This window comes from Crotalus tigris, unplaced genomic scaffold (genome assembly GCF_016545835.1).
Source record: "Crotalus tigris isolate CLP2741 ecotype Arizona unplaced genomic scaffold, ASM1654583v1 scf7180000020151.727365, whole genome shotgun sequence".
In the NCBI taxonomy this organism is placed as follows: domain Eukaryota; kingdom Metazoa; phylum Chordata; class Lepidosauria; order Squamata; family Viperidae; genus Crotalus; species Crotalus tigris.
In genome coordinates this window covers 68017-212195 of record NW_024097879.1, presented here as the reverse complement: position 1 = coordinate 212195, position 144179 = coordinate 68017, and the positions used below count along the sequence as shown (strand labels likewise).

The 144179-nt window shown below is 39.4% G+C and overlaps 1 protein-coding gene and 1 long non-coding RNA gene across 3 annotated transcripts; both read left to right on the top strand.

Moving 5' to 3' along the window:
- The first annotated feature begins 6292 nt into the window (after positions 1-6292).
- LOC120318274 (HCLS1-binding protein 3-like) lies at positions 6293-30312 on the top strand. Its single transcript, XM_039365677.1, has 5 exons — positions 6293-6542; positions 6996-7200; positions 18924-19081; positions 20643-20778; positions 27689-30312. The coding sequence occupies exons 1-5, from the start codon at positions 6308-6310 to the stop codon at positions 27933-27935; spliced, it is 981 nt and encodes a 326-aa protein (XP_039221611.1). The 5' UTR covers positions 6293-6307; the 3' UTR covers positions 27936-30312.
- A 23817-nt stretch (positions 30313-54129) lies between these two features.
- On the top strand, positions 54130-126750 carry LOC120318280. Of its 2 annotated transcripts, none has more exons than XR_005559448.1 (5): positions 54130-54188; positions 59167-59212; positions 59705-59793; positions 88809-88946; positions 126666-126750. It is a non-coding gene; the product is annotated as an uncharacterized LOC120318280 (long non-coding RNA). The 2 variants fall into 2 exon arrangements; XR_005559447.1 differs by lacking the exon at positions 126666-126750 and adding an exon at positions 98207-98875.
- Positions 126751-144179: the final 17429 nt, after the last annotated feature.

Here is a 144179-nt window from a genome sequence, read left to right as displayed (position 1 = left end):
TTTGCCCTCTTTGTTGGGTGCAATTACAAAATTCACAGAAAACGTTTTCACCCACAACTGGAACCCCTTGTCTTGTTCCTCACAGTGGCAACTCTCCTGTTTAGCAAATCGTCCTGCAACTCATTGAACTATTTTGTGTTGGTCTCCCGTGGGTACAAACCATGTTGCCAAAATGGATTGTGATGCTCTAATAGGCTCCATTAGTGCTTTTGATGTGACAGCATCAGCGTATGCCACCTTAACTTTCCGTTGCCGTGGCAATGTCACATAAACAACCCACGTTCAATAAGAGGAATCTAGACCACCAAGTTTTCCACTCGGTTGTTAACCATCCTTCCACCCACACAACATAACCTGCTGGTGTCTCTTTCTCTAGGCTACGGATCTGCAGAGACCACACGAAATATTCAACCATTTCGATTTCAGATAAAAGTTGTCACTTGTCGAGGATGGATTTATTACTCCCCAAATCCCTTCAAAGGGAAGCACAGATTTGTTAACCTCTTCACTGCTATTGGTTCATTCTTGGCTGCCTTTTTAATTTCCTTATTTCTCTCCTTTAATGAAGCCACATTCCTCCGGTAGACCTAGCCGGATGTCACTTTATGAATTTGTTGACATTGTGACACTAATAAGCCATTGCAACTAGACCCAGGTTGGCGTTGCTGAGGGCAATCAAAGTCTATTCAGCGTATAAAAGAATAACAGAGAAACAGAATTGAAAGGGATCTTGGAGGTCTTCTATTCCAACCCCCTGCTCAAGCAGGAAACAAATGGTTATCCAATCTCTTCTTAAAAACTTCCAGTGTTGGAGCACCCACAACTTCTGGAGACAAGTCATTTCACCGGTTAATTGTTCTCACTGTCAGGAAATTTCTCCTTAGTTCTAGGTTGCTTCTCTTCTTGATTAGTTTCCATCAATTGTTTCTTGTTTTGTCTTCAGGTGCTTTGGATAATAGATTGACCCCCCTCTTCTTTGTGGCTGCCCCTCAAATATGAGAACACTGCTATTGTGTCACCCATAGTCCTTCTTTTCCTTAAACTAGACGTTATGTAGTAGAGACTTTTCTTCCTTTTACAGGAACCTCTGAAAAAATTGTCTGATGGGAGGAGGAGACATGTTAATATTGCAAGGAATGCTCACAATCACTCTGTTGTGCTCAGGACTCAACCCAACAATCCTCAGCTCAGAAGGTGATCCAGGTATCGTCCATTAAGTTACATAATCTAATATAATGTTTCTCAACCTTGGCAACTTGAAGAGTCCAGAATGCCCCAGCCAGCCAATAAAACAGGGCCACTTGATTGTGGGATGCTGCAAATGGCTATAAATAGCCATGTTGCCATTTGCCCAAAGTGTGGGCACATGACCCCAGGAGTGGGGGCCCAACCCTCAAAACTTTGGAACCAGGTAATAACTCATAACTTTTTCTAGATAGTTTGTAACTTCAAATGGTCACTAAGTGAACAGTCATAAATTAAGGATTATCTGTTTTTTACTAGAACAAACAAGTGCTCATAATAGACGATTGCAACAAGAGACAAGGAGAATCAACCTTCTTCTTCATTCTCGCAAAACCTTGATGGATACGAGATGGACAGCAAATATATTTCCTAACCAAATAAAATAAACCTTGATACTACAGTTGCATTGGATTATGACTTCCTGGAAAGGATGAAATTCCAGATCTGGACAGCAAATTTCCAGATGGCCAGTAGAGGACACAGAAGAGTTACAGAAAATCCTAGCTCTTTGCTGCCATCTTGTGGTTATTACCAGCCCAGACCGAGTAGCTTTATAAATGATTGAAGGATTGTGAAACCCTCCAATGAACAGCTAAAGTTCTTAGCTATTTTTACTTTGGAAGGAGACAGCCGAAATGGGGAAGCTGACAGAATAGAAGTACATAAAATTATGGATGGTAGTAAGGTTGGAAAGGACGCAGATACTTCCAGGCAAAGCTTTTATTGTGTATTCACCTTGCCTTTCACCTTTTTAAAAACAAAACAAAACAAGGTAGCTCGATAGCATTTTCTGATCTGTAACCATCTAGTAAAAATCTTCCATTTTTGCTCCTAACACGCACATGTACAAACAGCTATTAGGATGGAAAGATGGGTCTGTAATTCCTCTGCTCAGGAGCCTTTGTTGTTGTTGTTGTTAATTGCGAAGTCGTGTCCGACCCATCGCGACCCCATGGACAACGTTCCTCCAGGTCTTCCTGTCCTCTATCATCTTCTGGAGTCCATTTAAATTCACACCTACTGCTTCAGTGACTCCATCCAGCCATCTCATTCTCTGTCGTCCCCTTCTTCTATTGCCCTCAATCTTTCCCAGCATTAGGCCCTTCTCCAGTGAGTCCTTCCTTCTCATTAGGTGGCCAAAGTATTTGAGTTTCAACTTCATGATCTGGCCTTCTAAAGAGCAGTCGGGGTTGATCTCTTCTAGGACTGACCGGTTTGAACGCCTTGCAGTCCAAGGGACTTGCAGGAGTCTTCTCCAGCACCATAGTTCAAAGGCCTCAATTCTTTTGCGCTCAGCCATTCTTATGGTCCAACTTTCACAGCCATACATTGCAACTGGGAAAACCAGGGCCTGGACTATACGCACTTTTGTTGGCAGGGTGATGTCTCTGCTTTTTAGAATGCTGTCTAGATTTGCCATAGCTTTCCTCCCCATGAGCAAGCGTCTTTTAATTTCTTGGCTGCAGTCCCCATCTGAGGTGATCTTGGAGCCCAGAAAAATAAAATCTGTCACTACCTCCATTTCTTCCCCCTCTATTTGCCAAGAATTGAGAGGGCCGGATGCCATGATTTTGGTTTTCTTAATGTTGAGTTTCAAGCCAACTTTTGCACTCTCCTTCTTCACCCGCATCAAGAAGCTCTTTAGTTCCTCTTCACTTTCTGCCATTAGAGTGGTGTCATCTGCATATCTTAGGTTGTTGATATTTCTCCCGGCAATCTTAATTCCAACTTTTGATTCATCTAGCCCTGCCTTTCTCATGATGTGCTCTGCATATAAGTTAAATAGGCAGGGCGACAGTATACCGCCTTGCCGGACTCCTTTTCCAATTTTGAACCAATCAGTGGTTCCGTGTTCGGTTCTCACTGTTGCTTCTTGACCCGCATATAGGTTTCTCAAGAGACAAATGAGATGGTCTGGTACTCCCATCTCTTTAAGAACTTGCCACAATTTGTTGTGATCCACACAATCAAAGGCTTTTGCATAGTCAATGAAGCAGAAGTAGATGTTTTTCTGGAACTCCCTAGCTTTCTCCATGATCCAGCGTATGTTGGCAATTTGATCTCTAGTTCCTTTGCCTCTTCGAAATCTTGCCTGTACTTCTGGAAGTTCTCGATCCACATACTGTTGTAGTCTAGCTTGTAGGATTTTAAGCATAACTTTACTTGCATGTGAAATGAGTGCAATGGTGCGATAGTTTGAACATTCTTTGGCATTGCTTTTCTTTGGAATTGGAATGTAAACTGACCTTTTCCAATCCTGTGGCCACTGTTGAGTTTTCCAAATTTGCTGGCAAATTGAGTGTAGCACTTTTACTGCATCGTCTTTAAGATTTTGAATAGCTCAGCTGGAATACTGTCACCTCCACTAGCTTTGTTGTTGCTCAGATTTTCTAAGGCCCATTTCACTTCACATTCTAGGATGTCCGGTTCGAGGTCAATGATCATCTCATTGTGGTTATCTGGGATGTTAAGCTCATTCTTGTATAGTTCTTCTGTGTAGTTTTGCCATCTCTTCTTAATCTCTTCTGCCTCTGTTAGGTCTCTGCCATTTTGGTCCTTTATCATGCCCATCTTTGCATGAAACGTTCCCTTCATATCTCCAATGTTCTTGAAGAGATCTCTGGTCCTCCCTATTCTGTTGTTTTCTTCTATTTCTTTGCACTGTTCATTTAAGAAGGCATTCTTATCTCTTCTAGCTATTCTCTGGAATTCTGCATTCAATTGGGTGTATCTTTCTCTTTCTCCTTTGCCTTTCGCTTCCCTTCTTTCCTCATCTATTTGCAAAGCTTCCTCAGACAGCCATTTTGCTTTCTTGCATTTCTTTTTCTTTGGGATGGTTTTAGTTGCTACCTCTTGTACAATGTTGCGAACTTCCATCCATAGTTCTTCAGGCACTCTGTCTATCAGATCTAATTCCTTAAATCTATTTGTCACCTCTACTGTATATTCATTAGGAATATGATTTAGTTTATACCTGAGTGGCCTAGTGCTTTTCCCTACTTTTTTCAATTTAAGCCTAAATTTTGCAACGAGAAGCTCATGATCTGAGCCACAGTCAGCTCCTGGTCTTGTTTTGACTGACTGTATAGAGCTTCTCCATCTTTGGCTGCAGAGCACATAGTCAATCTGATTTCTATGTTGACCGTCTGGTGATGTCCATGTGTAGAGCCGTCTCTTGGGTTTTTGGAAAAGAGTGTTTGTTATGACCATCGTATTCTCTTGACAAAATTCTATTAGCCTGTGCCCTGCTTCATTTTGTACTCCAAGGCCAAACTTGCCTGTTATTCCGGTTATCTTTTGGCTTCCTACCTTAGCATTCCAATCCCCCATGATGATAAGGACATCATTTTTTGGTGTTAATTCTATAAGGTGCTGTAGGGCTTCATAGAACCGGTCAATGTCATCCTCTTCAGCACCAGTGGTTGGGGCATAGATTTGGACTACTGTGATATTGAATGGTTTGCCTTGGATTCGAATTGAGATCATTCTGTCATTTTGGGGATTGTATCCCAGTATTGCTTTTCCTATTCTTTTATTGATTATGAAGGCTACTCCGTTTCTTCTGAGGGATTCCTGCCCACAGTAGTATACCTGATGGTCATCTGAGTTAAATTCACCCCTTCCTGTCCATTTTAGTTCGCTGATTCCTAAGATGTCGATGTTCAGTCTTGTCATCTCTTTTTTGACTACATCTAGCTTGCCTTGATTCATGGATCTTACATTCCAGGTTCCTATGGAGAAAAAATCTTTACAGCATCGGACTTTCCTTTCACCACCAGATATATCCACAGCTGAGCGTCCTTTCGGCTTTGGCCCAGTTGCTTCATTCTTTCTGGCGTTACTAGTACTAGCCTTCTGCTGTTCCCCAGTAGCATATTGGACACCTTCCTACCTGAGGGGCTCATCTTCCAGCGTCATCTCTTTTTTCCTTTTAGTACGTCCATGGTGGGTTTTCTATGGCAAAGATACTGGATGTGGTTTGCCATTTCCTTCTCCAGTGGATCACATTTTGTCAGAACTCTTCTGCTTATAACCGGTCCTTTCTTGGCCCGTTGGCCTGCATGGCATGGCTATTATAGCTTCATTGTGACCGTTCAGCAAGCCCCGCACTTCGCGCACAGATAGATGGACAAAAAGAAAACTTAATCCATAAAGGGGAACAATACAGCTTAAAACTCCTATATTCTCTAGTATGTTCTTTGTCTCTGGATCCAAAACAACCAATTGCTTGGGCATCTGATCACTGCCCTGATACTTGCCAGAACTCACAGAGGCATAAATATGATTATGTTCTTTCAGAGTATCATCTTACTGTAAGCTGCAAGTGGACTATAATAGTGTCTATTCTTTGGAATTATTATATCCTGATGTCACCAATATTTAGAATAATTTCTCCATCTCATCATTAATATTTGGAAGCATCTATTAGATCTTTTAGATGCCTACCAAAGACCCATTTCTCCCGAGCCTTTCCTCTAGATCAGAGATCCCCAACCTTTTGGGCACCAGGGACCAGTTATGTGGAGAGAGGTTTTTCTGTGGATTAGAGGGGGCATGGTTTCATGTACTGCCTGCATCCTGTAGATGGGGCTTTGCTTGTTTGTGCAGACCGGTTGCTGGCATGCTGTGGCCAGTACCGGTCCATGGACCGGGGGTTGGGGACCCCTGCTCTAGATGATAAAATCATTTCGAGAATATTAATAGTCCAGTATGCTGAAATCACCAAGTTCACGTACTGTAAGAATGGAAATCTACAGGAAGTGGCACAGAGCTACAGTGTTTTTGTCACCCACAGCATCACTCACGATTGGCAATAAATTGGGACTTTTACTTGTGTATATACTTTAAAATACAAACTTTAAAAGAGATCTATTAAACTTCTGGGAGGCTTAACCCATTTATGTAGTTTACGCAAAGTCACTAAAATAAAAACTGAAAATATTGACCCTACTTATTTCTGGTGTAAGGTAGTTGCCCATATATGATTTGTGGAAAATATTGTATTTTTTTTTTCAGAATTGTTAGTCTGATCTGTTACATATTTATGCCTGTCACTTAAAAAATGAATATTTTTCTCCCTACATTACAGGTTTCTAAGAAGTACAGTGATATTGATGAGTTTTATCAAAAGCTTGTCACACGTTATCCACAAACCTCTCTACCCCCCTTGCCAAGAAAAGTGCTTTTTGTTGGAGAATCTGATATTCGAGAACGAAGAGCTGCCTTCAAGGAGATTATGGGATTGATTTCTAAAGATGTGGCTCTTGCATCAAGCCCTGAGTTACTGGAATTTCTGGGTAAATTAAAACAAGTTCTTCACACTGAGTGGAATTTTAATAAATGGATCAACTCTTGGAACTTTGCAAAATCAGCAAAATGTTTCCACTTAAAATCTAGGTTAAATTCTCATTGTCACAAATAACTAATGGACGATACTTTTGGTTTGCTTCCCTACAAATATAATACTACAAATACACAGAAATATGTTATCTGGATATAAGAATGTTAGTTTCAAATTGTTTTCTGGGGGATTTGGTAATAGAAATCTATGGTGCAAAAGTACCCTAAGTAAAATATATTTATTGCCACAAATTATTTATATAGTGTAGAAATGTACTGTTTCTCCCATAAAAAGGCCCATTTTCTTCCAGTATAAGAATACTGGTTAGCTGTTGGTGATACTCATCTAGAGAAGTAATAGCTGTCGGTTGTGCACTGCTGCATTAATTTTTCTCTGCCTCTTTTTACAGGAACCAGATCCACTAGTGTCATTGATGTTAAGAGTAAAAATCTTCCCAAGAAGGAAGAAGAGGATGACGAAACCGAAGGATTTGATTTTTTCAAAGAGGAAAAAATACCTGATGTCATTTCTCAGTTAAGTTCATTTAAAAGCCAGGATGCCAAAAAGGAAACAGAAGAGGAAGAGAATGATGTGGATCCACTGGGTGTCCTCAAGTATGCCTTTTCAATTTTGTTTTTCCTATTCCGAATCTATTTGTAGTTGTAGTTGTAAAACTCCAGATGACCAGGAAACCCCAAAGTGTTAGATTTTTTTTTCCTGCTCTTTGCTGTCATCAAAATTCTGAGTTTTTGCAGCCCAAATAGAATTCAGAATTAATTTCTTAAAAAGCATTTTAGAACTCCCAATAGTTGTTCTGAGGATTACTAAAAGAAATGTAAAATAACTGAAATAAAGGGAGGGGGAAGCATGTACTTTGCATACTGACTGGTGATTATGGATCCATACAGCCTTGGATTATGAACTTTGTACTCATAAATTAAGAGATTGCCAGTAAAAGAGTTGGAGCAAATTGATTATTTCACCTCTTTTGTAAGCCAACACAATCAAGGTTGTGGACAAATGAAATAAAAATGCAGAATAAAAGAAAGACATACAAATAATAGAAATCATCTAAATGGCCAGTAGAAACCTTCAATCTTTTGCAAAAGCATGGTGGAGTGGTATTGTTTTAACAGCTGTACAAATTATCAAGGGGAAAGGGATTGCTTGAACTTCCAGGGGCAAGAAGTCAGATGTTTGATATATGAAACAAGACAATTTTCCATATTTTATGGCAGCATCACTGCCCGTCAAATATTTATGTATTTACACTCACAAGCACCCTTCCAGTCTATAGTAAATCAAAAAGGCAATCCTAATATAGAAATATAACAACAATAATAATTTTTTTTAAACTGTCAAACTCTACCACTCATTTCTGTAACTACAACAATAAAAGACATATTGATGACAGGTCTTAAATAAATGCCCTTCTCAGCCACTCAGTTTTTAAAGCTTCTTAAAAGCTTGGTAGTGATAAAGCTTTCTGGATTTTTAGTGGGAGGTGGTTCATTGATTAAAACAACAGACATTTCTCCTGGATTTCACACCTCATGTGGGGGAGGAACTTTAAGCATCCTTAGGTTACTAGATCAGTAAGAACTACTTGAAGTCAGTGGCTGGGTAGGTACCCAAATGTTAAGCCTTGCAGGGCTTCAAAAGTTAAAGCCATTCTTAAACTGGAACTTTGAACTACTGTATACCTGGAAGTACTCTGGCAAAGTATTGGTATTAATATGTGAGCATTAGATCTTATTCAAAATGCAAGCTGATACAGCTTGCAGAATACAGAATAACAGAGCTGGAAGGGACCTTGGAGATCATCTAGTCCCAGGGTAGGCAACCTTGGCTCTTTTATGACTCGTGGACTTCAACTCCCAGAATTCCTGAGCCAGCATGCTGGCTCAGGAATTCTGGGAGTTGAAGTCCACGAGTCATAAAAGAGCCAAGGTTGCCTACCCCTGGTCTAGTCCAATCCCCTGTCCAAACAGAAGACGCTATCATTCGGAACAAATTGGTGTTCAGTCTCTTCTTAAAAACCTCCAATGATGGAGCTTGCACAACCTCTGGAAGAAGACTTCTTCCAGACCCCAGATTTAGAATTTAAATAATTAGTCCAAATAAACTTTCTGATCTAAAAGGTATAGAAAAAAACATTATTCTGGGATCACCTGCAGCAAAGAAGTAGCAGTCTTTTTCAGAATTTCATTTTAAGGCCATATTTTTTAGAGAGACGTGGGACTCTCTCTTGACTGTATAGACGTGTTCTATTGTATTTTTATTGTAGTGTATTTTTAATGTAACTCAGCCGGAAGTCCCTAGTAGTTTCTATCCTCCCATTTTTAAATGTTGCTTTCTATTTTTCTTTACAAATCTCTTATTTCTTTGTTGGATTTTTTTATTTCTTGCTTTTCACCTTTTTTGCTTTTGAAAATGTCTCAGTTAAACGAACATTCTTTTTAATTTTTCAAATAATACTGAAGCTTTTAGCAAGTGCAGTGGTGCTGCTTTCATCATTCTGTTGAAAATCCTGTGGCTGCCGATGAACAGGCTTAAGTGAGACAGAGAGGCTTTGGCGGGGGGGGGGGGGGGCAGGAAGCCCTTAGAATGCCTCTTTGTAGTTTGAAAGCCACGATTCATTTTAAGGGAAGCAATTAATTGCATTAGTATTGATCAATTCTGTTTTGAACAAGTGCCTCGCTTTTAGCCTTTGGTCATCATGCTGCCCTAAGCAATCTTGGTTTTTGAAGTAATTTCTAAGCCATTTTAAATGGTGGAAGGAAATGGGAGAACAGGCTTTTTGTGATAAATTTATTCAGTAACTAATATCCCGGATGATACCCTAAATAACAAAAATAAAAGATTGTCTTGATGTATAAATTGTAGTCTGCATCTCTTTAGCTCAGATGTGCTTGTGTTTTTCAAGTAGGTTGCTGCAGGATCTTTTTATTTTTGACAACCAAGTTACAAGCCAAGTTCTGAAGGTGGGCTGGCCATTATCTAGGGCCAAGTGACATCAGCCCTGGCCATTCTTCCAATCCCAGCCATTTGTCAAAACCACCACTGTTGGTTAGCAGCTTTTATCAATTATGATTTTCGCTTGACCGTGGCTTCCCTCTTTCTTTCTAAGCATGTGTTTTTATCTGGCATTTATACAGTAAAAATCCTAATAAAATTATAATAGAACCCTTAGTTTGATCAAGATACACAAAGTAAGTTTATAAACAGTTTCTCTACAAAGTATTTTATCTCCGAAAATAAGATATTATAGAAACTGTCTATAAATAGATATCTCCAAAAATAGGAGACATCAGGATTTATGAAGTTTTTCTGAAAAGGAAAGATATATGCCTTTTATGAAATGTGGTTGTTTGTTAAATTTCTTTGCCACCCAACTCCAACAGTTCTGGCAGCTTACAAGTAAAAACTTATAAAAAACAAAGAATAAAGAATAAATGATAGCAAAGATGATAAAAACTGGGCAGGAAGGAGGGAAGGGAGGGAGGGAGGAAGAAAAGAAGAAGGGATGGGGAAAGGGAAGGAAAAAGAAAAGGACAGGAAAAGAAACAGAAACTAAATACAAGAGGGTTTCATTCACTCTCCCTAAAGGCCTGGGAGAGGAGCCAAGTCTTCACGTCCTTTTGAAACACCAGCAGGCTGGCAGCTTTCTGGATCTCAGAGGGAACCTGATTACGGAGGGAAGGCACTGCTGCAGACAAGGCACACTTCCACTGTTGTGTCCTGAGCCTGCAAATGTAGGCCCGGGATGTTGCAATGGTCCCAGGCAGCTTCTGCAATGCCTGGGACCAGACTGAGTGGCGCTGGCTTTGCGCGCATGCGCAAGGTACAAAAAGTGCCTGTTTTGTTGCCATTGTGTCCGGGGATCTGGGCATATAAAAGGAGGCCTGCGTGCCTTTGCTCGTTGTTGGAGTTTTGGAAACTTCGTTTATTTGAAAACGAAATAAAGAGTTGTTCCTTGCAAGATGTGTCTTCATCATTCGCCATTACTGAGAGGACTTAACATCCATGATTCTGGAAGGAAATATGTCAGCCTTGACAGATCAAATTGGCTGGGGCTGGGCAAATACTATGGGCTGTGATTTCTCTGTATTCCCCGGTGAGACATAAATGTGTTACCAGGTAAATGGAAGTTTGTGTCATAGTGAACTCTTGTGTATATGGGCTGAGTCACACTGATTCTTTGGACAGTAGAAAAGTGGCTGGCTATTATCTTTTTTGGGGGAAGATTTTGCTATTTTCCAATCTAATCTACAGCCCTGAGATTTTATCATAGTTTCCCATCCAAGAATCACCCAGATTTGCTTAGATTTTCTCACAAGGTAATGAAAATGTTGAAAGATATGTATTTAAATCCACTTGAGTGCTGATGAGGCCTTGGTCTAATTTACACAACCCAGTGAGAGCCCAGCAAATACAGAAATACTTCTTCAGGCTTTTTTTTTTTTTTTTGCTCCTTACAGTACATTTTGCCATTTACTGTAAATGACAGTTTTCGTAAGCTGATAGGCAGAATGTATCTTGATAATGGAACAGTGGAAAATATCTACATGCCAATTCACAATAACCCAATAATTTTTCCCTCTGTGTTGGGGAAAAAAACCCTCCCCCAGGTACCAGGTAAAAGCAATTATCACAGAGTTATGGTGATTTTACAAAAATTGCCCTGAATATAGATGATCGTTGTGATTTAAAAAAAACCCATTAGAGTGCGCGTGCAGGGTTTGTTCCTGCAGTGCCAAATAGTACTTTAGCCCCAATTAACTTTCATTATTTCTTGTTTTGGTCTCAATGCAAGACTGTTCCTACAGTGGCAAACACTTTTTCAACCCCAGTTACTGTTGTATTATTTTGCTGGATTTACTCCTTTAGAGTTTAAGAGCAGAATGTATGCAGGGTGGGGAAATAGAAGTAACACATGAATAAAACCAAGTTTATATGCCTCGGTACATATATTTATCAAATTTATATAGTTGTCTATCTCATCAAAAGTGACTCTGAGCAGCACACAGCCATCTACATTAAGAAATAAATAGTAGAAAACAAATATACAAACCCTTGGGTGAAATGAGAGGTATGCAAGGTCCCTCTAACCATATAATAATAATAATAATAGTAGTAAAGTTGGAAGGGACCTTGGAGGTCATCTAGTCCAACCCCCTGCTCGGGCAGGAAACCCTACACCATTTCGGACAAGTGGCTGTCCAGTCTCTTCTTAAAAACTTCCAGTGTTGGAGCATTTACTGCTTCTGGAGGCAAGCTGTTCCACTGATTAATTGTTCTCACTGTCAGAAGGTCTCCTTAGTTCTAGGTTGCTTCTCTCCTTGATTAGTTTTCCACCCGTTGCTTCTTAGGTCCTGCCTTCAGGTGCTTTGGAAAATAGCTTGATTCCCTCTTCTTTATGGCATCCCCTGAGATATTGGAATACTGCTATCATGTCCCCCCTTGTCCTTCTCTTCGTTAAACTAGACATACCCAATTCTAGCAACCGTTCCTTATATGTTTTAACCTCCAGTCCCCTAATCATCTTTGTTGCTCTTCTCTGTACTCTTTCTAGAGTCTCAACATCTTTTTTACATCGTGGTGACCAAAACTGGATGCAGTATTCCAAGTGTGGCCTTACCAAGGCATTGAAGAGTGGTATTAATAATTCACGTGATCTTGATTCTATCCCTCTGTTAATGCAGCCTAGCACTGTGTTAGTATCTGTGTTAGTATCTGCCACCAAAGATGGTCTAATCCTGAAACCTAAAGCCCGCAAATCCAGAGGCACTTAATCTTGTCAGGGTTCAGCTGAAGCCTGTTCCTCATCCAGAACCTCACAGCCTCCAGGCACCAGGACTGACATTCATGGAATCACTTAATTCACTGATGATACCTCACCCCATGGCAGTGGATGAGTTCACCCAATGGCCTCATGTAGGTGCAAAAAAAAGAGAGGAGAGAGCACTTGGACATATAGTAGGGATCAAGGCTTGGATCCTCCTCCCTAATATAACATATTTAATAATGTCCCTTTTTCCAAACCTGACATGTTGGGCAGAATTACCTTCTTTGCTTAGCTTGAGTGTAGTATAAATAGGCGCTAAGCATTTTTTTTCCTGCTATGTCTTCATGGTTCTGCCTTCATCTCATCCATAACACATACTTGAAATAGCTTTAAGTCATCCATGAGGTTTCCTTACTTATCCAGGTGCATCTGTTGTACTTCTCAGCTACTCCATCATGAGTGTAACCAACTCAGTTCCTATTGGCCGTTTTAGGCTGATTTAGACCTGGCCACTCTGCCTTGACCTTTAAGTGCTATTCTCCATAGCTGTTCTGGTAGGAGGTCCTGTATTCTATCTTTGCATCTGCAGGAGACATGGCTTTGAAAGAGAAATTAACAGCTGCCTGGAAATGGATGATCATCAGGTGTGGTATTTTTAATCACAATAAAGGAAGATGAGAATTTTTGAACGAGAAGTAAACCCATATTGAAGAATGACCTAGCAAGCATTGCTGGGTTCAGGAAGGGAATTTTCTTCCCACCATCACACATATTCCAGAAACTAAAGTATAAGGTCAATCCAGGAAAGGTGGCAACCCTATATCTGGGCCTGTGAATATCTTTTTTAAGTGTTCAGAAAAGAAAAAGGACATGAATAGCTTTGCTTTGTTAGAGCTTTTAAACTAAAACAGGAGGAAAACATATTTTTATAGCTGTTATAGCTAGTATATCTGAAGATAATTATATAGTGAGCTAAAGGCCCATCAGTTGTAGCATTATATTTTCCCCCAAACATTTCAGCCTCAAAATAAATCTCATTTCCAAGGCCTATCAAAACTCCCAGCAAGCATTTTTAGGGCAATAATTTTAAATATTTAGTGGAGGAAAATGTTTCTCAATGGCACTGATATTTTTTTTAAAAAACCACAAAAACAAAAAGGCCCATCTTTGCAAAATGCTTTAATGTCCTACATTTACGTTTTTTTTACTGTTTCTGTTGTGTTTATCCTTCCATGAATTGTGTTGCAAGCTTGCTACTTCAATTGCACAAACTAGGAAAATGTAAAATTGTGAGAGATCAGTTACTTGTTCAAAGCTATAAAATCTGCTTAGGTCAGGGAGTTTGCCTGTCAAAATAATTATGTTATTGTCTACAAAAAAACAACTGACTTTACCAAAAACATCCTCTGCTGCCATATATCAAACTTTCATGGTAGATCACTCATCTCTCTCTCCTTCTTCTCTCTCTTTCTCTCTCACACAACACACACACACACCACCACACCACACAGAGAGAGAGAGAGAGAGAGCGAGAGAGAGAGAGAGAGAGAGAGAGAGAGAGATTCTTTCCTCCATTGACAAATAGGTCTAGAAGTTCATAGTAAAGATGAGTTGGGAGAAGGCAAGTCAATTGTATAAGGACAATTGGGCAGGCGGTTCAACTAGAGAAGACCTCCAAGACCTTCAACCCTATGATTATATCAGAAACCTTGTTCCTGACATCTTTTTTCTACCTAGAGAAGTTCTTCTTTTGAGTACTTGAGGAGGCGACTATTTTGCTAAACCACATCCACTGGCAGTCCATGTAGGGGGCAGGGTTGGCTAGGCAACCACAAGTTCACATTTGCTGGTAGCTTAAATTCTGCAGCTGCTTTTATAGGCATTCCATCTCTCTTCATTTTTCTGTAGTGTATTTAGCAACTATCAGCCAGTCTTTTGCAGCTTCATATGAAATGGGACAGTGTGATACCATGAAATGAAGCTTGAGCAAATGATCTTGGGAAAATGTTTCTTTGAGTGGATTGGTGATACAGTGGAAATGGTTAATGGTTTTTTGGGGTTGTTTTTTTAAATGAAATGCAGCTCTTTTGAATACTCCTTCCTAGACATAGAAAATGAGTATGTTAGGAAAGGCTGATCTTTGGTGAGGTGAATCTTTAGTCAGAAGGACTGATGGTTTGGGGATTAGGGAAAAGAAAAAGGTTGAATTTTGAGTTGTTACTGTGCTCGAAAGCAGGTCAAGCTGGGGTCAGCGTTAACAACTCCTTTGCAGTTTGTGAGCAACCTTTTTCAAAGCACAGACAGATAAGTGCCACAACAAATTTGCTCGACCCAAGCTTTCTTTCTTCCCTGGCTGTGGAGCTGGGGAGAGGAGACCCTGAAGCTTCTTTTGTCTAAAGGGATCGATGATAATAATAGCATGACTCAGCTCTTCCGCCCCAAGAATTCCAAATGGGCATTACCTCATCAAATGCTCCCAGGCATCTAACTGAGGAACAGGAAATGGGTTGAATCATTCAATTCACAGAGCTCTTTTGTTGACAGTAGAAAGTGTTAATGGGAGTAGCGTTCAGTTGCCTTTTGTTCATCCCTCCTCTTTCCCTTTCTAATAAGATTCGATTGGGTTGGGCTTTTAAAAAAGCCTTACTCATAGTATGTAGATGATTGTGAATGTATGCGTTCCTTCTTACAAATAAAGTCATTAAAACACATTGGAATTGATGTGGCCAGTGCTCTTCTGGTATATCTAGGTATCCTTTGCTGGTTGTCACTGGCTTTTAAAGCAAGGAGTTACTGGAATGCCTACTTTAGCTCTTTGTTTCAGCTGGATTTTCCCTGCTTCTGCTGCCATACATGAAATACCATCATGTAACAGCAGCAGCCAACTAGCAGTAATACAGGGCAAATAAATGCTTAAATGGACAAATCATTGGGCAGTTAAATTTATTTCAGACAAAGGTGGCGTTCAACAGCGTGAGCCTGACCCCATTGCAGCCAGTGATTTGGCTATCTGGCCAGTGAGTTGAGATTGGGGCCCTGAAACAGAAATTTGCAATTTCTTTCCTTGGAACAGTTCATGTCCCATCTCCCACCACACTTACTTCTGTCTGTCATTGCTGTTACCCTCTGGTCAACCTCCAACCTTCTCAGCCACCAAGTACCCCATGTCAGATAATAACAACCAACCAAAAGTCAACTAGAAAAGTGATACGAACCTAACTAACCCCACATTGTTTCCCCACCATTCTCATAATGGAACAATTCCAACATAAATTGTTTTCTTGACTTTTCAGTGCTTGTTTCCTGGAAAGGGGATTGCACTGAATATGCTATGACTTACCTTTCAGTAAAAGTCTTTTGGCTTGTAAATTCAAGCTTTGTGTTGCCCGGTTTCCTTTGTGTTTTCCTTTGTCTTGTTTCAAAAAAGCATGCTTAGAATTGCAGACTAAGTACAATGTAATTCCCATGGTTTCGATGTGCCAACAGACTTAATTTACATTGTAAAATCTTAAAATAAGTCTGGTTCTTTGACAGAGTTATGTTTATCTGTATTTTAATAGTATATTATGTTTTCCATTTTTTTTTAACTGCCTGGCCCAAAATAGTAAGAAAGAGCAAAGTACAGAAAAGTACAGAAGAGCAAAATCTGTGCTCATCCTGTCCCTGTCAGACCTATAGGCATTGTACAGACCCTGGCCAGATTTCAAAGAACAGTGCAACTAGCAACAGCAATAGCACTTAGACTTATATACCACTTCATAGTGCTTTACAGCCCTCTCTAAGCAGTTTAGAGTCAGTATATTGCCCCCAACAACCTGGGTGCTCATTTCACCAGCCTCGGAAGGATGGAAGTCTGAATTAACTTGAGCTGCTGGCAGCCAGCAGTCAGCAGAAGTAGCCTGCAGTACTGCATTCTAACCACTGCACCACCACAACTAGCTCTGAAAGTCCACTGACGGTCAGGTTAGACCTGTTTACTTGGACCAGCTAGGGACCAGCTCATGGTAAGCCTCATGTGGAATGAGAAGAGCCTAAGAGAGAGGGAGAGGGAGAGAGGGGGGGGGCACCTGTCATTTCCTAATAGAAATGCTTAGGTGACAAAGGATATCCATGAAGCTGTCAACTAGCTTCAGACTTACTTTACAAAACAAAACAAAACATAGCAACATTCAGAGGAAGTAAGTAAAAAGAGAATTGAGGTGCAGTCCCTGTTTAGGAAAGGCTTTATCTTACATTGGGTTTTAAGAGCTTGATTAACATTGCATTTATAATTTCTAATTATTGTAATTAAGCAAATTGAATTTCCTATCAACCTTAAAGCAAATTCACACTAATATTGTAGTTTATGAAGTAAGTTTTATCTGTTCCTTTTTCTTCTACAAGAAAGTTATGACCCAACAGTGATTACCTTAGGAAAAGACATTGCATATGCATTGTACTGTGAACTAACTCTAACCTGTATTGGCTTTATGTATAAAGAGCAACTGAATAAAATTAATAGGAAAGAATCTTGGAAAATAGTGTTCATTCTTCTAGTAAGAACACATATGCTGCATAAAGTGGCACAAATTAAAGGAATATGTATTAAAAATAGTATTTTCAATATCTCCAAAGCAATGAAAGTAATTCAGCAAATGGAAATATTTGTGTCTATATTTGTTCTAAACATTCTTTAGTACTAAAGTATCATTTTCCTACAGAATTTGACCAGGTTCTGGGAACATTGCAGTTTTGCAGTACTAGCAATGAATCAGCAATGAGTGGAATGACAGTGATAATTGGAAGCTCATGACTTGTTTAGCCCAGCAGCAACAAACCCATAGAAATAGGTTTCCGTATTTCAACTTTAAAAAAAAAAAGAGGCACTTGGAGAAGTTACAAACGGTGCCATGTGAGTGAGCACTGACAGCTGCGTAGGCATCTATCTCTTCCCATGGAACATGTTATGCTTTCTCAGCTCTTTTTGTTGAGGTCATGCTGGGTATATGGGCATTTCTGATCAATCATCTTGTTCTGTGTTCTCTCCCTTAATTTAATCCCCATTACTGGAACTTGGCAGCATAACCAGTCTTATTTGGAAGAGGGCATTCATTCAGTCACTTTGAATGACTTTGGGGTTGGACGTATTCTTAATATAATTTGCTCTTGCGTTTGGACATTTTATGCCACTGACAGATATTCTTATCAGAATGGCTTGTGGCAGCAGGAACTTGCTATATACAGATTTAAGAAGCTTGGTGCCTCCATGTTTTGAGGTAACAGGAAATGTGCATTGCTAGTTATGTCAAGTTGATCACTGATGCCTATAGAAAAGAAAGTTGTAAGACGTCTGGCAATAACACTCTCCCTAAGTATCAGTAATGGTTAAAATTAGTTCATAATCAAGTTTAGTTTAGCAGTGGTATTCTTAATAATCTCCCAGGTTTAACATTATTTCATTCTTAAATATATGCCTGTATAGTTCAGTTCAGTTATTTATTTATTTATTTATTAAATGTATATGTCACTCATCTTGAGGTGGTATATTAAATGTAGTATCATGATTTACTACATGGTTATGTAGTATCATGATTTACTATACCTTGTAGTCCTGGAGAAAAAAAAGAAAAAAAGCCTCACGAAGTCTGTCCCCAGATTCTCCATCTACAACATTCATATTTAATGGGCCAATGAATGCTTTGCTGAATTAATTTGAGCTATGCCTTCCCTCTGTTCTGCACCTTGTACTACCATTACTTTCAGAAGACATGGAAATGTTTTTCAGAATTGTCTTCCCTTCCTTATGAATTGCTGGGGACACATTTTCAGTATCTGTATCATTTTTCTTTTCTTCCAGGTAGAATAAAATTTGCTGATTTTGTTTTTAAAAAGGTTTGAACAAGTTTGGCTATATATGTGTGTGTGTAGTGTGTGTGTGTATGTATATACAAATATATATATTGCAGTATTTTATGATCAACTATAAATATTCTTCCCATTTGTATCTTTCATATGTCACATTTAAAGCAGATGGCGTAGAAAGAGTTCCTTCAACAGCTTCATGATTATAATGTAGACCATTCAGTGTATATATGTGTATGTATGCGCACATGCCTTTGAGTTAGTGTTGACTCCTGGCAACTGCCTCAACAAGTCCCTGCAATTTTCTTGGCAAAATTTCAAAAGTGGTTTGTCATTGCCTGCTTTTTAGAGCCAAAAGAGAGTGACTGGGCCAAAGTTACCCAGGTTTTGTGCCTAAAGTGAGACTAAAACTCACAGTCTTCTGGTTCTCGACTACACCAAACTGACTGTAGGCCATGCAGATCAAGGACCAAATTAACATTGGGACAGAATTGACATTAGGTCAGGATGAGGACCCTTTATGCTATTTTCAATACTTTCAGAACCATGGAGCAATTCAATGGAGCAATTCAGCCATGTTTCTTCATTCATGGCTAATAAAATTAAAGTCATGACATGGTTGAAAAGGGTCAATACCAGCACGCCAAATCGAAATCCCTACTGTCAGAAGGTTCTTAATAATTTCTGGTTTATTATTTAAAATTTTAGATCTAAAAAACTCAAGAAGCCCACATCCTCACCTGCTCAAGAAGATAAAACCAAGTTAACGATTTTTCATGAAGAAGTGGATTTGGGAGAAGAACTATTCAGTACATTTGAAGATTTTTCATCCCCCAGCAACAAGAAGATATTGGCAGTCAAAGAAGGTATTAATGAATATTCACGTTTCTTGTTATATACTCCATAGCAGTGGTGGTGAACCTATGGCACGGGTGCCAGAGGTGGCACGCAGACCCCTCTCTGTGGGCACGTGCGCCGTTGCCCCAGTCCTAGGCCTTCAGCTGGGTTTTATAAAATCTTTTTGCTTTAGGCCTCTGCCGCCGTGTGCAAAAAAAAAAAAGGTTCAATCAATCAATCAATTTCAACTTCTCGCGAGAAAAAAAAATCTTTCAAAGTTGGAATTGATTGATTGAACTTTTTAGTCCCACCCAGTCTGCCTTTACCACTGCAGCCACGCCCACCCAGTGGGCACGCCCAGCCAATGGGCCATCACACCCACCTGGCACCCGACGATGCATAAGTGGTTTTGGGTTGCAGTTTGGGCACTCGGTCTCTAAAAGGTTCACCATCACTGCTCTATAGGATTAAAAAAAAGTGTCACAAACCATGGAATCTTTGGTTGTAAAACTCTGTCTTGGATTCTAGAGATAGTTACTTAATTCCTTAACTATTTTTTTTTAGCTAGGTTTATTTATTGCATTTCTATCATTTATTTTCTGTGACAGATCAAATCAGTGTCTTGGATCCTCCTCCCCCCTCTCCCAACATCTTATCCTCACATTCGTAACCAAAAATCTCATAGTGAACCTCCATGGCCAAAGGAGAGTTTGAACTCAGCAGTTTTTCAACGTGTTAACTATTACTATTATATAAGTCCTTCATGCATAATGTTTAAAAATGCTGAGATAATTTAAAGAAAGAAAAAAAGACTTGTATCCCATCTGTAAGATACACAGTATCTGCTTAACTTTTCAGCTTATTATGTAAAACTGGAATGGGCCATTGGTTATGCTTGGTTAGGCTAATTCTCTTAACCCTAACGAATTCTCTTGGTTAGAGAATTGTAATGCAATAATATTTCAAAGCTTCTTCCAAGCCTGGTATAAACTATGCTTCATTTAGTATACCTAGTGAATAAAATAATTCTACGTTTAAAAAGGAATAAAGATCACTTTTTTCTGTTTCCTATGCAGAAGTGAATTGGTATAATAAAATATTTTCTCTCAAAATAGTTTGGCAGTGGAAGTCAATGATACAACTTAGTATAATTCAGGATTCATGGCAATGTGACATAGGTCAATTGAATCTGATATTCCCCACTTTGCAAATCTCTTTAGTCTTCTATGTGGGCGGGGCCTACTTGAAACTGGATCATGTGAAATTAGTTCTATGGTTTTTGCCCACCCAACTCAACTCAGCCATGGTAGTGCAGTGGTTAGAATGCAGTTTTGCAGGCTAATTCTGCTGACTGCCAGCAGTTCGATTCTCACCAGCTCAAGGTGGACTCAGCCTCCATCCTTCTGAGGTCAGTAAAATGAGGACCCAGACTGTTGGGGGCAATATGCTGACTGTGTAGAACCACTTAGAGAGGGTTGTAAAACACTGTGAAGCGGTGTATAAGTCTAAGTGCCATTGCTATTTAGGCTATAGTTGCTGTTTATCACTGTATTTTAGCCTGATTCTGTCTGTCTTTTGTTTAAATGTTAGATGTGAAATTATTTGAAGGACCAGATCTTGGTGGAATGGTAACTCTTGGAGATCCACTGCTTTTGCTGACAGCCAGTGAAGACAGAGAACCTGTGTTAAATGTTAGTCCTGCTGAAGACATAGAGGAACTATTGAGGTATTCATCTGAATTGCATGATAAATTTAGTGTTGTGTGCTTATGATCTCTCTCCTCAAGCTTGTCTGCCTCAAGCAGCCCAAGATTAGAAGACAACTTCTTGGCTTTAGCCTACTAAGGTCCCACTGTTTTCAAAATTGGGATTGTATAAATAAATGTGAATGGGTATGGATTTTAGCAATAGTTATTTCCTCCATTCTTGTAGTTCTTCAGTTATTCTTATCATCATGTTTTTCTCTTCATGTCTTCCATCCATCCTTCTCCTAGCATTTCCTCAGAGCCAAAAGGAATTGTCTACAATAGTCAAGAGTTAATCAGTTAAATCAGTAAACAGGTGCTGCAACCAGGAAAGTTCAGAGCTGGCAGGAATCTGACTGCCTGAACGGAGTGCCAACTCATCTCCTCTCCGAAGTGGTACCTATTTATCTATTCACATACAACATGCTTTCGAACTGTTAGGTGGATAGAAACTGAGGCAAGTAATGGGAGCTCACTTGACATGCTAGGACTTGAGTGGCTGGAGCAGAGACCATCTCCAATTTTATTAAGCTACTGAGCCTCCACACCTGTATACTGGTATCTGAAGTATATAGAGATTGAACAGTAGTTTGGGACTCTAAATATTTATGAAGTCATATAAATTCTTACATTTTGATAAAGAAAATATTTCATACAGGTATAAACCAAACACTTTTGATCAGTTACTTTTCTAGCAGTTCTTTGCTTTCTTAAAAAAAAAAACCATTAGATTACTTACAGACTGAATTATTCCTAAAACACATCCACTGAAATCAATTGGATAAATTAATCACAACTAATTGATGTCTTACTGATTTCAAGGAATCTGCTGATAATTTGACTTAAGACTGGATCTCACCAATAGTATAATCTACATTACAGTTTCAATTTACTGAGCTATGCTGCACATTTAACTAGAGTTCTTTGAAATTCTGTAGAATCACTTATCACCAACTCTAGGGAGGTACTTGCATTTAAATTTGGGGGGGAGAGAATAGAAGTGAGGCTGTTAGAAACATTTTAGAGTTTTAATAACCAGTTCATAATGGAAAGAAGAAGAAAAACACTCTGTTGCATAAGGTCTTTTGGAAACATGATTCTTCTTCATTGTTTATAATGGAACATTTTGTAATAACATGTCGTATCAGAGACACCTACCTTAGTTTGCTCAGAGGAAAATGCTAATGCTTTTTTATGTTTAAGAGCATATCTGATCTTTTAAGACATGATGTCTCCAAGGCATAACTCTATTTTATTTGAATTATATAGCTGGGAAATATATACACTCATATACATGATTACCATCTCATCCCTCAGGACTGGCTTTCGCTATTTTTACACAATGTGTTCTTCTGATATTTTTACTTGAAATGGCCCTAGCTGGCAGTGTGCGGCCAAGTTTGCCTGTTTGGAATTCATCAGACATACATAGCCACAAATCTTTCTAGGACACTCAAAATTCTATTGAGAATTGGACTCATGGTTTTGTGTAGTGCATTAGTTTTTATGAGCCCTCAAGGTGCTGGTATTTAGCAGTGTTACCGGAAGGGATATATGGAGACTCTGTTTAGAATTGTATATAAAGTCTACTTCTTCCTTTTCTTAAATCCTCAATTGTTTTGGCAAGATTTCAAAAGTGGTTTGCCATTGCTGCTTTCTTCCTAGGGCAGTATTTCTCAACCTTGACAATTTTAAGGCATGTGGACTGCAATGCTGGCTGTGAAATTCTGGGAGTTGAAGTCCACATGCCTTAAAATTGTCAAGGTTGAGAAACACTGTCCTAGGGCTGAGAGAGAGTGATTGGCAGAAAGTTGGTTGCCCTATTGGCTTTGTGCCTAAGAAGTGACTAGAACTCACCTTCTCCCAGTTTCTAGCTTGGTGCCTTAACCACTACACCATCTGGCTCTCTTTCATCAATTAGATATATTTGTAGAGGACAGTGCTATCAGTAGTTAGTAGTTATAATAGCTATAAAATATTTCCAGAAGTGCAAGCGGAAGCATATCTCTGAACATTAGATGCTCAAATTCCACAACTATGGAGGGTCATATTCTTCTGTTCAGTTGTGGATTCCCTGCATGCCTCTAGTTTGATCCTTACAGGAAACTGGGTAATGGACCTTCTGGTTTTCTAAACCTGGGTCTTCTAACATGGTGTCCACAGATACTTTGATTCCCATCATGCTCCTTGACTCTGCAGATTACAGATTCAGCTCAAACATGAAAAGCCATGGTCTCTGGAGAAGTAAAATGGCTGGAAGAGGGTTTTGGCAATCCAAGACATTTAGAGGGCACCTGTTGGAGAACTGGAAATTCATTCTAACTAGCTTACCTCAGAAAATTACTTCTACACAGGAGACCATTAACTGATTAAAGATAAACCCAACAGATCTTCTGGCCTTGTTCAGATATTGCTTGGCACCAGAAGACAATAATTCTAAAATATATTAACTTCATTTTAAACCTTTCCTTGTATCCTTTATTCAAATTTCGGTTTCTACCTCAGTCCTATTTAAGAAATACTGCCTTGTGTGATAGAAATCATGGATTCAAAGTAGGGATTAATTTAATTTTCAGTTTACTATCTTAACAGGAAATCATACTTTAACTGAACCTGGCTTTTTTCCGACTGATGTTTTCTTGACAACTGCAATTATCATAATCATTGGGTTTGTAACTTCAAACATTTTTTGCAGGATTAATGTTCAAGCCAAGGACTTGAGTGGAGCCTTCATCTCCCCAATCTTGCTTCCATAATGATATCTGTGTTAAATTTTGCCTTGCCTGCTATCATATGACATTTAGCAATTACAAAGGAAGCATGGCAAGGATTCAGAAAACTAGCATGGCTAGTTTGAACATAATCTGCAAGAGTCACAACAAATCTCAGTCTCTTTTTAAAGTACAGCCAACAATTTTTCAGGAATCAGAGCTACAGACATCAATTGATTTGATAGGTCAACTTGACCACTATTGGTATAGGCTGGTGAGGAACCTTTTACAATCTTTTCTCACAATTCTGAACAAGTTCCTCAGCATTCTTTAATTTTTGCTGCCTTCTCTCTCATCAGAGAAACACAAACAGATGCCAGGAAATATGGTAGCCTTGAAAGGTTGATTAAATAAATGAACAAACAGCATAGCTCTTGTATTACAAATAGATGCCTGCTTTAGAAAGAATTCCAGTAGAGATTATAATGTCAAGTCACTATAGAAGTAAGAAGAGAATTATACTTTCTGAAATCACTCTTACTGTAAGGCTACCTAAGGCCCACTTATAATATGCTATTTTTCTGCTCTGGGAACACAGGACTTTTTTGTGAATGGTTTAACTACCAAGAAATATCAGGACACCTTTGATATAAAAGCCATCAAACCCAGATAAATATTCAGTGAATGAGAGAACTGTAGCAATTCAGAATGAAGATGAAATTGCAGAATTGATCAAAATCCTCACTCGTGGAGAATAAGTGTATCAGTAAAATTACAGTCTTCTTCTGACAAGACAGGACCTGCTAGAAAAGTGAGCCTAGTCTTATTAAGTCAGAAGGATATTCTGTTTTTGTTGAAAAACGCCTTCTCTTTAAAGTGGAAAGATTGGTGGGGAGAGAACAGTAAGCCTACTGCCTATAGCAGAGGTCCCCAACCTTTTGGGCACCAGGGACCAGTTCCGTGGAGAAAGGTTTTTCCACGGACGGAGAGACTGTGGTTTTGTGTGCTGCCTGCATCCCACGGATGGGGCTTTGCTTGTTTGTGCAGACCGGTTGCTGGCATGCTGCGGCCCAGTACTGGTCCACGGACTGGGGGTTGGGGACCCCTGGCCTATAGCACCTTCACCTGGTCTCATTGATCGAGCATTCTTGGCTTATGATTGGTCACTTAGCAAATGCTCAAAAGTTGTGACAGACCTCCCCAGTGCTACTTACAACCTTGATTCAAAGTTCTAATGACTCTATCCCCTGTCTTCTATGGTCACGTGATTACATTTTGGATATTTAGCAACCGACCATACATGACCACGATTTGCAATGTTTTTTTGGGGGGGGGAATTGTTGTTTACTTCCAGTTTCTGGTAAAAATGCCCACTGCAGGCAATGGATTCACTTAATGTCTATTGTGTTTCCTTAATGACTGCAATAATTCACTTAATGACCACTACAAAAAAGATAAAATTGGGTGTGGTCACATGGTGATGCAACTGGCACAATTTATGATTATAATTCTGGGCTCAACTACTGTCATAAGTCAAGGACTATCTGCAGTATCCATAGTAAGTGTAATGGAATTCTCTAAACCTGAGAATGAGAATGGATGTTTGCAAAATAGTGCAGAACCAGAACAACAGTAGATTCCTTCCTCTTTATCAAGCAAATAAGTAATAATATCTTGCTTCTATCAAAAGGCAGTTAGGAATATGATGAATTAAGGCATCACCTTAAAAGTACTTATTAATACAGTAAATGGGGGCTGATATATGTAATGTCACTCTTTTTTTCTTTGTAATCTCAGTGGGATAAAATGATAATCTACCTTTCTTAGTTTATGAGCACTTTTGGGGGGCTCAACACTAACATTTTCAACACAGAGAAGTTTCTGTGCTTTGAGACATTTTACATGATTGTTGAGATAATTTCTTGGGGCTTTCATATCAGAAATGCAATTATTTACCAAATGTGTTTTTGTCTCTAAAACAAATACTTTAGATACGGTGGCTTTAGTATGGATGAATATATATATATATTTGTTCTACAGAATAGATGTAGTTCCCCATTATAGGATCTCTTTTGGCTGAATAGCACTACATCTGTGGTGTGTTATAGTCTTTGGACCTTACATAGCAATTATCTTGTTTCCATTTTTTGGCATATTTAGAAGCTATGGATATTTTTCCATTAAAAGTAGGCTGAAGTTAAATCATGATAGTATTACGATAAGATATTCAAACAATGTGTTTCTTTTTTTAAAGTGGATTTAATGTGTTGAGATTTAAAAATAGAACATAGATTTCTTTGTTTAGAAACTTTTAAATAAAAATAGTCCATAGATGTCTGAGCTGCTTATAAATGTCTTTTAAATACAGCTACACATTTTTTCCAGCAGATGACATTGCTTAATATTTTCAGATAGTTGCTATGCTTCATTTGTTTTTTTTTGACTCCATAAAATATAATGACATTCATACCTTCCAAAGTTGCATTTCTCTTGCCAAAAGCTGAGTCCCCACTTCCATATTGGGCCTGGAGTTTTAAAAATCTCATTCTTTTATAAGATTACCCATTCATCAGGATTTCTGTAGCTAATCCATGCAGAGTTTTCTAAATGCCAGCAGTCAGTAATACAATGTCCGTGTTCATTATGCTTTTTGACATAATTTAATCACTGTGAATAAGTGATGCTTTTTCTTGTCTTAACCCAATCACATGTGTTGAGCATAAGACAATGTACTAAGTACCCTGGTCAACTATGATGGTGCAATATTTTCACATGGCTGCACAAGCTAAAAATAGAAAAGTACCTGGATATACTCATGGAAAAAATTGTGCTTGGTTGCTGCACTGTCCTTAAGGATGGGCAAAAGAATCAACCTCAACTTAGCCTACATCTCTCTGTTTAGAACAGGATGGTCAGTCTGACAGCCAGGGTCACATTCAGCCTCTGGGACTCCCCTTTTTTTATGACCCCTAACAGTTAGCAGCATGGTTTTCTGCCATTTGGAGATGGAATATATCAGAAAAGCTTTAATGCAGGGGGCTCCAACCTTGGCCATGCTGGGTGAGAAATTCTGAGAATTGAAATCCACAAGTCTTAAAGTGGCCAATGTTGGAGATCGCTGCTTTAATATACAGTAAGTTTTGAAATAAGCTGTACATCATTTTTTTTAAAAGGGGGCGGGAATAAAACGAAGTTTGGGAAAGGTCCTGCTTAGGGGCCACTGAGATGTGTTTTCACTTTGCAGCATAGCTGCTCTGAGTGCAGATCTCTCCCTTTCAAAAGATACGGCCACCAAAACGTTACCCAGCCCTGATTTAGACATTTGCCAGAATTTAGATGCCCAGGAAATCGCTTGGTATTAAGGTCATCTTCTGGTGCAAGTGTTAGGAAGGTGTCTCAAGTGTTACAACGTGAAACCTTACAAGGTACAGGAGTTCTTGGACTTGTGATATCAGGAGGGAGGTGTGGACTGGGAGATGCCTATTGAAGAGCCTTCCCATGTTGTTTGGGTTTGCCTTGGAAAGGGAAACCCAACCTTTATGCTTCCTTTCTTAGAATGATTCCAGGAAGCTACACTCAGGAATATTGGAGAAACTCTTTTCTCATTTTCCTGGTATCCTAAGTGTATACAGATAGTCCTTGACGTATGACCACAGTTAAGCCCAAAATTTCTCTTGCTGAGACATTTGTTAACTAAGTTTTACCCTGCTTTATGACTTTTCTTGCCACAATTGTTAAGTGAATCACTGCAGTTGGATTGTTAAGTGAATCCGGCTTCCCCATTGACTTTGCTTATCAGAAGGTTGCAAAAGGGGGTCACATGACCCAAGGACACTGCAACTGTCATAAATATGAGTCGGTTGCCAAGTGTCTGAATTTTGATCACGTGACCATGGGGATGCCGCAACAGTCGTAAGTGTGAAAAAACGGTCATAAATCACTTTTTCCAGTGCCATGGTAACTTCAGATGGTTACTGAATGAACTGTTGTAAATCGAGGATTACCTGCACTTGATTACCACCTGAAGATTAAGTGAGCAGTTTGCATTTGAAACTCCCATGTGCAAAGCAAACGTGGCCCTTCTCCATGTTTGTAATGGGTAGAGAAAGACAGTCATACACTATTATGTTGGACTACTGAAATAATAATAAAAAAAGCCTTTACTTTCTTTTTTCTTTCAGAGTGGAAGATGATTTTGAAAAAATGTTGCAAGTGAGCTCTAAACCCAAGCTTAAACCCAAGCCCAACATAGCATCTAAGCCAACAATACTTAGGAAGCCAGTGATACCTGAGAAAAAATTGCCATCTTCTCCAACCCAAATGGGGCAGCCGGCAGAAGAGAAGATCCAAAATATGGATGAGATGGACATCTTCAAATACATTAAGGAAAATGAATCCCTTAGTAGTGAAGAGCCAAGCCTTTTCTGAAGCACTGCTACTAATGGGCTTTCCTCAGGAAGGATTTCCATCCGTCATCTGGGTCCTGGATATCTAGCATGCCTTCGACTTGTGTTCTCGATTGTCCTTTTGATTGGACAATTTGATTCCTTTGGCTCCATTGTTTTTTTTTTTTTAAAAAAAACCTCGATGGAACTGGATATTGGGGTTAGAATTCTGCAAAAAGTCATGAATAAATTTTTTGCCACAGAGCCTCAATGTTTTAATTAACAATGCCTTGTTTTTAAAAATGCAAAAGACTGTGGCCAGAACTGAGTCGATAAAAAGAATATTGCTAACCTTTGAGCAAATGGATTATTTAGCTTGAGAAGTACCAGAGGTCAAAATTAATAAAAGGAACTAACATGGCTGGATTAAATATTGACACTAGGTTGGAATCGTTGTTGTTTAATAGAAGTTATTTATTTCCAGATAGTTTTCAGCCTTCTTGGAAAAATATCACTGAAGTTCAAGGAACTTGCATAAAAGCATTTTTCAGAGTCATATTTCTCCTTTAAGAGTTATAATGTACTAAGTCTAGGTCCTTGGGAGCCTGCCTAAGTGCTTCTGTATGAATGGCCTTATTTGTCTCTCAATTTTCTGATCTGATGGTAGGTTTTTGTGATACACTGGAGCCACTGAAATGTCTGCAGAATATGGCAGGGAAAGAATCTGCACAAGATTCCTGAATAATGATGTGAATGATGGCTGTTTTTAATATCTTTATAATCTGGGGATAGTCCCATCATCACCGTTAAGAAAGGTGCTTCTTTTTGATGTTAAAGGCCCTCATTATTGTTTGATAGGAAGAAAGGTATCATTTGTTAGATGCCAAGCCCCCAATGCTTGTAGCAGGATTAGGAAAATGAACAGCAGCACCTCAGGTTTGATAGTTGAATTATATATGATAGTTGAATTATATGAAAGTTAATTAATTATTTGATAACATACTCTTTTTTATATGAATATCCTATGTTTTTCACTCAGATGACCCAGCCGCAAGAAAGTGAATAAGCCGTAAGACTAAATATTTGATAACTCATTAAACTGTCTGGATTGCTTTTTGACTTTAGAACTGAGTGAATGCAAAAAGCAATTAAAGCACTTTAAAATATGTACATGTTTAATGCATAGAGTTCCATTTATAATTATATAATGCTTTATTTGAAATAAAATGAAATTATTAAGCACTACTAATACAGTATTAAAATTTCCCTTGAGAAATAAGTAACAAACGTGACTGAAACAAAATATAAGATGGTGCAATAAAATAAAGAGAAGTTAGTTGTGCAGGATGGGGTACTATTTGTTATCTTTTCTCATCTGCAATCATAATGAACAATTCTCTCCTGTTGAAGGTTGTTATTGTAAGGGGCAGAGTTTTGATGATGAATTGAAGAGGAAAGAAGTGCACAGCAAAAGAGTGACCCTACCCATTTGCCCTCTTTTCATCATCCCTTTTTCTATTTCAAACATACTTTTCTTCCATACCAGCTGTAGCCAACTCTTCTCAAAGGTCTACATTCATCACTTTTCAAGTACTTTTGACATTAGCCCTAGAAGAGGGTTTTATAACATTGAACCTATTCTAAACAGAACGGTATCCTTAAAAACATTCCCTAATTTAGAAATGTTATATTACATACAGTACAGTACTACACAAGGGATACCATGAATACGTTGGTGTAGTTTTTCTAAATATAACTGGGTTAGTGCTGAGAAATGACTGCAGTTGACTTGTGCTTATGGCCAGTTGGGGAAACAAATTGCAAGATGAGAAAGAAGACAAATAGATATAGACAAGAGAGAGCTGTGATCTTGTGGGTTTGGCTGTGCCAAAATGAGGCTCACCTGCTTCTCTGGCCCTATGCTATTACCTGTTTTCCTTTCAGGTGGGGAGAATCAAAATCAGACCAAATCACAGATAAATGATCCAATAAAAACACAGAATCAAAACTAGAAATGGTTGGTTGCACAAGCATCGTAGAATGTATGGATTTGTGACAATATAATTGCTTTTGATCTGTGATAATGTTGATATCCTGAAGAATCTTTAAAATTCTGTTTTTCAACAGGATATCTGATTTGTACTTTTTATGTCATTATATCAAAACATCAAATAGAATTCCACAGATTTTTCTCTTTAGTTTACTTTGATGACTTGATAATAACTATTCAAATCGTTTAAGTGTTTCTATATATTTTGTAGTTTCTATTGAAGACTTTTAAAATAATTACATTCAGGATACAACGTATTGTATATTGTCCTAAATATTTCATTGGAAACATATTTTACATAATAAAGTATATTTCTGTGCTATATTTTGCCTTTGAGAGATGAGCTGGAATAAATACACAATGAAAGTTGTTGAACTAAACTGGAGGAAATAATTCTTTTATTTTAAAAAGAGCTACTCATATTTCCCTGAAAATAAGACTGGGTCTTATTTATTTATTTTTCCCTCCAAAAGAGGCACCAGGTCTTATTTTGGGGGGATGTCTTTTATACTCACTCCGGCACTGACAATCCCCCTTCTTCTGCAGCCGAAGGAGCAGCTTCATTCTGGCCTGCATTTTTCAGTTAGGCCTTTCCGGAAGGCCTCTGCAGTCGAGTATCAAGCTATGGATTCAAAGATGCAGGCTTGGCTGCAGAAGATGCTGCAGAAGACGTGGGCCAGCGAGGAGAGGTAAGTGGATGCGGGGCACATGGGGCAGCTCCACCCCCTCCACCCCTGCTTGATTTTTAGATGTGTGCCTTGCCCCAAAACTAGGGCTTATTTTGGGGGTTGGGCTTATATTAGGCCCACCTCCAAAAATCAAGCTAGGACTTATTTTCGGAGTAGGCCTTACTTTCGGGAAAACACTGTATATAGGATTATGTACTGTGTACAGGTAGTCCTCGACTTATGTTTAATGACTGTTCAAAATTACAGTGGCAATGAAAAAAGTGACTCATGACCAGTTTTCACACTTACAACCATTGTAGCATCCCCATGGTCCCAATGATCAAAATTCAGGCACTTGACAACTGGCATATATTTTTGACGATTGCATTGTCCCAGAGTCATATGATCACAATCTGTAATCTTCCCAGCTGGCTTCCGACAAGCAAAGTCAGTGGGGGAGCCAGATTCTCTTAACAACTGCATGATCCCCTTAACTTCAGCAATTTGCTTAACTGTGACAAAAAGGTTGTAAAATGGGGCACAATTCACTTAACTATCTTGCTTAGCAATAAAAATTTGGGGCTTAATTGTGGTCATACATCAAGGACTACCTATAGCAAGGATCCCCAACCTTCCCACGGCACTGGTCCGTGCAATGCCAACAACTGGGCCACATAAACAAACTAGGCCCCCTCTGATACACAGAAAAATCTTTACTCCGTGGAACCAGTTCCTGGTGGCCAAAAGGTTGAGGGCTACTGACTATAGCATTGGTTGTTGTTTTTCCCCTTTTCCCCATAAAGAAAAAAGGAACTTTGTTGTAAGAGTTACAAAGCAAGAGTCCTTTTAACTCCATAAAACATAACATGTCCACATCAACCTCTCCTTCCCTGATTAAGATCTTAATTCATATAGTGTTAAAAAAATACTAACATCATTCATGACATTCAGTTAACTATGCCTAAAAGTCAAGTGGCTATTAAATAGCATTACATTATATATTTGGCTAATCAACTAAAATAAAATGGGAGGAACAATTCTGTGACAGTTGTTACAGCAATTTTAAACTTCAAGTGAAATACAGAAAAGTAGCTGGGGAGAATATAATAATAGGCATTGTGGTTCATTAATCTATGTGTTGCAAAGTGATAACAGCAAGCAACAATGGTGAAGCAACTGGAACTGAGACTACTAGAACTAGAAAGTAAGGACCTTTGAATTTAGCAGGACTTTCTTTAGCAAATGGATGTTCACTATGAGCAGTTTTCTTATGAAGAATTTTAATTACATTGAATAAGGAAAAACCAACCTTTTAAGATCAAACATTGCTTAGTTTTTCATGCCTGAATTCTGTTACAGCTCCTTTGCCTAACAGGATTATAAAATAAATCTTTAATATTGCAGCTAGGGAATTGAGGCCAACAAACTATTTCCCAGGACAACCACTGCTGAGCTGAGAGTGGAATACAGCTTCCTAAAGTTATATCTATTGGCATCCAAAAGAGCCCCAATGGCTCACTGACACTAATGATTTATGACTTTAGCAGACCGTGGAATTAAGCCATAAATGGTACTCAGAAATAAATCAAAATTAGTGGCAACGCTTCTTGGTTTGCTCAGCTATATCATTCTGGGCAGCAAATAATAGCTTAAGTCTGCTGTCCAGGCCAGCATGAATAATAGTGATAGTGTTGTGCCCCGCAACATCTGGATGGTCACGGCTTGCCCATTCCTTTCCAAGCAAAAAGCATAAATGTTTAGGATCTTGAATTTGTTCCTGCTGAAAAGGTATCAAGTTGTTTCTATTCATGAGATGCTCCCATCAATGAAAGAAATCCTCCCTTCTTGACTGTCACCACTGCAAATTTGCATTCTAATAATTTATTTCTACTTCTAGTTTTCTGTGCCGTCAGAAATTATATTCTATTGATACAGTAAAAGCTGTAGGAAAAATAAGAAAATGGTTATTTCATGTGAAAACTGCAAACTTAAAAAACTAAAAGAGTTGGAAATAACAATGAATTACAGCTCTTGAAAATATAGGAAGAACAAGGAAGCATGATAAAATCTAATCATATTGTTTATTCTCATAATTCTTCTACCTGCATGGAAAATCACATAGTCTATGGTTAACAATGAGCATATTTGCCCCCAAATAAACCCTGCTGCGTTCAATGGGCACTTAAGAATGCAATTATAAAGTTCTTGATTCTGGTTTGATGATCCCAACAGATGGGCCATTTATTCCTTTGTTAGTCATAATTTTATGGAACTATAATATTAGGGGGGCAGGGCAGGCAGAGGCATTACTCATTCTTCTCTGCAATTTATGCCTACACAGGAAGAAAATGTTCAAATAACTTGCAAGAGCTAAACCTTTATTTGACCACCTTTGCTGAGTGTCTCGTTTTATATGCTCAAAAGTTTAGCACATGCCATTTTTAAAAATGATTATGGGACTGTGCAAATCCCATTTCTGAAGTCAGCAGATATGTCAAAACATTCCAGAAGAGTGATTCCTAACAATATGTTCTTGGCTGTACTTTGAAGAATGAGCATTCTGATGCCCTCTAGATCAGTGGTTCTCAACCTTTTTAATGCCGCGACCCCCAACTGGTCGTAAGTCGAGGACTACCCAACTGGTCGTAAGTCGAGGACTACCCAACCGGTCATAGGTTGAGGACTTTCCCTGCCCGGGAGCGCCACGCATGCGTGGTGCCGCCCCCTGCGCCGACTGAGGCGTAGCTGGCAAGGGGCAGCGATGGCGCAGGCCGACCACCGGCTGGGCCACCAGCTGGCCCAGCCCAAGGGAGGTAAGGCACCTGCCAGGCCCCACACGCGCCATCAACCCTCCCTGCGCCCGCCGGCCTCCCACCTCCCACCCCGGCCCTCTTTTACTTACATTTTTAGTAGTTGCTCAGCAGGGAGGGGTGGAAACTTCCAGACAGCTCGCCTTCGCTGCAGACAACTTGCAGCACCATTTGCAGAATGGGACTTTTGTCGGGCTCAGCAGGGCAGAGACAGCCTGGACAATTCCTATTGGCTTTTGAAAGCCAATAGAATTAGACTCTATTCAAGAGAGTCTATTCTATTGGCTTTCAAAAGCCAATAGAATAAAAGGGAGTAGCACAGCTAAGGAAAAGGGGGGAAAAATGGCGGACTGCGTTGTTTGGTGACCCCCGTGAAATGGTCATTCGACCCCAAATGGGGTCGCGACCCACAGGTTGAGAACCGCTGCTCTAGATGTTTTGGACCACAAGTGTCCAGATCCCTGGACACAGGCATGGCAACTGGAGTTCATGAAAGTTGAATTAAAAAAAAAACATCTGGAGGACACTTTTGAGGCCATCTTGTGCTGGTTTCAGACATGACTCTGACAACTTTGCTTTGAAGGATGAAAGGATTCTCAAGATAAATTGCAATCTGATATGGAAACTGCTGAGGAGGAGTTCAATCAGCTTATATCTGACCCAAAGGGGAGAAAAATGTTGGGTGCCCCAAAGTCCAAAAGAATAAAGATGTGGACAAAGATAGAAAGCCAAAGATGGAAAGTTTGCAGTCAGCTAAATCAGCCAAATGGAAACAATTAGTTCAAATCATAACAAGCTGGAACTAGAGTAGGTATAGCTGCAGGAGATGCCCTAACCATATGTATGTCTTGCAAAAATTCAATCAAGTGGCAAGAATTAACAAGTCAAAACTCAGTCTCCATTATTTCAGCTTCTTACAGTTGCCTTTTGAGCTATAGATTCCTTGCTTGGCCTCACTGATTTATGTCTGTATCTCCTGATTTCATCTGCTATGTTTATGCTAACACCCAGCAATCATTCCTGATAATAGATTCCTATGCACTGATTTTGTCTCCTGCTTGCAACTTCCAGCAAAGAGATCTGCTTTGTGCAGAATAGTTTGAAGAAATTGATTTAGATGCAGACATTTTTTTCTATTATATTGTAAACAAACATTGGACTGATAGATTGTTGTACAGGCCAAAATAGACAAGGTAGGATTGTACAAATGCATTTAGTATGGAGATCTGTTATTTGGAAAACAAAACTGAACTGTCCAAGAATTGTGAGAAACCAGAAACCAAAGGAACCAGGTTCCTTTGCTATGTTTTTGATGAAAATTATTATTTTTTCATTAGAAGGGAAGCCTCCACTGTTATTAGCAGAGACTCTTCTTGAAAAATCTAAGGGGAAAAACATGCCCAAATGATAATAGGCTCTAGAACAGAGTAGTGATGTTGATAATGCATTCTGATGGTAATGTGTTCTTTAAATTTATCAGTTTATCAAATATCCAGGGTGTTCTTCATTTCATGAGATGAAATAAACTTTTTTTTTGATGATTCTAATGTTTGGATAGATTAAAAAAAAAAGGTGCCCCATGCAGACATTAGATGGTATTATTGGGTTATGCTAGAGGATGGTACTATTCTTAAACATATTCTTAGACAGAGAAGGAGCATCACTGCTTGCCAGTTTTCCATCACTATATGAGAAAAGTCATATTGGTGATTTTTCAGTGCAATTTTTTCACAGGACATATGTTTTCTCAGTGTGTCATCTTTGGTTACTCATTCCAGTACCATACTGTAACTAAATATTTGAGAAAATGCAAACATAAACACGGCATCAAAAATCGTATCTGTTCCCTTACAAAATAAACATGGTATTGACATGAGGCTACAGAACCATTCCAATAACTGAATCACTGACGTAGGGCAGAGGCCGAGAACAGGCAGGGTTTTTTTGGAGCAGTTAAATGCATGATTTGTTTCCTGGTTTTCTTCTCATGCATTTCATAATACTTGACTTTAGAACCTCATCAAGTTCTTAATGTGTGCACAATTTAAAACATGCTGGCTGGGAGATTCTGGCAGTTGAGGTCTATGCATGTTCAAGTTGCTGAGGTTTAGAAATCCTGTTTTATATTAGAGCAGTAAAGGTACTAAGACCCTCCTCCATGGAAACCCACTGGTATTTTTGGGCTAAGTACTCCTTTCAGCTCAATGGACCTCAGAGAGTTCTTGGGGGGAAAACGGAAGTGGAACTGTAGCCAACCTTGAGTTCATGGAAGAAAAGTGGGATTTAATCTAATTAAGGTGACCAACTTTTTTACAATGAAAAGGAGGACACAAATAAATTGAAGAAAAAAATATCATAAATAAAAGAAACATTTTATTCATTGCAATAATAATACAGACAACTTGCATGTGCAAAGTTTGCCAGCCGGGTGTTTTGGCGCGCTCAGCAGCAATTCCTATTGGCTTTCGAAAGCCAATAGTAGGAGTAGCACAGCTCATGCAAAAGTTGAAAAAAAAAAAACCATCAAAAAAAGGTGCCAGAACGCTGTTCTGAGCATTCTATGAGGGGAAAAAAAAGCCCTGCAGATTAGTCTTCAAATATCAAAAAGGAGGACATGTAGGAGGACACTTTTTGAGGGAGGACAGAACTTACAAAGGGAGGACTGTCCTCCCTAAAGGAGGACAGTTGGTCACCTTAAAATTCTAATAAAGAATACTGTAATTTATTGAGCTACTATTTCCTTATATAGGAAGGCCCTGAGTTTGTTGGCATTATTGTTGTATCCCATTTATTAATAATAAACACTGTTTCAAAAATCAGATTCTGACTTGAAAAATGAGAGAAGGGATTCTTAACTTGGGGCTGTGACCCCCTGAGTGTGTGTGTGGGGAAGCTGTGGATAGATTTCAGGGCATTTGTGGATGTGGAAGGGAAAAAGAAAACATTACAACTATTTTCACCAACCTTTTTCTCTTCTGAATGTGATTTGCTTTATCTTTTATTATTTTTAAAACATTCAGTACAAATGCTATAAAAACAACATTCCTGAGTTTGAGGCAGTGGAGAAGAGCACATACTATGTTCTTATTTTCTTATTATGCTCTTATTGTGTCGTTATTTTAAAATATCCATGTAATGTGGAGTAGTTTTCATAGTTCCACATCATCTGAAGGCTATTAAAGGGCATCTGTATCACATGCTGCTGGCATGTGGGGTATCTATTTCATCAATCTAACTTAAGCATGATGTCAACATTAATTACTTTATGCATTTTCATGGAAATATGGAGGTACAAGCAATTTTTGCAACCTAGTCAAAATATTTTTTCAGATCAAGAGGTCACATGAACAAATAAAGATGGTGAGGGACCTCTACACATTCTTATATGCAGACATGCACACTTCCACATCCACTTCTACACATAAACACAAGCTGAAATCACACATGCTGATTTGTTTATTGACTTGTTAAATAAAGAGTAATTTGCTTGATTCACAAAGCATATTTATACACCATGGTTTTATCCATTCCAATATTTGGATTCATGGAAACATCATTGATGGCTGAGGAATTCTGGGAATTGAAATCCACAAGTCATAAAAGGGCCAAGTTTGAAGATCCCTGTTCTATTTTAACTTTTATTTTATCTTACACCTCCTGGGATAACAATCAAGATAGAAAAAAAATCCTATCAAAGCTAATTATTAAGCTGAGAATGGGGAGACTGATATAAGGATCTGCAAGAATCACCAACTTTTCCTAAGATTGCCAGATGTTGTAAGACTTTTACCATCTCACCCTCCCTCCCTCTAAGTCCTCCACAGACTCGTGTTAGACCAGGGGTGTCAAACTCGCTATGCCCTGTGACATATCGCAATGTATCATGATTTTTTCCCACTGCCAGAGCTGGGGTGGGCATGGTTTCGGCATGACGCATTTGGCCTGTGGGCCGGCAGTTGGACACCCCTGTGTTAGACTATTGAAAACTTGTGAGACATCAGGAATAAAATCTTGAAAGATTTGGCAGTTTTGTGAGATCCTGAGCACTTATTTTAATAGTGTCATTCTGCAGATACTATCAAGAGATGTTAGAGTGCCTTGGCATCCATAGTGTGATGATAAAGCCTGTCTTAAAGTCATCCATTTGCCCTCAGCTATCCTCACAATGAAAAATGATAGCATTGAATGACTTATAGCAGGGGTGGACAATTATGGCCCCTTTATGACCTGTGGACTTCAATTCCCAGAATGCCTGATCCAGCATGTTTGGCTCAGGAATTCTGGAAGTTGAAGTCCACAAATTGTGAAGGGGCCATAATTGTCTACCCCTGACCTATAGGATGAAGAAGCTCCCTCCCTGGCACGGATGCATCTGTTCTAACCCCTGATGCAACATACTGAAATAAATGTGGCCTGGTGTGCCAAAACCTTTAAAAAACTGTGGAAGTTACATGTTTCCTTCCGGAGACTCAACAAATATACACCATAGGCAAAAATCTTAGAATAGGAAGACTTAAAGTCCATTGCATGGAATACAAAAGATTCTGAATGCAGTGCCCACCAAAAAGGGTTTGTTGTATATAGTCTGTAACAAAAATTCATAATGATGAAACATTTTACCCACAAGCTATTAGTTTAATATGAGGAGAGCAGTGATAAGAATGGGAAATAGATTCTTCTTGATCACTGTGGCAAAGCAAATTATCATCCTCTTAACTATTTTTGTTTTTAAAATCTTTGTTTTCCCAAATGCTTGCTGACATGTCCTAACATACTTTGTAGTCTTAGCCTAACATTCATACTCTTTGGTTCACTTATTTACAAACACGGATCTCATACAATGTATATATTGTTTCAGATAAACAAGATGTGGCAATGGCTTTTCTAAATTTAGGCTTTGTTGATGAGCCCAGAGGAAAATCTTGGATTTGTGTGTTCACAATCAAGTATTAAGTCTGCATTATGACAAACTCCTTCTAACCACCCTCAGTCCTGGTTCTTTTGCAGGTCTTTGTTTAAGGCATAGATGGACAATATTTTTCATTTAAGAATCACATTTTAACTTGAGGCCTGTCCTTAGTGGGTCAAAATAAAAAAAAAAGAGTAAAACCATCCACTATTGTCATTTCTGGCACCTTTTTTTTCTCACATGCATTTTCCACCTGGTTTTCTTCAAGGGCTACTGGGAGAAGAAGAAAGCATTCTTGGAAGGATTCTGATTTCATTACTTCCAAAGGAATTACAAAATTAGGCTAAAAAGAATATGATGCTAGAGCTACATCCTTTGTATTTATTATTTGTTCAATTGACTTAATTTATTTGACTTCTCTTATCCACTTTTGGTATAAAGTTGACACTATGGTTACCAGATCCAAGCTGCAAAAATCTAGAGCATAGCTCTATAGTTTTCTCTATCTCTTTTGAGGCCACCCAGCAGTCATCCAGCCTTTTGCAACTCAACTGTACCAGCCATTCAACTGAATATTTGTATACAGAGTTCCTATTAGTTAGGACTTACATAGCCCTGCATAGTCTTCTGAAGTGTATTGATACAACTGTGTTTGTGTCAGTGCCTTCTCTGTTACATTCATGATTTCATTGACTGGGAATTACAGGAATTGATATTCCACACATCTGGACCGCACCAGATCAGGAAGGCTGAGTTAAGGAAACAATATGTCCATTATTGAGAATAACAAATCTGCATGGTATTCTCCCCATCCAAATACATACAGTGCAGCCACAGATCAGCTGGCATGGGAAACAAGAGGCTGGCAGAAGATCTTAAAGGACTTCTGGCAATAGTACTAGATTTACATTCCAAGAGAACGTCTGGAAAACTTTCAGTGATTTTAATTGTGTTCTTCATTCTATGTCATTCTACAAGTGATTTAGCTGAGGTAGATAATCCTTTGTTTGCTGGGGGTGACATTTAATGTTTTGGAGAAAGTCAAGATCTGCAAATAGAGGAATGATACAAAATAAGTAGAACCACAACATACACATGACCAGAAATAAGAATTCATTTTTTAATCTCATTTCTGGACATGCATATGATATGGTTCTACTTATTTTAATTGTTATGGAAGGCTTTGGAGTTTCTTTGGAGTTGGGGACAAGAGTATGTGATATTTATTTATTATTCAAATAACTTTAGTTGACTTGAATTCTAATTTCTAGGGAATACTCAAAAATCCATAGTCCAAAAGATAAAGACTACCAATTAAAATTATTACTAAAATTAATTGGCAATTCAAAGTTTGACAAAAAAAAGACCTGTCTTCATAGTTTTTCTGAATGCCAAGAAACTAGGAGCCAAAGATTGATTTGAGGGGGGAGTTGTTCCACACATAAGGCCTCCCCCCCTTTTTTTCAGAATTAGACTAAGCCTATTTTACAGTGTATACCCCAGATTTTCAGGCATTCCTATCTGTATTTTCAATAATTATCCTTAGAAGGAGTTCTAAGGGCCCCAAAAGGGGCCAGGAGTCCCATGCAGACTTCCCCCCTTGTTTGAAGAGCAATATGAATATTCTGGGCAGAAATACATTACCTTTCTCTGTTTTCTGGCCTCTTAAATAACCAACTATGTCTACCAAAACAAGATAAGGGATGGAAAGATGGAATGTGGACTTTAGAAGTTGGAACTACATTTGGTGTCATACAGCAGTGTTTGCAGAGGTGGGTCAAGGTCAACAAGATGGTAGACAGAGCATCACAAGGCAAGCCCTACCCTGTTGTACATCCAGGGCTTTTTTTGTCACAGAACGCCCAGAACAGAGTTCTGGCACCTTTTTTAGATGGAACCTTGTAGGGTAGGCAAGGCAGGTTGTATAACATGTGTGAGTTCCGGCACCTTTTTTTTTTTTTAACAAAAAAGCACTGTGTACATCTCTCAATATTGCATGTATGTTCAAAGGCTCTGACCTTGCATCACTATGTGCTGTCCACCATCTGGCTAATTTTGGCCTGTTCCCTATATAGGGTGATGAAGTCAGATATCAGAAAGAAGGCTAGATAGAACAGTGGTCATGATGCTGAACTAGGAAATCCAAGTACTGATTCACCTTTGAAGTTCTCTAAGTGACCTTGAAGTAACTCTCTGATGAAATTAGGTAAGACCCTATCTTACCTAAGATCATAGGCCTACCTATATAGAAAAAGGAAGAGCACAAATCCAATAGAAAAATAAATGCAGTACAAAAATAAAAAAAAGGTTGGGGGGGGGGAGATCATCACTTTCTGACGAGAAAGCCATTTCTGCTCCCTTTTGACACTTCAACATAAGGCTTGCTGGTGTGAATCAGCAAAAAACAATAATCCTCCCAGCTCTCAAGCTGTTTCCAAAAATGGCCAACAGCCGAAGCTTTGGATAAATGTTTTCTGAGAAAAATAGGAACATATTTCTGACAATCTTGGATGATCTATGGGCTGAGACTTCAGAAATTGTTTTAACTCTCTTACTCTTCTAAGTGCTGATATATCATCCTGACTTTTGTTTTTTGTTTTTTTTAACTAGTTGTAGGATTTTAAAAATGTGTCTTTTTGTATAAATCATGCCGTTTAAGACCCTCAGATCAGTCATGTAGTGATGGAAAAAGAGGAGTGTAGAAAGTATTTTTTTATTATGGGCAAAAAGCAAAGAATTGAAAATCAGGGCAAACAGAAGCTAATTATTTTATGAAATATTTGTTTTCTTTCAGATAATCCTGCAGATGAAAGTCGGTAGATTTATTTTGATACTTACATCTAATACATCATTCTCCCCTTTTGTTTCAATGGGATATTTGGAAGATGTTTTTTCTTTTAAGTGCTAGGTGAACATTAATGTATTAGAAAACCAGGGTTGGCCTATGGTAGTGAACAGGGTTCAGATACTGCAAGAGTTAAAGGGGAAAAGCCTGTTTTGTCAATCAAATCTAGTTAACCAATAAATGAACAAGGATATCTGAAGCCCACCAATATCAAAATCTGAGGAACTAATCAGGAACAAAAGATTCCCCTCTCAGGTGGATTTTTAAAAAGAAACCTGGAGTAAAGATATTCAACAATATAGAGACAAGGAAGTCTAGATGTGGATTAGAATTTGATTTGACTTTTTAAAACTGTAACCTGAGTGTTGGGTCTTTTACTGGGTATGATGTGTTCTGGAAAGGCTGACTCAATTAGCTTTTTTAGAACTAATTGCTCATTTCTTTCCTTTTCCTTTTCCTTTCCCTTTCCTCCTTTGTTTTTCCAACTCCCTTTTAGTGCTTTGACCTTGCTATACATAGTAAAGACTTGAATTCTTAATAATAGGGATGTTCACTAAGAACAAAAGACAGGCAGCCTTAGTACACATTCTACTGGCCAGTTAGCTCTTCAGAAAAGGGCATGAGGATTGTTGCTTGTCTCTTTTGAATTAACTGGGGTTAGAGAAGGATGTACCTGAACTAAAATGGCAGTAACTGCACTATCAGATAGGTTCTTCCTAGAAGTTGTGAGAAGACACAGTAGAGTTACGAGAAGAGAGTTTAGAGAAGGCGGAGGGCCCAAATCACCATACTCTGCAATGTGCCCATTATGCCTACTGTTAACCATAATAGAATAACAGAATAACAGATTTGGAAGGAACCCTGGAGTTCTAGTGTAACCCCCTGCTCAACCAGGAAACCCTATACCCTTTCAGACAAATGGTTGTCCATGGTGAATTGGCATCTTTGGTGGCAAAGGTCAGTGGTGGTGGTGGGGACAGAAGCAAGGTGCAAGGGGTATAGAACAGGGCATGTGACATAATTGGCCATGGCTCCCTTAAGCTAATCCAGTCTGCCTTGGTATTTAGGCAATGAAACAATATTGTATAAAACTGAATTAAGATTCAGCTGAGAGTCCAATCCAGTCACCTACAAACTATGAGGGACAGGCCCTGTCTCAGGCAGCAAAATGACCTGAGCTTATCCTGCACTAGAAAAGAATAGATTTTCTTCCCCATCTTTTCTAAAAAAATATCAGTTGTGATATTAAGCATCTGATTTTTAAAAGCAAAAACCCAATTGGCTTAATTTCAACTCTACTTAGAAAGAAGCTCATAACCTGCAGGGATGAAGTCTAAACAAGTCATTGTGAATGGCAAACAAAACAGCCAGTTTGGGTAGCAGTAAGACACCAAGCTAGAAAGCGGCAATCTGTATGTTCTAGTTCTGCCTTAAGTGCAAGGCCAGCTGATGAGCTTGGGCCAGTCCCTCCATCTCAGCCCTGGCAAACAGGCAATGATGAATCACTGTCTGAAATCTTGCCAAGAAAACTGTGTGGACTCATAGAGCCAGGAGTCAGCATTGACTGGAAGACACCCTACAAAAAGACAATCAAAGCACATCCTTCAAAATGAATGAGACAAGAAAAGGCAGGATCCCCGCATTATTCAAATGTGATTATAAGTATGCTCATGTTTTCATTATCAACCCTACAATGGCAGTTTCTATGCTTCAACAAATTGTTGCTTCTCTGAAATGAAGAACAGTCCACCACCCTCTTAAATTTTCTGAACCTTGCTTGAATTTCATTAAAGATTATACCTGAAGGCTTCCAAGTGGGCAAACAGCTTTTTTTTTTTTTTTACAGGATCACTTTACTAGAACAGAGATTGTTCCAAAGAAAGACAAGATTTTTGAAAGATCTCTCTTAGATGTATAACTGCAAGGAGGAAACAGCTGGAAAGCAAACAGATGCATAAAAGCAGTGCTGATTTTAGGCCAGTTCCTCACTTCCGTACACTTACAGTATCTTTACAGCTTTATCCAGCCATCATTGAATGAACATAAAGTCTGTCCTTATTGCAGCATGACAGTGATCGGATAACATTAGCATTATAAATCACTAATGAGTGAAAAAATGACCTGAAAGAGTCTCCAGTCTTCTTAAGGCAGTGGTTTTCAACCTTTTTAATGCCGCGACCCCCAACCGGTCGTAAGTCGAGGACTAAACCGGTTGTAAGTCAAGGACTAAATCAGTCATAAGTCAAGGACTACCCAACTGGTCGTAAGTCGAGGACTTTCCCTGCCCGGGAGCGCTGCGCATGCGTGGTGCCGCCCCCTGCGCTGGCCAAGGCGTAGCTGGCAAGCAGCAGAGATGGAGAAGGCCGAGCACCGGCTGGGCCACCAGCTGGCCCAGCCCAAGGGAGGTAAGGCACCCGCCGGAAAAGGGGAAAAAAATGGCGGACAGCCTTGCTTGGCGACCCCCGTGAAATGGTCGATCAACCCCAAATGGGGTTGCGACCCATAGGTTGAGAACCGCTGTCTTAAGGCAAATAACAGAACATTCGATATGTTCCCAATGTGTCTCAGTTGCTTCTCTCCCAGTAATCTTGCCTCTGGCTTTTAAACATTTCTCAAGGCACCTTCAAAATGCATTGATAATGACCTATTGTGCAGCATGATCAAAGGTCCCTTACACAGCAGTCCTAATCTACCACAAACCTGAAGATAAAGCCCCCATCTGAATCCAGTGAACATTTGTTTCTACTCAAACAATTAAGAGCTTAGAAGAAAAGTAACTTCTGTTCAAAACAAATGTGACATTGGACTTCTTTTACTCCAAAGGAATAGGAAGGCAAACAACCGGTGGTCATGGGTAGAGTAAAATCTAAATTTGATGACAACGTAGATGGAATTAAATTAAAGCTATTTAAATATGGATAATATGATACGCTTTCACCTTAAAGTTACAATTAGATAATCACTTATAAAGGAATTTTCATGGCTTGTAAATGCCATATAAGGCCTTGGGATCTCAAGCAGTCTACAGTGAAGCAGTAAGTTCCTAGGAAAAAGGGAGAACATTCCAAAGAGGGGAGGAGAGCAAGACAAGAGGCAACCCTGCCCAGAGCTGGATAGGAAACAGAGGGAGAGGGTTAGAATAGTCATTCCCTTGAATCTCCCAGGATATATCCCTTGGAGTGATACTAATGAAGGTTTAGTCTGGCAAGATGTGCTTAAGCAAACAAAGAACTGAACTCTGGCTCAATTGTTCTATGTTGCTCATGGGCTGGGCCGGACAGCCTTCCTGTCTCTCCTAAGAAAAGTAAAGTTGAAATTATGTACTGTATGTGTTAGTGTTTTATCCAATCTTTACAAAATACAGGCTAAGGAAAGCATGTTCTTTGATGTAGAAGCAAAGTATATCAGAACAATAACTAAGCTGTGAGTAATTCCCCAGCAAGCTGACCAAATGATCTACCAACACATTTGTCCTACTAGTGGAACAGGGGGAAAAAAGGATGAGCTGCAGTGGGCGTGCCTATTGTTACTTGCAAAGTGTCATTGTTTTTCCTAACACCTGCTGAAATGGCTCATCTCTATGGCAACTCAGTAATGTTTTTAATTCTTTCCATTGTACTGTAGTCTATGGAAGTCAAGGAGGAAAAAGGTTCCCTTACAAAACAGTAGGGCAATAGGGATGGGGACTGCTTTTTTAAAGCAGCCCTTTCCCTCTCAGTGCTAGAAAGGGGTTGAAAGAATTGTTTCATCTGGCATTTATTTCAAACTGTGGCAGTAAATAGATGATAAACTGCAATCCACAGGAATTGTAGAGATTTAAGAAAAAAAAAGGGGGGGGGAATGGATGGATGGAGGATCCAAATACCTTCCCATCCCTACTGTCACTTTGTAGCTATCAGAGCTTTGGGACTCTGACCCCCCCCCCCAAATCACTGCACTGATCAAATAAAGTGGCTCTACTAAAACTGAGGTTGTTGAGATCTTTCTGCTTATGAGTAGACATTTTTAGTAAAAGAATGGATCCATCCTAGAGTTTTCAACTTTTTCTCTATCAAATATCAAGACTGACATCTGATACCATGTTGGTAAAGGCTTGGATTATTGAGAAGTTTTAAGTGAATAAACAAATGCTGGACCTTAAACATGGAGGGATGTTGGTTAAAACAATTCAAAGAATGCACAACCCAAGTTGGATAAATGATTGGATACATCAGCATTTTTTAAAGGGAAGGGGTTTGTGGTCATGCTCCCAGAAAAATAAGTTAGGATTTGGCCATTTAAAATTACAATGCTCTCTAGTAAACATGCAAGCTTCTGATTTGTATAGACTTCTAAGCCCTGAAAGCAATCTTTCCCATTTTCCCTTGTCAACAGAGAGAAGCCTGTTCACATAGAACAGTTGAGTTTGATAGAGCTTGTGGGTGGTTTTATTCACTTGCACTTTCAACTTAATACTTTTTTTTCCATTAGAGAGAATCAGCCACTTTTGATTTTCTGCCAATTTCTGTTTTAGGTACATGTTTAAGGGATGGTTTAGAACTGTGGTTGGCAATCTGGTGCCCTCCAGTTATTTTGAAGTTGAACTTTAGTAACCCTAGACGTTTGGCTGATGGATTATGCAAAATCCAAATAATCAGAAAGGTAGATTAAGTTAGTTTATAAAAATGGATATTTCTTAATGGAAATACAGAGTTTCCATCCCTGAAATATTTTTTTTTATTCTCCCCTCAAATTTAATGATATTGCACACCTATAAATAAGGATTTCACATTATTTAAATTGTTCCAGTAGTTCTGTATTAGAAATACGATTAACTATTCTGCTGATCATTATCAGCAATTCAGAAATTCCAATTTAATTGTGATCCCAAACTTTTCTGCAGTAAATTGGATTCAGATATCATTTAAATATTTTGGTCACGATGGGACCATTTCTTTTTTAGTTTCTAGTAAGAAATCCTCTAACACTGAACTTACTTGAAATCCTGCAATTTCCAATGGTTTTGTAAGCAAACTTAAATGTGTACATTAGTGGACTGATTAATAATATATGGAGTGAGTGTTTATTTTTGTTATTATTCTGCCTAACATTAAGAGAAAAGATTAATAATGAGACAGGGTAGGAAATAACGTTATCACATTCCTCAACAGAACTAAAGGCCATGAAAGGATTCATGAAATGGCTAGTTTATTGGTGGTATAACAAAGACAGATCTAGATCATAGCTATTATATCTAATAGATCTATTTATCTGCTGGTGAGCCAAGAAAAAAAAACGGATGGGGAATTCTGGCATTCCCATGTTTCAAATGTGCACACAAAGGATGGGTGAAGGCATCATTCTACACCATAATAACAATTTGTTTACTATTGACTTAGGTCGAACCACTAACCATGAACCAGGACATTCAATTTGTATTAAGAATCATGGCACAGTGTTATGTGCCAATACAGCCAATAAATTCTGGAATTGAAGTTGGTCTTGTCACTGCAATGAGGCAGCAGATTCTGGGAAGCAGTTGCTCTCACTGTTGACTCTAGGCACTGTAAATATTCCATAAGCCACAGTGTATAAGCTTATTGTCTATCCAGAGTCTCTTTATGAGTTACATGAGCAGTCTCTAAATTTGATTAAATAAATAAATAATATTCTGACTATCCAGCTGCTACCGTCAGTTTCAAAATCTGATGACTCCCAGAAAAAAAATAGGAGCTACAGTTGCCCTTCTTTCCAATCCTGACATAGTCAACAGAACCTAAACTGAGCAAGGCTTATAACAACAAGCAACTATTGCAGTGGAGGCTGAGCTAGTCACTTAAAATGAGTTACAATACAGCCTAGTCCATAACTCCTAATAATGATTTCAGTGTGTTTGTAGCCAGTGGTGGAAATCAATATTACTACCACTGCTGCTGCTATTACTTCATTTTCTATTTCCTAAGGTGTCTAGTTATCCTTAACATCAAGTCCAGGTAGAGCTCTTCTAACATCAATAAGTGCTCAAACTATACATGAAAAAAGAAGGATGACAGTGTTCATGCCAAACAACAAACTAGAACAAAAGCTGCTTTGCACAGGGGAAAAAGCACACCCAGGTAGATTTGAAGTTGGATCTGATTTCTTGTTTTATAATCATTGTTAATCATCTGATAAATACTGAGATTTGTCAGTGGATATCTTTGTGTCAACATCTGCTCTCTGGACAGAAATAGGACTTGATCGCAGTAACACACACACACACACACACACACACACACACACACACACACGAGAGAGAGAGAGAGAGAGAGAGAGAGAGAGAGAGAGAGAGAGAGAGAGAGAGAGAGAGAGAGAGAGAGAGAGAGAGAAAGAGAGAGAGACAGACAGAGAGAGAGAGAGAGAGAGAGAGAGCACTATACAGAATTACAACACAACACACACACATACACAAACACACATATAGATCTAATCCATATTATTTCATATAATACATCAGATAGTGATAATTCACATAAGATCTAGAATGGCAGGGGAGGGGGAGAACAAGTGAGGTAAAGTAATTGATGGGAACATTTGGATATGGTTGCCATGATGACTGTCATAATATACTCAATATATGCATATATCAGAAAGCATTTTGCCATCTTTTCCCCCAGTTCTCTGAGTTTAGTTCCTCCCTTATCTTTATCTTTGGTTGAATTCCCAACAAAACAAAACATTGAGCTGGACCCACCCACCCTTCTTATTTTCGGGCAATGCCTTTGCCATCCAAAGGAATTCCACTTTGTAGCATGTCTAGATTTTTCTCTATGTCATTAAAATCATCCAAGTAAATGAATAAAAGTAAAGTCATAAGGAGCTGGAAGTATAATAGATCTCAAGGAAGGTCTCTACATGAATACTTATGACCATGGGCATCACCAGGGCTTTTTTTCTCATAGAACGCCCAGAACAGACTTCCAGCACCTTTTTTGGATGGAACCTTGTAGGGTAGGCAAGGCGGGTTGTATGACATGTGTGAGTTCCGGCACCTTTTTTTCCCCAAAAAAAGCACTGGGCATCACAATTCCTATCTTTACATATGCAATACACACAAATTCTACACTAGGCGTGTCTAACCCGTTGGCCCTGCAGCTAGTAAGGCAGCCTCAGAAGATTATAAACTTTTAACACTATTATGTGAGTTTTAGTGATATTTATATACATTAACTATATCATATATTTTATATGTGGCCCAAGACAATTACTCGTTAGGCAGTCCAGACAAACCAAAAGTTTGGATATCCTTCTTCCTACCATTCTTTAGTAACTTTTTTTTTAAATAATGCAGAATCCAGAAAGAAACTATTTTGGCTGCTGTCATCAAAAAGCTACCTCAACAGAATATAAAGAAGCTATCAAGTAATCCATGAATCTTAATCAACAGGATGGTTAAAGAAAAAGAAAGGAAAAATAGAAGGATAGGAGGACATAAATTAAATTAGGATTGCCCTTGAACAACCTTAGTCTTTCTGCAGAATTCAAACTGAATTCTGAAAGTTAGATGCCCTGCTAATACTTATTACAAGTACTAGATTATGCCCAAAGTAAGTGCCGCCCCATTTTTAGAAATACGAGAATCAATTGATGCTCATCTCTAGATGAATTTCTGTATCTCTTGAATCTGGGGGATGTCGTTGAATTGCTTTTGATAAAAAACAAAATCTGAATTTGGATGGGGTTTTCTTCATAAAGAAGGTAGAAAGATTTTGAGGTTCAAATGAACTGGAATGTGAGTGAAAATAACAGTGAAAAACTCCTGCTTCCTCAACTAGCTGGACATTATATTTCAGCAACAAATGAAGGGAAGCTGAGTTTGCAACCAGGTTGCATTCTGGTTGCAACTTTGGTTTGCATTGGTTAGCAAACCAATGTAATTATTCAGAAGGTCTAATGAAAGAGAATTGTGTTAAAACAAACTTTTGTTCATCCAAAGTCTCTCATGAAACCCCTCAAGTTATCATTGAACCCTAGGAAGCTATGGGATGCAGTTAGGAAAACTCTATAGTCTAGGATATTGTTAACCTAGCATCATGAGATGAACAACAAAACTGCCTCCCTTCATAGCAGTCTCATACCAAATAATCCCTGTTTTCCTGAGTCAGTGTTTCATAACCTCAGCAAATTTATGATGTGTGGACTTCGACTCCCAGAAGTCCTCAGCCTCACATCCCCAGGTATCATGTGGTTAGGAAGTTCTGGGAGTTGAAGTCCACACATCTTAAAGTAGCTGAGGTTGAGAAACACTGCTGTGGGTTTTTCTCCTTTCCACCAAGTCTCTAAGTCATTAGAGAGGAACCAAATGGAGGAAGTCAGGGATCCTTTGCCTTTCTTCCACCTGCCCTTCCCTCCTCACTTCTCCCACAGCAATTTCCATTGGCCTCAGCTCCACCTTCAGGTGAGCACATCCACTTTGCCAGCTTCCTTTTGGAAGTAAGGAAAGAAGAAGAAGGTGAATGCAGGGATTTTTGAAATATAGGTAGTCCTTGACTTACAACAGTTTATTTAGTCACTGTTTGAAGTTACAACGGCACTGAAAACATGACTTACAACCAATTTTTTATATCTGTGACTATTGTAGCATCCCTATGGTCACATGATCAAAATTCAGACACTTGGCAACTGACTCACATTTATGACGGCTGCAGTGTTATGGAGTCATGTGATCAACTTTTGTGACCTTCTGACAAGAGAAAACAGTGGGGAAGCCAAATTCACTGTTCAGCCAGGCTACTAACTGAACAACTGCAGTGTTTTACTTGACTACTGTGGCAAGAAAGATTGTAAAATTGAGCAAAAGTCACTTTACAACTGTCCTGCTTAGCAACAGAAATTTTAGGCTCAGTTGTGGTCATAACTGGAGGACTACCTCAGGGTGGAAGGAAAGCACATTGCTGGGTCCCAATTCCCTTCACAGTTGACAGTTAAGGAGATAGTTTCTCTTACTTAAAAAAAAAAGAAGTCAAAAATCCAATTCAAATATTCTTTCCCACCCCCGAACCCCAATGCTAAAGAAAATCTATAAGGCAGGCTTTCCTCTGTAAGGTGAAATATCTCAAATTTAATTAAAGGAAAGCTCATCCTGTTTTACCTCCCTTGCCTGGACTGTTGCAAAAAACAAGAACTAAGTTTCCTCAGAACCACATGGCTTGCATTCCTTCAGTCCTTGGATTCAGAAAAAGATGCACACCTAGATGTGCTGCCCTAGAAAAATCTCTTTTTTTGCTTCAGAATTATCCTGGCAGATAAGCTCTACAGGGCAGTGGACCCATCTTCCTTTGAACTGGTGGTTTAGATGGGCGTTTTCTAAGAGTGTACACTTTTTGTCATGCTAGAGGGTTTTTTCCCCCTTCTTTTGTTAGAAGGGTGGAGTGGGGGAGGAACCATGATTAAGTAGCCATCTAAAACTTGCAGCATATCTTTTCACAAACTGTGGTTGAATTTAGCATATGTAAATGCTGTTGAATTCCAGGGATGCCTTGCTTTGTGGTGAGACTGATTTTAATCTCCATGTAGTCTTGCCAGAACTCAGTATCAATACAAATGCAAGAAAGTGAAGCATGTGACTTCAAGCTGTATCTTGTTAGTTTAAACAGGCTTTGAAGACCAAGATACAATCACTGCTGAATTATGGCATTGCCTCTCCATGAGTTTTGTTTCTCCAATTTTCAGATAATGAGGGTGCTTGCAACTTATATAGGCTTGCCCTTAAAATCTGGATTTAATTACCTTTATTATTAGCTAGCAGCAAGTTAACTCTATCATGCTTTTCCAATTCTTATCAACTGGAAAATGCAAGTAGCTATAAAATGAATGAAGTGAAATGAGATGCTTTATTTATTGCTGTATTAATGGAGTGCCATATTGCTAGTGTATGCAATTATACTATAAAGTTCATCCCATACCTTTTGATGGTATTTATTTGACTTCCCATTTAATTTGCAGAATTCACCCTGGCTAATCAACACTACATCATTATGGCACCTTAAAAATGAAAGAACAGATAATGTGCCTGCTGCTGTTCATCTAGTGAGATGATACATTTGCTGATAAAAATTGTTAAAATGTTTTTTAATTGGTCAGTTAAATGTCTGTGAAGATTCTCAGTCATCCAGGTCATGGTTGTCTCAAAAGTGCTTTTTCAAGAAGCAACTGGACTTTCTTGTTTTTCTTTGAAGACGTTTCGCTTCTCATCCAAGAAGCTTCTTCAGCTCAATTGGTCAGCTAGTTGTTGACAACATCTGGGCTTAGGAAAATCAATAGTAATTAGGTTATTTTCATATAGTTCTAAAGCTATGCAGGTGTCTAGAACCAAAGCAAGTTGTCCAACTTGCATACTATCGGATTTTGACACCTTCCTTTTGGGGGGGGGGATTGTAGCAAAGTCTGGATTGTTGAGTCAAATGAAGCATCAATACCATTGAATGACATGTTCAGTATAGAGAGGCAGATTTTTACAGGCTTTACTTTATACTATTTATAAAGATTCCCAAACTCAGGCAATTCTGGAATGCTTAATCTGTTACCTAAAATTCCAGCTCCTTAAATCCCTGTGGATATAATGCAAGGACAACAGTTTGAGGGAAGTTAGCCCAGAGAAGGAAATATTAAAAGGGAAGGAAAATATATTTTTCTCCAAAAGGATTTTTAAAAGCATTTTTTTTGAAAAGCGGAAACCAAATCTCTCTGGCCTCAAATCTCTGCCCCAAGCAAGAGCCAGCCCTATACAAATGCAGATGTAAAACCATCAGAAGGTTGGAGCCAGGAAACTCAAGAAGACAAAGAAACTCTTAAGAGTCATTAGCCCAGCCCCAGGGAAGCAGGAGATGACTTTTGGGACATAATAGGATTAAACCACAGATACTAAGGCCTAGAAAAGCACTCTGACTCAGTTCAAAGTTCATGCCACAGAAAGAGGAAACTATTCCAAACAAAAAGCTAGAGAGGGTATAAAAAACCCCTTGCCCATGTGCTCAGCCCTTCTTCTCTCCTCTGCTCTTTCCTGAAGAACCATCTTTCTGCTTCTTCAGTAAACTGTAACCATCTTCCCAAAGCAGTCGCCATGTTGCTTATTTATTCCCGGCTTGGATGAACCAGGATGAAGACTTACTTCTAACAAGTTGATGATATTAAGTTATTTTAGTAGCATTGCTCAACCATAGCAACTTGAAGATGTGTGGACTTTTTCTCAGATTTTCCCAGGCAGCCATGTTAGCTGGGGAATTCTGGGAGTTGAAGTCTGCAGGTCTTCAAGCTGCCAAGGTTGAGCAATACTGAATAATTGTGATGAGAAAGTTTATAGCACTCAAGATCTAGATCAGGATTGGCCCAGATATGTCATTCTATTTATTCTGGAGCCCCAGTTCCTCTCAATCTTGGACAGCATGGCCAAGAAGGAAAATGATGGGAGCTAGGGCAACAATCTTTGGAAGGTCACATGTTCCCTGTCCCATCTGAAGTGGAATATGCATTACTCCATTTCACAATGCAATTAACTAGTCTTTCTGCATTTCAATGACTTCTACTTTCTTCTTTGTGGGGTATAGAAATTTCATCCTCAAAGTCACAATTGGCACAACTGCTCAGGCCTATTTATTTATTTTTGTCTGCAACCTTTTAAAACAGATTTTAAAACAGTAGATCCAGGAGTTTTCAGAATTATAGTTAATATTTGTGTTACTTTGGACATATCAATAACTGGCTAGAGTCTTTTTCAAGGAGTATACAATGTAGATTGGCATCCACAATAGGCATAATCTAGGTAGTCCTCAATTTTTGACCACAATTGAGCCCAACATTTCTGTTGCTAAGTGAGACATTTGTTAAGTGAGCTCTAGCCCATTTTATGATCTTTCTTGCCATAGTTGTTAAGTGAATCACTGCAGCTGTCAAGTTAGTAACATGATTGTTAAGTGAATCTGACTTTCCCATTGACGTTGCTTGTCAGAAGATCACAAAAGGTGATCATATGACCTTAGGACACCGCAAACGACATAAATATGAGTCACTTGCCAAGCATCTGAATTTTGTTCACATTGTTGTTGAGGCTACTAAAATCACTTGATATCATCAACTGTTGTCCTTGCATTATATCCACAGGGATTTAAGGAGCTGGAATTTTAGGTAACAAATTTATCTGTGTTCTCAAGGTCACCTGAGTAGTGCAAATGGGTGTGGAGCCTTCTTGGAACTGTTGAAAGACCGAATAGTTCCATGAAGGCTCCACACCCATTTGCACTACTCAGGTGACCCTGACAACACAGATAAGCCTCCAGGTAGCCTCAATGACTCTCTAAAAGAATGCAAATGACCAGTTGTCATGCAAGGAGTATAAATCCTTCCATTCCCCACCATCCAGTCAAAGGTGAAGAAACTTCTTGGATGAGAAGTGAAACATCTTCATAGAAAAACAAGAAAGTCCAGTTGCCTTGTGAAAAAGCATCTTTGGGACAATTATGACCTGGATGACTGAGAATCTCTATAGATATAACATAAAAAAGCAAAGGCTTGAAAGCAGCAATCCATTAACATAAGCAGAAACTAAACAACAGATTTTACAGCAAGAAACTCCAACAATATCTTGATGATAAACTAAATCACATTGGAGGAATACTCATATAAAGAGACTTCAAAGGCCAGAAGGAAATTAAAAAAAAGTTTTGGCTTTTTTCTGGAGCCACATTGACAATGAACAAGATCAGTTTGATTACGAAAGAACAAAAATCATTGGTCATGCCAAAACCCGCCACACATGTGAATTTATTGAACTCTGATATTCTACCAAAGGAGCAATTAACAAGCATATTGCTGTAGATCCAGCATATGAGTATGTAAGAAACCAGACCATCTGAATGGCCAATCAGTAAGAGAACCAATCAGCTGCTCAGAATTTAAATATAGCTCCAAACGAACAACCAACTGACCACACTGGCATACAAGACTAAACTAAAGAAGAATAGGACAAGAAAATCCCACTGAAGATGTTTGCCTAGTCTGGTAACAAAATGTTTGGGAACTAAATGGAAATGAGCTTGGAGAGCAAACCTCTGCCAAAAACTTTGATTAGTGTCTAAAAAATAAAAACTGTGATCCTATTGATTATTAGTTACAGAGAGCCTCTTTTAAAAAGGAAGTACTCCATAGAGTGAGGCTATTACTGAAAAGACCCACTTCTTGTTATGAACATATGATGGTGCAAGCAGACTGGTATATTGTCTCAATCTCTTTGAGGAAAAAATGGGATAGAAAGATAACCAACAAGAGCCTTTCAACCCAAGAAAGAAATATTTTATCTTAGCGAATGCCTTATGACTACTAAATCCAGGGTCTAAAATTATTGAGCTATACCACTGACTTGGAGAGAGTTAATTCCATTTAAATCATCCTATTTATGAGTAGGTGGTGTATGAGCAGCACAGGCTGGCATGTGGGGCGTCTGAATCTGAGTGGCTTGCTGTGCACAGGGGAATCAAGCAAGTGTCAAAGTGTTGCCACGTATAATATTACAGCTTCTGATTTCGCATTTACAGAGGAGGGAATGGGGGGAAGGAAACATGGTGTTGTTGAAAATAGCCACATATTTTAATGCTTCTGATATTTACTGATTTATAGTTATGTTTTCAACTGGAATCTGGCCTTTCCACTACAAAAAATACTCCAGAAGACTGTAAACTTTCTATTATTGCATCAGAGAGGAATTAGAAAGTTGGACTAAGACTGGGGAGAGCCTGGTTCTAAATTTCACATGACCCCTCAGATTACACCTTGGGAGTTATTTTGAGGATAAACATATCTCTATCATAAGTAAGCAATTTATGCTCACTTCCACAGAATTTTTCTTCTTTAGTGAAGCAAACGCCATCACTGCTACTGGCCTTGAAATATAGGAACATGCTAAGCTCATCACCAGTCTATCAGTACTCTTTTCTGCTACCTAACAGGAGAAAGGAAAGAATACCATTTATTCTCTGTCCTGAGCTGTTGAGAGAAGACAAAGAAAAGAAATGACTGCTGTCCTCCCCATCCTGCAATGTTATGTTAGGAAAATATGCAGGAGACAGAGGTTGCATTTGGTTTTCTTTTAAAAAGGAATTATCTAAGCTACCATGCCACAATCATTGTATTGCAAATAAAAGTTGTATATTAGTATGTCAGTAGGTTGCAACCAGATCTTTCTCTGTACTGTTGGTATCTACTGCTATAGAAGCTGCTGTTAGGCTGGGGGATAGAAAAAGCAATAGCAACAGCAATAGCACTTAGACTTATATAGTGCTTCATAGTGCTTTACAGCCCTCTCCAGAGTCTGTATATTGCCCCCAACAATCTGGGTTCTCATTTTACTGACCTCAAAAGGATGGAAGGCTGAGTCAACTTTGAGCAGGTCAGGATCAAACTGCTGGCAGCTGGCATTCAGCAGAATTAGCCTGCAATTCTGCATTCTAACCACTGCACCAGCATGATAAATCCTAAATATTGCAGTCAAGCTTTAGAAGCTTTTTGTCCAAACACAGCTGGGATTGGTTGTTTCCACCTGTTTTTTTAGCAAGAGAGAATGCTGGGCTGTTTGGCTTTTTTATTTTTATTTTTTTTGTAACCTCCTTGAAATGGTATGGCTGCCCTGAGTCCCGGAAGCAGGAAGAGACAAGAGTTCCCAGCGTTGTGAGAATGATCTGGTAGAGGCCAGCTTTATTTTACAAATGAGCCAAAAATCATCTGGTTAGCTGAGAGTAGAACCACATTTTTAGTGGTACAAAATTCCTATGTATGTTACAAAACTCTCCTGCAAATGAAGCAGAATTCAAAACAAAGGTGCCAGCCTATACGATGCCACAGCCCTACACTCCCACTTTTTAATGTGGCTTCCCCTCTGGGATTTAATTTCTATATTCATGCATTTATAGAGCAATAGGGAACTTCTCAGAAGCTGGTTTGTATTTTACCAATGAAAATAAAATAGTGCTGTTATTTTTCTTTCCTTGGTGTCTCATTTTTCCTTCCTTACTGGGGAAAAAAGATTGTTCTTCTTCCACCCTCTTCAACAATTTGTTTTCTTAAAAGGCAACAAATCTTATTCCCCAATGGTTGCTGTCTGGGGAAAAGTAAAGACGGCATATATTTTTTTAATGTTTCTTGAAGAGACTGGTGCACAGCTATGTTTTCTGCATGCTATTGTGTTGAGCCAGAATGTTTTCATCCTTACTGGGCGATAAATTGCCAATACTTATGGGGAAGGGAACTGGGAGAAAAAGGGAAATTGGCTCTGGGGTTGGTTACACCTCACATCCCAAAATTCCACATTCCTTGAAAGACCCACTTAGGGTCTTGAAAAACTGCTGGCAAGTGCAGTAAACTAGACTGCTTTAGACTAGCTTCCTCCAGTTATTGTGGATGGGCAGGATAGAGATTATAATTCAGCACATCTGGAAGGTGCCAGTTTGGCAAGGATTGCTTTAGACACAGTAATGTTCTAATCCTTCAAACTAGCCAAAAGAAATGGGAGAAAATGACTCCTAAAATATCAGCCTCCCACTGGCCCTGTTCCCTGCAGCTCTCAAAGGAAGACAAGAACTGCAGGTAACAAACATTATAGGGGGTGGGATGAAGAATTATTAAATTTATTTATACTTGTGATGAGGGCTGGAAATCAGTTTTTCATGTATGTCTTTTTCTTTATTATTTTTTCTTTTTCTTCTTTCTTCTGCTCTTTTCTTACACTTTTTCTTTCCGTTCTCTTCTTTTTCTCTAAGTTTAACTGGTAGTCATTTTTACTATTGTAATTAAAATTCTTAAAAAAATATGTTTGAAGAATTGCAGGTGAAAAATATTGCCAGTCTTTTGCCAAATTAAGTATAAATCTGATCTGCATACATCTGAAAAATGCTTTAGAAATGGCTGTTTCTAAATACCTGCATATCTTAATTTTGCCCTTCATTCCTCCCTACATTCCACAATTTTTTTTAAAAAAAGCCAGCATTCTTTAAATAGCATTTTTTAGAGTATCCGCAAAGAGATTGGCCCAATGCCTGCAATTCTCCTATTAGCAGCAGCTGTTCTTGGGGGGTCCAATGGCTGATTGTGTGCTAGGTGCAGAACTGAACTGGCAGTTGGTTTTGTTTTTTTTTTTTACCAGTGACCTGGGAAAGTCATTGCTGGGTCATGGAGAAGAGATGAAGATCTTTAGCATTGACTTGTAGGTTGGCAAGAGGGGGAAAAGATCAATTTAGAGAGAGGATTGATTGGGAATTGAATTGGTTATTCATTCATGTATGAGAAAATGGATGAAAAATATTCTTTAATAAATCTATAGTATGCTGACACTTAGAAGAGTTGCCCTTTCTCAAAAGCATAGTGAACAGGAGTTTTCATGTCTCGATCTGCAGAATGGGCAAGACATGAGGTTCCAGAGTAACAGTAACAGAGTTGGAAGGGACCTCGAAGGTCATCTAGTCCAGCCCCCCTGCTCATGCAGGAGACCTATACTATTTCTGACAAATGGCTGTCCAGTCTCTTCTTAAAATCCTCCAGTGATAGGGCACCCACAACTTTCTAAGGCAATTTGTTCTACTGGTTGATTGTTCTCACTGTTATGAATTTTCTCCTTACTTCTAGGTTACTTCTCTCCTTGATTAGCTTCCCTCCATTGTTTCTTGTCTTGCCTTGAGATGCTTTGGTAAATAAGTTGGTCCCCTCTTCCTTGTGACAGCCCTTCAAGTATTGGAAGACTGCTATCATGTCACCCTGGTTCTTCTATTTACTAGACTAGGTATACCCAGTTCCTTCAATTGTTCTTCTTGTGTTATAGCTTCCAGGCCTCTAATCATCTTTGTTGCTCTTCTCTGAACTCTTTGCAAAATCTCAACATCTTTTTTTGTATTGGGGTGATCAAAACTGGATGCAGTATTCTAAGTGTCATCTTACTAGGGCTTTATAAAGTGGCATTATTACTTTGTGTGGTTTTGATTCTGTTCCTTTATTAATGCAACTTAGTACTGTATTAGCTTTTTTTTTTTTGCTGCTGCCACACATTATTAGCTCATGTTTAGATGGTTGTCCACTAGGACCCCAAAATCCTCTTAAGAACCTCACAGATGGTCCTCACAGTTCACAAGATCCACACAGATGTGTGACAAGAAGTTTACCCCTTCTCACACATCCGTGCCCCAATAGCAGAAGCAGTGCCTCAACTCAACCTTTGACCTAGAGTGATGTGTCATGAGATAAAGCTCCAAAGATTCTAATGCTTGGAGACTCTCTGCCGGACACATAAAGCTGCTCTAAAGACTTTTGCTTGGAAGTGCGACACAGTAGCTGCTTCTGTTGTCAGATCAGGAATCCAGTGGATGGAATTGTGGTTCACTGCTTTGTTCTGCCAAATAATAGGACTGATCCTATTTTGCAGGTAAAATCCTGTATACATTCTGTGACTAAGCCCCTTCTCCTTTCTGAGGGCAGGCAAGAGAATATTAAGAAAAAGAAAACGGGTTATTTATTAACATCTAACAAGATTGTTTGGGTGGGAGATGGAGCTCATTCTTGTCTTTTTTCAAATACTGGATTTTGACTGTTTTACATTTTGAAACCAATACTGACCTTATGCTTCTCAAGGTTACTCCCGATTACTTTCAGTTAATGCTTAATGAGAGTTTTAAAAGCTTGGAACCCAGTTTCTTATATTAAAGCAATGGCCAATTCTGCATGCAGCAAAATTGTTGGAACATCAGCTGAAAACATTAAAAAAAACCCTTCTGCTATTCTAATCCACTTGTTGTGGCTTGTTTTGTCTTTGGAAGGAAAACATGGTTACAACATTGTTTGCCTTAGCTATTCCAGGTAGTGGCTTTCAGTTCCTGGATTTTATTTTGACTTCTGGCCCATCTTATTTTTCTAAACATTTCCTATTCTTAATGCTGCAGGAATTACCACCTTGTACATCTTTGCTGTGATGTGCTAAATTCTGTGTTTACTTATGTTTTAGTTTGCTGTGCATGGAGTCTCTGGAAAACCTTGCAAGAATTCCAAAGGTAATTTTTGATAAAGATGAGCCAATACTTAAGGATGTGTCTAATTATTTTTATAAATACATTTAATCCCCAACTCCTTTAAGTTTCTTCTACTAACCTGTTTTATCTCCTCTTTCAGTGACAACTCATATTGCTTTTTCCTCTTTTTCTTAGCACTGCTTAATTTCAAATCTTTCCTCCTCTTGAGGCAGCTTGGAAAAACATCTGATGTGATTAGGAAGCCATTATATCATTTTTGTTTTTTCGTTTAATAAAGTCAGATTGCTTTGACGTGTAGCAAGGAAAGAACAGCTCAGAAAACAAAGCATTAATCTTGAATATTTTGGTATTTTTCTCCTTTTCTTGCTTCTTTTCCCACAAGAGTTTTGGGTGGCAAGATTTATCAAAAACAGTTCTTGGGACTAAATGATGTGAACCAGTTTAAAAAATGGGAAGAGATGTCCCACAATAGGTGGGAGTTCTCAACTCATCGTCTTTCATATGATTTTATAGGCATAACCAGGAGGCCATTTGAAGAAGAAAGGAGGCAGACTCTGAGGTCAACGGAAAGCTCACATGAAGTATTGGTACTGCTTTATGAAGTAAGTAAGAGCACACCTGGAATATAGCATCCCGTTTTGGTCACCACATTACAAAAAAAGATATTGAGACTTTGTAAAAATTGCAGAGAAGAGCAACTAAGATGATTAAAGGTCTGAAGACAAAAACATATGAAGAATGGTTGCAGGAACTGGGTATGGCTAGCTTAGAGAAAAGAAGGACTAGGGGGGACATGATAGCAGTATTCCAGTATTTGAGGGGCTGCCACAAAGAAGAGGGTTCAACTTATTTTCCAGAGCACCAGAAAGTAAGACCAGAAACAATGGATGGAAACTAATCAAGGAGAGAAGCAACCTGTAATTAAGGAGAAACTTCCCGACAGTGAGAACAATTAACCAGTGGAATGGCTTGCCTTCTGAAGTTGTGGGTGTTTCATTTGCATACAGTTTACACCTGTAAATTTAGTGGTGCATATGCAAATTTAGAAAATGATTTTTATCGTAAACATAAATTCTTCCTCTGCATTCTCAATGGCATCTCCAAAGAATAGTCAAAGTCTGTACAAAGATGGACGGAAGATCATGATGCAATGTGTATGCAGTGTCAATGTAGGTTAAAAACAGGTGGAACTTGCATTGTGATGTTTTATTTGACATCTTGCCAGTGTTGACGGCTCTTGATCTTAAACTAGACAACCAATACTGAACAATCTTTATTATATTTAAATACTTAAGAATCTATCTTCCAAATTAAATAAGTTCCAAAGAACTAATTCTGTCATTACTTGCTCATCTATAATGCACACCAGCTTACCTATCTGGTTCCAATAGATACAGTATAAAATTATAATTTTATGCAAATTACTTGACTTTAAATTAAATGCCAGCTTTTTGCAGTAATAATAATTATGGCTGTAGCCTGGGTGTTATTTTTCCTTCCTTACAAAAAGGAAGGGGAAACATCTGGGTTAGGCTCCAGTTTTAAATCTGCTCAAATCTTCTCTTTGAATGCATAGAACTAGCTATGATTGTTATACTGCTCAAGCAAATTGAGCAGTGAGAGGGAAGAAAAAAATCTTGAGGGAATTAGAGCTGACTCTTTGATTAATATAACAGATGGTTGCCACCAACTAACATAATGAAAATGAAGATTGGAACAAATAAAAAGCAACGATCTGTGTCCAATGAGAGATTTCAAATGGCTCAAGTCCTTCATGCCAAGCATCAGCTTTTTTGAGTGTTGGGCTCTGAAGCTTTTTAAGAATTTAAGGCTCTGGGCTATTTGAACCTTCCCCCCTCCCTTTCTCCTCCATGCCTCCTATGCCAATGTCATTTTTTCCCAATGTCATTGGAATTCATTGCCCAGTACACCAAGCATGGTGGGGAAGCTGCCATGCTGGTATGACTCTTGAGATTTCTATTTTACTGCCTAGAATATAATGTAACAGTCATTTCAATGTGTACACTATAGTTTAGATATAGGTTAGGCTAAGCTAGGCTAAGATAAGAGGGGACAGATAATACAGGACAAGATAGGACAAGACAAGACAAGACAACTTTATTTTTTACTGTGAGCACACTCACATACATTAAAAATGAAAAATAAAGTATATATCTACCGATACCATACATAACACATACATACATGCTATATGCACACACACACACACACACACACACACACACACACATTAGTGTCCATTTTGAATACATAGTGGAAAGAGGAAACTTGAGAGTTTATATATTATATGGAACAAAGCTGTGGCTAAATCTAGATGTTCTGCTTCTGCTACTACAAAGCCTCTTCCCATATGTTACTTCTGGTACTCTCATATTAATGTTTTAATTGTATTTGCCATCTAGGTTGTTTCCGCAAGATGCCCAGACATTTGCACTAAATAAAAAAAAACCCCACAAAACAAAGATTCTTGAGAGTTGGTAAAACAATGATTTTTGATGGGCTGTAACACAGCGGTTGAGCACATGCTAGGCCCGCAGAAGATGCAAATTTCAAGAAAGGGAGAGAAAGGTACTATTTGGAAACTCAAGAGGCCACTGTCAAATTCAGTTGGCTGGATTAAAAGTCTGGTCCTGTGTGAAAAAGCATCCTATATTCTCTGCTGACTACAGTGGCTCCCTTTGTAACATACACTACATATATCGTATGCATGTAGAAAGGGGTGGGGCTTTGATTGAGCGGACACACCCACCATTTGACTTTTTAATCCTTCCTAGAGAGGCACCTTCAAACTCCTCTTCAAATTCCTCTTGTGTTTAGAAAGCTAGTATAAGATTTCATGTGCTCTTGGTATTTCCTATCCAAACTGTATGATGAGCATCCAAGACCTACAGATCATATCCAGAAAAATCCCCCTTTCTGAATGTAATGTATGGCACAGGTTTTATTATGCATCCCTAGTTCAGGATTTCGATTAGGATTCATGACAAATCCATCTTGAACGTGCATCCAAAACTTTTGTCTCTTTCTTATCAGTTCTCTCAGGCACCACTGTCTTTTAAAACAAATTATTAGTGGCAAGAAATCTGGACAAAATCTACCTCTGATATAATAGCAAAAGAAAATAAGCTGTTGTATTTAGGACTATTATTTATGTGGAGGCAGAGTAAATATCAATAATTAGCATTATGTATTGTGGGAAGTCAGCCCCTCCCCAGAGAAAGAAATATTTTGGGAATATTAAAATGGCAAAATATTATATTTCCCCAAAGGCAGAAAAGCAGACCCAGTTTTCTTAATAGCTCCAGGCAGAGGCCAGGTCTGTAGAAATGCAGATTTGATAACCCTATTCAGAAAGATTGGAACCAGGAAGCTAGAAGCTGATGAGATTAGAAAGACAAAGAGCCCTAAAATCTACATACCCCACCCAAACTCTAAAGACATGACCTTTAGGATGTAATAGGATTAATCCACCACCATCAAAATACCAAAAGGACATGCTCAAAAGCTCAGATCAAAGTTCATGCCACAGGAACAGGAAACAACCTCAAACACAAAAGCCCAAGAAGGTATAAAAACCCACCACTCCCAACTACATGTGGTCAGCTTTCCCAGAGCCACATTTTTGTCTGGCTCTGCTCTCCTCCTTTCTAAAGCAGTCTCCATTTTGTTTATTCCCAGCTTGGACTGGACCCTGATGAAGATTTTTCTTTCAACAGTATTAATAGGGTTAATATTAATACTTAATATTGCATATTAAGTTATTAAAATAAATAACCTAAAGTTATTAATACCAAAACATTTCTCCTTTTCCCTTGATACATTTGATTTCTTAAATTTCACCTTAACTTTTGATGCAGTGAAATTAAATTAGCTTCATTCAAACCTCATTAGCTTCAACACTACCTGGTTCTGACATATTAATTAATTGTCCAACTAGCCCCTGAATTAATTTCTTCCTTCCCATAACCTTTTCCCATCCCCCACTTCATTTAGAAAAAATATTGTCTTCTTTGAATGTTACCATTGAATAGGTTTGCATTTCACCCAGAGAATTATTTTTGAGTGTCATCTTTGGAAGGAAGCAAGGAAGGAAAAAAAAGAAGGGAAAGGGGAAAGAAACGGGTTAGAAAACTACAAGCAATCCTTCTACCAAATAATGTTTAAAAAGAACTACTTCTTTTTCTGTACTCTTTCATTTCTTCAGGATTAGATAATGGCAATTACTAAATAGGAAAAGCTCGTGATGTCATTACTTTCCACTAGTAACTCTTAAGCCTCCCCCCCCCTTTGTCCATCCTTTTGTTTGTTTGTTTATTTGGCTGAGAAGGGAGAGAATGAAAAATCGTGCAGTGTATTTGATTAGTAACCCTGGGAGCCTTCTGTCTGAATAAATCTTAATTGGTTGTGCCAAATAATATATTATGACATGGGTTGATCTGTTCTGTTTAACTCCTTTGTTTAACAAATGTGGAACCTTCAGATCAGTTGAGACCTTTTAGCCTAGAAAACTCCATGTTTGTTTCTCCTGGCATGCGGGAAGCACATCTCCAAATACTAATAGAGGAGGTCTTAACCATCTCCTGGTTGAGACCACCCAAGAGTTGTGTGGTTGAACAGTGCGAGAAGCAAAAGGTTGAACAAAAGTGGGCCTTGGTCTGTTGCACAAGGGATATTCTTATGTCCTTAGAGCAATGGGAGTGATAGTAAAATATTTTCTTCCTCTCCATCTTCACTAGTCTTCATTAAAAGAAATTCTATAAAGACATAAAGAAGAAACAGGGATGGCATGATAGCAGTATTCCAGTATTTGAGGGGCTGCCACAAAGAAGAGGGGGTCAAAGTGTTTTGCAAAGCACCAGAGGGCAGAACAAGTAACCTGAAATTAAGGAGAAACTTCCTAACAGTGAGGACAATTAACCAGTGGAACAGCTTGCCTTCAGAAATCGTGGGCGCTCCATCACTGGAGGTTTTTAAGAAGAGACTAGACAGTCACTTGTCTGAAATGGTATAGGTTCTCCTGCTTAAGCAGGGGGCTTGGCTAGAAGATCTCCAAGGTCCTTTCTAATTCTATTCTATTCTATTCTATTCTATTCTATTCTATTCTATTCTATTCTATTCTATATGGAATAGAATAGAATAGAGTAGAGTAGAGTAGAGTAGAATAGAATAGAATAGAATAGAATAGAATAGAATAGAATAGAATAGAAATTCTTTATTGACCAAATGTGATTGGACACACAAGGAATTTGTTTCCAGTGCATAAGCTCTCAGTGTATATACAAAACAACAAAGTGATATAATCATAATAATGATACCAATAAGAGAAGAGAGTAGAAAAGATGAGAAGGATAATAGTAATACAGCCATACTATATTTGGCAGGGAGGAGCTTTGGCTTCAGTCTTCCAAGGTCAATTCAGGGGGGCTTGCCCTCTTTCCTAACTGCAGAAAAAAAAGCATTGGAATTTAAACATCTGCTTAGAACCTCCTTCCTAAGCTGATTCTTTTTAGGGGTCCTGAATTATAACTCCCATTACTTCTTAAAATAACTTACCAAATCTGCTATTAGGCATTCTAGGGTATTTTTTTAAAAAAGGCTTCTTTTGGATGTATTAAAATATGTGCTTCACGTTACCTGCTATGATGTTGAAATATTTGAGTTATTTGTGAATATTGAAACACTTTAAAGGAACTGCTTGATATGTACGGGCACAGCATCTCATGGTCAGATTTCAAAATATGTGTCTGATTTATTTTTGCTAATGAAACTTGAACTGTTGAATTCCAAACAACACCTCCCAGTTCTGGTAGTTCTGTTACTAATAAACTTAACATCATAGATAGAACAATTTGTTCAGAGGCATTCCTTGTTTTGTTTCACTCGGTTAGAAAGTGATGCTCTGCAGGGGGTGGATGATTAATGACATAGGGTGGAAAATGATAACTCTCCAAAGATTATTATGTCTGACAAAAAGGCATGGGTTTATTGAAGGAATCTTCAAAAGGAAGTTAGAGTGGCAACAAGAGTTCTTTTTGGGGGGGAAGTATATTTTTATGAAGATCATCAAAGAGTCTCTGGAATGAACTGAAAAGAGATGGTCATACTCTAAGAAGAAATAAGACCCATTCTGGAGTTTATTGTTTCTTAGCATATCAGAATAAAATTTAAGGATACATAGATATATATTTTCAAAGAGTTCCCTGCCTAAATTAAATTAAAATTAATTTTCAAAACAGTAAGAAGATGATTGAAATCTCAAGAAGGCACCATATCTCATGGACTCTTACCTGAGATTTTCTTGGTTTTGCATAAAATTTCAGGATGATATTACGGAAATCTCCATCAATTTCACTGATTTCCCAAGATTTCAGACCAATGCATGGCTCCCCTCCCTTCCATTTGTATAAAGATACCAAAAAAAAAAACCAACTAAAAAGATTGCCAGTCTGCCTAAGCAAGTAGCACCTTCTACAAAGAACTCATCCATACAACTGCTATACTTTTCTCCCAGCCAAAGCCAGGAAGTACATTAAAAATTGTTTTCATCAGTGCAATGGCTGCTGTGCTATTCATTCACTTTAAACAACTTTAGAAGAATTGGTGTCAGAATCTGTGCTCATATAGATTGTGGTTGTCAGGTGTGATGGGCCTTGGTAGTTTGCCAAAACACAATAAATCTTGAAAAGTCAAAGTACTTTTCTTGAGGCCAAACTTACTTTTGTCTTTTTTTTTGGTCTTGCTCTAAATGTGGGGGCAGGCACTCTGGTGCTCTCTCCTCTCACTTCCCCTGTCTGTCTTGGTGAGGATCAAACAGCATTGGCAGCTTAAACCTCTAGAGGGATGTTTCCCCTTTCTCTGGAATATGTTTGGGGGACCTGATTCAGGCTAGTATATTGGGGAACAGGAGTAACTCTTTGCCCCTTCCTCCCCCACCCCAGTGCACTCCACTGCACTCAACATTTAGGCTGCACATGTCTTTCATGCTGTCCAAAGAACCATCTGTATGGCATACTATACCACAGCTTTTCTGGGCACTTGCAGTTGGTGTGGATTGAGATGAGGGGATACTGTAGGCATGAAAGGAGTCACTGCGAGTGGGCCTGAAATAGAAGGCACAAGAGCAGCTGGGGAGCATCAAGTAGAGGGCATGTGATCCAGGAGAAAATACTGAACCACAGTAATCAAGTGTAACATAAGAGCATGAGTTCTCAGGTGCAATGGACCATAATAGGCTAGTGTGCAAATCTGCAGTTTGCTGCAGATGAAAATAGATAACTTGACACTTGAAGAACATCTCAGCTGCTTTTATTTGGCCATTCAGGAAGAAGCAAAGAGGCTTTTTTTTTCCACACTGCCATCACTCTCTATTGTCCCCAACAATCTGGGTCCTCATTTTATCAACCTCAAAAGGATGGAAGGCTGAGTCAATCTTGAGCCGGTCAGGATCGAACTGCTGCTGGTTGGCAGAATTAGCCTGCAATACTGCACTCTAACTCTAACTCTAATTAGTAAAGCAGAGATGTTAGAGAGGAAATGTGCAAGATGGAAAAAAGCAACGTGAAAAAAAAAACTTGAATGGAGCAATGAAAAAAAATGTATTGGAGTAGAAGAACACTTCCATAGCATACTTTATTTTCTTTCTTTTTGTGTGTGTGCATTAGAAAATGACAGCTAATATATAATCATGATAAAAACATTTTGATTCCATTGTTATATATGGGAGTGGTGGTCGTTTAAAGAGAAATATGTCTGGAAATCCATGTCATGAACAAACAACTCAAGAAAATCTAAGCACAGAAGAATAGCTCTTCTGGATCAGGCTAGGCTGAGTTTAGTCCATCATCTTGTTTCTAAGAGTGATCCTTTCCAACCACCATTCCTCTGAAACTAGAATTTGGAGGGATTCTACCCAAACCCTGGATAACATTCCTTTAATAACTGCTGAGCTGAGGTGGCGCAGCAGTTAGAGTGCAGTACTGCAGGCCACTTTAGCTGACTGTGTTCAGCAGGTCAGCGGTTCAAATCTCACCGGCTCAAGGTTGACTCAGCCTTCCATCCTTCTGGGGTGGGTAAAATGAGGACCCAGATTATTGGGGGCAATGTAAATATATATATACATTGCTTACTGGTGTACACCTCTTAGAGAGTGCTTGCACTTAAAGCGGTTATAAGTCTCATAACTAAATAAATAAATAACCAAGGCCTTTCATGAATTTATTCAGTCCCTTTTTTACTCTTTTGATTGCATTTTGTTATTGTTTTATTTTTATGACTCTGCCCAGAGTCAATGTCAGTCAGGTTGCATCTAAGCCAAACAAATAAACAATTAAAGGAACTCAAAAGAGAGGAAAATGGAAGACAAAGCAGAAGAAAAGAAAGAAAAGGAGTGTCTAAGAGAGAAAAATGGATACATATTTCTGACTCTGATATACACTGCAACCATTAAGGGGAAAAAAAGTTCCTCGGCATTGCTCCAAAAATAGGTTTAACTGGTATTTGGTGGAATCTCAGAAACTGAGGGCAGAAACGTGCAAACTGAGGCACTTCAAATTCCAGAGGTGAAAAAAAACAACAACCCAAAAACAAATAACTCTTCACATGGAATTCATAATTTGCCTGTCACTTTATGCACACATTACTTGTCTCCAAATTAGAGTGAGAAACAGCAAGCATATAATGAACGATATAAGCCATGATGTGTCTGATTGGGACTTAACAAATTATAATTTGCTGGAAAATTAGCACAGCAGTAGTTAGCTTTTAAAAACTCTCCAGTTAAGGACCGATTCAAAGGTTTATATTTTTAAAAAACTCAAATTGGTTTCTTCATTAGATGTTATATACCGCTTCCTAAATATTAAATGAGAGTCAGTTTGGTGCAGGAGTTAAGGCATCAGGCTAGAAACTGGGAGAGTGAATTCTAGTCCCATGTTGGGCATAAAGCTAACCGGGTGACCTTGAACCAGTCACTTTCTCTCAGCCCTAAGAAAGAGGGAATGGCAAACCACTTTCTAAAAAATATTGCCAAGAAAACTGCAGGGATGAGTCCAGTCCATCTCTGATAATAAGACATGATTGAACAGAAGGGAAAAAAAAGCTCTATTGAATATGAATAGATAGATTTTTTAGCCTTAGACTTACATATGCATATGTATATACAATTGCTCATGTTTGTTGTGCTGTTAACTTCTCAATGCCAAGTGAAATATTTGCTTTCGCTGTTCGTGCCAAAGAAGATCTTGCATGGGGAGGTTAGAATGACTGGCATTGCCAGGGACAGAATGGCTATATACAATAATACCAAGACAGGAATTGGAAAGGCTAAACCTTCTTACGGTCAGTATTTACCAGACTAGAAATAAGTGGGGCTAGACAGAGATCCCATGTGGGCACTTGTAGATAAGAACATATTTCTGTTCAGAGTTGGTTGCATGTCTTTTTTAAATAATAATTTGTAACTGAAGTTTAAGGTAGTCTTCAACTTACAACAGTCTGTTTAGTGACCGTTTGAAGTTACAATGGCAGTGAAAAAAGTGACTTATGACCGTTTTTCACAATAATGACTGCTGCAGCATCCCCATGGTCATGTGATCAAAATTCAGATGCTTGGCAACTGAGTCATATTTATGACCTTTGCAGTGTACCAGGGTTGTGTAATCATTTTTTGCAACCTTCTGACAAGCAAAATCAATGGGGAAGCCAGATTCACTTAACAACTACAATGATTCACTGAACAATTATGACCAGAAAGGTTGTAAAATAGGACAAAACTCAACTAACAAATGTCTCACTTAATAACAGAAATTTTGGGCTTAATTGTATTCTTCAGTCGAGGACCACCTGTACCAAGATAAAAGACTAATACAAACTAAGAATATAAAAAGAAAAAGAAAAAAAAAATAAAAAATAAAAAAATGAATCATTCCCTCCCTCCAGAAAAGTACAAACTTCAGTAATTTATCACCTAATATTTCAGTAAAACATTTTCTTCCCATATCTCATCTCTTATCAATAGACAAATTATAAAATCTTGTCATTCCATCCTAATAGCAAATGTCCATTAAGAATTGCCAAGAATAATGAGCTTAATCAAATAAATCAGTTTTATATTCTTTTTCTTTAAACGTTGTAACTTACCACTTCGTCTAAAAAATACAGGGAAAGAACTCTCTTCCCATCTTTTAACTGTTACCTATAAAAAAATTCAAAGTCTCATTATTTAATCCTAGTTTTTTTTAAAAAAATCTATTAAGAAGTACCAGGAACAACAACATATTTATTGATCAAGTAAGTCCATTTTATATTCTTTCATTTACTTTTGAAAAGCTTGATCTTTAATCTCTTCAAATAATGTCCTATTTATTTTTCCTCTCTGTCCTTTCTCAGAAATTTCTTTACTAGTTTAATACATCCCTTTTGCAAATGTAAGATAATCCAAGATAAGAATACTATCTAAGTCACTCTTCAAATTTATTATTAGTATGGTCCTTTTAAGTATTAAGACACCAGCTGACTTCATTCATATATCCAGTGTGGCTTCTTTTTCCATACCATTCTTGTAGTCTGCCATTTTTAAATCCATTTTCAGATCCACATTCAAATCAGCCTCAGACTTTATCTTATCCAGTGAAATCTATTTCTCTTCTGTAGCTGCTTTTAAATCCTTTCTGGATTATAAAATATTTTTACAGTAACAGACAATCTTAAGAGAGTAATTTCTGAGTTTATTGTTCCCAAATATCATTGGATTCTTGCACAGTCAAATATATTGTTCCATTGCATTAATGGGTCTCTTCTCCTTTAATTGTAAACTCTACTTCTCTTTGGTTCCCTCAAATTAATCTTCAAAATCTCCTCTTATTATGTTTTTTTTCTCATCAACAACATTTTCCCACAGGAAGATTTCTTACAGAGTTTCAAAATCTTCATATTTTATTTATTTGTTAAATTTATTTGCCACCTATCTCACCATGGGGCTACTCTAGGCAGCTTACAATAGAGTGTGAATAGAACAGAAATAAAATAATGGAGCAATAAAATAAACAATGAAAAAGAACACAATGAGAAATACAACTATGTGATTACCAGAAAAGAAAGATGGACTGGTAGAGAGCAATGAAAAGGAGGGGATATACAGAGTCAGAGTCAGAGTCAGAGATAGAGATATATTTGTAAAATTTGAAACAATCCACAAGAAATACTCTTTCATGTCCGGCATCTTAATACATTTATAACTTTCTAAAATCAAAGTTCTATTCACCCTTTTGCTTTAATCAATTTTAAAAAAAATATTTAAAGTCCTTAAAGTTGCATGAATTATCTTTTATCATGGACAGAAGAAAACTCACCCAGTGTAATGAAACTTACCCTTATGAAGTTTCCAAACATCCAGAAGCATTAACAAGAAATTTCATATGGTAGTTAAGAAAGGAAGTATTTAAATCCAGTGCCTGTTTGAAGATGCCAAATGGCAGTTTAAGCAAGACACGTTTCCTTTGACTCCCAGTATTCTTAAAATCTGTTAGAGTTTGCTGTCTTACAGTCTCTTTGTGGGGAGCTTCTGTATGGAGAACTTGTGAGCAATCCTGGCCCCTTCCTTGTTTGAGAAAGGAATTCCGAAAACTCTATCCATTCACAGGCTCCTCTCTCTGTGGTAACTGTCAGCTTGGCTTCATAGAGCCATCTTGAATCTACCATTGCTTCTCTGGAAGTCTCAGTTGCATCTCAAGGGAACCAGCCTTAGTGTCTATGGAGATTCTCAATCATCCAGGTCATGGTTGTCCCAAAGGTGCTTTTCCAAAAGGCAATTGGAGGGGGAGGGATATAACACCACCTGTCTCCTTTCTACAATATAGTCCTTTCAGCAGTTTCTCAGCAGAGTACACACCCATTTGTGCTCTGATTCAGGTGACTCTAAGGATACAAGTAAATCCCCAAGTGGCCTCATGACTTTCAGGGAACCAATGACCAACCCTCAGAGTCAGTCTAACAACCAGATGATTTCAAAGAATATAAATCCTTCCATTCCCCATCATTCAGCCAGAAATGAAGAAGCTTCTTGGATGAGAAGTGAAACATTTTCAGGGAAAAAAATCAAGAAAGTGCAGTTGCCTTTTGAAAAAGCATCTTTGGAGTTACCTTTAGTCACTCCCAACTAGACAGGCCTCATGGTCTTCTGAAACAAAAAAGATCATAAAAGTCTTCAAGCTGTTCAAGGTGTGAGGAGTAGGAGAAGGTTTCTCTGAGCAACAGAGTCTTTCTAGTTCCAGTATAGACTTTGTTGTATCTCCTGACTATGTTTTTTCATTTCTGCTGTTAGAAGAATAATTTGAGGGGTTCCACCAGTCAAGGGGTTTCACAAGAACAAATCTCTGTTCTTAAGAACAAATCAAAATGAAACCCAGACATATTATGTGAGAGGGAGATTCACTTATTCCCAGAAGCAAAAAGGTTTGTTTTGGGGGGTAGGCTAAAGATAAAAGGAGGTCCAGAGACTTGGTTTTACAGAGGAACTGGTCCTTGGCAAGACTTGGGGGGCATGTTTTGTATATGTGCTGGGTCTAGTGCAGTGGTTCTCAACCTTTTTAATGCCGCGACCCCAAAAGGTCGTAAGTCAAGGACTACCCAACTGGTTGTAAGTCGAGGACTACCCAACTGGTCATAAGTCGAGGACTTTCCCTGCCCGGGAGCACCGCGCATGCGTGGTGCCGCTCCCTGCACCAGCCGAGGCGTAGCTGGCAAGCAGCAGATACGGAGCAGGCCGACCACCGGCTGGGCCACCAGCTGGCCCATCCCAAGGGACATAAGGCACCCGCCGGACCCCACGCGCGCCAGCAACCTTCCCTGCACCCGCCGGCCTCCCACCTCCCACCCCTGGCCCTCTTTTACTTACATTTTTAGTAGTTGCTCAGCAGGGAGGGGTGGAAACTTCCAGACAGCTCGCCTTCGCTGCAGACAATTTGCAGCACCATTTACAGAATGGGACTTTTGGTGGGCTCAGCAGGGCAGAGACAGCCTGGACAATTCCTATTGGCTTTTGAAAGCCAATAGAATTAGACTCTATTCAAGAGAATCTATTCTATTGGTTTTCAAAAGCCAATAGAATAAAAGGGAGTAGCACTGCTAAGGAAAAGGGGAAAAAATGGCGGACTGCGTTGTTCGGCGACCTCTGTGAAATGGTCGTTCGACCCCAAATGGGGTCGCGACCCACAGGTTGAGAACCGCTGGTCTAGTGTGTTTCTTGTCAAAAGGTAATTGTCTTCCTGTGCAGATTGAAGTGCTCCTACCTTGGGCTTTGATCCTGAAGTGCATATGAAATCCAGAAAGGAAAATTGCCCTCAGATATGTATATTCCACCTCTGGCATGTCCCTTTATCCTGAGGGGATTGCTAAAAAAAGGTGCTTAAAAAAAGGGGGGGGGCAGATCAGAGGCCTTTTAAGTTCCAACACTACATTCCAGTATTAGTACTAACTGAGTAGACTGCTCATAGCCAATACCACCCATACATTCAAAAATATTTCTAGAGTCCACTTAGGCCCATAAGAATTCTCAGGGAATAAAAATGGTTGCTGGCTGCAGTTCAGTGCTTTATGACCATCTTTCCAGAACAATGACAAAGAGAGGTTTTTACCTAAGATGTCCAAATGCATCACAGGGTTTGTATCTCCTCTGCTGCAAGTGGTGTTCCTCAGTGGGTGTGTGTCATCAGAATCTGTTCCAGCGGCTTCAGTAACTCTACTATTCCTTTATTCAATTGCTATTTTTCAAGCTTCAGGCTGAATTTATCATGCAAGCAAAATTTGTTTTGTTTGAAAATAACTTGAAGCCATTGTTGACTAGTATGAGTGAAAGAGATATAATTTATCTAATTTATGATCTATTGGTTCTCTTCAAATTGTTGGAGAAAAATCTATAAATGGGAACTCCTGGGGTTTTTTTCCATCTCATTTACGGCTTATAAGTTTTCTCTCTTTCATACAGGGCCATGCAGGGATTGGGTTGTCTATGGAAACAGGAACCTAGAGCAGTTCGGTCTCTCAAATTTATTACAAAGCTAGGTCCAACATACATGGACGTGATTAATAACACAACATGAGCAAGACCCTGAATATAATAAGTTGTATTTATTATCAATATCACAAAACTACAAGAATATAATGTGATTGGTTACCAAAAATTTAAAATTGATTCTCTGTGTTGCGTTGCGATAGTTGATATCAGGCAAGCAGGAGGTCTCAAGCAGGGAATTAATCTTGAATCCTTCTGCAGCCACAAGAGACCTAGAACTGACCCCCTCCCAAGCTTTATAGAGCCTTCTCTATCTGTTCTCAAGAGAAGCCAACAGTCTGGGGAGATTCCTGTATAATAGACAGGATATAATAAAGTAGTGAGCTTGAGTTCTACACATATGGATATGGTTGCTTGCGCCTGATAGTTAAATGCTAAATCAAAACTTTCACTAATTCTCTTAAAAACTTCCTCTTAAACTCACCTTTCTCTTAAAAATCTAGCCACTGTTGTAGAGGTAAATCTGTGCTAATGCTTGCTAATTAATGGCTGAGATACTTAAAAGTCTCTCTATGCTCAGGAGTTCTAAGCTGAACATTTGTTAATATCTATTTTGCTTAAATTCTTCTACAACATATACACAAAAGAGGGAAAGAGCATGCTTAAGTTGTATGAAGAGTGCCTTTATAAACCAGTATATTCAGGAGGATACTTTTGGCTAGTCTTCAGCTTTCTGTAGAGTTATTTTCCATCTTTGGATATACTCAGATGTAGTGTTGAGTCTCTGAAATGTGTGCAATGGCCCGTGAGCATAATTTGTTTTCCAAGCAATCCATTTCTACCTTTAGTGGTATTTCAGATGGCTGAATAAGGTAAACATGTGCGAGCTATCTTATCCTTGAATCTCTTGTGCACTTTTTTCTCTGAAGTGGAGTTAATTGGCACAATTCTTCATATTGTATGCCCAAAGCAAGGCTCCCATGTTTGAAAAGTTTGCTTTAAATTGTGGGTGTTTACTGTTTGCCTTCTGCTTAGCTAGAACATTCTCTTCTGCTGCCTTTATACTGTGCTATTCCATCCCGGATAGGCCATCCATCTGGGCTATCAGAAAAAAAAGTTCTGCACCAGTGAGCTTAGTATAAATAACAGCAGGCCATAAATCTAAAATACAAAGTACAAAATGGCTCTGAAAGAGAAATTCCCTCTCTCTGCTAAGCTGAAATTGCCAAATCTGCTTGAAAAAGAAGTCGGTGGAGGTGGAATATTGTGAGGCATGAGCTTCCTGTTTTGCAGCAATAATTGGAACTCCTTGCTTGCTAAATCTTTCCTTTTTAACCTAAAGCCTGTGAAGACAATTCTCACTTTTAGAAAATTGGCTTCTAACCAGAAATTCAGAAAAAAAGAAAGAGATGAATTTAGAACTTATTGTTAAGACCCACATGCTTCTTGGCTCATCTATAGCACAGAATAATTCTACAAGTGGGGATGGGTCCAGCACCTATTATCATTGTTTAAATGTGGGAACTCTGGGGCAAATCAATAATTTTACTTGCTAAAAAGTAAAAAAAAAATCAATAGGCCATAATCTTGACCTATTGAAACCAAGAGAACTTAGTTCTGAGCAGAATCTCTGTGGGGATGCTGCTAGGGTTTTTCCGCCCTCCCGCCTTTTTTATTGCATCAAACAAAAATTACAAATTCAAACCAACAAAATAGGAAAATCAATGCTATTTACAGCATTCATCCCAGTAAATTCAATCTTCAGCTCACATAAACTTTCTTCTCGAGGGCTGCTATTTATTTTGCATCCCAATCTGAATCCAACATTAAGGAGAGACTCTTCTTCTGCATTGCTCCCAGGCATGGACATCCAAGGGTGGGAAACAAATGAGGACGTGCAATGTCTTAATTACGCTACTATCGCAATTTACATGCTTGCATCAGGCCTTTTGAAACAAATATCCTTTGGCTGTATTTGTATAATTGTATCATCACGTGTGCATCATCATTCTGCAGTTTGCTGCAGCTGCCACATGTTGCCCCAGTTCTGATTTGCAACATTCAGCACGTACATGTGGCTTCCCTTCCATTTGCAAAAATGCATGTCCTTTGCCAGGCTTTTATAAATTTTTTTTTTTAAATTTCCCGAAGGTTAAACTTATTATTTACTGAACATGAGAAGCACCAAAAGAGCTAGTAGGTTTAATATTGCACTTAATGTTCACTCTCTGACAATTATCTAGAATATCTCTCATCAGTCTTGCTCTGCAGTCGTCTGCTATCCTCCACGTGTTTGTGCCGACTGGAAAAGATGAGAGTTGCTCATCTCAAGGAGAGCAATTGAGAGAGCTGACAGATGACACCCATGTTTATTAGATACTGGTAGTCTTCAACTTAGGACCACAACTGGGATCAGAATTTCCATTCCTAAGCAAGATGGTTGTTAAGTGAGTCACATCCGATTTTACAACCTTTTTTTGTGAAGGCTGTTAAGGAAATCACTGTAGTTAAGGGAATCATGTGGTTGTTAAATGAATCTGGCTTCTCCTATTGACTTGCTTGTCGGAAGCTGGCTGGGATGCTCACAAATGGTGATCACATGACCCTGGGGTGCTGTAACCATCATAAATACATGCTGGTTGCCAAGCGATCAAATGATTGTGGGGATACCATGACATTCACAAGAGTGAGGACCAGTCATAAGTCACTTTTTCAGTGCTGTTGTAACCTCAAATAGTCATTAAATAAATGGATGAAAGTCAAGGATTGCACCTGTATTTTCCCTTTGCATACCTAATTGTCATCCAATGGGTCAACACTTATAAAGTGTGGGGCTGAAAAAAAAAACATTAGTTGGTTAGGGTTTTTTTTTAATGCTTTTATCTGAAGGTCAGGAGGCCCAGCACCCAACTTTATCAGCTATTTGGAGAAAAATGAGCTGCCTCGTCTCAAAGCAAGATAAAGAAAATGGATTTAACAACAGGGCTGTGTTTGCTGCTTTACACATGTTGTTCTTGTATGAATGAGGCCACCGAAGGCCATTGACTTCCAATTTTGCGCACATCACAACCACGGCTTCTATTAATGAGGCTGGTACTTTAAGCATTCACAGTGGCTAGTTACACATTAGTAGAATATTAATGCTTTAATAACTTTGGAAAATAAGCTCCTAAGGTTGAATAGGCCAAATAGCAATATGCTAAGCCAATTTTTTTTTTAAAAAAAAAAAAAGGGGGGATGAATACTGAACTAGATTTTGAGACAAAATAGTAAAATACTAAGTGTTCTACATCATCTTAAGAACAGCCAATAATTCTTTCTAAAAGGGATAAATGTTGACAAAAATGGAAAGGGGAAGGTGTTTGGTAACTGGCTCAAAAGGATTGTTTAGCAAATGTAAGTTAAATAATTCTCCAGGGATTGAGATGATAAAGTCCTTTTGCTTGTCTCTAGGGGGGAAAGGATGTATTAGAAGACTAATACCCACTATATTTAGCTTGTGTCACACAGTGGATGAATCATTTTTTTCTACCTTGATGTCTTCCAGAGATATAGCTACAGCTCCTACCATGCCAGTCACTATTGTGATGAGATTTGTAGCCCAGCACATCTGGAGAGTATCATTTAGAGAAGGCTAAGCTGATTGATTTAGAGCAGAGTCCAGATGCCTCCCCAGGCTCCAGGTTTACTAGATAGCCTTGCTTCAGTCATTCTCTTCAAAGGATAGTACCATTATGAGTATATTTATTCAGAGTAAGAGCCATTGTATTCAATAGGTTGAGCTACAGTGCTTTTTTTCCTCAAAAAAAAAAAAAGGTGTTGGAACTCACACACATTATACAATCCGCCTTGCCTACCCTACAAGGTTCCATCCCAAAAAGGTGCTGGAACTCCGTTCTGGGCATTCTATGAGAAAAAAAGCCCTGTTGAGCTATAATATTCAATAGAGTTTACTTCAAGGTAAGTGTGTATAGAATCGTAGCCCTAAACCACCTCCAATGATAGTTAAAGGGATCAGTGTTGATTATTTGAGCTCTTTAGAAAAATGTTTTTAAATTGATGAGGATGAACAAATTTAATATAGATTTTAATTATCAAAGGTAAGGAATCCAGATGATGAGCTCAAACTGGTTTTGGATGGGGTTGTATCCCTATTGAAATACTGCCTATTCAGTTTGGGGATCTTGAATTTTATACTGTGGAAGTTGAGAGTGCTGCAGTAGCCATAAATTATTTTCATTAATTTAGGTTGATTCCAACTAGATCAGGCATGTCAAACTTGTGATATCACATGACATCGCGCGATGTATCATGACTTTTTCCCCATTGCCGGCAATGGGGTGGGCATGGTTTCAGTATGATGCATCGGGCCGGCGGGCTGGCAGTTTGACATGCCTGAGCTAGATGAACTAAATCTTGCCTCATTATCTTTGCACTAGCAATGTCTATTGTAGACTACTGCAATGTATTCAGCATAAGACTGCCTTTGAAGGCTATTGGGAATCTCTAGTTAATAAAGACTTCTGTACCAAAGGCACTGCTTTCTGAATCCAGTTCCAAGGGCTGGATGTAAGGTTAAAAGTCTTAAATGATTTGGAACCCAGTTACTCAAAGGAAACTGTAGATCACATCAAACTGTAGATCACATTGTGACTAGCTGTAATATGAGAGCATTTACCGGTCTAGTATCTGATTTTTTAAAATATAAACGATGTCGCGCTTCAATGGTTAGATGGCCTAGACCGGGGTAGGCAACCTTGGCTCTTTTATGACTTATGTACTAGCTCAGGAATTCTGGGAGTTGAAGTCCACAAGTCATAAAAAAGCCAAGGTTGCCTACCCCTGGGCTAGTCACAGTGGTGGGATTCAAATATATGAACAACCAGTTCTCTGTGTGGATGCTGCTTCCGGAAGTCCATTCTGGGCCTGGGCAACAAAAAATTAGCTACCAGTTCTACCAAACTGGTGCAAACTGGCTGAATCCCACCACTGCCTAGACATTGGTATAGATATTGCTGTATCTATGGAATAAGTTGTCCTCTGGGACTTGCCAAGCTTCATTACATGCAGTTTTTCTGAACAGTCTAAAAACCAGTTTGCTTTTTAAAGTTTATCCTGGGTGACATTTCATGCTCAATGCTTGATTGTTCATTGTAATTATTTTGATGGGTAAGTGCAACTTCCTTATCTTTTTTATAACTATCTTTTTATTTTTATGCCTTTATTGTATATTGTTGTCTTCTAAAGCAACTTGGTATGGATGGTGTCATTTTATTTCATTGGCATTTTAAAATATCATTTTTATACACATGTTCAGGTATTAGATCTACTTTTCTTGACATTCTAACAGAATCACAAATGTAGTTTTAAAAATCCTTTAGTAGAATGTTGCATAACTTTATTTTAAGGAGAATAAGTTTTACACAATCCTGATTTTGACTAATACAAAATGGAAAATATTGCTATTTTGACCTAGGACCTCATTGTAATACTAGGTACTGGTATGTGTACTGGTAAAATTTATTCTCAGTAAATAATTACAGTGGGAAAGAAAACATCCAACCTGATCTTATCAATTTCCAGCCAAGGATTTTGTTTCCAATAATTTTTCAATGTTTTTATTTTGTTGTTATTACTATAACTGGACTCCTATCAATTTGTCAATAAATGGCAAACACTGCATTTGCTATTTTAGATGGATTCTTCAATTCAATAGTGCTACTTCAAAAATGCAATGGACTTCTTTGGTCTGATTCTGTAAAGCTGCATATTTTAAAACACTTTTTTTTCCTGAGTTTGAGTCAATCTCAAAGGATAAATCCCCACAATTTTCTTGACATTTTTCAAAAGTGGTTTGCCACTGTCTTCTTAAGGCTGAGAGAGAGGAACCGGCCCATAATCTCCCAGCTGGCTTTGTGCCTGAGGCAGGATTAGAATTTACAATCTCTCAGTTTCCAGCCCAGTTGCTTTAAACAAATTGGCTGTCACAAACATTTTGGATTTTATAAATTGATTGCAGCTGAAGAAAGTAATATTTCACAAAGAACAAATTTTGTCTGATTCCAAATATCTTTTGCCAATAATACATGGCCATCATTTCTGAATAATTCTCTATTGCCCCTAGATATTTATATAGCAAATTAGTAATTTAAATAAATTGCTAGAAAAAGTCTTATCTTTGCAGGATAATATTTTCCTTCCAGAACAAATTGGGTCACTCATGATAACATGATTTCTTATCATGAATTAAGGATACTTGTAAGAGGATGTTCTCACACCAGATGGCAGCAGCTAGCCATCTTGATCAAAAAGAAAGCTAAGCAGAATTGGGCCTGGTTGCCATTTGAAGGGGAGGCCACCAGAAAATCCAAGATCTCTAGGCTTTTCCCACTCAGACTGGGAAAAAAAAAGAACCCGGCCTCACAGAGGTCAGTGACAAAGTACTTCAGCACTGTTATCATGAAAGTGACACTTATGTCATTTTGAAAAGTGAGAAGAGCAGCATATAAATTAAATAAGTCTGCTTTTGGGAGGAAATGCAGATTTTGAACTTTCCAACTTGCTGCATTATAAGCAAAGTTATAATTAAATATATAGAATTATTAAATAAAACTAAGTTCAAAATTTGAAAAAAAGCCAGCTCACACAATTTAAAATCTGACTAATATTGCTAATTTAATCAGCACAAAAATAACTTGTCTGTTAATTAATATCAATTATACCTAACTGAGGAAAACAAAGAAAATTTATTTTAATAGCATGGGTCTTTCAAGTTCGTAAGATAAAACTGCTTCCCATTTAAGGGTATGTCCAGTATCAAAATATTCTGGAAATAAGCGAACATCTAGAGGCAAACAAAGTCATTACCAAAAGCTAACATGGGTTTGTCAAAAACAGATCATGCCAGACAAATCTTATTGCATTCTTTGACAAAATTAGTGGACCAGAGGAATGCTGTGGATATAATTTACTTGGACTTCAGTTAGGCATTTGATAAAGTAGACCACAACCTACTGCTTGATAAGATAGAAGAATGTGAGTTAGACAGTGTCACCACCAGATGGCTAACCAGCTGTACTCAGCATGTAATCCTCAATGGAACTGCATCTACATGGAGGGAAGTGTGTAGTGGGGTGCCCCAGGGCTCTCTTTTAGCCCAGTCCTCTTCAATATCTTCATCAATGATTTGGCTGAGCGGATAGATGGGGAAGTCATCAAATTTTCAGATGACACCAAACTGGCAGGAGTAGCCAACACTCCAGAAGAAAGGCTTATACAGAAGGATCTTGACAGACTTGAACATTGGGCGCTATCTAACAAAATGAAATTCAACGGTGAAAAAAGTAAGGTTCTACATTTAGGCAAGAAAAAACAAATGCACAGGTATAGTATAGATTAGGGGTGTCAAACTGATGGCCCACGGGCCGGATGCATCATGCCGAAACCACGCCCACACCATTGCCGGCAATGGAAAAAAAGTTGCAATACGTCACAACATGTCACATGACATTGGAAATTGGACACCCCTGGTATAGGTGGTACCTTGCTCAATAGTAGTAACTGTGAGAGGGATCTCGAAGTCCTAGTGGACAATCACTTAAATATGAGCCAGCAGTGTGCTGCAGCTGCCAAAAAAGCAACACAGTACTAGGCTGCATTAACAGAGGGATAGAATCAAGATCATGTGAAGTCTTAATACCACTTTACAATGCCTTGGCAAGGCCACACTTGGAATACTGAATCCAGTTTTGGTCACCATGATGTAAAAAAGATATTGAGACTCTAGAAAAAGTACAGAGAAGAGCAACAAAGGTGATTAGGGGACTGGAGGCTAAAACATATAAGGAATGGTTGCTGGAATTGGGTATGTCTAGTTTAATGAAGAGAAGGACTAGGAGTGACATGATAGCAATCTTCCAATATCTCAGGGGTTGCCACAAAGAAGAGGGAGTCAAGCTATTTTCCAAAGCACCTGACAGCAGGACAAGAAGCAATGGATGGAAACTAATCAAAGAGAGAAACAACTTAGAACTGAGGAGAAATTTCCGGACAGTTAGAACAATTAATCAATTGAACAACCTACCTCTAGAAATTGTGGGTGCTCCAACACTGGAAATTTTTAAGAAGAGACTGGACAGCCATTTGTCTGTAATAATATAGGGTTTCCTGCCTGAGCAGGGGGTTGGACTAGAAGACCTCCAAGGTCCCTTCCAACTCTGTTGTTGTTGTTATTCAGTTAAACCGATGACAATGAATTTCACTGTATGATTTATTTTGAGGCTGCCTGACTACAAATATATGTGTAACTTCCAGTTTTAGAAGACTAAATATACCAATTAACTGTAACATAGTTTTGTATTTCAACTGTATAAAATAAGGCTCATTCAGTTCAGTGGTTTTATTTCCAAGAAATGAATATAGGATATCAACCTTGATCTACTGTTAAAGAGAAAATGTAGAATCTACTGCTTGACAACCTAAGTTAAATTTGTTGATGGCCACCAGCACGTACAATTTGCAACATGAGAAACTGATAGAATGAATTAGCTAGTCTTGCAGAATTTTTCAGAAAAAAAAATGTAGAAACTTACAGTTTTAGAAAGTCAGATGTATCTGATCAGAACTTGTTCATGCTTGATTACTCTCTATTAACTTTTGCAATGATATGCTTTAAGGAGCAAAAGACCAACTTTGTGAATTGTGATTTGTTTTGAGAACTGGACAATTTGACTTAAATGGTAAGTTATATCATTTCTTGCTTTTGTACCTTTCATCCACTTTTTTAAATGATTGTGTTATCTGATACTGTTGGCAACTGATTTTTGAAATTATAAAATATGAGTATGAATGAAGAAATCTGTCCAGCGTACAACTTTCTGAAACTTTCTAAAGCTGGTGTCAATAAAATTGAAATACTGAACCCTGATCCATTAAAACCAGTATCAGTCAAAGAAGATCAGAGGGAAATATTAGCATAGATATGTGTACAAATGCTTATAAAACTATAAGAATTTAATAGGGCTTAAAATTATATGTCACGCAGCGCACAAATGTAAAAAGAAGGGAAAGTTGGGACTCAAATCTAGAAGGAGCAGAAATCTGAAAAGATTGTAAAATGCAATGATAATTCTGTGAAGGTTTTTTGTTATGTCTTGTGAGTTTCTAAAGAGCAATCTTTTAAATCCATGTAATAGATATACCTGTACAATTAAAGACATGACATCTGATCAATAGTAAACCAAATCAAGTAGAATAGAATGCCAAAACTGTTATAGAAATCCAGCCAAAGCAGACAGGTTTCATTTACTTTTTCAGTGGTTGTTATTGTCTCCTCAGGCTAAAATAACAACATAAACAATACACCCTGACAGGGCAATTGTTCTTAGAGGGTCCTTAGGCAAAGACAGCCAACTCGAAGGCTGTGAAATAGAGTATTAGATTATATCATAACTATTATAAGAATACAGACAGAGACGCAGTACTGAAACTACTTTCATTAGCTACACTAGATGAACATTGTGTGAGTTTTCTAATGTGTTTGGAGAACACCATGTCAGGAAAAGCTTCCTCAAGGGGTAGTGTGGGAAAAATCTTAATTAATAATTGTTTTCAGCAATGTTAATTGTTCTTTCTTTGAAACTGTTATATTTTTTTTGTTGACCAGTTCCTCACATGTTTATCTGTGAAGTTTTGATTCAGAAAAGTTAAACTTGGAATGAAAACTATTCAGTTTGTCTTAAGAAGCTCTCTTTAAAATAATGTTTAAGCCTTAATATTCTCATAAATGCAAAAATGCCAGTTCTGGCCTGTAGCAGATTGCATTTGAGATAAGCTTAAAAGAAAACTCTTTACAAATCAGCCTGATTTCATTCTTATTTAGTATTTTGTATGAAAGATTAATTATCACATTTGTCTCTTGTGTCCACTTCCAAATGGGTTTTGTTCCCATGATCTGATAAATCTTTGTTTTTGTGGTATCCTTTTTAACAAAGATATTCAAGATGAACTAAAAATGTATTTCAAGAATCAGGAATCACAAAAGAAAAATATAACAATCCAACAGTTCCTGTTCCACAGAATTGATATTAATGATCCATGTAATAATGAGTGTTGTGTATGTGTTTGTGTATGTATGTCTCTTATTAAAATTCTTCTTTTAGTATCTATGGATTCCTTTTGTTAAATCCATTTATAGTGCTCTGAATTGCTTGCTAATGTATTTTGTATTGTAGGTAATTATTAGAGCGTGTTCCTATAGATGGGGCATGTAACCTGAACAAGGTTCAGCGAAGCAACTCTTTGTCACTTCAACCAGAAAAATAAAAGATTGTTTATAGGAAGTCCTAGGATAGGGGTGGGAAGACAGGATAGGAATATTTAGCTCTTACATCCTATTAGGCCAAGAGTCAGAGAGCAAGTAAGCTAAGAAGATAAAAGTGGATCTGCTTTTAGATTCACAATCTCACAAAAGAAGCAGTGTGTATTAAAGAGGGAGTATTACAAGACCTTTGCTTTCTATCCCAATTATTGCCTATTAGATTTGAAATACTGAAGAATGCCATTAATTCATATATCCAGTATTTCATATCTTATGGCTTCTGAATCAAATCACAATGTCATTTCCATGAATATATAAAACATCATCAGAGTTGGAAGGAACCTGGAGATCTTCTAATCCAACCCCCTGCTTAAAAGGAGAATCTATACCATTTCAGACAAATGGCTGTCCATCTCTTCTTAAAAGCCTCCAGTGATACTGTAGACTTTTGAAGGCAAGGCATTCTACTGGTTGATTTTTCTCACTGTCAGGAAATTTCTCCTTAGTTCTAGGTTGCTTCTCTCCTTGATTAGTTTCCATCCATTGCTTCCATCCATTTTTGACCCCTTCTTTTTTGTGGCAGCCCATCATATATTGGAACACTGCTATCATGCATGTGTGTCACTATGATTGATGTTATTTGCCCTATTTTATAGATACCCATGTTCACATAATACAAAACTGGATAAAATAGTAGATGAGGCCTAGAGCTAAATGGAAACAGCATCTTTTTGCTGCACCTCGTTTCTATTTTGCTCATGCACAGTTAAATATTACATTGAAGTTCCATTTATTTTGATTTGTAAAATTGGAACATTGCTTTGAATTTCCTTTCTATATTGTTTGTTTTGGTGAGCGAAGTCTATTCTCCTGTGACAAAATGACAAACAATGCCTCTTTAGTTTTCCAGTTCATAAATAAAATACTTAATATGTCCTTTATATGATTACTCACAAATAAACCTAGGAGGGTCACTGGGAGCTTTTTCAATTAGCAACTCTTATGAGGAAATATGTTTTTTTCATGATTCAGATTTAATGAGGCTAAATGCAAATAGGTTAGTGGGGATCTAAAGGGCTTCTTCAACAAAGGCCATTCCAGGGTGGCTTTCAACAAAATATATGTGGCGAGTTTGGGATAATGTTTTGGGTCTTTGTGGGACACCACAAAGAAGCATCAAAATTTAAGACTGTATTTAGAAGTAAGGAGCCCACAGGCCAGAGGGAACCCTGGTTCTATTTCAACAAGACTCAAAAGTTCCCAAATGCCGAAATCCAGCAATCAAAGGCAATTTAGGGCTATGAGATTTTTCACTGTTCTCCCCCCCCCCCCCAAAATCAAAGCACTAAAATACAGTCTGGTAAACACATTATACCTAATTTGAAGAAAGTTCCCCAGACTGCCCTACCAAAGACCCTGAATGATCAAAAGGTTTTAGCTCCACATTTTTGGGTGACCTCCTTCTATTACTGTCCTGCCATGACCCCTATGAACCCCGGGGGCCAGTGTGGAAAGATTGCTTGCTCATCCTGTAAACTGACAGTGGCATCTCATTTTCTCTTAACCAGAAACAAAGGCTCTGGATGAGACACATTTCTTTGTTAATAATGCAGTCTGTGTTATTTTTCCACCTCTCCAAGCACTGTAATGGCGAAATCTCCTCCCCCTCGCACATGCTACATTCTAATGCATTTATGAAGCCATGACAGAGCTAATGGTGTTAGAAACAGAGGCTCCACACAGTCTGGCAGCATTGTAATTGCTGTTTCATGCTGCTGGCCAAAACAGGCAGCTGCCGGACTTTCTCTTTTTCCAGAATGCCTCCCTTCGCCCCTCCCCCCCAATACTCATTTAGGCAATTGAGCACATTTTGGGTTCAAGTAGAAGCAAACTCTCCCACCGAGTGATAATTGCTAAGTTTTTATACAGCAGCTTTATACAGCAGCAACTAGCATTCTCGTTGAACTGTTTTTAATTTTCTTTTAAGAGCTGCATAATCCACTCGGTGAAGCTGAAGTCGCTGAGTGGATTAAGAAGGTAAACATAAAATAAGACAGACAAATGAGGTTTTCAGATTTCCTGGGGCGGGCCTAAATCTCTGATGCCTGAAAGGAGGATTCGGGGATGAAGCTGTGCAATGACAGACACACAAGAGGAGGAAGTGCTCCTGGCAGAAATCTAGAATTACAGTATCTCCAACAGGTGGCTATACAGGAGCCATTTTAAGCCACCCCTAGCCCCTCCCAGGGCCATTCACTCCATTGGTCGCTTATTTTGATCATCAAGAAAGGGATCTTGGTTTGCAAGCATGCCATTTTATCATAATGCTTTTATTAACATGTATTATTTTGTTCTTTTCTTTTTTGTATGTAAAATCACTTTTCCCCATAAAACTTTTTTTTCACAATTTAATTTTACAATTTTTATTTATTTATTTGATTTCTATAGCCGCACAATTCAACAAGTGACTCTGGGCAGGCATACATCATAAAACAATTCAAAATAAATGTACATGGCCACCGAGTAGAATTAAGGACACAGATATTAATATGGATCTTGCATACACCTAATCAATTTTAAATGTAATGCAGAATGGTTAATCTGTGTGAAATTCAAAGATATTCTCTTTCAGAGTGGTGGTGGCACAGTGATTGGAATGCAGCATTGCAGGCTAATTCTGCTGACTGCCAGCAGTTTGATTTCACCGGTTCAGGATTGACTCAGCCTTCCATCCTTCCAAGGTCGGCAAAATGAAGACATAGATTGTTGGGGGACAATATGCTGATTCTGCAGAACCACTTAGAGAGGGCTGTAAAGCACTGTGAAGCGGTATATAAGTCTAAGTGCTATCGCTGGTGCTATTAATGGAGAATCATTGACTCATAAGATTAGAGGTGACCTTGTAAGTATTTGGAAATTGGAAGTGATCTTGGAAGTTCAACCCTCTGCCCAGTGCAGGAATCCTCAGATCATCCTAGACAAATGACAGTGGGAGATCCATGGAAATATCTCTTATTTGATGAATCATATTGCAATAGCCTTCATGGAATCATCTTCCAACCTGTATGCACATACACCCCACCATCAAATTTACAAACATAGTACACAGGCACTTAATAACCAGGTTTCAAGTGTAATCTTAGAATTACAGAGCTGGAAGGTCATCAGGTCATCAGAGTTAATCCTCCCTCTAAAGGAATCCAAATTAAAGCATCCACGACAGATAATTTTTCAGTTTTAGCTTGAGTATATCCAGCAAAGGGAAGCCTGCATCTCTTTAAGTAATTGAACTGCTTTTGCCCTTAGGAAGATTTCTGTAGCTTCCCAATGGAATCTGCCTTCCTCAAGGTTGACCGTTCTTTTGCATTCTGTGGTTAGCTTGAGTCTTCCTTCAATGTGGTACTCCTTTAATATAGTAATTCTTTCAGCCCATATCTCTTTTAAGAAAGGTAAATTTAAATACTTTAGGATTCTGACATCCCTAGAGTTCAGAGGCTAGATAACTGAATTTTAAGGACTTCAAAGTCTGGCCATTTTTTTTGTTTTTCCCATCATCCAGAAGAATGGTTTCTTTCTGAATAATACAATAATGGGAATGGCTGAAAGAGATGAAAGGCTTCACATCCGACTTAGATCCTCTGATAAGTAAAGCTTTCTTGCTCCACACCCCATTTCAGATTGTTCAGAAAAATCCCATGATTCTTTACAGACATTTTTTTCTTTCATAAAGGGATTTAGGTAACCCCAGGGAGGAGGAAGGATAGGCAACCCTTTTAGGATATTCCTGAAAATAACTTTATTCAGGTTTCCAGCTCTCATTCTGAATCAATCAACAAAGTGAAAATTAAATAATGGAAAAGAAAAATATGATTTGGATTATTGTCATTTCCAGCTGAAACTGGAAATGTCATATTTGATGTTTTTTTGCTATGGGAGTGAAACTGAGTAGGTACATTGAACAAAAAATTATCAGACTTGTTTTTTTAAATTTAAGCAAGCCAAATAATAGCAGCAGGTTGACTGCTTTGTAAGTCTTCCATTTTGGAATGCCTTTAACATACAATACTCACTGAGTTTGGTCATTGTCAGTCTTTTGTTACCAGACTAGTTAACATTTTTAGTGCTAGAAGGGAGTGGGGTTTGCTGTCTGTTTAGATACAGTAGCTTGACTTATCATTGTTGGTGGGGGGTGATTTTTTTTCTTGGTAGTTCCTTGATTAGGGTAGTGTTTATTGATTGTTCGTATGGTGTTAATCCTGATGTTGGTTTTAATCCCTGCTTATCTAGGGATTGATTGATGATTACCCTAATCAATGAACTAGCAACTCATACAAACAACCAACACTCATGGGGCAAGCTACTGTATATAAATGGTGAGCAAACCCTAGTCCCTTCTAGTCCTGAAGGTATTACCTAGTCTGGTAACAAAATGTCTGCAAACAAATCATCAAACTCAGAGAGCACCAAGGACTCCAGGGTTCAACCCTGAGCTAAATATATTATCTTCTACATACAATTTGGAAACTACAAGGATAAAGAAAAAGTAATTTGAATAGCCAAGAGGTGGAACAGCCCATTCAAAAACCACAGGCTTGAAAGAGGTACTATTAAGCTTGTCTGGACAGCTATAAACAGATTACAGTTGAGTTATGCTATCCACTCCTGATTAGCTTCCTTTTCTTCTCAAAAGGCACTATCCATATTGGGGGAGGAAGGCTTCCAAATACTGTATTTCATCTATATATTTACTAAAACTCTTGTGTCTGTAACCTTCAACTGGGTGAGATGGGGTATCATAAGGCAAGATTTTTTTAAAAACCCAGGGACCTCAAATAGCCTAACTTATAGAGTGCATCTAAAATCCAGGACCCATGATTCCAATGGAATTGAAATTTGGCAATTTTAATAAAGTATTTAATGACATAAAATGACCCTAAAATATTTTATGACATAATACAAAATGTATCACAAAAATATTTCCTGTGATCAATTCCTGATGTTCAACTGTCCTACATAGTTCAACTAGGATTACTTTCAAGGCAAATACATTTTTTAATATCTCCCCCATTTTTAAGAACTTTTCAGGTAAATTAAAAGCTCTGACATTGCTGCACACATTGAGGAATCTGGTAAGAAAATCTCTCTGAAATGATGGTTTTGAAAGGCCAAGAGTTGCCCAGTGTTATTTAGACTTGAAAAACCAACAATTTCCATCCTTTGGCAAAGTCCCTTTGGCACATGCCTGACTGCTGTTGTTTCTGCACTAACAGCAGGATTTCAGACAGCTATCAAGTGTGGAAGAAATTTCAATCATGTTGCTGATGCAAATTAGATGTGACTGAAGTAACCTACTGTCCTGCCAACCTGGGCTCATCAAACACCCATTCCAAGAGTCCGTGCTGTCTCAGGTAATTGCAGTTGACATCAAATATATCTGGAGGGTGACAGGTTGAAGAAAGCAGGTTGGAAGTTCTAAATTAAGGTTAAAAAGGTTTGAATCTCATTACAGGGTTCTTCCACTTTTATTGATACTCTTTGCACTTTTGTACCACTGAAAGTTTTCATTAGCAGTTAGGTATATTTGCAATTCTCACTACCTCTGTGGCACCTGCTATTGGTTTGCTATTGACATGGAGAGGTTTTCAAATACAAAATAGTATTTCCAGTAACAGAAGTATTTATTGATGGTGTGGGCACACCTCTGCTGCAGTGGTTCTCAACCTTTTTAATGCCGCGACCCCCAACCGGTTGTAAGTCGAGAACTACTCAACCGGTCATAAGTCGAGGACTACTCAACTGGTGCAGCACCGTTTGCAGAATGGGACTTTTGGCGGGCTCAGCAGGGCAGAGACAGCCTGGACAATTCCTATTGGCTTTTGAAAGCCAATAGAATTAGATTCTATTCAAGAGAGTCTATTGTATTGGCTTTCAAAAGCCAATAGAATAAAAGGGAGTAGCACAGCTAAGGAAAAGGAGGAAAAAATGGCTGACTGCATTGTTTGGCGACCCCTGTGAAATGGTCGTTTGACCCCAAATAGGGTCCCGACCCACAGGTTGAGAACCACTGCTCTACTGCATTTTAGTATAAGATCATATTGCAGTAAGATAAATGCTAGTGAAAAGGCTTTTGAAATTATATCAGTCTTGTTATATACTCTCACATAAAGTAAAATAACACCATTATCAGTCAATCTGTTTGGAAAGATAACTGCTTTCTAAATATTTCCACCCTTCTTTTCCATATGTGTACACATATACAGAAAAATAATACTACTGATTTTTATAAATAATCCTTCCTTCCTTCCTTCCTTCCTTCCTTCCTTCCTTCCTTCCTTCCTTCCTTCCTTCCTTCCTTCCTTCCTTCCTTCTTTTCCTTTCCTTTTTCATTGCTAATACAATTCCAAAACAGGAATTTTAATTATGATGTAGTAGATGGGGAGAAATCCCTACCCCCAAATTAAAGAAAAGAATTGAAACAAATTTGTCAATCAAATTAATCTGATATGGAAAGACACCATTAAAGCCTGTAAAAATCAAATCGGGTCTCCCAAGAATGTGGGAAGAGCAATAGTATTATGAATGCAGTAACAGAATTATGGATCTAGAGATGCTCTTATGAGATCCGGAGAGCTCAGTGCATGCATGCAAAAGTGCATGCTTCATTATTTATGATCAAGCAGCCAGTGATCTCCCTCAATAGATCCCAAATATCTACTTTTATAGCATATTAATTATGAATCTTAAGTTTTTTCATCATACACTTGTATGAGGAAAAGTAGGAAGAGTTACAGCAATAATCTAAAAGACACTACTGTTGTCTGATAACATTTTATCCTTTACTAACAGGAGGCATAAAAGATTCTGTCTTGTGTGCATAAGGTCCCAAATTTAATCTGAGGTGTCTCTAAGCATAGCAGAGCAGTTTATATGAAACATTTTCTTCTCAGAGCCAGACAGATAACACTGAGATAAATGAACGAATTATCTGACGATAAAGCAGCAACAACTCACCATTCATTCACTCTGGCTGTAAATTCCCAATAATTTTTCTATAATATGAGAAGCTCTGGAATAAGAACATTTTCCAATAGAAGAAAATATACGTAGCTCAGTGTTGAACTGTACAGTCTTGGTATTCTCTGAGGTTGGTTGTTTGCTTGCAGACATTTCATTGCCTGTAGCTTCTGGGATAAGAACTGAAAAATCTTCAAGGAAAAAAGCAAAGAAAGTCCAGTTGCCATTTCTGCTTTGATTGTTGCCTGCTATTAATTCCTGCTTATCTGGATGTTGGCTACTGAAGAGGATGTGTTCTGGTTTTTTCTTTCTTTCTTAGTTTTTTTAATGTGTTTTTTGAATGGTGTGTAACTATGGTTTATTTCTATGTGTGCATTGGTGACTGATTTGTTTGGGTACCAAGCTTGCAAGTAATTCCCTAGTATTTTTGGATTCTGCTTGGTCTAGGATGCTCATAGTTTCCCAGTTGAAACAATGGTTGAGTCTGTCCATGTGTTGTGAAATTAAAGAGTTTGCATGTAGACTTCTGAGTGTTAATTAGTTGTTCATGGATGCATTGCTAGTCTTCTGCCTGTTTGTCTTATATAATGGTGGTTACAATCCTTACGCTGTACATGACTCCTGATTATTCTTCTTGGGCTACTGGGTCTTTCAGTTTACTTAAGAGGTTTCGGAAGCCTTAGTTGGTTTCTGTGCTACAATGATACCATATAGTTGTAATAGTCCTTTGGTTGTTTCTGAGATGTTTTCAATGAATGCTAGTGTTACTCTTTCCATAGCTTGTGTCATTGTGCTCTAATGGGTTGAGGTTCATTTTTTTTAAAAAAACACAAATATTAAAAGTTTTTTTCTTAATATAAAATACAAATAGAAATAAAGAAAATGAAAAAGGGGGAAAGGAAAGGGGAATGGTAGCTGAAGTGAAGAAAGAAAAAAGAAAGAAACAAAAAGCAGTGACTTCCAACTTTGTTCAGTACATTAATATACATAATACAGTTATAATATCAACTTTTTACTTATTTAAAACAGTAAATACTAACCATTTTTACAACCAGAATCTACTTAATCACCAAAATCCAAAATCAAAATTTCATTTTTTTTGTCTTTTGAGCAGAAAATCCAGAAGGTCTTTCCAAAGTGGAAACAAAACTATTTACATTCTTTCCCCTAATTAATGCAGTTAATGGTCAGATACTTCTTGATAAAGTTGTGTGAGTATCCATTTTGTTGGAAACTACATAGACAATCCCAAAGGTGGTTTTTCAAAAGGCAACTGGACTTTCTTTGTTTGAAGACATTTCATTTCTCATCCAAGAAGCTTCTTCAGTTCTGACTGAATGGTGAAGAATGGAAGGAGTTATATTCCTTACAATCATCTGGTCTTTAGCATTGTCTCTGAGAGTCATTGAGGCCACTTGGATGTTTATCAGTGCTCTCAGGATCACCTGAATACTGTAGTGCAACCTTCTTGGAACTGCTGAAAGGACTGTGTTGTAAAAAGGAGATAGGTGATGTCTTATCCTCCCCCTCTGTTGAGAGAGGGTTGTTCAATTTTAATGTACTCTTTGACTCCTTTTTCAAACCAATGGTCCTCTCTGTCCACAATTTCCTTTTTCTGGTATTCTGAATTGCTGTAGCATGTTTGAACTCTGAAAAATGTTTTTACAATACAGTAGCTCATCTTGTGGAGAGTTGTTACTTTGATAATGAAGCATTTGGTTAGTGTGGCTGGTTTTTCAATAAATTTCTGTTTCTAACTTGCCATATTTCCTCTGTTGATAAGGATATCCACGAAGTATAATATGTTGTTGTTCTGTCCTCACTACCCATTACTCTGTGTGCTGCTTGACTGGCGTAATTTCTAGATGCTGTATTGCAGTCTTTGCTATGAGTTGTGAGAGTGATGATCCCATGGATATTCCTCTGATTTGTTGATATATCTGTCCATCAAATTGAAAGTAGGTAGTGAGGCAGAAATTGAGGAGATCTATGAGTCTGGGTATTTCAATCTTAGTGTATTTGGTTGAATATTGAGGTTGAGTGTGCTGTGTGGTACATGGATTCTACCGTGGATTCTTTCACTAATTCTGGATCTATGGATGGAAGGACTGCTATGACATTGAGTGAAACAATAATGTCATCTTCTATTATTAGATTTCTGATTTTTCTGGAGGTACTGTAGTGGGGGATTGATCAAACATTCACTCCTGTCTGTGAGATATCCAAGTTTTTCATAAGTTATTTGGTTATATTGTATGTTGGTGTCCCTGGTGATGATACAATTGGACAAAGAGGTATGCCAGGCTTGTATATTTTGGGATTTCCATAGAAGTGTGGCCAGAAGGGTCCATTGTTTTTTATCTGCCACTGTTCTTCTTTTGTGATTTGACCTTTCCTGGTTAGGTTGTTGGTCAACCAAACCTCTTGATCAGATTATCCAGCTTCTGTGCTGGTTTGGTGTTTATTAAGATGTAGGTTTCTTTGTCTTTGGATATGTTTCTTTGGATATTTGATGCAGGTCCTATGGTTTTAAGTACTGCTTGCAAGGCTGCAAAGAATTCTAACTAATTAGCATTGTATGCATTAAAGGGTCTGCAGTGGATAGTGGATGGCTAGATATATTAACTACCCATTCAGGTTTGAGTACCTCTTTGCTTCTGGGCTTTAGCTTGAGCGGTTTGGTTTTGGAGTTTTGGTTTCCTTTTTTCAGCTTGTTTCAGAGACAGAACCTTGATGGTGGTTGTAGCATTTTTGTGTTGTTCTGGGGTTTATTCTAGTTGTTCTTTGAGGTTATCTATGCTGTGCTTTGTTTAGACTGAGGTGAGCATCCATGATTATTCACTGTATCATTTTTCAGCCACTTTGTTGAGTCGAAAATATTTTGCTAGTCATTTTGACCTGTTTGAGATCAGCTTCGAAAGTAAGCAAGTAAGGTCATTCACAGTCGGGGAATGTCTCAGTTGGATTTCTGCAAGGCAATATACATAGACTGCCTTAGATGATGGAAGCTTAAAATAATACCAAGCATGGTAGCCAGAATTTGGATTAGGATGGACCACTTTCTGTCTAGTATGGCAATTTAAAAAAAAGATTGCCTGTTTAATTACTTCCAGTTCCATGCAAATTGGGACTTAGTTCTTTTAAAGTCCTAAGTAACTCGGTACCAAAATCTCAGAAACTGTGTGGATTATCATTCAGCTTCTTCTAAGTCATACGCTATTTCAAATGCTGACAAGGAATGTGTGGATTATTTCACTATGGTCATCTGAACCAATATTATTCACAACAATCCACCATAATGCTGAAATGATATCCCGTGTGTGATGGTGCAATCATGCAAATGCCACCAGGATATCTGATAGAATTCATGCATTTCTGGTGATCACATCATTATGTATGTGTCATCATTTGCCCCACTTGCCCTGTCAATGGATGCCCATGATTATTATTATTTTTGCTACTATCTAGGTTCAAAGACCTGCTCTGAGATCATCGGGATTTGGTACTGATCCCCAAACATTTTATTAAGTTTCACACAACATTCATCCATGCTGTGACCTGACAGAGAAAATCATTTAAAAATAATATTGGTTCATTTTGGCCCAGGGGTTGCTTCAGTAATTGTGGCACCAGATGGGGTGATGTCATGAATAACTGTGTTTGATCTGAAACACAGAGTGAGATACTTGTCCCCAACCATCAAAAGAATAGTGTTCCAGAATTATGCAAAGGAAGAGTTCTTTTGTTCATCTCAGGAGAGGTGTCCTGACTGAACAACAGCCAGATCTCAATGGATCACTAATTTCATTGACTTCAGACCAAGTTCAAAGAGATTTGGAAACAGTATTAGAGAATTTAATTTCTTGCCTTCTAGAAGCCTTGTGTTTTGCTTAGAGCTCAAAGTAGCAATCTAAGGGTCTGTTTGTATGCTGAACTGCACAGAAGCAGTTACAGCAGCTGGGTGTGACTTTCTGCTCAGTTGAACCTCCCTCTCAAGAAGTATAATGGCTTTCAAAATTACATCATTGTCCTTTTTTTTTTTTTTTTTTGTCCCTGTCTTTGTGTTCCAAGTTGGCTAGATCGGAGATGACTCATCTAGTTTCCTTTCCAAAACAGAGGAAGGAACACTCCACACTCTGCATCTATCAATGACTCATGCAGGATAAATAGATAATTTGATGTATGCTTTATTCTCTTTAACTGCAGCCAGAGAACTTGAGATAGGGTGGGGAGGGATATTTAACTAAGTAGATGATCTCACTAAAAGAAACCCCTCGTCAGCAAAATCCCTGAGGAATGTTTGTTTTACAGGGTTGAGGCCAGGCTTTTAGCTTTCACCTCTGTCTTCTGCTGGCCCTGGAAGTCAGGTTGCTTTCCTGATTTGGCTGTGAGAGAAAGAACTGTTGATGGGAATGGAAATAAATGACTAAGACTTTCTATGTGTTGCTTATTGCTGTGTATGTTTTTCTTAATAATGGGAAGCACATTATTGTATATTCCCTTCCCAATCAGGCAGGGTCAAATTAGAATGTGTTGGAGAAACTGGGTTGGGCCCACCTACTTCTAACCAGCTACAACATAATGAAGTGGTACAGCTTTGTTAGAGAGGAAGGGGGTGTTGGGATTGCCCATAATTAAACTAACTCCCTTTCTCCCTGCCTATCATCCAGGGACCGATCAAGTTAAACCAAAGATTCTTTTCTCCCCTCAGCAGAGACTCAGTGAACTGAAGCAAACAGCCTAAGAAGTATTTCTCAAACTTGAACTCTTGAAGATGTGTGGACTTCAACTCCCAGAGTTCACAGTTGGTTTAGGAATTCTGAGAACTGAAGTCCACTCATCCTCAAATGGCCAAGGTTGGAAAACACTGGTAAAAGTGGAAGAACCAAAGGGCTTCACCTTTGAGGGACTTCAGAATTCATGCTGAGGATGATTTAACAGGCATGGCTCAGAGGTTCATGGCCTCCATGGATGTCTATAGAAATTGTTTCAAGATCTACTCATGAGGCCTGTCATAGCTTGATCTATTTTTTTTCCTCCCACCCCTTAGGAATAGAATTAATACTTGTGTCATGTATTAATCATTACCTGGTAAAGTTGCAGCCTATTCTCTTCTTAAGAGGAGGAGATCAAATTAGACTAGATTATCTGTAGAGAATGAAGAAACCTAAGGTAGATAACTTTCTTAAACATGGCTGGCCATGAAACCTGTCTTACTGAGAAGTGGAATACCGAAGTCATTAAGTGCTTCATATGGTGGCTCTTGTGTATCTCCTACTCCATGCTAGAGCCCAACGTGCACTATAGTTTACCAAAAACTTGCAAGCAATGAGGCATGCAGGCACTATGGCACAAGTCCAGTGGCTGCTTTCATTCACTGCATAAAGGTGAATTATTCTGGAGCTTAACTAAGAGCAGAATTCCATAGAACAAAGATGATCTATTCTGTGGTCTGGAACTAATGGAGCAGGATCATTATTAGCCATTTATTTACAGTTTCAAATTGTGAATAAACACTTAGATTTCTCCAGTAACATGAAGGGAAGCTTTAGACAATATGGAAAGAGAAGATGAGGGATTTATTTAGTGGCTTATAAAAGCTTGCTTTGGTCACCTATTTTAAAGTCCTTCTTTTTTCTGACCTTTTAAGATATCATCTTAAAAGAATTAATGAGAAAATAATCCATTCTGTAGCTCAAAGTACTCATGGAAAAATGCTTCATTTCTGTGTGAATTTTATATTGAAATACAGAAAAAATACAATATGTTTAAGTAATTGAGGATTTTGCACTCTTTTAATCTTGGTTCACCAGCTTAGAGGAAACGGTCATTTAATTGATCCAGACTTGTCCCAATTACGGTATGTAGAACATATCTTCTAGAACTTAACATAATCAAGTCTGGGGCAGCTCTTCCTACCTTTACTGTTCAGAGGCCTTCTCACAGTGAAACCAAGGGAACATGATAAGTCCTTTATCAGATCAAGTTTATGATTAAGTCAAGGTATTAATCAATTAATCAATGAGGCAAGGTACTGTCCTAGGGAGCAAACCTATGGAAGGGTTGTGTAGTATGATGTTGAGGAATAGATCTTTGTGTGTCAGATGACCAGCTCTATAGGGGTTTGCAGGGGTTGACTCAAGCACTGACATTAAGAGATAAGTGGCTTTTGGTTATCTTTTCAATGTGCAGAAGTGAATGGGTTGCCCCAGTCTAATTCAGGAGGCCAGTGTCAGACTTCAGATTTGGTACGGGGCTGGAAGATGCAAATTGGGTAGGGTCCCATAAGGAGGGAACTTGGGGGGTTGCTTTGTTTTTAGCACAGTTTTTTTTTGTTTTAGCACAGTTTGTTTTTAACTGTGCTAAGCTTATTTAGAGTATTTGTAGAAGTTTTTGTACATTTTCTCTGAAGATGGTAGGAAATTTTATCAGTAGTTTTTAGCAAGCATGACCTCTAGCTTTTCTTCAATTTAAAATCTTGGATTGTCTCTGGATGAAGTGGACATTTTATTTTAATTTGCTGTTTCATTTCAAATGCCATCATTCATTCAACCACTAAGGGTTTTTTTTGAGGGAGCAATGAATTTATTTTCTTCCCCTTCCCCCAATCTGATCATATTTATAATGCATCATTTCTTTGAAGAGGAAAAAGAAAGAAGCCAATACTCACCTGCAAAATAAATCAGTTAAAAGCAATTTTGTCATGCTGACATTTCCTCTGGAATGTAATTGTTTTTCAACAGAGATGAAAAGGAAAGAATAGTTTATATCCTGAAAGCCTTTGAAATGTCTATTCAGGGGACAGACCCAAAGACAAACCCGTGTGGAAGAAGCAGGCAATGTTCCAAGACCGCAGATGGCCCAATATGATAAGTCCATAATGCTGTTCTCCAGGTGCAAATTGCATGCCAGGAGGAATGAGAATGGCTTAGCTAGATCCGACACAGCAAGGTCCACAGAGATGTATTCTTGATTAGGGTCCAGGTGCTAATAGAGAAAATGTAAATCACACAGATTTATCTTCTTTCTTTTCTTGACATGGATCCCTTTGGCCAAGGATACAGAACTTGTTATGATGGACATGATAACAATGGAGTTATAAGATGCTAAAACTTGGAGATTTGATGTATTTTATGAACCCAGCTTAATAGATTCAACTTCTCTTCTGATCCCTTTGGAGGGAGAATCTCTACATTATGTGTTTTCCAACAACCCCATACAATCTATGTTACGATGCATTTGAATAGACCTGAGTGTTGTCTCCTTTTCTCAGATCTATGTTGGCATTTATGCCAGTGTTGTTTCAGGTCCAGAATTTGCAGAGAATATTCATCCAGCAGTATGTGCAGTAGCTGCCCTCAAACGGTTGAGAGTGTTCCTTCACCACCCACCCCAGCACTTTTGTTCTGAAATTCACAAAAAGCAGTCAGTAAAAATAATCTGCCTGCAAACTCCTCCCCAAGCCAAATATTTGTGTATATGTGTTGAGCTACACTGGCTTGGCAATTTGCAAAAAAAAATCAAATTCCCTCCCTGAGAGGCTGCTTTATAAAGAGTGATGATGACAGAAGGTTGATTAGAAACAATGCGAATAGCTCTATGGCTGTAGGGATGCAACTACAATCCTGAATATGCGAACTGTTCTGTTTTGCAGCAATCATGAAGCCAGAGTGGCCCAGGGGAAAATCTTCATATGGAAGGTTGAGTCTGGATGCTGCATTAGCCAGCATCAATGGTGGAGCTGTGTACCGAGGAGCAGGGGACATGGAGGCTTCTACCCCATGGAAATGAGGCTTTCTTCCCTTGGACTGAAAGAAGATGTCCAGTGTAGGAAGTGAGAAAACAAATGTGTAGTAGAGAGGAGTCATTAAATATCTCTTTGTTCCATGATTAATTTGTAGAACAGAAGTTGGGCAATCAGGGATTGTGGGAGTTGTAAGCAAGACAGCTGGAGGGCACCTGTTATAGTGGAGGAGGTGCAAAGCTTCAAGCTGACTCAGAATCACATCCTTCAACATTCTTCCCCCAGAAGCTTGAATGCTGGCAAAGTGACTTTCATACCCTGGCAAGTTCTGATGTGAAAAGAAGTATGTACAGGTAGATGGTTTTTCAGATGACAGAAACCTGCCAGCAATAGTAGATTCAACTGCTTCTTCTATTCCTACCATAGACGCAATGAAAAGAAGACAGTAGAATTGTTAAGAACAAAATCCATGTAGCTTAAATATCAGCTGAAATGTCAGAAGTGGGAAAAGGAGTTGGTGTCCTTTTCATAAATGTGTGATAACTTTGTTCTTTGGCTTAAGTTTTGATTTAGGAAAAATAAATTGCAGTCCTCCAAATTTCTGAAATTTAGAGTAATTAATTTTTCTAGCAAAATATTTGTAGATACTTACATACATATATAAGAGACTATTTGGTTCTAATTAAGGCATCAGGCTACAAACCGGGAAACTGTGAATTCTAGTCTTACCTTGGATGGAAAGCCAGCTGGGTGACCTTGGCACAGTCACTTTCTCTCAGTCCTTGGAAGGAGGCAATGGCAAACCACTTCTGTGAAAAAATCTTGCCAAGAAAACTTCAGAGACCAGTCCAGACAATCTGCAAAAATTGGATATGACTGAACTTAGGAAAAAAAAATACATTCATACTCACTAAGCTAATAATTTTTAAGATAGAAATTATTAACCAGTTAGCTTATCTGAATATAGTTAGCAAACTTTAAATTGCAAAAATGGCTCCACAAAATATATCACATGTGTTGCCTGAGTGAGAAATGTAGTAGTACACCTAAATCTTCCCTTTGGGCTTTTGCTGATTTTAAGTCTAGATTTTACTTTGGGACTTTTAATAGGAAAAAATCAGGGATATTGATACTGACTGATGCCTGCTCTTTCTTTTTTTTTAAAAAAAAAATGACATAAAGATTCCAGAATTAGAATAATGTGTAATCCACAAGGTTCATTATCAGATAAAACCTCTGTATATAAGTGAATTAGAGTTGAATTTTAGCTCCTTTCCTTTCCAATCTATGTATGCATACCTACAAATAAACTCTCAAATTTGATCTTTCAGCATCCCAAAATAGCAGATGTGAATGTTCCACTTGGGCTGAATGCAAAAGACACAGCTATTATTTCAAGGACTCCAGCTGACCTCAAACGAATTTTCAAAGCTTAGTATAATACTGCAGGGAAAACCAGCTGATAACTAATTTTCAAAAGACTACCATGATGTCTTTTGTCAAAAGATTTTGGAACCTAGGAAAACATTTCTGAGGAGAGAAATACTCTTAAGTCTTGCAAGATTGATATAGATGTTGCAAGGTAGTCCAGGCAAGAAGCATGCCCAGATAAACTAATTCTAGTTATATTAAGAGAGTCTTGCAAGACTGAAAATATTTCTCTCCTCTTCTTTTTTTAGCCTCTGGAAAACTAAGGAAGGTCCCTTCTGAAATGCTTCCCATGTTTTTGTTCCACCTGTAGACTGAGCTTCCTCTTATCTGACCACTGTCTGGCTTCCTGTTTTTCTTGTCTCCCAAGGTCATTCACGCATACCATTTACAGTGTGAGAGTGTTTTCATTCTCTAGTGTTTAAAAGGTCAGAAACTATCAAATGGAAATGATAACAAGTAACTTCATTTCCCTCCTACTATCCCAAGGTTGCTTGTCTGCATTTATATATAGTTCATACTTCATCTCCTCAAAGTATTTTTCTGACCCAAAATGAAAGGAAGTCACAAAAAGCACAACTTTCTTCAAGGTCACTGGAACTTAAAAATGTAGACACTGTGCATTCATTCCCATTGGATTCAGTAGGCTTATCTACACTGCCTAGTTCACAGGTTGGCAACCTGCGGCTCCGGAGCCGCATGAGGCTCTTTGAGCCTTCCCCTGTGGCTCCCAGCCTCCTCTGCCTTTGCAGAGAGAGACAGAGACAGAGAGAGGCAATTGCACTTCCCTGCTTCCCTCTCTCTCTCTCTCTCTCTCTCTCTCTCTCTCTCTCTCTCTCTCTCTCTCTCTCTCTCTCTGTGTGTGTCTGGGTGTGTGTGTGTGTGTGTGTTTTGTGTGTGTGTGTGTGTAAAAGAGAGTGCACTCACAGTGTTCTCCGAGGAGCTGAAAAGCTTTCTGGGCGGAGCTCCTCCCTTTGCTGCATCTCTGAAGGAAGCAGGAAGCAGGAAGGGCAGGAGAGAGCTAGCTAGCCCAGCTAGGCTGACTCAGGAATTCTGGGAGTTGAAGTCCATGAGTCATAAAAGAGACGAGGTTGCCTACCCCGGAGGTTGTTGGACAACAGCTTGAAGCTTGCCAGGTGAGCAGCAGATAGGAGGGGGGGGGAGAAAGAGAGAGAGAGAAAGAGAGAGAGAGGGAGAGAGAGAGAGTGGGGGAAGAGGAGTGGCAGACCAAGGGCAGATAGAGAGGGAGGGAGAGAGAGACCCTTTTGACATCTAAAATGAAGATAACACTGCATATATCCTTTTTTTACCTGTGTGTGTATGTAATTTTATTCTCTTAAAGCATTCTCTTGGTGATCATTGTTTTAATAGTATGGATATTCCCAAGAGTCATATTTTTACTTTTATTTTTAATGTGTATATGTGTGTGTGTGTGTGTGTGTGTGTGTATACACACACACACACACACACACACACACATACACACACCTATAATAAAGGTAAAAAAGGATATATGCAGTATTATCTTCATTTTAGATATCAAAAGGGTTTTGCGGCTCCCAGTGTTTTGTTTTTGGTGGGAAACGGGTCCAAGTGGCTCTTTGAGTGTTTTGGGTTGCCTACCCCTGGCCTAGTTAATCTATCACCCGAATGGGCAGACAACTGTTTTCCAAGAGCAGAAATAGATCATTAATTAGATCCATTTGGATTTCTATTATTTCCCTCTTTCCTTCAAAGTGACCTTATGGCATGTTACTCTGCTCTACTTCTGAAGTACATTTTCCTTTACTAACCCACCTTGTATACACCTGTCTACTTGGTACAAAGTATGTCATTGGTTGCAGGCTAACTTCAACAGTTCATTGGCTACTTTCCAGAGGAAGGACCATCCCTCACCATGCAAATTAACAGTAGTGCTTTGAATTGTAACAAATAGGCAATTGGCTCCATGGCTGATCTTTTAAAACAGGCATCAGTTGATCTTTATACATCAGTCAAATAAGGGTTCTAAAGACTTTCAATAAGATTCTTAATTTTAGCTTAGCCAAGCTAAACACTGAATTTATTAATGGTGAAATAAACAATTTTGAAAGTGCTGAAATGAAGTTGTGAAAATATTTTTATCATTTTAATCCAAGTTGATATATAAGCATAAAAGTGAAATGTTTCTTCCAAACCAAAAACTAAAAAAACCCCTATTTGTGGAACTTGCAATTCCTTATGTAGCTTTTGCATAACTGAAGTTAATTTCAGATAAATCATGAAAGGTGGATCAAGACTGTTTTGAGATAGGGCAAGTAAATATGTGTATGGAGTGATATTCAGGTATGTTTATTCATTTATTAGTCATACATAAACATGTAAACAACCCCCCCAAACTTGCACACACAAATAAAGTTATGCCTAGGAAGCTTATACTATTCTAAAATTACACTTCAAAAATGAATTAAAACTCAAATAATAAACACAGAGTGTATAACCAATAATAGGATAAATAAAAATATTCAGCATTACAAAACTAAGGATAGTGATATAATAATACAAAAAAAACCCAGCTCTGGTCAATGTAAATATCTTTGCCTGGCACAGGAAGGATGCTGAAATAACAAGAAAAGGCAAGCTACAGCTAGGGTGGGGGTACCCATGAAAAGACCTTCTTGGGGATGTCCACTAATTGCCCCTCAAGTTATATCATCCAGAAAAAGAACTTAACTTAACTTTGATCCCAGACAGGCAGAATGGTCTGCACTGCAGAAGTGATTAAGAAGCATCATGAGCCATCTAGCCTCCTGGCCAAAAATCTATCACTATTCCCTTTTGCAAAGCAAAAATGAGATAAATGGTTCAGATTGCTGTTGTTTTTTAGCGTGAACAAAGAAAATAAAATGTAAACAAAGTGTCTTATAAATCAAAGCAATCCTTTTCCTTCTTCACTGTTACATTTTGGGTAAGTAAAACAAAGTATATGGAAGGCAGAATGAAGAATCTAGGCTTGTACAAGTTGAGTCCCCCTTAATTGCAGATGGCGTTCTCGCACCTTCTCTGTTCTTGATTTGGCTTGCCACTTCTTCAAAATTTCCTTGAAAGAACTTCTCTTTTTTGTAATGTTAAGTGCATACTGTATCATTTTATGCCATTTAAAAATGGATTTTTTTTCCCCTCCTTTGTTTTTCCACCAGCTGAGCTGCACATTTCTAGCTATGGGTAGGGCACTTCAGCAGGTCTTTCTTATCGTCTTGTCTTATCTTGTCTATCTAAATTTTATTGTTGCTTGTGGTAAGAAAGTTATAGTTTTATCAGCTTTATCACTCCTTTTTACAACACCTAGAGACAATATTTGCTTAATATTCCATCCAAGCATTTTCCCAATATTATTCATATTATTTGATTAAAATGCTCAGTAAATGCCCAGCTCCATTCAGTTGCCCAGACTCCATCCCAATAAAAGGGTCTACTGTAGGGGTGTCAAACTCAATTGTGTCACATGACGTATCGTGACTATCGCGACTTTTTTTGCCTTTGTGGAGCCAGGGTGGGCATGGCCTATGCATGACGCATTCAGCCTGCCGGCTGCCAGTTTTTCACTCCTGGTTTACTGGATCGTAAAAAGAAAAAAAAATCATACTCTTTGGTTGGCCTTGGTGATTATCTTGTTGTGGAGTCAGCTGTGGGCTTTGCCTTCCTCTTATTCTCAATCCTGTGTTTTTGTGAGCTCTTGGTGATTTTTCTAGCTTATTTCAGTTGATATTACTCAAATGTGTAACTCCAAATCAAAGTTTTAGTAGGGCTAATGGAAAGTGGAAAGAAATGATCACAGCATGTAAGTTATCACAGCATTTCCCAAACCACTGAATCATTTCTGTAACACTGGCCTTCAAAGTGGATAATGGTTAGGGGCAATGGTTCGTACAAACTTATTTGTACTGGACTACTGCAATGCACTCTACATGGGGCTATCCTTGAAAAGTATTCGGAGACTACAGTTGGTCCAGAATGCAGCCACATGAGTGATAGTGGGTGCTCCTCGGTACATCCACGTTACACCTCCGTGAGCTGCACTGGTTGCCTATTGGTCTCCGGGTCCAATTCAAGGTGTTGGTTATTACTTTTAAAGCTCTATATGGCTCAGGGCCAGGCTATTTGCTAGACCACCTACTACCTCATAGTTCCCTTCTCCGGTTAGATCCCACAGGCTGGGCCTCCTTCAGGTCCCATCGGCCAAGCAGTGCCATTTGGCGGGGCTGCGGGGAAGGGCTTTCTCTGTAATGGCGCCCACGTCTTGGAATCAGCTCCCCCCGGAGATTAGGACCGCTCCCACCCTGTTGGTTTTCCGCAAGCTGCTTAAGACCTGGCTTTTCCGGCAGGCCTGGGGTTTATAAAATCTGACCCCTGGATGAATGTTATAGTATTGTTTGTTTTGTTATGTTATGTTGTGTTTTTATTGTTAACCGCCCAGAGTCCTGCGGGAGTGGGGCGGTCTATAAATTTTAATAAATAAATAAATAAATATTTGGCACAAATGAGAAGCCAGGTTGTCCATGCCATATTTTGGATTAGAGCTTTGGCAGCTGATTTAAACAACAACAACAACAACCCAGAGTCTTCCATTGGATGCCCAAACTTACTGTGGAGGGGAAGGGAGGGGAAGGGAAGGAAAGGGAAGGGTTGTTCAACAGTGAGATGGGCAACATATAAATTGAATAAATAAAAATAAAGAAGAGAATTCAGATCTGGTTGAAAAAAGTGAGAAAATTACAAATCTTCCAGAAAAAAATGGATGTCATCTGATTCCACATTAAAACATAGTTTATATATTTTAAGGAGACATTTCAGGGATGGAGGATACCAACAGATTCATAGAACCGCTCAGGCCTTGTCTGTGCTGCATATTTATCATTTGTTCCAAAGTGCCAAGGAAAGGTGAAACTGCCAATAAAACTATCTTATATCCAAACAGGGTAATTTATTTTTCTTAGGGCCTCTGTCACTTGCAATATTCATTAAACAAGTGTTACTGTTCTGGTCAGATTAATCTTCTTGGGTTATAAATATGCAAATCAACTCTCTGTCTTGCCACATTATTCTCAATACTCCGTTTCCAACAGAGCTTTGTAGGATATTTTTTTTCTTGGATCTATCTTTATCAAAAGTCATTTGCATAGACCAATGAAAGTAGGTCAGATCACACAAAGGTTAGCCAGCAAACTGTTTAAAGGGTAGAGGGAGGCAGGGCAATCTTAAGGGAGAGAAGTGGGGCAGCTATTCAAAGAAAGAAAATGTTGGTTTATTTCTGTAGAGTGAGGACTCACAAAAGCCGGTTCTGAATGGAACCAGCCAGAGCAGCTTTGCTCTCTAAAAAGTTTGTACTCATGTTCTGCCTCTCCTGACTGGCCGTCTTTCTGTTATTAGGATGAGAAACAGAGCATTAAAATATAAGGCACTGAGATTGTACCTATGATAATGTGACAGCATTGTACCTGTTGAGTCCGTCGCGAAATGGTAAGACATGAGAAGCAGTTGTAGTTCTCAGGAAACCTTTATTCTTCAGTTCAGCTTACATTGGAATATGGGGGCAAAAGCCCACACCTCGCAGCCTCCTTTTATAGGACTTTCCCGGGTCAATATGTTACTTTTCACGCGCCAGCACTTGCGCATGCGCACAAGCACTGGCGACAGCCTGTCTGGTCCCGGGCAGCTTGCACCTGCCTGGGACCACCTGCAACGCCCCAAGCCCGCTTGCAAGGCTCAGGACATAACACCCCTTTCCCCCGGGCTAAAACTACGACCAATGCCAAATAATACACAACCCACTCTTAATACAATGCTCTGCTCCTCTCCATGTTCGGAGTTCCCCCATTTTCATTGCCTCAGTGTTTCTACCCTTCTACTGGCTCTGTTTAGCCAATAGTGTTATGTAATCCTCTAAGTACGTAGGAGATTTCCTTGCTCTCTGTGACCTCCTAAGCTCTGGGTGCTTGTTAGGTACTTCCTGACTGAGGGGTGACTTGTGCCTGTTCCCTCCATTATGCCTTGGTGATTCCCAAGGACTGTGCTCCAATGCCTGGCCTGCTTGCTTGCCCACCGGGCTCGTCAGGCCAGGGCTTCTTCCAGTGTATGACCTGGTTGTCCCGCCTAGCTGTAGGCTCTCTGGCCCTTCTAAGTGACTGTCACTGTTGGGCGTTTCTGTAGAACCTCCTAGGTCTGTCCAAGACCTGTCAGGATGCTGTCTATCCCCTGAATCCCGTTCTGTATCCGGGCTTGTGTGGGTTTCAGTACTGTCCCAAAACTCAGTTGTCCCCTGAGTGGAGTCAGAGGTGTTGTAGTCGGGATTTGGTTCCTCGACCACCTCCCTGTGTGTTTGCCCCCTTCTAGGGACAGGGTTGAAGTCAGGCCAACTAGGAGGAGTGTGTGCCAGCTCTCTTGCAGGGAATGGATTGTTGGGATGCTCCCGGGTATTCTCTCTGACTGGAGTACTGAGTGATGCTGGTGAAAAGTGATCATGCCCCCGGGGTGACTCCCTGGCTGGAGTAGGCATTGATGCCTGAGTTCTAGTTGAGCTCCATGACTTCCTGTTGGGAGCAATTGCGGAATTTTGGGATGGGCTGTTTGTGGCTCCCTCATTGGTACAGGGCAGCATTCCATGCCCCTCCCTTTGCCCAAAGGGCTCCCCCTCCCCCCCTGGAAAAGACCCAGGAGTCTCAGCAGGAAGGTCCCGTCTAGGGCGAAGTTGGTCAATGTGCCGACGCAGGACACGACCGTTGTCCAGGGATACCTCATAGGATAGAGGACCTGTGACCCTGGATATAGATGCGGGGACCCATGTATGACCAGGCCCGTAATTACGAGTCCAAACCGGGGCACCCACAAGTAGTTGCCTAGGTGCCCTGGGGTGTGAGACAGAAGGAGGCAGTCTGTCCGGATGCAACTGGTCAAGCTTGGTAGTCAGTGTGCACCCCCAACGAAGTTCAGCTGGGCTTCTCCCTGTAGAAGTGGACGGTGTGGTGCGATAAGAAAGGAGGAAGTCAGCCAACCTGTGATGCCAGTCCCCGTAAGTGAGCCTCTTCAAGGCGTCCTTGGTGATGCGAACCATGCGTTCAGCCATACCGTTGGTGGACGGGTGGAAAGGTGCAGAAGTGGCATGACGAATCATGTTAGCCTGCAAGAAAGCTTGGAATTCGGAGGAAGTGAATTGAGGGCCATTGTCAGACACAATGACGTCTGGGAGCCCGTGTGCAGCAAAAATCCCCCTCAGTACCTGAATAGTCTTTGCAGTGGTGGTGGAAGAGACAGGTACAACCTGCCTGATTCAGCAGCTACATCCCTGGCATTCAGAGGGGACTCGGGCAAGGCTTGGATGGAGAGAATATTGATGGCTGGCGCGGGGTCAGCCTCTATTACCGGCAGGGGTAATCTACTGAGGCCATCAGCATGGCCCATTTCCTTCCCAGGCTTGTGAAGTAGGGAAAAATCATATGCAGACAAAAAGATAGACCACCTGAGCATCCTGGGAGAGATGATTTGGGGAGTTTGTTTACGGGTGGTAAACAGTCCCAGCAAAGGCTTATGGTCAGTGAAGACCGTGAATTGCCTACCATATAAAAAATCATGGAATTTTTTAATTCCAGCAACAACAGCTAAGGTTTCCCTGTCTATTTGAGCATAGTTGCGCTCAGCTGCAGACAATGTCCTGGAGTAATATGCAACAGGAACCTGAGTTCCATCAGCCCTGAGGTGGCTCAGTACAGCAGCCACCCCATAAGGGGAAGCATCACAAGCGATGCACACAGGAAGGGACTCATTGAAGTGTGCAAGTACACTGTTAGAAGTGAGTAAGGCCTTGACCTCATTGAAACTAGCTTCATGTGTTTGTGACCACTGCCACACTGCCTGTTTATCTAATAGCCTGTGAAGAGGCTCAGCTACACTAGGCTTATGAGGAAGAAAGGAATTGTAGAAATTCAGAAGGCCCAGAAAAGCCTGCAGTTTGGCCTTAGACTTTGGCCTAGGTGCTTCTAAAATGGCAGTTAGTTTGGATTCAGCAGGATGAATCCCAGCAGCATCAACTTTGAACCCCAGAAACTCAGTAGAAGGTACCCCAATTTTACATTTGTCCTTCTTGAGTTTGAGTCCCGTTTTCCTGAACCTTAACAGGACAGCCCTTAGCCTTTCAGCTAGAATGTGTGTGGAGTCTCCTGCAATTAAGACATCATCAAAATAGGGGCAAACCCCTGGTATACCCCGTAGTGTGTTTTCCATTACGCTTTGGAAAATCCCAGGAGCGACATTTACTCCAAATTGAAGTCTCTTTACCTTGAAAGCCCCTCTGTGGGTCACAATAGTCTGAGCTATAGCAGCGTCATCATCAACAGGCAGCTGTTGATATGCTTGAGCTAGGTCAAGCTTTGCAAAAACGCGCCCCCCCTTGAGGGAGGCCAGGATATGACTGACCACAGGAACAGGATAGGCATGTTGCTGCAATGCCTTATTTAGAGTGCATTTGTAATCAGCACAGATGCGAATGTCCCCATTTGCCTTAAGAGGCGTGACAATGGGGGTCTCCCATGGACTGGAGTCAACAGGTTCTAGAATTCCTTGTTGGATCAGTTTGTCCAACTCAGTATCAATTTTACTCTTTAAAGCAAAAGGGACCCTTCTTGCTTTAATTCTAATGGGAGTGACCGTGGGGTCTAACTTTAATGACACAGGGGGTCCTTTGTATGTGCCCAGCTGGGGGCTGAAAACGTCTGCAAATTCTTTGCAGACTTCCTGTAGGTCGAGTGTTTGTAGGCTGTTGAGCCCTGTGACATGTATCCCCAAGGCCTCAAACCATTTGAGTCCTATGAGACTCGTTCGTTCACCCTCTACTACTAGTAGGTCTAGTGGACCCTCAAAATCCTTATACTGTATGTTAAGGGTGGCCTCCCCCTTAACACACACTCTGGAGTTTTGAAAATCCGTTAGCACAATGTCAGAAGGCCTCAACTTGGCCTGGGTTCCGCTGCCGGAACAAATCTTCCTAAATGTGTGCATAGAAATGATCGAAAGTGCAGACCCCGTGTCCAGTTCCATAGTTAATGGAACCCCTTGTAGCTTCACCTTAAGTGACAGCTTTTTCTTAATGGGCCTGTGTGTGCCTGTCCTGTAGATGCTTCTTCGCGAAGCACAAAACCCCACCCTATTCTGGCTGGGGACCCTGGTACCTTTGAGGCGCAATTCTTCCTGAGGTTGTACCTTCTGACGGCCCAGGCACACAGCTGCAATGTGTCCTTGTTTTCCGCACGCCCGGCAGATAGCGGAGCGGAACTTGCAGTCGGCTCTCTTGTGGCGACCTCCACAACCGATGCACTTGGGGAGAGCTGAAGAGCTTCCTCTTGATTTTCCTTCCTTTGTGGGGTGGAGACGGTCCACTTCCTCATCCGGATCCTCCTCGGAGTTTCTTTGGTCTTCTTCCTGGTGCACGGATGCAGCATCTGGACTGTTTCTGATCGGCCGCATGTTCTTGATGGCGCCGCCCGCTGCTTCTTCTGCGGTGACCTCTCTCAAGGCATCTTGGAAAGACAAGTCCTCCTTGGCGAAAAGTCTCTGTTGCAACTCTCGATGCCTTAGCCCGCACACAAATCGGTCCCTCAGTCGTTCTTCGAGGTCCTTGAACTCGCAATGTTTGGCGGCTTTCCTCAGTGCGGCGATGTACTCCTTGGCCGATTCTCCGGGTCGTTGATCCCTCTGCTCGAAGGTGTGGTGCCACGCGATGACGGACATCTTAGGTTGGAAGTGCTCCTTCAGTAACTTTTTTAGATCTGCGTAGCTGACAGACTCTAAAGGAACAGGTGCTGCGAGGTTCTCAGCGATTTTGAATGCGTCTTGACCGCAAACACACTGCAGGGTGGCAGCCTTCAAGCTCTCTTCCCTCACCTGGTTTACCTTGAGGTAGTTTTCCACCCTGGCTGCGTAGGACTCCCACCTCTCTGGGTGTGAGACGTCGAATTCCGAAAGCCTTCCAATCTTCGCCATTTCGTATCAGGAAGGGTCTATCAGCCAGCCTACCCCCGAATGCACGCTGGATTGGCAGGTAGCTGCCGAGTCAACGCCGTTCCTGCCGCTCCGGACTCACTCGGGTAAGCTTACACCTTCTCTTTTCCGATGTAAGGCAATCCCATCCTCGTCGCCAGTGTTAAGTCCGTTGCGAAATGGTAAGACACGAGAAGCAGTTGTAGTTCTCAGGAAACCTTTATTCTTCAGTTCAGTTTACATTGGAATATGGCGGCAAAAGCCCACACCTCCTTTTATAGGACTTTCCCGGGTCAATGTGTTACTTTTCACGCGCCAGCACTTGCGCATGCGCACAAGCACTGGCGACAGCCTGTCTGGTCCCGGGCAGCTTGCACCTGCCCGGGACCGCCTGCAACGCCCCGAGCCCGCTTGCAAGGCTCAGGACATAACAGTACCTATGATAATATGACAGTGATGCTACTTCTTTTTTTACAACATTGCACCACCAAAATTTGCACAATGTGCAAAACAGAAAAGAGGTACTGTACTGTTTTTGAAAACTCCAAATCCAGAGAAAGAAAACCATGGAAAATGTTTATTCCATTTAGGGATGAGACAAATTTCTCAGCTTGACCCCAAACTAGGTAGTTCAGTAATAACAAAGTGTTTCAGTGAATGTTTAGAAAAATGGGATTCTTTCCTGTTTTCTGACTATTGCCTTGTAGGTACCATTTGCAAGCATCTTAGGGTATTCTCCACAGGTTGATCCCAGCACCAACTATGGAGGAGAACTGTTTGGTAAATGAAGCCCACTACCGGTATTACCTTCCTCAAAGAAATGAATTTCTGGAGCACAAAGAAAAGTTTTAGATCTGGAAGATGGCATAGGAGCCATTCAATACATTATAACAAACCATCAAGAGGATTGATTCAGAGAGAGGGAAACCAAAGTGAAAGCTGGTTTGTTGGGAGTGGTTACTGAAGTTGAAGCAGTCTGTGTGTTTCATTGAGAAAGGGGCAAACATGAAATTGACCTCTAGTCTTCCTAGTTCCCATAGTTTCACAATAATCAAAGGGAGTTTCAACATGAATAATGGCTTTCACATTAGAAGACTCTTGTATAGGAGACTGTAGTGCAACTGGCTTTGCAGTTCTCAGCAGTAAGAATTTCAACTAAAGCTATTGACTTCATATTAAGACATTTTGTAGGAGCACCTATTCCTTGGTGTTATTTCTTAAATTAACAAGTTAAAAGCAAATTTTATTAAAGATTGTCTCTGTCTCTCTGACTCTCACACACACATACATGCACAGACCCCTATCTATCTTCCAATACTAGAAAGATTAGCATTTTCTCCAAACATCCAAGATGAATGTGAGATATAATTAAAATAAAATGCACATTTTTAATATACTAAAAGCATCATGTAATGTTCCTGTAATATTATTCACACTTCAGTTGATTGCTGCCATCGAATTTCAGATTGTCAACACTTTGTTCAGGATTAAATTATTTTTCCTGTCACTCCCATTTGCAAGGGGGAGGCACAGGCAATTCCACTTGTATTTTCTGTTTCTGCGAATCCACATTTAATCAATCCAAAACATTGTTGGCCTTAACTTCTATTGTTAGTTTTGCAAAATACATTGTCTCACCTTTATGAACAATGCAGAGATTTCTAACAATTCCTACATTGTGTGCCACTATTTTTGTCATGCATTCCCACCCTGCCCAATTCCTTAGTCTACACTCCCTTAATGCCAGCATAAGATACTCTGCTGCAGGTTTATTTATGAATACCACATATGTTTATCTTCTCAACATATTCATAGTTCATATTCAGTTCAAATTGAAGTAAAGTGAACAAGAGTTTAAGTGGTAACAAAACTGCAGAGGTTGAAGTTCAACACCATTCTTAGCCCCAGGAGGACACTAGGCAACTCTCTCTCAGCTCAACTTATTTCAGGGTTGCAACTGTGTGTTTGTGTGTGTGTGGGGGGAAATAAATGGAGATTCCTACATAAGTCATCTTAAATCCTGGAGGAATAGTAAGATATAAATCTAGCAAATAAATTATGTCTTTTTGGAAACTGGTTTGGGACCTTGACTTTAACTACAGTGCTTCAAGAAATCTATATGAAGTACTTGCCTCTACCTCTTTCCTCCCCTCCTACCGGTATTATGAAAAGTTGATCTTTGCAGAATTTGGAAAGGTGGAGCAAATGCTATAACCTGAGGTCCAATGATGGCATCTACAATCATTCATACAATGCCTAACATTTTAGTAATGAGGGGTCCTTGGTGCTCTCTGAGCTTGGTTGTTTTCTTGCAGATGTTTTATTATCCAGATAGGTTACATCATTAATGCATTTGGTAATGAAATGTCTGCAAGAAAACAACCAAGCTCAAAGAGCACCAAGGACTTATTTCAAACTGAGCTACAAGTATTATCTTCTATCAGTTTTATTTATTTATTTATTTATTTATGAGACTTATATACCGCTTTAAGTGCAATCACTTTAGTAGTATAAGGTATTCCCCTTCCCCTTTAGTAATATAGGGTATTTTCACCTTTTTGGGGGAATATCAGCATCTGTTTACCACAAACCAGAGATCAGGATGGGACCCAAGGATAGTTTTAAAATTTAAAAAAGCATAGTTTTCAGATAAATGGTGTTTTATGCTTCAGAGATTTTCATTTAATAAATTGAGCATCTGTATTATGTCATTGCTTGTGACATGCATTCTTTGCTGATTGAACATTAAAAAAAGGTGTTACTGTATACTGATTAGCTGAATTATAAATAGCTGTGTTTAATTTAAATATGAGCCAGCAGTGTGCTGCAGCCACCAAAAAAGCTAATGCAATCCTAGGCTCCATTAATAGAGGGATAGAATCAAGATCATATGAAGTGTTAGTACTGCTTTATAATGCCTTGGTAAGACCAGACTTGGAATATTGCATCCAGTTTTGGTCACCACAATATAAAAAAAAATGTTGAGACTCTGGAAAGAGTGCAAAGAAGACAACAAAGATGACTAGGTGGCTGGAGACCAAAGCATATGGAGAACAGTTGCAGGAATTGGATATGTCTAGTTTAGTAAAAAGAAGGACTGGGGTGATATGTAAGCAGTGTTCCAATATCTGAGGGGCTGCCACAAAGACAGTCAACTTATTTTCCAAAGCACCATAAGACAAGACAAGAAGCAATGGATGGAAAGTAATCAAGGAGAGAAGCAACCTAGAACTAAGGAGAAATTTCCTAAGAGTTCACTAGTAGAACAGCTTGCCTTCAGAAGTTGTGGGTGCTCCATCACTGGAGGCTTTTGAGATTGGACATCCACTTGTCGGAAATGGTATAGGGCAGGGTTGTCAAACTGTCAGCCCATTGGCCAGTTGCATCATGTGGAGGCCGCGCCCACCCCAGCTCCAGCAATGCAAAAAAAGTTGCGATACATCGCAACACGTCAAGTGACACAGCAAGTTTGACAGCTGTGGTATAGGATCTCCTGTGGTTGAACAAGAAGACATCTAAGGTCCCTTCTAACTCTTGTTATTTTGTATTCTGTATATTTTTTTGCCATGCTGAAGCTATTTTTGTAAGAAAAAGTAAAGGTTGAGATTGCAGACTTTAAAAACACGCATCTCATCTCTGGGACAGGAATTTTGATGTCAGGGAAATATATGGAATTTCACCTTATCTTCTGATTATCTTTGCAGAAAACCTATTGTATGTTGTCATTTTTCCATCATCCCTGATTAAGGTTGGGGTTTCCCTCATATTTTAAACCACAATAACACTTTTCATCAAATCTTGTGGATGTTCCATCAGACAGAGAGCAGAAACCGTTTGATTTGTGTACCTTGACTTCATTTCAGTTTTCTCTTTCTTGGTCTTCTCTGTCATCATTCTGTCCCTTTATGCTGGAATTTCCAGTCTATAAAGAAATTGGCTCTGGAAGAAGAACTGTATTGCTATGTTGCATCTGAATAGTACACTGCTGTGTGGACAAGACTTGTTTTACCACTTGCTGGGTAAATCTGGGTCAGCTAAAACTTCACTGGGTTCTTGGAAGGATAAAATACAGAGATGCTCTCCAAGCAGGTTTTTAATTTTGTTTTAAGTTGTGTTTAATAACATTTCTTCAAGAATGATCTCTCCAGAATCATGAGAAATGGGCAGGATACAGCTCTTACAAAACAAATAACATTTTGTGCAAGACCTTGTGACTGACATAGCTCTGCTTTACACAACAAAGTCAGTGTGCACACAGGAGGATGATAGGTCTCAGCACTTAACTACCTGCACCTCTCAAATTCCCCAACCTTGGTGATCATGAACCAGTAAGCTTCAACCCATCCTGCAGCTGAGTCACCAGGGGAAGATATGCATTGAAATCCTGCTTCTAGTTAGCTGAAATTTTAGCTTGCTTCAAAAGCACTGCTGTGATAGCTGGTAGTACTGAGTAAGGAAAACCCCTTGCTGAGGATTAATCAGGCATGAAGCAGAGAGAGAGGGGGGAAAAAAACCAATCCCTATGGAGATTAGAATCCTTTTCCTTCAGTGGCTTTTCTTATCCCACCAAGACTTCCTCAGGGATGATACTACCGTGTTTCCCTGAAAGTAAGACCTACCCCGAAAATAAGCCCTAGTTTTGGGGTGAGGTGCATGCCTAAATATCAAGCTAGGGTGCAGGTGGGGGGCTGGAGCTGCCCCATGTGCCCCATATCTGCTTACTATTTCAGCCAGGCCTCCCTCACTGACCCACTTTTTCGGCACCTCCCCGGCCTGTATTTCACCATCAGGGGCCTTCTGGAAAGGCCTTTGCAGCCAAGAATCGAGCTAGTGATTCAAGGAAGGTTTCTGACTACGAAATGCAGGCCAGAGCTCCATTCTTAGCACAGAGATATTTCCTTCGGCCTCAGAAGAAGTGGGCCAGCTGGATGGGACTCTCAGTGCTGCTGCCGTGAGGTGAGACTATGGAAAAGATACCTTCCCAAAATAAGACCTGGTGCCTCTTATTTTTTGGAAAACACCATAGTTCCTTTTGACATCATTGGTAGGTGAGCAATACAGAATGTCTTTTATTGCTTGCCTTTTAAAGAAGTGTTTCAATACTAATTTTATTGTGAAATGTGGATTTTAAGTATTTGTTTCTGCATTCCTTGCTTTCACCACCATCAGTCTAAACTGACCTACAAATGAATACATGATAAATGATGGCGGGTGGTGTGATCTTCTAAGGCCTCTCCATTTTCACCTTCTACAGCTTAATATCCCAACTGTCAAACTCTGGCTTCTTTGCTTTGAGGTTGAGGTTGAACAACAACGGGGAGAGAAATAATTGCAAAGACTCCTGAATGGCACTTAATGGGATTACACAAATTAGGGGCATGCAAAATGTTTCGTTTTGAAACATTTCAAATCCAGACGTTCAGGAAACATCTCTTTTCATGTGCAAAACAGGTTTTTCTGGGTGTTAAAAACATTTTAGAAGCATTCTGAGCTACAAACGCAACTCTTCCAGCTGGGCTGAGCACACTGATTTGAATTTCAGATACGCGCAGGGCAGATTGAACTGATTTGTTTTATTGGCCTATCTGAAAAGGATTGCAATACAGGTAGTCCTTGACTTAAGACCACAACTGCGCCCAAAATTTATGTTGCTAAGTGGAAACATTTGTTAAGTGAATTTTGTCCCATTTTTCTTGTCACAGTTTTTAAGTGAATCACTGCAGTTGTTAAATTACTAACACGGTTAAGGGAATCTGGCTTCTCCATTGATTTTGCTTGTCAGAAGGTTGCAAAAGGTGATCACATGATCCCGGGACATTACAATTGTCATAAATATGAACCAGTTGCCAAACATCTAAATTTTGATCTTGTGACTATAGGGATGCTGCCACGGCTGTGTGGAAAATGGTCATAAGTCACTTTTTCCAGTGCTGTTGTAATTTCAAACAAATGGTTGTAAGTCGAGGATTACCTGTACTTTGAAGTGACCCTCATCATCTCTGGGACCTGACACAGTTTGTCTCTAGACCAGAGGCCCCCAATCTTTTGGGCACCAGGGACCAATTCCATGGAGAAAGGTTTTTCCAAGGACCGGAGAGTGCGTGGTTTTGTGTGCTGCCTGCATCCCACAGATGGGGCTTTGCTTGTTTGTGCAGACCAGTTGCTGGCATACTGTGGCCTGGTACTGGTCCACGGACTGGGAATTGGGGACCACTGCCCTAGACAATCTTCCAAAAGACCCTGGTGGTTAAATGTTCTCTGACAAATGTTGTTTTGCTTTGTTTAAAAGTATTCTTTTGTGCTTACTTCCTTGCCATTCCTGTTTGATTTTTAAAGTGTTGCAAACACTGCCTTTGTGAGAGGACATTTTGTCATTTTTTGCTACACGAGGGTTATTCTTTACCTTTAAATTCTCCATTCATGGTAGAGAGCTGAGAGACATTTTTGAAAATAATTGGACATTCTGGGAACATTTTGAATAGCGAGAGCCCAGCTATTTTAAATATGGTTTCAGTCAAATGTACTCTGATGAATTATGAGTGTTGGTGATAGAAAAATCTCCTTGATTGATCCTAATTTTTGAGAAGCTGTTCTTTAACTCATAAATGTAGGAAAAGCAGCTTTCTGAATTAATATAATGTATCTCTTTGAAAATATGTGTAAGGCTCACACCAATGATAACATTTATTAAATGCCCTCTCAATGTTACTGCATATTTTGATTTCTTCAGGTCCATATATTTTAATTACTCTTACATGTTTCTATAGTTTTGGAAAAATGTATTTATTCACTAATAATATGCATTAAAGTAGTAAGCTCCATGTATGGAAACATATTGGTTTGATTCACACAAATCAACGGACTAATATGGTTTTCTAGCTGGTGGTTCAGTGTTTTTGTATCGTCAGAATATGGTTCATTATGCTGAAGGAAATCCAGGCGATCGACTTAATTAAAAAAAATAGTTCATTTAAGCATGGTTTTGCTTGTTTTATGAAGTGAGAATTTTAGAACTAGATTTGTGATACATATTTCTCCCTCTGCCTATTTTTCTCTGCAACAATCACCTTGTGAAGTAAGTTGGTTTGAGAAAGAATGACTTGTCCAAAGTCACCCACTGCCTCTTGTAACTTAGGATAGACTTGAACTCAACTCTAGTCTAATACCTTAACAACTACACCATAGTGACTTTATGCCATTCAGTGATGGACATAATTATAAGCAAATCATCCATGTTAGACCCTTTGCTGAATAAGTTGATGGTCTTCAGTGAACTTATTGTGCAATGCAATAAATACATTTTTAAAGTTATTTCCAAAACTATACAAACTATACAAACATTTAAGAATGTTTATAAAACCTGACCCCTGGATGATTGTCTTTGTACTGTTGTTCTGTTATGTTTTATGTGTTTTTTATTGTTAGCCGCCCAGAGTCCTTCAGGAGTGGGGCGGCTTATAAATTTTAAAAATAAAATAAAATAAATAAATAAAATAAAATATATGGACATGAAGAAATTTTTGGTATCCAACATGTTCTCATCCAGTTGCAGGTTGAAAGGGTTCTCTGTGGTATCCACATTCAGCCTTCAGGATCATTTCTAGGTGTGGTATCATAGTTACAAGCTGTACTAGGCAGAACATACCAGGAGGAGCAAGATATAGTTCCAAGCCACCCAAAAATAAAATAAAATGAAGAAAGCCCAAAGCCAATAAGTTATGTTATGGATCTGGCATCTTAGCAGTTGATCAAAGAGGTCAGGTATCTGTCTATCCATGATAATAGATTCTTCATAAAAACAAGACATCTCTTAATGCTGCAAAGGAGCAGAGGGTTGAGAAGTCCTGTAGTCTGGACTATACAATACCCAAGTAATGTTAATCTCATCTAGAGTGACTAAAAGGTAATTTAAGAGGGTTTTTTTCAATCAGAAAAATGTCTCCCCAAACATGCTACCATTTAAATGTCACTTTTTCAAACAACTCATCTATCTATGCCTCAGAAAACAGAAAAACCTTTTTTTTTTATAAGAACACTTGACAAATAAAAGCTAATTATCCTGTTTCCTAGCACGGGAGATAAAAATAAGGCAGTTACCATGTGGTAATATTGCTGAAGCTTGTATCTGTATTTGTTTTTTCTGTTATTTTTGGGAAGAGAATATGCAATTTCTCTCTCCTTCTGTACACAATATTTATGTTAATCGCTTACAGTAGGCTGCAGCTATTTTCATATTTTAATTCATAAACATTACCCCATGTATTTAATCAGAATTTAAAGTATGCTTAAAGGCTTGCAGTCACAACAGTGAGAATTATCACAGTGAAAGGGTTTTCCTTTCTTACAAACAATTTGTTTTGGAAAAGTCAGAGATGCTTTGTGAATCTAGAACAGGGTGTCAAACTGCTGGCCCGCGGGCCGGTTTCATCATATCAAAGTGGCGCCCATCCCATTGCTGGCATTGCAAAAAGAGTCGCGATACGTCGTGACAGGTCACGTGATGTGGTGAGTTTGACACCCATGATCTAGAAGAACTGAGATAGTGGCATTAGCTTCACACGTTCTGGATTTCAGTGCATATTTTTAGTGATGGCTTCTCTTGTAGCAGGACAAGCATATTTTTAATATGTGACTATAACTTTTATCAAACTCTTTGGGAATACCTGAGACTGCATCCCTTGTTCTTCTTTTGATCCTTCCCTGAAATAATTTTACCAAGTGGTGTAGTCAGATACAAACTCCTGACATAGACTACTGCCTGAGTCTCATTGCCAAGGACCCAGTGATGATGTCATGTTATTTAGAAAAGGAGGACAATGTTGGCCTTAGAGGTTGGAATTCTCTGTTATTATCTGAAGTCAGGAGACACTGCTGGTTCCCAGTTTTAAGTATACCTTTTGTAGGTTTGTGTGGGCCATTAATGCAACTTCAGAGAAAAATTCACAGAGACATATTATGGGTTTTCTCATATGGAGCTCTTGCAGACAGTTAAAAACACTAATTGTGTTATAAGTAACCTATGCACCACTGTTAAGAGTTATATTGCCTTTTGGAGACTGCAAACTAGGGAGGCAAACATAAACTTAATGGGCTTCAGGTCCAAAAGGGGGAAAGAGATGCATTTTCCCCCATCACTTCTACCCCTTCCTTTTTCTCTTAATTTAGATGATCTTAACAATGCTAATTAGGACCAGCAACTCTATCTTTAGTAACACAAACATAGGTGAGAACATAGAATAATAGGGTTGGAGGAGACTTTGGAGGTCTTCTAGCCCAATTTCCTGCCCATGACAGGAGATCCTATACCATTCCGGACTTTCTTTGTGTTTGATGGGATACATGTGATAAACCTCTTAGTGATGGCAGTTCTGGCAGTCCCGGTTGCCATCTTTAAGCAAGCACCATGCAGGTTAAGTGATGACTTCACATGACAGACTTGCAACTTTCCACCTGCCTCTCCATCAACCTGGTTTGTGGGAAAGGGCAAGGAAAGTCACAAATTGCTATCAGGTGGCTGCAAGGATGTTGCAACAGCCGTAAGTGCAAAATCGAGTTGTAACTGCTACTCATTCCAGTTTAATTGTAAGTTCTTACTTCATGTAAGTTTGAACAGTCATTGAATGAGTGGATGTTAAATCAGAAAGGTGCATGAAATGGACAACTGACTTTTACCAGGATCTAAATTACTTATGTACGAGGAGTTTTGAAACTAGGCTAAACTCTATATGAATTAGGCGGAGGGTTGCTTATGACAGAAGGACTGCCACTTGCTGACTCCTGCTATAAACCAGAATAAAATTTTCAAATGGTGGCATTTGAAAAAAATGCATGTAATTCTCCCAGAAAATGGAATGCAACTAAGGGTCTGGTGATTCCCTCTTACTTTTGCAAAGGACTTTTTCCAGCTCTTTTCCATTAAAAGAACAATAGTGGAATAATAATGTAGTCTCTCTCTCTCTCTCTCTCTCTCTCTCTCTCTCTCTCTCTCCCTCCCTCCCTCCCTCTCTCTCTCCTTGTTGCTAAAGATAAAGTGAATTCTCCTCCCCCTTTTACATCCCACTCTTACTTGAGGATTAAGAAGCACTTACATATATTTCTCCCCATTGTTATGGTTTTAATTAAACATTGCCTTAAACATATACACAAATAAAAACCCTGCAGTACTAGTTACTTTGTACTGAGCTCAATAAAGAAGATGCTGTAATAGGGAGTAGAGAAGAAAAGCTTTTGTTTTCTTGAAAAAAATGAAAAAAAATCAACGTAGAAGGAAGTATTTGTGATGAAATGTATTCATCTGAGTTCAAAGGATTGCTCAGATTAATCTGACCACTTCTATTTCCTTTGAAGGTCCAGAAGCGCTGATTTAACCAGCTTCCCTGCATATTTCTGTGTCTTTCTGGGTGATTTCTTCACATGCATTGTCTCCCAGCCCAGAGCAAAGAGGCAGCTGTCACTTCTTTTTTCTTTAGTAAGGGCTGAGGAAAAGCTCACTGCAGCTATTTACCTTTAGTAAAAAACAAAGGCGCTGCAGAATCTGTCTTTTTTAAAAAAGGACTTTCTGTCCTTCCTAACTGGAAATGTTAATTCCTTTTCTGGTTATGGTTGCTATAGTTGTGACATCATTCACTCCTCACCTCTGCTTTTCCTTTTACAGCTTTCTCCCAGAAAGTACCCATTGATTTAACTCACAAGGTTGTGGAAACCCTTCATGATTAACAGGGACTAGTTGCTGATAAGACTTTAAAACCTATCCAACAAAACGGGTAAAAAAGTCTCCCAAGAAGTTCAGTTCTTTCTGTCCCAAATCAGAATTTATTCAAGATAATTTATTCAGAATTTCTGCCAGGCACACAAGAAACACACAGACAGTCCCACTAAGATCTACTACCTGGGGCAGATAGCCAGGTTTGGCTAATGGCAGAGTCAGCTTCAGTTGCCAGTAATAATCTATCCAAAAAGATGTCCTCTTTTGGAATACTGCCTATTGTTGCTTGGTAGGCATTGGGAAACTTGTGGTAAAATAGGTTCCCCCCAAGATAATTTGACCTTTTCATACCTTTGCCTTAAACCTGAAGTCCTACAAAAGCCTGAATCAAGGAGTCCTTGTGTTCTCTGAATTGAGAGAGCACCAAGGACTCCTCATTTCAACTCTCAGATACAAATATTCTCCTTTATTGAGCCTGAATCAAGCTCTGCTGAAGGAAAGTGAGGTCTCTTGCTTCTCCTCTGTTGCATCCTCTGCAGCTGTCTCCTTCCCAGTTTCATGTTAGCCCCTCATTGTTAGTGTTAGATGTTAGTTTTTCTGTTTTTTCATTTGGTATTTTATTCTTGTTAATAAAAGAAATAAATTAATAAAAAATTCTGATCAATTGGGAATTGTTTTTTTAGGGTATACCTCCTTAGCAGTTCTCCTTAACATAGTATTGCATTGCATAATCAAATGTATGGAAAAATGCAGACCCTGGGAAAAAACAAATCTAATTTCCCATGAGACTCTTCTGGAGGCAGCAGGAAGCTAGCAATCCAAATCATTTCAAGTTCAATGGCTTCCTATAAGCTGTGTAAGCTAGTCTGGAAACAATATAATTGAAACCCAAAGCTCATCAAGTACTTTTTTTTTTTCTCATGCATTCTCACCCTGCCCAGTTCCTCTCTTAATGGCCCCATAAAAATATTCTGCTGCAGGTTTATTTATGAATATCGCATATCTTCATCTTCTCAACCAGTTCATGGTTCAGATTCACATTTAACAGAGCAGTTGTAAATTACAAAGTGAAGTAAAGTGAAATAAATTGAAGAGAAGTTTAAGTGGGAACAAAACTGCAGAGGTTGAAGTTCAATACCATTCTTAACCCCAGGAGGACACTAGGCAACTCTCTCTCAGCCCAACTTATTTCAGGGCTCCAACTGTGTGGGGGAATGAAGGGAGATTCCTATGTAAGTCATCTTAAATCTTGGAGGAATAGTAAGATATAAATCTAGCAAATAAATTATGTCTTCTTGGAAACTGGTTTGGGACCTTGACTTTAACTACAGTGCTGTATTTGTTTCAAACGAAATGCTATAAATTGCCTCAGCTCAGGCAGATTTCTGCTCTTACCTGAATCAGAATACCCTGGATTCTCTATGATCATTCCAGATGTTGCTACTGTTCGATTTACATGGCAGACTGAGACTGGTCATTTGACACTCTTGCTGATCGCTCACCATGGTGCTTGGATTCAGCCTTCTTCTGATGCAGTCAAAAGATGTGGTTTCATTTTCAAACAGTCATTCTTTGTTCTCAATGTTTTCCATCAATGAGAGAACTCACACAGCCATTGAAGGAGAAGCCTTAGTATGTCCTGCTTCCCAACTCCTGCAGGATAGCAAGACTGCATAGCAAGTATAATAAAATCAGTGTGCCTAGTGACATGCCACCCACGAGAGGGCTATATTGCTCTATGGGTACTGCTGTTCCTTGTAGGATAGCAGTCCCCAACCATTCTGGCTCTGTGGACCAGAAGTTGGGGGAGGGGGAGAGAAAGGATGATTATGCCCACACTGCTTGCGCAAATGCAGCTTTGCGAACGTGCTTACCTGCTGCTTGCGTGGCCCAGTTCCCAACGAGTCACAGCCTGGCACTGGGCCATGGACAGGGGTGAGGACCCCTATTGTAGGGATTGAGAGATGGAGGCAAAACATTTAGCTTCTGGCCAACAGCTGGGCAAAGATTGGCCAAAACACTTTTGCTCAGTGGTTGTCCAGGAATGACATGTTTTGATGGCTGTTGATTCTTTGTAAATTTTGAAACTGTACAGGTTTCTATAATGTTCAGATAACTTCAATAGGCAGAATAGTCCATCCAAGAGTAATCAGTTTCAAACAAGACATTAGACGACATGAGTAAAAAGGAGACTGGTAACTGGGAAGTGTTTTTGGTCATGACCATCTCACACTCTACACCCATCTTTCCTGCAGCTTCTTCCAAGCAATGATTTCCCAGTAGAAGATGGATTAGAGTGACAGAGGCTATTGCTATTTGAAAGGACAGATTCAGGGCGAAGAAGAAATGCTATCTGGATTTAATTTTACTTCCTTTGATTGGATTTCTAATCTGCAAAGTATTCAGGGTACCTAACAACAAAACACAATCAGGCAAGTCCCACAATCGACACACAAAAACAGCCCCCTTAAATTAAATAAATGTTACTATAAAGTAGCAGAGCAATAGGATAAAGGATTTAGGCTGGAAAATCAATTAGTGTAGTCATTTAATGAGACGATTCAGACCTAGGAGGAGAAACCCAGCACTGAATCCCACTGTTAGTTCCCAGGCTAGGTCTTTCTTATTTTGAAAAATTCTATCTTTATAAAGCTGAAAAGGAAAAGTAGCAAGCATTTGGGCACTGCCCCAAATAAAAAGAATTGAAGATACTTTCCTAATCCCTATTTTTTTTTCAAACCAAGAAAAAATATATACCAATTTTAGCCATGGTTTAATTTAATTTGAATTAATTAATGGAACAGACGACTTTATAGAAAAAAAATGCAGGTACAGCAGCAAACACTGTTGTTTCATGCCAATCTGTCTCTGGTAGAACCTGAGTTGCAATAAGGGCGCATTCTTGCTTGTCAGTAGAATTGCTGTGTCTGGAATCTAATCATCTTGTTGGGTGCTGAAAATCCACTCAAGCCATGCTGAGCACCCCTAGAAAAATCATTCCAAAACAGGATGCCATATTTAAGGTGCAATTCCATTTTCTGTTAAAGAAAAACAATGTTTTTACTGAGCCACAAATTGTAACTCCAAAATGACTGCCATGGGAACTAGGCTCGCTTGCTTTCAAAATGGTTGCAGTGGTGGATATACTCAGACACAATACTCACTGAACAAAAATGGTTAATCACCTTCTCCCATAAGTCCTCTTCCCTTCATGTTCCCTACCACTCCAGTTAAGCTATCATCTTTTTCAAGGCAAATAGGCATACTTCCAAACAATGCAATTGGATTGTAGTCATTTATTTATTGAGAAAGCCTAATAAGCCCCAGGTGGGTCCTAGAGGTATACTCTGAAGCAAATACCATCATGGCAATACCACTATCCTGAATTAACTTTCATTATTTATTTTTTAAGTCAGGATGCTAGTGTGTGCCAATGGAGATATTGTCTAGGATAACATCCCATTGCCTACTCTTGCTCCATAACTTCCTTGACAATTTTCTGTTATAAATGTCATCCCATTTTGTGACAAAAAACTCACTCTTATCTAATTAGCAGTGCTGGGATGTATGATATTATAAAAAAATAGTTTTGTACTAAGGGGGTCCTTGGTGATCTCTGAGTTTGGTTCTTTTCTTGCAGATGTTTCATTACCAGACTAGGTAACATCATCAATCTAGTTACCCAATTTGAGTAATGAAACATCCACAAGAAGACAACTAAGCCCAGAGACCACCAAGTCCCTCTCATTACAGCCCTACAAATATTCTCCTCTATCAGTTTTAGTAGTATAGAGTATTTTCCCCATTCTCATTACTTGGGGAATACTAGTATAATTTTCCACAAACCTGAGTTCATGGAGGATGCTTTAAAATTAAAAGGCATAGTTTTCAGATAAATGGTGCTTTATGCCTCAGAGATTTTCATTTAATAAATTGAGTATCTGTATTATGTCATTACTTGCTACATGCATTCTTTGCTGATTTAAGATAAACAATTTAAAGGATAGGCTGACCTTTCAAGAAACATTTCTCAGGTCATCTACCAAACATAAAACAATGGTTTATCTTGTATACCCATTACCTTTTAAGTAAAAAAAATATTACTGTTTTCTGATATTAGCTGAATTATAAATAGCTGTGTTTAATTTATTTGCCTTAACACATGCCTAGCTGGGAGTTCAAGTCCACAAGTCATAAAAGGGCCAAGTTTGAAGACCCCTGCCTTAACACATGCTGAAGCCATTTTTGTAAGAAAAAGTAAAGATGAGAATGCAGACTTTAAAAACATGCATTTCATCTCTGGGACAGGAATTTTGATGGGCAATGGAAGTATATGAAATGTCACCTTATCTCCTGATTATCTTTGCAGAAAGCCTACTGTATGTTGTCATTTCTCCATCATCCCCGATTTAGATTTAGGCTTTTCGTCAGAAGCTCAGTTCTTTCTTTCCCAAACCAGAATTTATTCAGGATATTTGGATGAAGCACACAATTTGCCCGTGGCTGCCAGTCACACAAGGAACACACAGCCACTCCCGCCAAGATCTGCAGGGGTCTTCAAACTTGGCTGCTTTAAGACTTGTGGACTTCAATTTCCAGAATTCCTCCGCCAGCCACGCTGGCTGAGGAATTCTGGGAGTTGAAATCCACATGTCTTAAAGCAGCCAAGTTTGGAGACCCTGATCTACTGCCTGGGGCAGAGACCCAGCTCTGGTCAATGGCAGATTCAGCTTTGATTGTCAGTAATATGCTATCTGTCTGACCCAGATGAAACAGCCTTTTGAAAATTTTAGAGTTTTTTGTGATATGCTTCAAAACATATACAGTACCAGGCACTGAATCCTCTGTTTTCATCCTGATCAGTTCTTCATTTAAAGCTGGAATGGGGATTGTTCCAAGCATGGCTGAATTAAAGCTCCCAGCAACTCTTGTTATTGGTCCTGCTAACTGGAATTGCTGGGTTGGAGATCACCAACCTCCTAGAAGGCCAGAGATTCCTCTTCTTGATTTCAAGTTTTGTTTTAGGGAAGAACTGTTGACTTTTATTACTGTTCATTAAAGTATCTGGAGATATACTATTGAAAGGATTGTGCAGTTCCCTGTTAAAGGCGTGAAGTAGAAGGCCTAAAGATTTCAGATTATTTCCTTCTCGGTAAATCTCATGATCATCTGATAAGGAAAAGTAAGGCTAAAGTTTTAGCATACACCATTCATCTGGAAACTACTGAGAGTCCATGATAATTTCTGGCTCAGGGAAGCTGGCCCTCTTAGCCAGGATAAGTACAATGGGATTCATAAGAGCCTACTCTCACATTCTTCCTGCCATCAAATTCACTGGCCAGAAGGGAAGAGCCTACTCTATCTGGTTTCCACCAGTTACTGATGTATAGGCCCTTGAGGAAACACCCCTGCTTGTTTCTCCATCAGCCAGGTTATCAGCATGATAAACTGGTTGGCACAGGACAGATTACCTCGTTTCTGTTGCCAAACAGTTGTAGGATCCCATCCATCTAAAACAGGCTTTTGGAGAGGAGGAGAGAAACGGATTGAGATTGTCGGACTCTGGTGTTTGGAGATAGTGTTTTTGTGTGTGTATTGATGAGTGTGCACAGATGTGCAAAGATCTGACTCTCAAGACATCTGGCAATCTGAGCAATGACTCAAGTTGAATATTTCTTCTCTGCACAGCTGTTACAGTACAGCTATTTATGTCATCAGAACAGTACCATGCACACACAAGAGAAAAATACAGGTAGTCCTCGACGTATGATCACAATTGAGCCCAAAATTTCTGTTGCTAAGTGAGACATTTGTTAAGTTAGCTTTGACCCATATTACAACCTTTCTTGCCACAGTTGTTAAGTGAATCACTGCAGTTGTTAAGTGAATCTAGTTCCTCATTGACTTTGCTTGTCAGAAGTTCACAAAAGGGAATCACCTGACCTCAGGACATTGCAGTGGTCATAAATATGAGTCAGTTGCCAAGCACCTCAATTTTGATCATGTGGCCACAGAGATGCTGCAGTGGTCTTAAGTTACTTTTTTCAGTGCTGTTGTAACTTCGAATGGTCACTAAATGAAGCATTGTAACTGCTACACTCAGAAAGATACTAAGGTTTAGAGAAGCACAATATATACTGACAGAGGGACTCTTCCTTTAAAAAAAAAGAACACTAAATTAAGTAATTGAGTCCGCTTAGTGATAATAAAACTGAATTTCTCTTGCAGGAAAAAAGTGAAGAGGACAAAAGCATTAATAAAATTGAATATTCTGAGAGATGACATGACAGGACGGAAGTCAGGATAGTTCAGGTAAATCTCCTGGGTCACATCTTATTGTAAATCCCACTGGCCACTTAATATATCATGTAGGGCAGCACCTGACTATTTGATGTCTTTCAAACATCTCAGAATAACCGGAAGGCATTTAGTTATGCACACAAAGCCTTGCTTTTGTGGTAGTGTGAAATCACACCCACTTGTAAAGAATGTCAGCCTCGGGAAGAAGAACACAATGTGTGCTCTGCCAAGGCTTGCGTCAAAAACTGGCAAGCTTTGATTACAGGTCTGTTATAAAGCTACATGTGATGCTGATTTGTTACCTTTCTTTTTGTTTGCCTTGTGATTTAAAAATAAACACGCAATTTTTAGGGAACTGCTAGCAGGTGTCGATAGCAAACATTAGATCTTAGCTGGAAGACTATAAAACACAAAGCTTTTTCTGTCTTTCTGTGATTTGTTCAAATCTGGCACAGAAAATCAGCAAAACATAGCACTACCTCTTCCAGGCTGATTTCTGGCCTTGTTTGTTAGGGCTACCTTGTCTATTTTTATCATCAAGAGTTCAGACATTCCACCAATACCAATTTTTTGATCGGTAACAGGTTCATGTAACAGACAGCCACATTCATTTTCTTGAAAAAGAGTTTCTTTTACACAGTCTTTCCAAGAAGAGAATGTCACATGAATTCTCATGAAATAGAAATAGCATTAGCAATAGCACTTAGATTTAAATACTGCTTCATAGTGCTTTACAATCCTCTCTAAGAGATTTACAGAGCCAGCATATTGCCCCCAACAATCTGGGCCCTCATTTTACTGACCTCAGAAGGATGGAAGGCTGAGTCAACTTTGAGCCAGTCAGAATCAAACTGCTGGCAGTCGGCAGAGTTAGCCTGCAATACTACATTCTGATCACTGCACCACCATGGCTCTTGCATTGAAGCTGTTCTCTTGTTGCATTGTTTGATGTCATGCTGAGGAGCAAGTATGTTTTTCATTCTACAACATCTTAGTCCTACTCTGCAACTCTTCTGGTTTCCCGCTGTATTTCAAGAGAAGAGATCTTGAAAAAACTCTTCCAATGGGGCTTTCTCAGTAACACAGTAGCATCACTGTTGGGTCATTCCCTTGAGAAAGAGTGGGAGAATTTCAACCCAATTTCTCTGCCTACAAATTTGATGGGGAATTTTGACAGTTCATGTGGGTTCACCTCATCTAACATTATGCCATCTTCTAAGCACCCAGAAGATGCCTACTGGCATGTTTTATCATGTTATGAGAATTTTTCCCGGAATAGGGTGGTGGTGCTAATGGTAGATTTGCCAATCGTCTTATGGCCAGCCTCACCAACTGGCATTTTTGCCAGTTAGTTGCCAGTAGTTGTCAATTTTTTCCAGCCCACTGAGAGATATTAAACCTGGAGGCATTATGGATGTTTAAAAGAGCAGAATCAGAAAAGACACGCTCTTTTGGAATACTGCCTATTGTTGTTGGTAGGCCCCCTGTGATTCTTGTGGTAAAACATGTCCTTCCAAAATAATTTGATCTTTTCCTACCTTTGCCTGAAACCTGAAGTCCTACAAAAGCCTGAATCAAAAGATCTTTGGTGCTCTCTGAACACAGAGAGCACCAAGGACCCTTCATTTCAACCCTGAGATACAAATATTCTGCTTTATTGGAATCAAGCTCTGCTGAAGATAGGTCAGGTGTCTCACTCCTCCTCTTTTTCATCTTCTGCAACTGTTTCCTTCCCAGTGTTAGAAGTAAAGTCTTCATCCTGGTTCCTCCAAGCCGGGAATAAATAAGCAACATGGCGACTGCTTTGGGAAGATGGTTACAGTTTATTGAAGAAGCAGAAAGATGGTTCTTCAGGAAAGAACAGAGGAGAGAAGGGCTGAGCACATGGGCAAGGGGTTTTTTATACCCTCTCTAGCCTTTTGTTTGGAAGTTTCCTGTTCCTGTGGCATGAACTTTGAGGCTATTTCCTGTGTCACGTATTCTGACCTGAGCTTAGGTGTGCCTCTCTGGTATACTTGTTGGTAATGGGTTAGTCCTATTATGTCCCAAAAGTCATATCCTGCTTCCCTGGTGATGGTCTGATGACTCCTAGAGTTTGGGTGGGGTATGCAGATTTTTTCTTTGTCTGCTTGAGTTCTCTGGCTCCAATTTTCTGATGGTTTTACATTTGCATTTGTATAGGGCTGGCTACTGCTTGGGGCAGAGAGATAGATTTGGGGCCAGGTTTGGTTTCTGCTTTTCAAAAAATGCTTTTAAAAATCCTTTTGGTGAAAAATATATTTTCCTGCCCTTTTAATATTTCCTTCTCTGGGCTAACTTCCCTCATTAGTTTCATGTTAGTTCTTCAGATGACATTAGGTGTAGCCACTTTTTTTTTACAGATGACCCAGGTAGCATATAAAAATTAGTTATGTAAATAATTTCCACTTAATACTGGAATGGAGTGCTGTCTGTTTCCTGGAAACTGACCTTTGCTTCCTCTTAAAATCACATTTTTTCTGCTTTATGTAATCCCTTTTCTAAGTTTATGGTGTCATAATCTTTTGAGAAATATACTGGAATTAAGAACAGAAACAGATATTTGGGAGAGAAAACAGGAATGTGGAGATCCTGAAAAGAAATAAATAACATAGTAGAAAGGGTCATAAAGTGAGCAAAACAAATCAAACTACTTCTTGTCACAAATGTTTTAAAATAGGACATATGTTTTAATGCTGTTTAAATAAAACAATTTACTGTAGTTCAGTAACTAACAAATCATATTTCAAAATCATAACGACAGTGTTGACAGAGCTCTCTTTCCAGCCAATCACAGACAAATGCAGTACATAATGACTCTTACTATTGGAATCAGATGATGACAAAATTGGCATCTGCTTGCTGATTCTTCCATTGGCTGAGAAGGAGAGAAGAGGGTGCTGAAGCAGGAGCACAGAGGATCCTCTGATCCCTTGAATGGCACAGTCAAAGGAAAGCAAGGAAAACTGGATGGATCCAAGAACAGAGGAAAGAACCGCAGAGATGGCTTCATTGTTTTACAGTGCCTCATCTTCCTCTTTTCTTTCACTCTTTTGAGACATTACTTGTAGCGGTCATGCTGGTGATGTCATTGCCCTTTGGTTATCAGCTTCTTTCACTGGGTTTGGATCTGGACAGATTCAGCCATATCATTAAATCAAAGTGGAGTAATGTGAAGCAGCAGAGTTTGGGGGTGGGACAGGTGTTCATGAAAGTGGTGGTTTATTGTTTAATTTCCTATTCCTCAATTTCTACAGCAATGGGAAAGATACTTGTAGTATAGCTGTGAATGGTATAGCAAGTACCTTGATTTGGAGAATATCTTAGGCAGATCTAATAGTTCCAAAAAAGTGGAAAGTTAAATTGGATCACAATGCCCTTTCTTTCCTCTGTAGATAGTCAGATGTATTTTTAATGGAAAACTGGAGTGATCTGGCTGTCTATGGTGCAGTTAGCTAACTTTAGAACCTCCTCTTGCTTTCACAGCTCTCCCCCACTATATGTCTTGGGAATATGCAAATCTTTTGCCAAAAAAAAATAATATGCATGCACAGGTATAACAGGAATGCCTGGAGTCTTGCAGATGTCCAGCCAACTACCAAAAAAAAAAAAAAAATCAGTTCTAGTAGGTCCAGCATATCTTCTTAACCACATTATCTCTCATCTGTAGCTTCTGGATAATCTTTTTGAATTTAGCCCATTGAACCTTAGGTCTACCAGCCAATTCTTGCTATTCTGTAACAGTCCACAGTAGTGTTTTCATTTATTAGTGAGTAAGAAGGACTCCCCATTTCAGAGAAGGTGTATGTAGTGCTTGATGAAGCGTGTGAGGAACAATATACGATATGAGAGAGCTAAGATTTACCACTGTTGTGGGGAAATCTGGTGTGCTCCTTGCAACATGTTAAATTCCATCAGAGTTCAATCCAAGTTGATCTTAGACTCAGGTTTAGCAAAAAACAAAAACAAAAAACCTATGGTTAAAAAACAAAAGAGTATGATGCCCTTAAATCAGTGGTGGCGAACCTATGTCATGTGTGCCAGAGGCAGCACTTAGACCCCCCTCTGTGGGCACACGTGCCGTCGCTCCAGCCCTGCCTCCTCTGCAGACCCCTCCTCCCCAGCAGTCCCCCCAGAAGAGAGTCGCCCCCAGGCATGGCCTGCACAGAGCAGCACAGCCAAGGACATGGCAGCCAGGCAGCGGGGACAAGACTCCGCCCTCGCACCCCATTGTGCTCAGATGATGCTGTGGGATACGGGTGGAGGGCGTGGCCACCATAGTGCTGCTGGGCCACCTAGGCGATCTGCGGCGGGCCATGGAGGCAGTGGGTGGCCCTGCGGACAGGGCAGGAGGCAGAGCAGAGGTGGGCTGGGGCAGGGGCAGAGCGGGCAGGCGGGCTGGGGGCGGGTGGTTTTTGGGTACTCAGTCTCTAAAAGGTTCGTCAGCACTGCCTTAAACCATAGAGAGTCAGCAGATGCCTAGAAGGCAAATTGCAACAGTGCATTAATTTCATTTAAAAATAGCACCCCCTTTTGGGTAAGCTGAGTAGTGATGGTTACTGTTTATGGTATTTATTTTTCAATGGATGCTCTGAGTCTGTTCAGCAGAACCAACGTTTACAGGCAATGTGGTAAATCAGTAGTGAGGCTTTTATTTAAGATTTCTGTTGTACCTGAGAATAATAGGCTGTCATGAAGAAGAGCACAAATAGAAAATAGCATTCTTCATGACAGTGTCTGGAGCAGATGCCCTTGAATTGTACTGCACACTTATATTCATGAAGGAAGACAAAAGCCCTGTGGCAAAAAAAAGTGAGCCCCATGAAAGAATTTAACATATGAAAGATTTGTTTTCCAGTCCTGCTTACAAAATGAAACTTGAAACAGTCAAGGAATTTATAATATGAGAAACTTAAAAGCAAATTTTGTAATGCCGGTATGTAGACTGAATCCTTGATAAAAGATCACATTGCTTTGTACATAAGGAGCAAAATAATGCAAGGAGGCTTACTTAGAAAGGTGCACTTGAACCTAGAAAGCACTACTTATATGTACGTATCAACTCAAAATTGAAAATGATGGGATATACCAAGAATAATACTCCAGTATTGGCCATCATCCAAATTAAAGACTTATTTAATTCAGAAAAATGACTTTGACCCTCAAAAAGAAAATGACAGAAAAAACCCACCCTCAGGCAAAAAAAAAGCTTTGAAATAGGACACAATAAATGCAAACATAATGCATACCTAGAAACAATGTTGAGCATATGGACAGCAATGTCACAAGTGGAAAGAAAAACCACATGATTAAAATGTGCAAAATTTAAAAAAAAAACAATTCCAGGTATGAGAAAGGAGACTGTCTTCAAACATTACTTGTTAGTGGAATCCCTGCTGAATACAAAATAAATACCAGTGTGTGCAAGTTGGTCTAAGAGTTGAAAGTGACTATGTTATGTCCCGAGCCTTGCAAACGGCTCGGGGCGTTTGCAGGCGGTCCCGGGCAGGTGCAAAGCTGCCCGGGACCAGACAGGCTGTCGCCAGCGCCGTGCGCATGCGCGGGTACTAGCGCGGGAAAAGTATCGCATTGACCCGGGAATTGTCTATATAAGACGCTGAGAGGTTTTGGGAGCTGCTGAAGCCATCTACTTGTAAGCTGAACGCAGAATAAAGAAAACTGAGAACTACAACTGCTTCTCGTGTCTTACATTTCCGCGAAGGACTCAACACTGGCGACGAGGGTGGGATGCCTTACATCACCTGGAAAGGAAGAAGTGTAAGCTTACCCAAGTGAGTCCTGAGCGGCGGAACGGCGTTGACTCGGCAGCTACTCACCAATCCAGTGCGCATTCGGGGGTAGGCTGGCTGATAGACCTGTCTCCTGAAGATGGCAAAGGTTGGAAGGCTTTCGGAGTTCGACGTCTCACAACCAGAGCGGTGGGAGTCCTACGTAGCCAGGGTGGAGAACTACTTCAAGGCAAACCAAGTGAGGGAAGAGAGCTTGAAGGCTGCCACCCTGCTTTGTGTTTGCGGTCAAGACGCCTTCGAAACCGCAGAAAACCTTGCAGCACCTGTTCCAGTAGAGTCTGTCAGCTACGCAGATCTGAAGAAGCTACTGAAGGAGCACTTCCAGCCCAAGATGTCCGTCATCGCATGGCGCCACACCTTCGAGCAGAGGGATCAACGATCCGGTGAGTCGGCCAAAGAGTACATCGCCGCATTAAGGAAGGCTGCCAAGCACTGCGAGTTCAAGGACCTCGAAGAACGACTGAGGGACCGATTCGTGTGCGGGTTAAGGCATCGAGATCTACAACAGAGGCTTTTCGCTAAAGAAGAATTGTCCTTCCAAGATGCCTTAAGAGAAGTCACCGCAGAAGAAGCAGCAGGCGGCGCCGTCAAGAACATGCGGCCGATCAGAAACAGTCCAGAGGTTGCATCCGTGCACCAGGAAGATGTCCAGAGGAACTCCGAGGAGGATCCGGACGAGGAAGTCGACCGTCTCCACCCCACGAAGGAAGGAAATCAGAAGGGAAGCTCTTCAGCTCCACTCAAGTGCATCGGCTGTGGAGGTCGCCACAGGAGAACCGACTGCAAGTTCCGCTCCGCTACCTGCCGGGCATGCGACAAACAAGGACACATTGCAGCTGTGTGTCTGGGCCGACGAAAGGTACAACCTCAGGAAGAACTGCGCCTGAAAGGTACCAGGGTCCCCAGCCAGAATAGGGTAGGGTTTTGCGCTTTGCGAAGAAGCATCCTTAGGACAGGCACACACAAGCCCATTAAGAAAAAGCTGTCACTCAAGGTGAAGCTACAAGGGGTTCCATTAACTATGGAACTAGACACAGGGTCTGCCCTTTCAATCATCTCCTTGCATACATTTAGGAAGATTTGTTCCGGAAGTGGAACTCAGGCCAAGTTAAGGCCTTCTGACATTGTGTTAACAGATTTTCAAAATTCAAGAGTGTGTGTTAAGGGGGAGGCCACCCTTAACGTGCAATACAAGAATTTTGAAGGTCCACTAGACTTATTAGTAGTAGGGGGTGAACAAACGAGTCTCATAGGACTCGATTGGTTTGAGGCCCTGGGGATACACGTCACAGGTCCTCTCTCCTACGAGGTAGCCCTGGACAACGGTCGTGTCCTGCATCGGCACATCGACCAACTCCGCCCTAGGCGGCATCTTCCAGCTGAGACTCTTGAGTCTTTTCCAGGGGGGGAGGGGGACCCTTTGGAGCAAAGGGAAGGGCACGAGCTGCTGCCCATCTCCACTGATGGAGCCACTGACGGCCCATTTCAAGCTTCCGCAAGTGCTCCGAAAAGGAATTCATGGAGCTTACCCACACAACAGGCACTCACGCCTACTCCAGCCAGGGAGTCACCCCGGGGGCATACTCACTGTCCACACACATCACACAGCACTCCAGTCACGGAGGATACCCGGGAGCATCCCAACAAATCATTCCCCGCAAGAGAGCTGGCACACAATCCCCAGAGTTGGCCTGACCTTACCCCTAATCCTACAGGGGGTCAAACTTACAGGGAGGTGGTCGAGGAACCAAGTCCCGACCGCAACACCTCTAGCCCAAATCAGGGAGTAACTGAGTTTTGGGAAGGTACAGAGACCCACACGAGCCCAGACACAGAATGGGGCTTAGGGATTGGACAGCCTCCTGACAGGTCTTGGACGGACCTAGGAGGTTCTATAGAGACGCCCAGCAGTGGCTATCACTTCAAGGGGCCCGAGGGCCTACAGCTAGGCAGGTCAACCAGGTCACAAAGTGACAGAAGCCCTGGCCTGACGAGCCCGGTGGGCGAGCAAGCAGGCCAGGCATTGGGGCAAAGTCCTTGGAAGGCACCAAGGCATGATAAGGGGAATAGGCTCTTGTCATCCCTCAGTCAGGGAACACCTGTCAGAAACCCAGAGCTGAGAAGGTCACAGAGAGCAAGGAAGTCTCCTAGATACTTAGAGGATTACATAACATTGCTGGCTAAACAAAAGCCAGGTAACGGTAGGAGCACTGAGAAGTAGAACACTGTATAAAATAATGATTATATGTTGGTAGTAGTTTTAGCCCGGGGGAAAGGGGTGTTATGTCCCGAGCCTTGCAAACGGCTCGGGGCGTTTGCAGGCGGTCCCGGGCAGGTGCAAAGCTGCCCGGGACCAGACAGGCTGTCGCCAGCGCCGTGCGCATGCGCGGGTACTAGCGCGGGAAAAGTATCGCATTGACCCGGGAATTGTCTATATAAGAAGCTGAGAGGTTTTGGGAGCTGCTGAAGCCATCTACTTGTAAGCTGAACGCAGAATAAAGAAAACTGAGAACTACAACTGCTTCTCGTGTCTTACATTTCCGCGAAGGACTCAACAGACTACAACTGATTAAAAGCTAAGACAGATTTTTCTTCAATAGTCATAGATCTAAAGACAGATACTGAAAACCCAACAGTCACACTGGCTGGCTGTGAACCCACTTTGAAAGTGAAAATCACTATGTTAGAAATACATTGGTATTATCAAATCTGTGAAGCACCTTCCTGGGTCTAGAAGTATCTGAAAAGTTACAAATAGTGCTGACTCAGTCAGTATAAAATTCACTGAAAAAAAAATCTCTGTGGTTAATCAGATAAGGGGTTTTTTTTCATGGTATTTGGTGTTTCCCAATAACTCATGACATGATTTTTAATACATAAAGAATTGCACATGCTATGAGAAACATACCAGTAGAGAACTGAGAATAAAACTAAAACTACAGCAAAATTGGATGGAATAGAAACGAGGAATTATTCGCCATGCTAAAGTAACAATTGAATGGTCCACTTACATCTGTAGTTTACAAGACAAATAGATGGAAGCTTTACAAAATTGCCTGGATCCAAACATTAAACAACTGTATAGACAGAGAGCATTATTAGCAGAACTGACAAATAAACAAATTCTCTAAGCCAAATGCATCTTCTGGGCTGTGGTCCCCAACCTTTTGGGCACCAGGGACCAATTCCGTGGAGAAAGATTTTTCCATGGACTGAGAGTGTGTGGTTTTGTGTGCTGACTGCATCCCACGGATGGGGCTTTGCTTGTTTGTGCAGACCAGTTGCTGGCATGCAGGGGCCCGGAACCAGGGGTTGGGGACCGTTGGCATATACCACTGGTTGAAGAAAATACTGGACTATGTATATTTAATGTACCATATGGTTGATCAGCTTTAAATGCAGGCTCTTAGGATTGTGTTCTGGGCTTAAAATTTTTCACTGTACCATGTAACAACTAATGGAAGGCTTACCACTAATGATATACACAATTGTCCTACTTGTAAAGGGGTTCACAGAAGAAAAACATGGTCAGTGGTAATAGAAAAAACCTAGTTCTCAAATATTAAGTTGAAAAAAAAGCTATGTTTTAAAAGTTCAGGAAATACAGCATCTGGGAGAAATAGATGCAAAAAATGGCCAAACCAGCCAAAATGAAAGGCAAGTGTAGATGTGCCAAACCTTGCCTCCCTGCGAGAGGTTTAGAGGAGCATGGGAATGGTAAATTTAATCTCAGAATCTTACCTGCCTGTATCACAAATCCCAGTTTCCCTGCCTATATCGTAAATCCCAATTTGTCTCCCTGTATTACAAATCTGGGGGGGGGGGGATAATTACTTTACAAAGACACTTGGCTTTACCTTAAGCATAGGACAAGGGCCTAAATTATGTAAAGAATATTCTAAGCTTAAAACCATTTTTTGTAATTTATGATTCTTCTAAAGGAAATAAAGTCTTCACACATGTTATTATACAAATAACACAGAATAGACATGCGATCAAGAAACCACACCATTTAACTGAAAGAGTATTGAAAGTTTTTTTGAAGGAAAAGTCTTCGTCATGGTTCAGTCCAAGCCAGGAATAAACAACATGGCGACTGCTTTAGAAAGAAGGTTGCAGTTTATTGAAGAGGAGAGCCAGACAGAAAGTTGGCTCTGGAAGAAAAAAAAGAGCACATGTAGGGAGTGGGGTTTTATACCCTCTGGAGCCTTTTGTTTGGAGTTGTTCCTGTGGCATGAACTTTAATCTGAGTCTGAGTGTGCCCTTTGGCATATGTGGGTTAATCCTATTATGTCCTGTCTTAGAGTTTGGGTGGGGTATGTAGATTTTAGGTGTCTTTGTCTTCTTAATCTTCTAGCTGGGGGCCTCCAACCTTCCTGGATGGTTTACATCTGCATTTCTACAGAGCTGGTTTCTGCTTGAGGGAGGGAGATTTGGGGCTATTAAAAAAACTGGGCATGCTTTTCTGCCTCTTTAAGATCCTTTGAGGAAATATATTTTTCTGCCCTTTTAATATTTTCTTCTCTGGGGGGCTGACTTCCCATGGTTTCACAAGTAAGTTATTTTATTTAGAAAAAGAGGAACGTGAGAAACTTGAACCTCTTTTAAAGGAAGCTCCTGCTCATGTTCCTTGCAATAAGTTTAGTTCTTTTGTGGTTCAAGTTAGATATGGAACTAAGCTGATCTTCAATTAGTTTACTTCTTGTGTCATTGCCTCCTCATAAATGAGCACAGAGGGGCCAAATTTTGTACTTTCCCATCATGCATTTGATTATTCAGTTAAATGAACTGCCTGAAATGGGTTATCATGATGTGTCATTGCATAAGGAAAATTGGGAAACAACCTCCTAGGATTAACTCTTAAAAAAACAAAAAGCTTAATATAGATCCAGATGTTGCACATGGCTTTGATATTTAAAATATTCAGTGCACAGGTTTGGGTAGTAAAAACACTGCACTTTTTTCTCTGGAAAATTAAAGGTCAAGTAGTCTGGGAAGTATCAAAAGTTCCTGCATGACAGGCAGACTTTATAGCTTGGGGAAAAATCACTTATATCCCTCTTCCCTCCATTCTTCTGAATGAGCTGTGCTGCCAAGAATGTTGTTTATTGCTCAAGTAAAGCATCGTAAAGGGAATTGCCGCTGAGCAATCTGCTCATGGATCATCCTAATGGACAAAGTTACAAATTATTCTGATGACCTTGGTATCCATCCTGTCGTGTGTGTGTGTGTGTGTGTGTGTGTGTGTGTGTGTGTGTGTGTGTGTGTGTGTGTGAAGATGCAGAGGGTTTGTAGGAATACATATTGTAATAGAAAATTACTTGCCTTCAGTCTACTAATGCTTAGCAGGGAATTCTATTTGGGAAAAGTTCCTACAGAGGCCTATTACAGTTGAAAGTAACCTGGAATTAATATTTTTGGATCAAGAAAAGCCAACACAAGTTATGACCCACCAAGCAGCAGCAGCCAGGGCTTTTGTATGTCCATGGGATCTTTATGTAAAAAAAAATGTTGAGACTCTAGAAAGAGTACAGAGAAGAGCAACAAAGATGATTAGGGGACTGGAGGCTAAAACATATAAAGAATGGTTGCTGGAATTGGGTATGTTTAGTCTAATGAAGAGAAGGACTAGGGGTGACATGATAGCAGTATCATCTATATCTCAGGGACTGCCACAAAGAAGAAGGAGTCAAACTATTCTCCAAAGCATCTGAAGGCAGGACAAGAAGCAACAGATGGAAACTAACCAAGGAGAGAAGCAACCTAGAATTAAGGAGAAATTTCCTGACAGTTAGAACAATTCATCAGTGGAACAACCTGCCTCCAGAAGTTGTGAATGCTTCAATACTGGAAATTTTTAAGAAGAGACCTGACAACTATTTGTCTGAAATGGTTTAGGGTTTCCTTCCTGAGCAGGGGCTTGGACTAGAAGACCTTCAAGGTCCCTTCCAACTCTATTGAAGTTGTTGTTATTGTCGTCATCATCATCATCATCATCATCATCATCTTTACATTGGCATCTGCATCTATATATCTGAAATGGTGAAGTTCCTCATTTTATCTTGGCAGGTTGATTTTAATCTCCACTTCTGCATGGCTGCCTATTTTACTTTGCTACTTAGAAGCAGGACACTACTTTACAGTATCTCATGAGCCAGGGTGGCTCAATGGTTAGAATGCAGTACTGCAGGCTAATTCTGCTGACTGCTGACTGCCAGCAGTTTGGTAGTTTGAGTCTCACCGTCTCAAGGTTGACTCATTCTTCCGAGGTTGGTAAAATGAGGACCCAGATTGTTGGGGCAATATGCTGACTCTGCACACTGCTTAGAGAGCACTGTAAAGCACTATGAAGTAGTATATAAATCTAAGTGCTATTGCTATTTGCTTGGATATCCAATAAAGTGAAGTACCCTAGGAAGATCTGCACAGTTGTTGCATGAGCCTGATAAAAGACAGACCATTTTAATGACTAGCAGAAAGGTGCCATGCTCACCTAAGATCCAAAGACATCTTCCAAATCATTTTCAAAGTATGCATAGCAATAAAAAAAATTGGGAGAGTAATATGTGGAAGCCTACCAGTTGAATTTAGTTGATTCACCTTGCATAAAAATAGAAGTGTCAAACTTTCTATTTATTTAATTGGGCAACAAACATATAGATGTTTTTTTTCACTTTGTACCACTCCTTTTCTCCAAGGAGTGCACTGTGGTCTCCTTTCTATTTTACCCTCATAATGCATTTAAAAAGAAGAAGATTTAAATTGACAACATCCTTTCAACAATGAGGTCTGGCGGGCATTTTGGTTTGAGCCACCATTATCCAGGCTGATCATTTTTTCCAGGGCACAACAGTATAATTAGGCACATAAACCTTTGGTACCCCTGTAGAATTTTGTCAAGGTAAGAGCATTCCATCCTACTTATGTTTAAGGAAGTAAAACCAGGAAGTAATGTGCACCTAGAAATTATCTCTTTCTTTAGCAGAAAGGGGGATCATTGGTGCTTACTTTGTGAAATCATCAGCAAGTAAAAATTCCAAACAGGTTTCTTCAGTGATTAGATTTTTGTAAAGGTGGAATTATCAATGTTGGCATGCCCATTTCCAATCTCTATGCTCCTCAGTTGACTCTGATTTAAGTCATTGAAATCACTTGATTTCTGTCTAAGGTAATGGGTGACAAAACCTAGCTTTTACTCGCTTTAAAACTGCCTTGGATGGTGTTGGTATAGGTGGGAAAATACTACTTTGGTACTGGTTCTGCTAAGGACAACTTAAGCCTGTCACTCATGAGCTAGAAACAAGAAGAAGCCAAGCAATATCATATGGAGAAGGTAGAAAGAAGATATTGCTAGGCCATAACTGTGCTACACTATGGTGCTCCGAGAGCCACAAAATGGGAGAAGATCCTCTCTCTCTTCATATGCTAGGAGAACAAGGAAGCTCTAGATTGTCTACTGGTATATTCATTTTCTGTGAGGCGCAGTGGCTTAAAGATGCTGGAGAAGGCCTGTATGATGGTGGTTTGAGTCCTAGCACCGCATGGCAGAGTGAGCTCCTGTCACTTGCCTCAGTGTCTGCCAACATAGTAGTTCAAAATCATGCAAATGCAAGTAAATAAAGAGGTACCACTTCAGTGGGAAAAAGATGGCAAGATCTGCCTGAATTCAATGCCTGAATGAGAGGTGACATTGGTGGTGGAAAAAAACATGGATACTGCTGCGGAACATTATCAAACCTTCTGAGGGTGGAGCTAGTTCACCCCCTATGGTGCACTCTAGATAACATGTGAGCATGAATTGAATGGACTAGCAATCATCGGCAGCCAAACAACTACTTTGTATTAACTCTAGTCTCCTGGCTAATGTAACATTACCATACGCTAAATAATAATATTCATTTTCTGCCAAAATAAGTCTCATGGCATCCCTTTAAAGAATCCTGCAAACTGTGGTATGCTATGAAGTTGAGAATTGCCCAGTCTTGTTCTCCTTATGTTATCCCTAGTGGTCCACAAGGTAGAATAGCTAATTTCTTATGTGGCTCCAGGACTAACCTCAAGTACATCAAAGCTCTAGCTTTTCTCTCATGGAATTCTTATACAATGGAAGCAGCCATGGGTAAGAACCATTACCTCAGATAACATAAGGATCCTCAGAGCTGTGTGGTCTAAGATCCCAGGTAATAGCTTCTATTCACAGAAGAAAGGAGGACTCTGAATCCATATTTCCTCCCCTATCCCCTTCCCTCCATAAAAAGAGGAAATAAATGTACTGCTAAATAGGCTGAATCTCAATTAATTGGAATTTTTATTTAGGGTACACATCTCTAGCAGTTCTCCTTAGCTTAACATTCTATTGCATAATGAAATGTATGGAAAAAGGGCAGGCCCTGGGAAAAATCTAATCTAATTTCCCATGAGACTCTTCTGGAGACAGCAGGAAGCTAGCTATCCAGATCATTTCAAGTTCAGTGGCTTCCTATAAGCTGTGTAAGCTAGTCAGGGAACAATATAATTGAAACCCAAAGCACATCAAGTGTAAGTCCCAGCGGGTGAAGCTTTGCCTGCTAAAAGAAATGATAATGGTCACAGTGCTGCATGCTTGTTTTTTATCTTCCCAATCTTATTGATTATGGTCCACCTAGTGCCCTCCCAATGGATTGCACATGCTAGCATGCCAAACACTGAAAGAATGCATGAAGAGATCAAACACTGTAGGCTAACTACCTCTGCTGATGTTGTTGCAACCTTGGCCATTGTTCTCCTTCCCCTTTTCCTTCATTAATTTTCTTTTTTTTCCCCAAGGAAATGCATATATGCTGCCTCTTGGCCACAAAGTTTTCACGTCATGTACAGAAAGTCAGAATGTGTGTATCATTACAAAAGCATAGATTTCCCTCCCCCCCCCCACCTCAGCAATAAACATACTTCCAACATCATAGATCTAATAAACAGGATTGGCCATTAGCAATGCAAATGCTAAAGATTTTAGATCACTTTGGAGAGCAGTTCCTTCTCAAATGTTAGAGTTTCGTTTCTGAAAATTGGGCTAAGTTTTATTGTTAACCAATTGTCGGACTGCAACAGTGTAAAAGGTATCTGTGGTGTTTGCTATGAGTCACATTGTGCAAATAAGGTTGTTCTGGCCTGCATCTTAGCAACCAGCTAGAGGTTGTCTAAACAAGACAGTTCTCTGGAAACACCCAATAGGCAACATCTTGAGCAAACATGTTATATCCTGAGGAAATAAATGGATGGCAAAGCCTTGACTCTGTTGTCATCTCTTACTCCTTCAAACTCTAATTGATAGAGTAATCCTGTCAATCAAGGATATGAAACATTAAGCCTTGAGCAAAAAATACTGTTGATGCCTCCCTTCACGCTCATCAGATCCCCACCTATTACTTTTTAAAAAGATTCTTTGCATAATAAAATAATTGTTCTATGGCAACATGCCAACTTCCAGCATCAGCTTTAATTTCTAGTAGTGGCTGAGTCTTTGAAAATGCAATTTTTTAAAAAAAAAATCTTTACTATATATTTAAGAACAGAAAGAAAAGGAAAGTGTGTGTGTAGTTTATGTGTTTGTGTGTGGGGGACGTATATGTGTATAATATATATAAGCATTTCATGCATGTGTATATTTACACAATAGTTTTCTCGAGTTACAACCAGAACTGGGACTGGAATCCTGCTTGCTAAGCAATGCAGTTGTTAAGCGAGCCATCATGTGACCAAACCCAATTGTACAATTTTTAATGCCATCATTAAGCCAATCACCATAATTATTAAACAAATCAAGGGGTTGTTAAGTGAACTGTATGGTTATTAAGTGATTCCAGGTTTACCTATTGACTTTGCTTGTCACAAACTGGATTCAGGAGAGTCACAAATCACAATCACATGACTGCAAGACTGCAACCATTGTAAATGTGAATCAGTTGCCAAATGCTCGAATTATCAGCAGGTGACTGTGGGGATAGTGTGATTATTGTAACTTTGAAGGCAGGTTGTAACTTTTTTTTTTCACGGCCATCATAATTTTGAACCGTTGTTAAATGAATGGATGTAAATCGAGGGCAACCTGCACTTCATTCTAGTCATCTATACATCGTTTTCTCATTCCTAAGTTGCAAGTAGCATCAGTTCTTGACCCTGGCGAATAATTTCATACATTTATATTTTCAGTGTTGCAGAACAAGTCTCTTAGCATTAATAAGGGCACTGGGGACCCATTTCCATTGTCCAGCTCTCAGTTTCCATGTAGTAGATATGTACTTCAAAAAGAATATTGCTTTCCAAAAATAAAATTTGTCTCAACTTGAAATTAATATATGACTTCTTTTATGTAGTTGACACTAACTGCTGGGATGGTTGTAATCATCCTGTTGCCTCATTGCCTGCCATTTACAAGTAGACCTCAACTTATGACCACAGTTGAGCCTAACATTTTCATTGCTAAACAAGGCCGTTGTTAAGTGGGTTTTGCCACATTTTATGAATTTTTTTCACCTAGTTGTTAAGCGATTGCTAAGTGAATCATGCGGTCATTAAGTGAATTTGGCTTCGCCCATTGACTTTACTTGGTGGAGGCCAGTTGGGAAGGTTATAAATAGTGATCACATGTCCGCAGGACAGTGTAACTGTCATTAATACATGCCAGTTGCCAAGAGCCCAAATTCTGATCACATGACCATGAGGATTTCTGCAACTATCATAATTGGAAAAACCAGTTGTAAGTCCCATTTTTTAGCACTGTTGAAAAACTTTGAATGGTCACTAAACGAATGGTTGTAAGTGGAGGACTACCTGTACTGATCATTTGCCCCCAAACCTATAGCTGTGAGTCTTTAAACTTTAGTCTGTGATCTCCACTGATGGGAAGCAGAAACGTTGAACTGTAGTTGATGTAAAATAATAGCCAGCTCCCCAGAAAAATTCTAGATCTCCCCATTAAGGCAGTTTTAGCCCCATCTCATATTGCTCATGTCTCAGAAATGATGAGAAATATGTCCAAGGTCTGACATACTTCTATACAACATCCTTTCCCTGCCCAGATGCTTTCCACCTTCATTGAGCTATGGCTCCCACATTATATAGCAGCTACTTTGAGTTTCTGGACTCAGAATAAGGCTTGTCAGTTGGATCATATTATTCTTTATCATTACACCAGGCTGAGGGTGGAAATGTGAGGACGAAGTTCTCTGTAAAGTCTTTCCCATTTTTAGAGCTTTTTCTTCACTGATTTGTGTCTTGTCTCTTGGTTGTTATGACGGTGTGCCTTTGGAAAGTTCTGAATGTTCCACCGTATGAGCTTGTAAATCTGCACATTCGTGAAACAGCCATAATTACTTTGATTTTTATGCAATAGCAGAAAAGAATGGAGATTTTAAAAAAGGGCTGTTGTTTCTCAGACCCTTAAGTTAGTGCCAGCATACCATCACTTATACCCAAACACTAAGGGGCTGAAATGTTTTCTCTTTTGTTTAGTTATTCCTGGTACGTTTGAAAAAAAAAAAGAACGTTGGGAGTATAAGTTACAGAGATCACCAAGAATGAAAGATCGTCACATGCTTGAGCTTTTGAGATGGAAAACTATTTTTCTTACCTGAAA

Coding starts and splice junctions, on each gene's coding strand:
- LOC120318274 (XM_039365677.1), top strand. CDS start 6,308: ATGAATATTTTTCTCCCTACATTACAGGTTTCTAAGAAGTACAGTGAT. Junction 7,201..18,923: donor GATCCACTGGGTGTCCTCAA/GTATGCCTTTTC, acceptor TTAAAATTTTAG/ATCTAAAAAACTCAAGAAGC. Junction 19,082..20,642: donor GATATTGGCAGTCAAAGAAG/GTATTAATGAAT, acceptor TTTAAATGTTAG/ATGTGAAATTATTTGAAGGA.